At 36.2% G+C, this 144,179-nt stretch overlaps 1 long non-coding RNA gene and 1 other non-coding gene across 2 annotated transcripts; one reads left to right on the top strand and one right to left on the bottom strand.

Moving 5' to 3' along the window:
- Positions 1-46,542: 46,542 nt before the first annotated feature.
- Positions 46,543-104,424, top strand: LOC116662627. The gene is made up of 5 exons (XR_004318599.1): positions 46,543-46,994; positions 65,274-65,493; positions 71,411-71,688; positions 77,440-77,592; positions 101,766-104,424. It is a non-coding gene; the product is annotated as an uncharacterized LOC116662627 (long non-coding RNA).
- LOC116662862 lies at positions 77,437-77,600 on the bottom strand. Its single transcript, XR_004318952.1, has one exon. It is a non-coding gene; the product is annotated as a U1 spliceosomal RNA (small nuclear RNA).
- Positions 104,425-144,179: the final 39,755 nt, after the last annotated feature.

Here is a 144,179-nt window from a genome sequence, read left to right as displayed (position 1 = left end):
ACTATTGTAGAGCTTTATAAGAACTATTCATGAGAGGTAATTTGGCTTTTTAGAGCAATTCTTTTCTCATTCTCATTTTTTTATTTGATATATAATTATTCTTCATTATGGATCTATGTATCACATTATGGAAAAATTTAGAAATATATTTACTTTTACTTCCGTTCTGGAGTAAGTTTCATCTCTTGTATCAACAGAGCCATCACTCCTGAGCAGGTCTGAAACATTTATTGATGGTTGGTGGAAGATATACATCTTCACTAATGAAGGCAATTAATCTATTACCACAGATGGCTTCACACTAAGTATCTCTCCTGCGCAGACAGCACCTTCTTTCTTGCCACATTTAAATCTTCACGACCTCATTTTTCATCCAGGGATGGTAATTTGTTAGCTACTGACTGCTTTAAGAACCCATCTACCATCCACCCTCTCTATTAGGATTTATGCCTACGTCTCCTCACTACACAGAGGACCGGCACACCAAGTGATGAGCTGTAAGCGCCACCCATCAAACGGGTGACAGCCTCGACTCTGGAGCAACGTTTAAGAGGTGCTGAATTAACGACCTGATTCTTTACTCTTTGAAACATCCAACTGAGGGAAGATGACTTTCCTTGCTTTGTGCATGTGAACTTTCTAATTAAAGAAACTTCTATGATCGTTTCCCTCACAGATGGAGCTTGACTTTTCCAAGGAAAACTGCCACTGATCTCTCAGGAGATGGTAACTTTATACATTCTTTTCTCTGCTTGGTTTTTATCTGTCTCCAGTAATTGTGATTCTGATTTATCAGTTCCAACGCTCAAGCTATTAGCTGACCAAACTCAGCTCTCAGTGAAGTATATGGAGCTAAGTCGGAGATTTTGGGGGTTTTTTAATGAAAAATAAAACATGTTGGAGCACACTGAATGTGTACGCCCTCTATACACAATGTGCCAAAATCATTCTTAATTAATATTTAGGTATATGTCAGGTTTGCCATTTCATTATCAAACCTAAAAATCCTTAGCATTTTAATAAATGCTCACAATTAACACAGGCTGAAAATAAACAAAATGAAAGTGTTCTTGAGATAAATATTGAGATTTAATAAACTAATAAATGAAAAAATTTTCAATTATATAGAACATATGTTATCTTGGTTAAATATCACAGAATTAAAATAGAGATTCATGCTTCAGAGCATGGGCTTTCAACAGAATATTTGGAATCAAATTCCGGCTTTGTGATTCACTAGTTTGTAGTAATGGACAAGTTAAGTAATCATATTATGCCTTGTTTTTCTCAAACCTCAGATGGGCATGGTGGAGGACAGCTGAAAATCCTCCATGTTCCAGAGGCAGGCAATTGCTTTGGAAACCACATGACGACTCACCCTGAGTCACAGTATAAATGTCCAGCACTTGCATGAGCCATGTGTTGAGATGGGTAAGGAACACAGCACACACTCTGTGAAGGTAGATATGAAGCCTGATATGTTAGTAAGAGGCTTTGAGCTTATGCATAATTGCAGATTCTGAACATAAGACATCAACAATTACTTACATCTAGAAATGAGAGAAAGATATTTTGCTGATTTATTTGTGGAATTTTAAAAATGTACTGTCCTACCATGAAACCTATAGCTTGTCTTACTAAGAGAATTAAAATGTCAACCTATCATCAACGAAAAGCAAAGACAGATGGAGTAGGTCTTTGAAAACTGATTATAATTTTTATTCTTAAAAAGCAAGATGCATCATTGATACTGATGGTCATAGTTAACCAGGAAATCAGCCTGGACCCCAGGAGTTCACCCGGGCAGTGCACACACTCCAGTCTTGACTTCCCAGAATATGGATCATATTCACTTCCTTTTACTTTCTGATGATCTGAGGCAGTGTTAATATTTCCCTAAAGCTTCTTTCTCCAAGTTTTGCTGTAGGTTCTTTTTCTTCCAGTAATTCTTAAGTGAACATAACTGGAGCTCAAGTGGACGTAGCTTATATAAAGGATTTTATTCTTAAAGCCATAGGATTAATACTTATATTTCACTCTAGGAGTTAGTGTGTGAGTTAAATAGGATGATACACATAACATGTTTAGCCCAGAGCCTGGCTTTTTGTGAGTAGTAAACACAAGTTACCCATCATCACTGTCATTATTACGACCATTGAGGCAGGAGGGAAGGGGGCAGGGCACAACCATTAAAAGAATGACACAGCAATTAACACCAAGATGGTGGAAGATTCAGCTCCCAGGAGACCTTGAGATTCAATATACACTCACTGAAATATAATAGCATGCTAAATGGCACTCCCAAAGGTGCCATGACAGTTTCAAGCTGGCCATAAAAGGTCAAAAAGTAGGTGATGGCCCAGTTCCTGGGAATCCCAGCCCCTTCCCCAAAGTAGTTGGAATAATCCTCCCACTTGTTAGCATATGAAGCCCATAAAAACTAGCAACCCCCACACCTCGTGGCCAGTAAAAACTAACAACCCATAAAAACTAACAACCCCCACACCTCGTGGCCAGTAAAAACTAACAACCCATAAAAACTAACAACCCTCACACCTCGTGGCCAGTCTCACTTTCCCTTTCCTATACGACCCCAAGCTCTGAGGCCACTCTCCCTTCTGAGTAAGAAGGCCTGCATTCTGCCTTTGGAATGTGTATTTTCTAGGCCTTTCTCTTGCCTTTTAAGAAGGCCTATACTCTGTCTGTGGAGTGTGTATCTACTTTAACTTACTTTAACCCCCCCACCCACAATACCTCATGGCTTCTCTGGCCTTCTAAGACAGACTGCACTCTGTCTATGGAGTGTGTATCTCTCTGAATAAATCTACCTTCACTGTACTATGGCTCACTCTTGAATTCTTTCCTGCATGAAGCCAAGTACCCTTATTTGGCTGGGCACATCCCAGCGACTCATCTGAGACCTGTGATATGGCCATCCTCTTGCACCCCCCATTTCTCCTGTATCATCATCATCATCATCATCATCATCATCATCACTACATGTCAGACACAGTTCTCATACCAGAAGATGCAGAATGAACAAAACTGATTTGGGCATTGCCCTCTGGGAGTTGACATTTTATTGGGGACAACAACAAACAAACATGTTAAAAAAATAAATACATGTCAAAAGTAAATATGCCCCAAAAAACTCAGAGAGTGAAACATGCTATGAAGAAAGTGAACATGACTCTGAGCTATAGCAAAGTTGGAGATGACAAGTTTATAAATAGGAGAGCTAGGAAAGACTTCTTTGAGGCAACGCTACTGAGCTAAAACCTGAAGTGTGAATATTAAAGAGCACGTTGAACATTCAAAGAACTAGGAGAAGACCAACTCAGCAAATCTTAAACAGCAAAAGAAAAACAGTGGAGGCTGGAAAGAGCATAGTTATATAAAGAAGACAAACAATGCCAACATACAAAAAGCACAGTAAATGAGGAAGCAGAAGATATGAGAAGAGGCCACAGATGGAGGCAAAGTCAAGATGGTATAAAATATCATCAGTAAGAAAATGAGTTAGGATGTCATCTTACTACAAATGAAAAGCCACTGAACAGTTTTAAATGAAGGTTTATCATGCTTTGATTTATTCTCAAAATGATCAAGACTATTGTCTGCTGAGCAGCAAGGGGTCAAAGGTGGAAGCAATGGTGACCAGACCAGTAGGATGGTTGTATCTTAGATCACTTGCGATTTGGAGAATGATTTATTGTTTAAAGAATGAAACACACTATGAGAGACAGGTGGGAAGATGACAGGAGACAGGACTCCCTATCAAGAGGGTGCTGCAGGAATCCAGGTGAGAAGTAACAGTGGGAAACTAACAAAACGACTTCCCTGATGCTAAAGCTGTTTGCTGAGTCATTCTGACTTAAATTCTTACAACTTGTTTTTCTCTTTTCTCTGACAAATCTCCATCTCTTCACTTGCTCAACTGCATTTGTGCTAACCATAACCTTTCCATTACACTCGCCAGTCCCTATATACTCTTTGCCCAGAATAGCTTATCCTTTAACCCAGAAGCTGTATTCCAGGAAGATGGTAACAGGCTGATAGCCTCAGAAGAATGAACAGACCCCCCAGAGTTTCTCTGTGATGCCAGGTGGATTAATCAAAACTGAGAAGAATACAGCACCCCCCAAACACCCACATTATTGTCGCCTTTCTGTTCCATCCAGTTTTTCTATAAAACCTCAGGACATCAACCCCAAGATGGATTCACAGTCTCTGCGGCATTCGCCTGCTGTGACTCCCCATGCCTGGCAAAGCAATAAAGCTGCTCTTTTCTAATTCTCCCAAAACTCTGCTTTCAAGTCTCAATTTAGCTATCAGGGTTCAGAGGCCAGTTTTTTTGGTAACAATAATAACCTAAGCAAAGTAAAGATAAAGAGAAATGGGTGAGTTTGGGGGCTCCTCAAGTGGAGGAACAAGGGATATTTTACCAGTGATTAGAAGTCAGCACTGAAGAAGACAGGGTCAAAGATTACCTGCAAGTTCTTAGCTTACACAAACAAAAATCAGGGCCATCCATTGGTATCCTGTACCATGTCTACAAAGGAGAAGCTGACTTCATTGAAAGACAATGCGTCTGTGTATATAACACACAGGATATTCAAAGAGGTATGTCCAGTAGGCAGTTGGATAAATGGAGCTGAAGCTACAGAGACAAATCTGAGATGAGTATACGAATGTATGGCATCCCCAATCAGAACAGATCCTCACCTCAGCACCAGAGCAGGGTCCCAGAGGCTCCCCACTGTTCAAGAAAATAATCCCTTAGAGAATAAACTGCCGGGGCCCATGAGGGTCCTTGGGATAGGGGAAGGCAGCGAACGCAGTGTTGGGAGTGGGGAGCGGGGAGCAGGGTCAGGAGTGACACAGGGAGGGACTGTTTTGCAGCCAATGCAAGAACAATTCAATAATTTGTCACATTGTTCATCCTCACTGACACACATCAGTAGAATGTTATTCCTACTAATCATGTTAAGAATATCAGCATAAAAGTGGCAATTTAAGCCATAGTTGTGGTTGACACCAACTGGCATCAAATAAGAAATTTCCCCTGTGGTTAGCACCAGTCTTCCAGGATAGGCTAAAGAATCTCCAGGTCTTGTTCCTTCCTCAGGAGCTGATGAGTAGAAGACACAGAAAGGCCCAGCCCAACCTAGAATCATCAGGGTAAACCACCGCTCCATAGCAGAGCTTCAGAGGACACCATCCAAGTGACAGAGATAAACTGAGGTCAGTTTCTCTGCACTATGGAAGCTGTAATGGCAGAAGCACCTTGGAAACATTGATGGACACAGATGAAAACAAGCCCCAAGAAAAGCTTGGTCTTTTCAACCAAAAAAACAGGAAATAGGCAGCCCAGATGAAAAACTTTTAGATAAAAACTGTTCTACTCCAGCCAAATGCCACTGAGTAAAACTGAAGCCCCACCTCCCTCCGCAGCAGTAAAGACTGAATGGAGAGCCTAAACCTCCACCCTGCCAAGCTGTACCAAGGTATCCCAATTTCCCTACTGCTCTGGGATCACAGAGGACCAAATGGGGAGATTTCTTCCCCTCTAACGTATGATTACTTCCACCTGTCCCCATCTCGGTCAGTGGAAACCACAGGTTGAATCTACACTTTCAACCCCAGCCAGAACCCAGAGCCACTCACCCTCCCCACGGAAGTGGTGTCAGAGCAGGCCCAGGACTTTCCACACTGCTCAGCAGTAAGAGGCCGCCCACCCTCTCACACAGCTCCCCACAGTATCAGGCATTCTTCCTCCCTCTCCCAGCCAGGTGTTACCAGCAGGGGCCCAGGAGGAATCCTGGATTCTCATCCTGCCACTCCAACTCAGTATGAATGAAGAGCCCCTCCCCTTCCTCTTGTCAGAACCTGGACTTCCATCCCTGCCTGGTCATAGCAGAGCAACATCTGCTTTCCCCACCAGGGCTGGGTTAGAGGCCTGCTCCAACACAATTTAAGTAAGACCCAGTCTCATCATATAATGCCCCAAATGTTCCAGGTTTCAATGGCAAATCAATGTTAAAATTATCTAACAAAAATATGAAATCAGCCATAATAACAATTCTTCAATAAGTGGCTGCAAATACATTTAATTCAAACAAATGAATAAAAAAATAGGAAGAATCAGTAAAAAACCAGAACACATAGATAACCCCCAAATTTTGGAACTGAAGAATACAGCGCTCAAAATAATACAACTCCCAGTGCATGGGCTCAAGAGCAGAAAGGAGAACACAGAGGGAAAAACAAAACCTGCCAACTTGAAAATAGGACAGTAGCCAATCTGAACAATGAAGGGAAATGAGACTGAGAAAAAAATCCAGAGAGACTCAAAAGCGGCTATATTCATAGGTATGAATATGAAGAGGTAACACTGGAGGTATTTCGTGGGGCTATTTTGTGGTGATAGGTTTTCAGTTTTACTAGTGGGTGACATGAATCCACATGATGTGACAAATGACACAGAACCACATATACATGTTATATGATTATGTCAATATCAATTTTATAGTTTTGATTTTGTGCTGTAATTAGATAAGCTATAGTTGTTTGTTGAAACTGGGTGAGGGGGACACAGAACCTCTCTATACTATCTTTTCAAATCCCTATGAATCTAAGTTTACTTCAAAATAAAAGATTTTAAAAAGAGAAGAATACTAGTCAGACATTCTAACTTCTTTAAAGGAAAGATTAAGTAGATTATTGATATTAAAGTGATATATTTCTAAAACAGTACTTTCAGCTTTCTCCTTGTCCTTTTTTTGTTCCCCTCTCCTTTTTTAAGAATTATTGAGGGTTATTTTTTCTTCATTTCATATTTTTTCTCTACTATTTCCATATTATAACATTTAAACTTATTCTGCTGCTGGTTATATTTTCTATTTCCATATGCTTATTTAACTGAACAAAGTATTAAATTGATCAAAAGTTAAATAATTTTTCAAAAACATTAAAGGGCCTCTGAATAATCTCTTCCTGATACATAGGCTATTTTGTCTAATAGTTTAATTCTAGCACTTTTTATGCCACAATTAGTTAATTTTTTCCCAATGTTTCATGCTTATGCATATATTTATCAGTATCTCTTTTTACCCTTTCTTCCATTATAAGCCTTCTATGTGATACTATTTTTCTACCTTTTTTATCTAAGTATATTCTTTAGAATTTCTTTTAGCCTGTGTTTATTGGTAGTAAACTCCAGGTTTTTATTTTCCTGAAGACATTTTTATTTCTCCTTCACAATTGAAATTATTCATTCTAAGTATTGAATTCTAGGTTGACAGCTACATTATCTCAGCACATTGAAGAAATAATTCCATTGTCCTCTGTCTCCTAATACTGTTGCTGAATATAAATTGATTATCAATCACTGTTCTTTTATAATTGATCTGTTTTCTTCTCTGGCAGCTTTTAAAATATTTCTCTTTTGATTTGTTGTCCTGCAGTTTAACTGTGACATGTTTCAGTAAAGATTTGTTTTTGTATGTCCTACTTAAGTGTCACTGATCTTCCAGAATATCAAGTTTTTGTGTATCAAAAATTTTGGAAAATTCTAAGGAATTTTATTTTCTATTATTTTTTCCACCCTGCCCCTTATACTGGACACCATGATCAAAGCAGGAAGTTTCCTATTCTTTCATTCATACTTTAGAACCAAAATCCAGCTTTGGTCCTCTCTTACCTCCCGTAGTTTACCTCATTAGGAATTCTGGAAATTCCTTACTGTTGTATGAGTTGTAACATGCTTGGATTTTTTTTTTTCTATATTTTAACTGACATTAAAAAAAATTAACTACATATATTTAATGTTCATACTGCCAGAAGGAAAGTCTATTTTAAGTCACATTTCCATCTGTTTTAATGCAATAAATTAAGTACCATAATTTGGATATTCAATGTATAGGATTCAGAGAGAGCATGACAGCCTTCCATACATGGAAGATGATATGTACTAAGTTTTTGAAAGGAAAATGAAAATGTTAAGCTGGGCAATATTCAGAGGAAAAACACTCCAACAAATCCAAAATAATTTTATCAAATAATTTGATTCAACAGTTAATTCAAAATTAACTTTAATTCAACTTTAATTCTTAAAGTATTTTTACTTCATCATTTTTTATTCATTTTATATAAAGGGAAATATTCTAAATATATTATTTGTTTTTCTTCACTCCTGGTCATAATTGTCCTTTAAAGTTTATGATAAATTGATTTCTAGGTGATTCTAATGATTCTAATAAAAGATTATACATATTTGAGTGTTAGGTACAAGTAAAGGGTTTATATAACAGAGTTTTAAAAATTATCATATACATTTCTGAAAGCTTAGAATTTCATTGGAGTAGTAGACTAAAATGACCACAAATTCTTTGACACTCTCATTCAAGTTAGGTCTAATTGCCTTCTCTCTGAACCTGGACTGTCCTCTGTGAATTGTTTTACCAAGAGGATGTCAGAAGATACTTTTGAGGTTGTGCCATAAACCTTGCAGCTTCAACCCGGGTCTTCGGCTTACATTGGCTGTGGGATCACATGATGGGTGGAAGTTAGAAAGGCACTGAGGATATTACTGGTGAGGACAGAAAGTCAGAAAAGAAAAGGTTGTCTATAGCTGCAGAAAAGGACACCCACGTTCTGTACTGACAAGAGAGTCGGTGAAACTGCTGCTTTGGGTAGTAAGAAAACTATGAGCACCTAGTGATCTCCATGATCTGGACACAGAGATTTCCAGGCAGATGTTGAAAGCGCCAATTGCCTGGCTGTTTATGAAAAATATCAGATGATAGAGATAAACTAAAGAAAGAACGGTTTAGTTTTTGAGCAGTATTTGGAGGAAATAGGAAAGAGCCAGGATCTTCTCATTTCAAAAATAAAGCAACTTCTCCACTGTAGTCTCTTCCAGCAAAAGACTTAAAGAACGAAGTGGTCTCAGAGCAAACATGAAATCCAGCATGACACCAGAAAAGTACATTTCCAAGGTATAGATCACAAGAGTATGACTATACGATCCTTTGTAAATCTTCATAAAGAATTAACAGAGAATCTAAAAGGCTTCAAAAAAAAAAAAAAAAAAAAAGATCTGGGACCTGCTCAGTTATTCAAGAGAATTTCTAAGAATCTTAAAGGCATGCCTTATAGACAGTTCTCCTTCACAAAATGTTCCCAAAATTCTGAGTGACACTGTTCCTTAGCACCGTGCTCAAGAAAGATCTGTTTTAAAAAGGAAATATGAATATGGATTTTGTCAAATATAGTTAATTTTACTTTGGTACACTGATGCTCACAATGGTTTTAATGGAATTGTAACAATGTGAACTTAAAGTGACACATCAATACAAAATTAAAAGATGCCTTAGGCCCTAAACTTCTACCTGTCAGGCAAAAGACTAGGAAGGCTTCCTAGTTGCAAACTTCAGTTAAATGCCATAGGAGTAAGTCCAAGGCAGTAGAACTACGTTTTCATCAAGGAACTGGTGATAGATGCACGGTCAGATTTCAAATTGCTATGAACCAGTGACAGCTCTGAACCTCATTCTTCCCTTTTCAATTGGGAATGAATACTGTGAGCATGCTATCTCTTTTTCACCATGCATACTGGGTTTTTGGGAAACACACATGTTTATTTTTTAAGGCTCAAGTCTTCAGCTTCAAAGATCTATTCAAGCAACTGTAATAGGAAAGAACAAATCTGACTCTGACTCTGTTCTTTTAGCTCTGTGTCCTGTTTCCTGTGCTTAGTCATGCTGGTTCCATACCTTTTGTAAAAGATTGCCTCTAGCCTGAAACACACAGGATAGCCCATTTTCAAGTCTCTGACTTTTAAGGGTATAACACTTTTCCATTCACAGAGATAAAAAGTTGCAGAACAGAGAATAACATTTGTCATATTGGAGATTTGCAGGAACATGGTGACCTGACCTACCTGGACAACTGCAAGAACAAAGGATTTGGACACCAAGAAGTTTGTGACAACCAACCATAGCCCCTCCCCTTTTTAGTATTAAAAAAAAGCCTAAATTCTGACTTGGGTAAGATGGTTCTCTAGGACTTTAGTTCTCCATCTTCTCAGTCTACAGTCTATTGACTTTTCAAATAAAGTTGTTATTCCTTGCCCCAATTCTTCGTCTCCTGACTTATTGGCCTGTCATGTGGCGAGCAGAACAAGTTTGGACTCGGTAGCACAACTGGACCTAAGGAGCCTCCTCTGTACCTGCACCTCACTTAGGTAACACCATCTTGAGCCTGAAGCCTGAGTGTGACATCTTTAATGCATAAATACATTCAGGTTCTTGAGAAGTAAGAGTGTATTTCACAAGTGGGAATAAAGTAACTGTAAATTCATCTCCCCTTCATTCTGGGCTGGCCTTTGTAACTGGCTTGATGAGAACATGACTTAAGTGACAGTCTGAAGTTTCAAGGGAAAGTCATGAGAAGGTATGCATACTTTGCCTTGCAACTCTTTGATTGTTCATACTTGGACTGCTTCCTCTTCAAATCCAGATGCCATGCTGTGAAAATACCATGTCTTCCAGCTTCAGAAGGACACCCAGCTAATGGCTAGCATCAACTGCCAGCAACAAGAGTGTCACCCTGGGTGCTAAGCCCAGTTGAGCCATTCCAATTATTGTAGCCCAGTCAATACCTTGAAAAGGCTATACCTAAAATAAGGGACAATGCCACATGTAAAAGGGTTATTATACTGCAGGAGCAAGACAAAATTAACATGGAACCTACCCCAACAGCAGTCTAACAGCAGGGCTCAATAAAATTAGAATGACTAGAAGGAAATTTAACTTTAAATACATATATTAGATAAGGCAAAATTTTGAGTGTCAGTTATCTAAGCCTCCATCTCAAAAATCAATAGAAAATAACTACAAGAAAAGGTCCTACTATATAGCACAGGGAACCATATTCAATACCTTGTACTAACCTATAGTGAAAAATAATATGAAAAGGAATATATATATATAAAATGCATAACTGAATTGCTATGCTGTGCACCAGAAACTAACACAACATTGTAAATCAACTATATTTCAATTTAAAAAAATAACAGCAAGAAAGGAAATTATAATGTAAGAGCAAAAATTAATGAAATTGAAAACATAACCTAATAGAAAAAGAAATCCACAAAGGCGTAAGTTTGTTCTCTATAAAGATTATTAGAAGTGATAAATATTTATCAAGACAGATGAAGAAACAAAAAAGGAGAAAATACAAATTATAAATATTAAAGTGAAAAGGGGGCTTAGGTACAAATCACAAGATATTCTCTTAATGAAAAGATATTATGAACTATTTTACTCCAAAAAACTTTTAATTCAGATGAAAAAATTGTTGATAAACACAGGATACCATAACTATCAAAATAATAATTAGAAAAACTAAATAGTCTTTTGTTTAATAAAATGAATTCATAATTTAAAATTTCCCACAAAGAAAACTCAATTCCAATTGACTTCAATCATAAATTCTTCCAATTAAGGAAGAATCAATATTTCTAATATAACAATATTGCCAATATTATCAAAACTGTTCTGCAAAATAATTTATATCTCCATCAAAAGGAATGTACATGTCAAAATCCACTGAGACTCAAAATACTGTAAGTTATTCCTCAATTAAAAAAAAAAAAAAAACCAAGACAGTAAAACAACCACAATGTCCACATGAGGGAATAAGATTATATTAGTTTTCTATTGCCATGTAACAAAATTACACCATATTTAGAGGCTTAATGTAACATAACTTTATTATACCACAGTTTCTGTAGGTCAGGAGTCCAGGCAAAGCTAGCTGGGTTCTTCTAAAGTATTATAAGGCTGCAAATCCAAATTACAAAGGCTGTAGATTACAATCCAATCAGCCAGGGTTGGGTTCTCATTCAGAGGCTGGACTGAGGAAGGATCTGCTTTCAATTTCACTTAAATTTGGAGAATTCACTTCCTTACTGCTGTAGATTTCAAAAAATTTCCTTCTTTTAAGCCTGCCACAAAGACTCTACCAAGATCAGTTGTACACTCTTGTATAATCATACACCTTCATCACCATCAATCCATCACCTTTCATTTGGCATTTTTAATTAGTTAGAAACAAGCAACGGGTCCTGCCACACCAAGGGAATGGGACTGCACAAAGGTGAGAGTCAGTACTAGGTGGATCCCGAGGCCATCTTAAAAGTCTGCCTACCACAATGACGTGCACTTAGATTATATCCTTAACAAAAATGGGTGAAGGCTATACCCTTATGTAAAAAATGCCTCCTCACCATGTTTGAAGCACAGCTGTGAGATAAGTCTGTAAAGGTAGATAGCAAGTCAAAGCTGTGGTTCCTAAAATCACACCATCCACCACACAGGATCTAAGTGATATGATTGAATCCATCTGAATTCTCCACTCTTGACAGGAGAGCTTGACTGAAAGTTAGTTATGGGAGAGAATCAACATCAGAGAGAACAGTCCCTACAAGAATTTATCTTTAATATAAAATATACACGAATTAAATTAAAATTTAGTGGCAAATCAGCTTTTTGTGCTGCTAAACAGCTGGTATTAAATTGTTTCTGTCTAACAGTGTAGCTAATGAAATTGAAGCCACTTGGATACTGACTAAAAGGTTTTAAGAGAAAATTTTCAGATGATTAAGCCATGTCTAATATGTGGCTTACACCTACTGTAAGATGTCATCTATTATATGCTGCATTCTAACGTAGTGGGGATGCAAAAATGAAAAAAATGTTTGCTAGAGTCAATAATGTACATAATCTACAAAATTCTTCCCACTAAAGTTAACATCTAATATCTATTTCAGCTAAAATAATACAAATTATTTTGACATGCTTTCTTTACTGCACTATAAATATGGTTTTCTTTATAGAAATTGATCATATCTACTAGAATTCAACAAATATTACTAACATAGGTATGTCAGCTATGAGCAGTTGAACTTTTAAACCTAATTTCACCCCTTAAATTCTTCAGAATACACTTTAAGAAGAGAAACAGCACAAGAAAGAAGAGTTAATCTGTGAATCTGTAACACTACACATTGTGACCTTCATGCCTGGACGTGGGGATCTCATTCCCATAAAATGATGAAGAAATAACATTAATTATAATATAAGCCAATAAAAAATGAAAACAAACAAACACAAATAAGAACACATTGATATGGAGCGGGACCAACAGTCTCCAATATCTATGAAGTATTTCCTGCCAAGCCAGGAGAAAAATCATCTAGAAATAAAACCTGTCACTGCTGGAAGGGACTTTGCAGGCTTCTATTATGAATGATGGAGAACTGGCTACTCGTAAGGAAACTAGTTCTTTCATCATTAGCTCAAGATGCTTCCTGTTAATCTGAGTAACGAGTATTTATGAATGGTTAATACCTTAGTGCCCTACAGATGACACTCCTCTACACATCAGGTGTGTAATAACTCATCAGGACTTTACTGCAAGAAGCCCGTAACAAAGGAACAACAAATTGAGTTAAGAAAACTGATAGAAAATTACCAATATTATATTTAAGGAAAATTAAGCCTCTTCTGACAGCCCTCTCAGCTAAACAAAGGCAAATTTTTTCATTCTTGCAAACCAGATGTTTGAAGATTATAATTGCCCTGGTAATTCAAGGACAAAAGACAAGAAACATAAAAATTGGGAAGTTTGTCTTTGAGCTGTGAACCAATTACTGATTTGACTTATGTAGGCTCTTCATTAAAATCATTCTTTTTCTAATGAATATAAAACACAGAAATATGACCAAGCATACAATTTAGTTCATGTTTTTAAAGTTTTATCTTTTATTGTTATAGCCTAATGTTTTACTCAATTTCCCTCTATTTTTTTGCAATTAAAAAAATTAAAATTTTAATAGAAATCTGCACTCTCACCAACACTTTAATAGTTCCTTCTTGATTTACATCCTCACCAGTGTTGGCTGGAATCAGAACTTCATTTTGTCAGACTTCTTGGTTTGTGCTAATTATGAAAAATTGATATTTAATATTTAATTACAGAAAGCAATTCCATCAAAACCATTCTTCTGCATGTAAATATGATTCATGTTATTAATGATTCAAAGAGAAAATATTTTATTAAAAGGTTTTATATCTTGTCAGATTCTCCCATAAACCCTTAACAAAATATTACCCCTAACGTGTCAAAAAAGAAAAAAGCATCAAGAAAAAAACTCAGTAAGACTAAGTCCAGGCTAATGTACAAGTGACAGAAAATAGATTTCCCTAATATGACATGACATGAGACTGTGCTGAAACAAGGCTAATTAGAAATGACTTCAGATCAAGAGAGTTAGCCCCATTTAGAGGAAAACATGACAGGCAAATATATAAAGGATCCATCGCCCCATACACCTCGGTTTCTCTTCCTACTTTTCTTACTGCTGTGCTTTGTCAGTCTCTTAAGCTGGTTTGCTTTTTACATCCATACTCTTACAATGCCTCTTCTTTGCATTTCTGCTCATAGCACTTTTTCTTTCACAATCCAATGTCCATTCAGCCTTGGCTGTTTTATCCATGCCCATGGCGTCCTATATTTTTACCTCAGAACTAACTTCCAATTTAAATTATCTTCTTCCCCACTGCTGCTGTCTAAACAGACACCCTCATCATGGCATGCTTGGACTACTGCTTCCTGACTCCAAGATTTGTGTCCCTCATCCACCCCTAGATCTGCCATGATAGTGATTTTGCCACAACATAAAGACATCATTGCTCTGCTTCAAACCAGTTAGTGATTTCCTATTAATTATAAGGTAAAGTCGAACTTCCTCAGCAAGGCATAAAGCATCCTTCATAAGCTGGTCACTTCTTGTATTTCCAGTCTCACCGCTTTTTCTCTAGATTTCTCATCCAGCCCTATTGAATCCTGTTGAGCTGCCCATATTCACAGCACTTCTGTAGAACTGGAATGCAGGGGCAATATGCAATGGTTCAAATGTTTTTCCTTCCTTGTCTATTTGACAAACTGCTATTTATTCCCTGAAATTTTGTTCACGTGGCACCTCCGCTTGAAAGTCCACCATTCCTTCCTCCAAATACATGAAATAATGATCACTTTCTCTTCTTTACTAGTTCTACGACTTGTACTTATTGTGTATTTAAAACTCAAGTATCTGTTTATGAGTATGTTTCCTTGGTATGAATTAAGGAAAAATACTATGTATTTCATCTTTATTTCTTCAACTTACAGCAAAGGGCCTGGAACAGAATAATGCCTAATGCTTAGTTTGTGTATGAAATAGAAGAACTGATATATGCATTTGCAAATACTGCTTTGAAATTAAGAGTCATTTTCCAATGTGAGACTCATGCTTGAGAACAGGTTCAAAGTCTATTCTCAATTCTGAAGGCTTGAGAGGAAAAATTACAAAATCTGATAAGGAGGATATATTAGTAGCTGAAGCCCTCACTGAAGAGAATGTCAAGTTTTCGTGGAGTATAAAAATACCCCTAAGAAGGACAAACTTCCTGTCTCTGGAACACAGTGAGCTAGCTTCCACTCACTAATCAGCATCAATACAGTAAAGGGTATGTCAGCATTTTTGTAATGAGGCAGCTGTTCATAAATAGTTACAACATGATTATATTAGCTAACATTGAAAAAATGCTCAAAATATCTATACTGTGAGAATCAGCTCATATTAACTTACAACACAGCGTTAAATTAAGCCTATGTGTGCACATTAAGCACCTTCACACACAGTTTGGATATCTATACTTACATTAATTCTTGCTTTTCTAGATGTAGGATGTGATTAAAGCAGTCAAGCTGCAAATAATAGCTGTCTCTCAGCCCATAGGCTTGTGCAGTTAAAGAATGATAGCATAACAAGCACTACAAAAGGAGAATAAATGACTCCCAACCTCACCCTCAAGACACAGCCAGATGAAGAGTCACAAGATCGTCTACACTTGGAAAGATTGATACATTCATAGCCTGACCCTCAGATTTTATGGTCCAGTATTTCAATATAATATCTACATCCATTTCTACTAAGCTCTCCGGTGGTTAAATCAGGCTAGTCAAAATGACCAAGGAACAGTATGTAAACAAGAATGTACATTTATTGCTGACTCGATCTTTCCAGGGGTTTGAGTTCTCATTTCTTCTTCTCAGGGCATGGCCTTCCTGAACCATGTACCTGGAATGTTCATTTAGAAATCCCAGGGGGAGGGTATGAATTCAATCCCCAGTACCTCCATAAACAAACCAAAAAACAAACAAACCTAATTACCTCCTCCAACAAAACAATTTTTCTTAAAAATGGTAAAATTAAAAAAAAAAAATAATAAAGCAATCCCAAATTTCCTTGGTAGGCTTCTTTCCTACCTGTATAGCAAACAGAAGATACCAAAACAAGCCATACAGAAGTCATACTCTACTAGTGCTAAAAATTAAGTTGTGCATCCTGTCTCCTACTCTCTCGTTCCAACTTCTTCTCTTGCTGTCTCTGATCCATCTTTTCTTCTTCATCCTGGGATCTTCCCTGTCTGCCTGGCTCTGTCATCACGATGCTTCTGCAACAGTCATTCAGCATCTCTCAGACTGCCTGGAGGGTTCCACACAGAGCACTTCGCCTAATATTAACCCTCACCACCCCTCCTCCCCACACCTGTCCGTGACATTAGATACACTTCTCCTACCAGCATCTGTCACCTTGTATAACAAGCATTAACAAGTTAAAAAAATATGTAGTAGTTTGCTAGGACTTCCATAGCAGAGTACCACAAACTGGGTAGCTGCAACAACAGGAACTTATTTCATCACAATTCTGGAGGCTACAAGTTCAAGATCATGACGTTGGGAGGGTTGATTTCTTCTGTGGCCTCTATCCATGGCTGGGAGATGGCCATTATCCACGTGTTTTCATCTGATCTTGCCTCTGTTTGAGTCAATGTCCAAATCATTGCTGATTGAGACATAAGTCGTACTAGGGTAGAGCCTACTCTAATAACCTTGTTTCACCTTAATTACCTCTTTAAAGAGCCTGTCTCCAAATATAGGCACATTCTGAGGATCTGTGGATTAGGACTGAAACATGAATTTGGGAGAACTTAATTCACCATGTAACAATATAGAAAAACACAAGAAAGGCAATAAAAAAGATGAGTGAAAATGTTCAAAATACTTTAGAAAACAAATTATTTTCAAGTGATTAAAACCAAAAGCTGGTCCTTTCAGAAAACTGGAAAAAGACAAATCTCCAGCAAAACCAATAGAAGAAAAGAGAAATACTTAAAGATAAGGAAGAGAAAAGGGGGCACAGAGGTACAGCTATAGCAGAGATTTAAAAACACTATTAGCAATATTTTTCCAGTGTCTTGTTCATTTAGATAAGTGGACGATTTTCTTGGAAAAAGCCTAGGGAATAGGTATTTTAACTAGCAAACATGGTAGAGCATGAAGAGGAGATAAAGCTGGTTAGTGTTACATGGGCATTCATGGTATTCATTATATTATTTTTTCTGTACTTGTCTCTATGTTTAAAACTTCTCATAACATTTATGAAACTTTGGTATTTCAAAACATAATAATACTTGTTATGGAACCAAAGAAAGATTCCCAAGAATGAGTTAAAAAACCAGGGTTGTCACCCCTGTTTGTAGTAGTCTGATGGGAAAAGAGGAATAAGAATCCTGCACCTTTTGTTTTCTACTACAGTGGAGCAAAAATGATGCCTCCAAAATGGTGTGAGCTTCAGGTCTCAAACTAAGTGGGAAAACAAAGGACTGTTTATCCCTTTTTGCGTCCTGGCTTTTTTCCAGTTAACAAAGAAATTTCTGCTTGCTCAGCAATGCAGTATTTACAGGGACTTAAAGACTTGCCTCTGGAAGTTCCCTAGGGGCCTTTAATTCTTAACTACTAACATATTTTCTTTTGATATTTTGTTTACTTAAGCATATATTTATCAATTAGCACACTTTAAATCTGTTTAACTAGGCCTTACTTTTTATTTTTAGTGGCCCCTAATTTTATGCTTTATTTATTTGCATCTTCATTTATTTAGCAAACATTTATTGAACCTTTGCTATCCACCAGGCAACACTGGGTACCGTGCAACCAGCAAGCAAGATATGCATGCTGCTCATCCTTAGATAATTCAGTGATTCTCACACTTTGACATCAGAATGTCATTCTACAGGCTTATTAAAATACAGATGGGAGGCAAGGTATAGCTCAGTGGTAGAGCTTAGTATGCAGGAGGTCCTGGGTTCAATCCCCAGTACCTCCATTTAAAAAAATAAATGAATAAATAAACCTAATTACCCCAACACAAAAAAAGAAAAAATATCAATGAATAAGGAAGACATACAGATGGCTGCATCTTCAGAGTTTCTGATTTAGTAAGCCTGTGGTCCCGAAATTTATATTTCTAATAAGTTGCCAGGTGATGTATGCTATTTTTTAATTTAAATCTTGTATTACAAATGTTAGTTGCAAAGGCTCTTTTCTTTTTCTTATCTTCCATACTTTAAATATGGAATATTTTTTCTCATCCTTAAACTCAGTATTTTTGTTTTGAAATTTCTTTCATCATCTCTCATTCTAAAATACAGTTTTTAGTAGTGCCTTTTGTATACTTAAAACAATTTCTCCTGTATCATCTTAGTAACTTTCATTTTATGTGAATTTTTGCTTTCAGACTCACTAAACATCTAGAGTCTTTTTTTTCTGTTACATTTTTAATGACCTGATTTTATAAAACTCTGCAAGTATGAGGGACCTCCAGGAGAGCTGCTCACCCATTCCTCCCACAATCACCCCAAGAGCTGCCTTTTGGCTCTCTTTTATGGCTGCCACACTCCCACTATTCCAAATAACCACAGACTCATAGAACAGTTACTTTACCTTGATGACATAAACCCCACCATACATAAGAACTATTTGATGTGCTGGACCAGCACTGTTTTGTTTCATACTGTTTTGACACCCTATGAAGTACATGTCCTGATATCTATTATCTTCAAAACAGGCAATCACAGAACTAGAAACAAAATATACCCACTGTCTGACAAGGATCATGTGTGCTGCTCACGGAAGCTCAGATCCATAGAGGTTAGTATAATACTCTGGTTTAACTCTAGTGAGAAATACTTGGATGTTGAAATTCACTGAAGAAGGTAACATAACTAATTCTAGGTGTCACAAGAGGATTCCCACTAACAAAAGATATTTAAAATAGCGAAATAAATAATAAATGTACATAATATATTATGAGATCATCACTCTGGTTTCTGACCCCTAAACTGAGCTGGGCTCATTTTTGGAAAAGTACAGGATGCTGCCAGTGAGTTTGCCCTCACCACTGTAAGTCCCCTCCCTGGTCCATGACAACCACACAGTAGCCATTTCCTAGCAGAGATCAAGGAGAAATTCAGACTCACATTGTGTTTATTACAAAGGATTTTATGTAAATTGGCATGCAATCACTTTAGTTAACTGAACATTTTAAGGTCAGTACTGTAAATAGCCCAACTCAAAGCAATTGAACTATTTTTATGCTGGCTATTTCTTTTTATAGCTGGTTAATTAAAACCTTCTGCTGAAGATGGCTTTGAACTACTCCCAGAAATTTTTTTCTGGGCTCAAAACAGGAACATCTGAGCAAAAGCTCTAAATTTCTCATTCTTCAAGGGCGATGTGTACTTGTTTAGTGTCAGCTATTTTGCCATGTGGTTTTTTTTTCCCCTAGTTAAATCTGATCAGTTAAGGTTTTCATTTTCCATTTTTATAAACTGATTTGACTAGACTTTATAACAGAATCCATTTAACAAAATGCATAGTTTCTAATTTTAAGCCAAATCTTTTTCTTGACTCATAACCTGGACTAGAAAGCATAAATAAAAAGGAACTTAGTTTAATTTCCACCTCCCCTACATCTCTCAATCCTGTCTTCTCTACCTCCTTTCCTTTCTTTCTAAATAAGTTAACTAGATTCTCAGAAAAAAAAATGTTTAAACATTAAGTTGAAATTATATTTTAGTATCAACTCAGTAAATTTGTGTCTACTCTTGCCCATACACTCAGACAAAATCTTTCTTTTTTTTTCAATTGTGATTACAAAAACATGTAACATGAACTGTACCATCTTAACTATTACTGCACATTTCAGTAGTGTCAACTATTCACGATTGTGCAAACAGATCTCTACTATTTTTGTATCTTGCCAAATTGAAACTCTAAGCCCACTGAGCAACAATTCCTCATTTCCCCCTTCTCCTCAGCCCCTGGCAGCAACCATTCTACCATCTGTTTCTATGAATTTGACTACTGTAGATAACTCAGTATACGTAGATTCATAAAGTATTTGTCTCTTTGTAACTGGCTTATTTCACTTAGGACGATGTCTTCCAGGTACGGTACATCTGTGCTGTAGCAAGTGATGAGATTTTCTTCTTTTTAAAGACTGAGGAATAGTCCACTGAATATATATAAATTCATCTGTCCAATGGACACTTAGGTTGCTTCCAGTGTTTGGCTATTGTGAATAATGCTGTGATAAATATAGGTGTACATATATCTCTCTGAGATCCTGCTTTCAATTCTTTTGGATATACACCTAGGATTGGAGCTGCCAGATAATATGGTAATTCCCTTTTTTGATTTTTTTGAACAATGCCTTACTGTTTTCCATAGAGACTTCATGATTTTATATTTCCCCTAACAGTACACAAGGGTTTTCATTTCTCCATATCCTCATCGACACTTGTTAGTTTTTATTTCTTTGATGAAGGCCATCTTAATGGATATGAGGTAATTTCTCATTATGGTTTTGATTTACATTTCTCTAGTCATTGGTGATGTTGAGCATTCTTTCATATGGTTGTTGGCCATTTGTATATCTCCTTTGGAGAAATGTCTATCCAAGTCCTTTGCCCAGTTTTTAATCAGGTTATTCATTTTTGTTGTTGAGTTATAGGAATTCTTTATATATTCTGCATCTTAATCTTTTATCAGATATGTGCCTTGCAAATATTTTCTCCCACTCCATACACTGTATTTCCACTCTGTTGATTGTCTCTTTTGATGAGCAGAAGTCTTAAAGTTTTATAGAATCCCACTTATCTACTTACGCTTTTGTTTTCTATGTCATATCCAAGAACTCATCAAATCAAATATCATGAAGCTTTTCTTATGTTTTCTTCTAAGAGTTTAACAGTTTCAGGTCATATATTTACGTCGTTAATCCATTTTGAGTTAGTTTTTATGTACTGTGGATAAGGGTCCATCTTCATTCTTTAGAATGTGGAAGTCCAGTTTTCCCAACATCATTTGTTAAAGAGACAGTCCTTTTCCCACTGTGCTCTCTTGGCAGTCTTTCCAGAGACCACTTGACAGGATGCATGAAGGTTTATTTCTGAACTCTGTTCCACTGGTCTGTATGCCTGTCTCTACATCAGTACCACACTTTAAATTACTATAGCTTTATATGTTTTCAAATCGGGGAGTTTGAGGTGTCTAATTTTATTCTTTTTTGAGATTGTTTTGCCTATTCAAGGACTCAAGGCTTGACCTCTGCTTAAGATTACAGATTCCCCTGTGCTCACTTGGGTCAGGGAGAAAAAGGATTCAATCTTGTTTGGTTCAGTCTCATAAATAGTTTGTTACTAAGTCTACAATAGTACGGCAAAGAGCTTGTCACTATATCTAATGTCTGAAGCACAGTGTTTAGAATAAATTACATGTTTCAAAAGTTACTATGAAGATTTAGCTGAACTCTTGCCTCTTTGGTAGTAACTTTGGGGGGTAAGATGGTTCACTTCCTAATGTTTGTTTACAAAAGTTCTCCGGCAAACTATTAACAGAGAACAGCAGGTCAAAATTCTTTGATTTTCCTCTCAGCCATCTGTACACTGTGGTCAACTTCCCCAAAAGTGGCAACCTAAAGATAAGATCCAGAACCTCTTAAGGTGGTGGATGTAGAGGAGATGTGGACTGCAGTAGAGAAGGCCCATGCTCTTAAATTAAATTTGTCTCGTGAGACAAGGCCATGTTGAGTGGCAGTAACATGTACACTGTTTCCAGTAGAAAACAAAGATGCTAGGAGTAGAAGGGCTGAATCAAGACCAGTTTTACTATCAGTTTCAGGTCCTCAAAACACTCTCCTCTCTCATTCTTCCCTTCTGACTCAAGACTAGGACTAGAGTATTGGGCATATCTTTCCTATTTTTAATGGTCACTTCATTTTGAATCCTTATTATCTTTCCCTGACACTGACCTTGATTAGAGTGCCCATGACCACTGTGAAAGAATTCTTAACTCTCAATCTCACCATAAGTTGTCAGAAAGCCAAAGGGTGAGTGGGTCATCAATCCTGTACTCACAGCCAGATCTCTGGATCTTTAAGTCACTCTTCCTAGAACTCAGCATAACCATGAGGTTCTGGCTTAGCTAAAATAGACAAAAGACCCTCTAACTCTTTCTCTGCTTATATAAGAGGTGAGAAATCAGTGTGAAATATGTGTTTTAACTTTCATTTATTTTGATTTTAATTTTGCATATTTAGAGAATTCACTTGCGGTTCACCTTCTGTGAACTGTTCATATTCTTTGACAGTGTTCTTCCTATTGGATTCTACTGTCACCTTTATGAACTCCTCAAATATTAAAAGTAATGTTTGGTTGTCACATCTGTGGCAGACTAGTAGTTCTTAAACAATGAAGCAGTACAAGTTTCTAATAGCAAATTGATGATCACATTAACTGAGGGGCCAATGAATGAGCTATTTTTCTTCACTACAGCTATGCTTTTAATATTCAGTGCAATAAAAAAAAGAGGCTGTATTTATGAATGTCCTAAGTCCAAGCAATATTTTAGACATAAAATGTTAGGATGAATGACTCTTATCCTTTTCAGGTTTCTTTTTTTCATTAAAAAAAAATGTTATTGTGTGGGTAAAGAAAAGAAAAATGGTAGTCAAGAAGTGCTTCCATGGGTATATATATAAAAAAAAAAAAGTAGAGAGAACAAAAAAAAACAGTGGAAAACAATTATAGGTTGATTCATAAGCCAAATCTTCGAAAAGAATTTGCCCTTGGATTGAATAATTTTAGAGGTTCATATCACAGAAGTACAAATAACCTATTATAGTGTTATCCATTATACTATTATGCTAGCTCCTGTCTCCAATATGTCCTTGAAATTTTAATTTTGTAAGATCTTTAGGTACAAAAATTATAACCTTTTACTACTGACTGTCTCTTCTCATCTGTTATTACCTTTTAGCTCAGAATGTCTCCCAATTGTTTGCCCAAATCTTGTTAAATGTAACTTGAACTCCTTTTCCTCAGTTAAATCGTTAAGTGAAGAGAAAGCTCCCAGTCTCCTTCAACTGAGAAAAACAAACAAAACAGGCTTCACATGCCCCACTGATCCCTTAGACATTTTTTTTTAGACTAAAATCTTCAGCTGTTCTATTAATCCTACTCCTTAATTCTTTCACTCAATTCAATTGTTTGGAGACTTCTAAAATTTTGAAATAAATATAAATGAAAGTAGCACAGAGAAGTCCCATGTATGCTACATCCACTTCTCCCCAGTGAGCACACCTTACAGAATCATGTAGTACAATTCCAAAACCAAGAAAGTGACATTAGTACACTATGTGTGCAAAGTTCTATTCCATTTTACTATGTGCATAAATTAGTTTAATTAATATCACAATCAAAATAAAAAATTACTCCATCATCATCAAGATCTCCTTTGTGCTACCCCTTACTGTCACACCAACCTCCTCCCTGCACCATTCCTAACTGTTGGCAATCACTAAACTCTTCTTCATCTAATTGTGTCATTTTTAATATGTAATATAAATGGAATCATACAGAATATAACCCTTTAAAATGGATTTTTAACATCACATAACGCACTTGAGATTCACTAAGTTGTTGCATGGCGGCAAAAGTCGAGGTTCCACACATGGCCTCCATTATTGGGGCCAGCACAGGGGGAAGGGGGATGTAAGGCTCAGCTCTCCACTCAGACTTCTGACTCCACCTGGTGTGGGGGCAGTAAGGCATTGGGGGTGGGAGGGTGATGGGCATCTCTTTACAGACAAATCAGGTAGAAGTTTAGGGTCTGGGCCTCCTTTGACAGAGGTGTGAGTTAGGGCTGAAGATTTTTTTGTAGAACTTGGCTAGAGTAGGGCAGATACTGTCTAAAACTTTTCTGACTTGTTACACTGTTCCTTCTCTGGTCCTCTGGCTAGAGAGAACAGTCTTTGGACATTTTTTTGTTTGCATCTGTTGGTGGTTTTGGGTTGCTGGCATTTCCAGAACTCAATGCAGAATATATGAGGCAAAACAAAACAACAACAGCAGCAAAAAAGACAAAACAGAACACCCACAAAACAAACAAAAAACCCCAAGGAACTCACTGCCACATCATTCCTTGTGTCCCAAAGTTCCTAACAGGTCCACATTCTTTTTCAACTTATACTTGCTAATGTTCAATTTCTATTTTGAAGATAAAATTGTCTTTTGGTGCCCTCAATAACAGCAAAAAGTTATAAATGTATACTAAAATTATTTGAAATTTATATTTCTATTTTGATAAGTTGAATTCTAGAAAAGCAAAGGTTAAATGAGAATAACAAGATCCATTTACCTATTAAAGAGGAGTTTCATTTACCCATAAAGTAGAAAAACACTTTAATATATTATCAACTGCATAACGAAACTTGTAAGTGAACGTATTTATTTTATGCACCTAGTGCATCCTATCTTATAAATATTCAAGTCTATTTTGAATGATATTAAATACTTGCCAGCATTATAGCACTGTATTAAGACTAGATTTTAAAATCAGAATCTTTATCAATTTTGAAAGGTACATAGCCCTCCTTTAATCTAAGTTTTTCCTTATCAGTATTTTCAAAAATAAAAAAAAAACACATTTATTTCTGCAAAATTAACTCTACTTTGAATATAAAGGCAATGAGACCACATTAACCAAATGAAATGCATTACTGATAATATACATGCACAAAATTTTGGTCTGTTTTTAAAGTAAATTCTCTCTGAATTTACTTTGTTTTCTCATAACAAACTGACTTAATTTTACTACAAAAAGAAAATCTATCACCATGACCTTAGCAACTATGTTAACTCAATAATTTTGGCACAGAAATTCAAATTTAGACTATGTATGACAGAGTTTTACTGAATTATTTCTGGAAAGCAGAAAGATTGGCCTCTACATGAGCAGTTCTAAGAATGAAACATCATTGCCCTCAGATGGGTTTGTCTTGAGTTTTGAGTAGGCAAGACAGCTCTTAGACAATGTGCAGTGATACAGCAGTGGGCCCACACAGACTCTCACTTGTATATATGTGCATGCAGGTTTCACGTGAGAATTAAAACACATGATAGACACTTTCAGCCAAATGCTACTGGGCTTTCATCAAACTGAAGGTCTATGCCAAAGAGAAGTTTTTCAGCTGCTCAAGCATAGCATGAATTCGTAGTCTCCATAAAAACCAGGACGGCCCTGAAAGGAGATGGAAAAGTAAATATCAAGAGTCCTTGGATTCCTGACAAGCTTGTTTCCCTTTCTTGGAGCTCTGAAGGGGCTCTGTGGGGGAAAGTGTTTTACAAGATTTTATTTTTTTTCAACTTGGCCTTGCTTGAGAAAAGACAAAAACTTTTGCAACTGCCAATACTGGCTTGTTATAAGCCTTTGCTAGCAAGACAACAAAGGTGCTGCAGAATTTGGGAGAAGGGGTACTATTTCCTGCTTAGCTTGCAAGGACAGAAGCATTGAGCTATGCTCAGTGCCAGCTGACTTAAGAGAGGGTGACTGTGTTTCACATATTTACGCAGATAATTCATAATGTTTCAGAAAAGGGGAAAGTAGGCGATTCTGTTCCTATCTATGGACCCCTGAATTGTTCAATTAGAAAATTCCTTTCAGAGAACCCATGGCATCTTCGGAGTAAGGGATATGTAACATCATGTTCCAAGAATTTTTAAATTTTCATTATATTTAATTATACCAGCCATTAAAATAGGCATTTTATCATGCTCATTTTGAACATATGGAAACTAAGGAGCAAGTAGTGGGATGGGGGTGCACTTACTATGTTACACTGTAAATAAGTGGCTGAACCAACATGTGGACCCAGCTCTATATAGTGTCAAAAACATGCTTTTCTGACTCAACTGGAGATCATAGTTTGTCAGCCTGAGGGCCAAATACGGTCCACAGACTGTATTGTTTGATCTGTGTAATAATTTGGAACAACTTATAATTATTTGCCACATTTTTAAAAAGCAGATTTTTACATAAAAACTGAAGGAGCTGGCATACATTCTTGCCAACAGTGCCTGTACTCCTTGGTTTGGACACGGCTTCACCAGAGACACATAATTCCTTTCACCGATGTTGAAAGATACATGCTTGCAGGGCTTCTTTACTTACTGTTATAGACTGGACTGCGCCCCACCACCCCACAACTCTTAGGTTGAATCCCTAACCCCCAATATGACTGTACTTGAAGAGAGGCCCTTTAAGGAGGTAATTAAAATTAAATGAGGTCATAAGAGTGGGGCCCTAATATGGTAGAAGCAGTGTCCACGTAAGAAGAGGAAGAGACACCAGAGTGAGCTCTCTGCACACAGAGGAGAGGCCGTGCAGAGAGCTATCCACACAAACTATCCGCAAGCCAGAAAGGGAAGCTTCACTAGAACCTCTGCCAGCATCTTGATCTTGAACTTCCAGCCTCCAGAACTGTGAGAAAATAAATGTTTGTTGTCTAAGCCATCCAATCTGTGGCCTTTTGTTATGGGAGCCCGAGGAAGCTAATTCACTCATATTCAGCCCTCTTCTCGCTTCGTGTCACGGCTGTCACCTGACTGGTCCCTTGACCTGAGTTTGCTGTATCATGCTTTTCCACCCCTCCATAGAGAAGATATCCTGAGTTATTCTAATTGTAATATTACCGATTTCCCCTGCAATTCATCAATTTATAATGAACAGTTGGAGGATAATGTTATAGATTTATTAGAAAATGATAGCATAGCAAGATTTTGATGTGAAATATCCAGGGTAAGTATATCTTAAGCAATGTCTTTTAAAAGTTTATCCTTAAGGAGAAAAATATTAACAAAGTAGTGTCATTGTGTTTATGGAAAGTGTGCCCAGAGATACATGAGCTATATGGGAGGATGGTCATCACCACAGCTAAGCCAGAAACAATGGCTTCAACTTTTCTGAAATGTGTGAATTATTTATGATGAGCACTATCATTTTAATATAATCAAAATATATAAACTATATGTTATAATAATTATATTATTCTTTGTAAAAATAAATATGCAAAATACAGAGAAAGAAGCGAGTGGGAAAGGAGATCAGATACATTTCCAACTAGAATTTAATATGCATGAAGGCACAAAGTATCTTATGACCTGCTTCTACTATATTCCTAGGGCTTTCACATTATAGATGCTCACCAAATACTTGTGAAAAGAGTCAGTGAATATTCCAGAGCCAGGATAGTGCAAAAGAAGTAAAACAGACTAAATCCAAAAGACTGGGTTCCATTTCTGATTCTTTCAGTAACTCTGCAGAGCTATGTAACTCATTAAACAAAGCCCAGAATTATTTTTTACTTTCAATTAGTCGAATGACAAGATTAAATTCACAGTTTGCCTTTGGACATGAACACTCTTAAGACTCAAGGAGAGAGAGTAACTTGCGCATAGGACTGATTGTTCTAATAAATAGCAAGCTTGCTCTCCAGTGGGTGGGAAACAGCCCTTGGACTAGGGCGCTGATGTATTCTTATCACCATCCATTAAATATACGTGATGACAAAGGATGAAAGAAAACTGAGGTCACATGAGTTTGCATTGTAGGAACAATCTGTCCAGAAAAATTAGAAAAAATTAAAAAGTCAGTAAGCTATCATTTAAAAAATCTTTAAGATGTTTTGCCCATCACTAAATGTCTAAGGAAAACTTGCAAACAAACAAATATGCTGTTTCTGGGCTCTGATTTTGAAATATACTTTGAGGAAATGCTTAAAAGTCATTTTTTTCTTTTTAACACTAGAGGAACATTGATGAATAACTGCTTCAGTGCCTTGTATGTAATCTTCAAGAGTGAGTGTACTTGTAGATGCATGTAATTTACTCTGGGAGCAGTTTATATACTGTGGCAATTAAACTTGTTTAAATAGTTTCCCAATATATGTTTGATAATGTTTATCAAATTAATCACAGTGATATATTTTTATATAATAAGTTAATGTATTTGCCATGATTTCAAATCCTCTAATTGCCTAAAGGTCACTCAGTTTCCTTTATTCATATCAATTTTTACTTTCTTTCACATGCTCTCCTTTGACAGTATGAAAGAAACTGATTTTTAAGTAATTTTATCAACTAATAAATGACGGTAGTAACTAGAAAAAAAGAAAATTCCATTCATTTCATTAAGCGAAATGTCTGATAGAAAATGGGAACTTCAAAATTTAGAGGCCATCAGAAAATGCTGAAAAAATTTTTTAAGAATACAAAACACAGGCATTTCCAAATGTGTAAATTTCTACAAAACACTCAAATTATACTTCATATTAAAATGACTTGAATTTAAGCTACATCTGACAGATGGGCTCTACTGAATCTGGAAAATAATTGACACTGTGCATAGTAATCACAATTGTATGAAAGTAAATTATTTTTAGCCTCCTCTCTACCAAGAAACACCACACTCACTCAGCCCACTTCCACATTTCAGTGGATAGCCAGAAGAGTGATCAGATAGAACTCACAGCCGGACACTGAAAGAAGACGTGTACGTATGGGTCCATTTGTTTATATGAGCCTACCCACAAAGTAGTGAGTGCATGCTTGTATTCCACTGTACTGTAGATACGGGACAGTTCTTTTTTTTTCTCATTGTTCCCACTGTCCATCAGTCTTCTCCTAGGATAAAATTCCTCCTATTATCAGTTAAAGTCATACAATAAATATTCAGTGAATTTTATTCAGCACTTACTATGTGCCAGAGATTTTGTGATAGATACTCAAGATTTGTTAGTAAATAAGACAGACATTATCTCTGCCCTGTGAAACTTGCCATGCAGTAGGAAAAGACAAGAAACAAGTGCAGTATTACCAGCATGATCAGCATGGAAAACAAACAAGCAAAGGAGAGGAATGCAGTGCTATGGGAGTGTAGAGTGAGGCAATTTAATTTACTTTAAAGAGACAGGGAGGACCTCAGAGAGTATGTTCGTGATAGGACTTACACAATTAGCAACATTTAACCAGACAATGACAGGGAAGGAGCATTTTGGAAAGAGTGAAAATCCCAGCAGCTGGGAAAAAAAAAAAAAAATCAAGCAGCTCTGTAAGACATTCTAGCAGTCAGTACAAAAGGGAAGAGCAGGTCTGGGGATGATGCCAAGATAAGAGCATGAAGGTCCTCAAGCAAATGGGAGACAAAGAAAGATGAGGAAAGAGGTAAGAGTACCTTTGCAGTACCTCAGAGATAAGAGAATACTTTCCAAAAGGTAATTTGCAATCTATAAAAATATATCACACACAGAAAAGCATAAAAGCCATACTTGTAGGTCAACATGATATGAAGTAAAATTAATAGAATTGTATTATACACACTATATATAGCCTGACAAAAATATTTACAAGGTTTTAGTTCTATCTCCTATTTCAAAACCTTCACTATGATTAAGTTGTCTTTAATAACTAGCCTTACCTCTCTTATTTTAACCTCTTATGGCAATAGAAAGTGTTGTAGATAAACATCTTATGAAAAATTTGATAAATAAAGAGAAAATACAAACTCACAAAAAATGCAATAAAAAATACATCATGAACAGGTATAAAATAGGGGTTGATCTCAAAAAATAGAATTATTTGAGATCTCAAATTTTCAAATACATTATTCAAAAAGAAGGATTCAAAGAATTATTTATGTTCAGAGGACACTGGAGAAAACAACCAGTTTAGGTCCTACATAGTTTCCTACAAATGGATCATATTATATTTATCTATAAATTTTTCCTTCTTAATGGCTCTAGATCAATTACTGTAAAACATTCTTAATGTAATTGTCTGAGTACAGAGTGTAATGCAAGTTCAAGTTTTCTTCTCTTGAGATGCTCAACTCTAAGTTACCTGTATACAAAAATACCAACAAACAAGAAACATCTTATCATGTCAAACTGCATTGTAGTAAGATTCTGTGCTGTGCTGAGTTTCAAGCCACCGACATGATTTTTGGAGGAGGCACAATCATTCTGAAATGGTTGAACAATTCCGGCTGCTCCTTCATCAGAGATCAAACAAGGAAGCCAAGTGGCCCAGCAGGGGTTTGTGAGAATGCACATCTCAGGGGGGACAGCTCACTTTAGCTCAATTAATAACCAGACCCTTTTCTTTTCCATCTTGCTAAGGAACCACAGATGGTAGAAGTTTGGATTTTTTCCCAAAAATGACTCTGAGAGCAAAGGCAGAAGAAGCAAATGGGGTTTTGTTCTACTTACACATGACCCTATCTCTGTTTCCATAAATACTGAAGTGACGAGCCCAATCAGAGAATCCTGTGCTATTTGCAGTCTCACCAATGACTCACAAATGGCCGATGAGGGATTTTTCATACCAAACCTGTCCGTAACTCAGAGGAAACTGCTGGGAAGGCTATGTTTCCTTTCTGTGACTAACAGCAAAAGCTGAAAAGGAAAGGGGGTTTCAGGTACATTTTGATATGACAAGAATCAAACAGCCTATCAGGCATACTGCATCAACAAAGATGATTTTTCCCTAGGTAGGTCCAAATCTTCCCATCTTTTGGCTGTAGCAGTAAGACTGAAATACTGATGTGGAAAAACAATGTCAATTTGTTTACAAGTACTCCAAATACTACACACTGACTCTAGGGTTAGGAATGCTAATGCTGGACTGCACTGATCCTTTTCCGTTGACAATATGTTAAAAGGCCTTTTACGTCTAGTCAGTCAGTGCTGATCACGGCTTGCACACTGTGAAAGGGATGTCTCAAAACACTTTCCATAACAGGCATCACACTAGAAGAGTGAACTTTTCACGCCTTTTCCTCTGAAAAAAAGATACTGGAACATAGCTGTGCAAAGCAGTAATATCAAAGACAGAAAGTGCCTTGATAAGCCAGCTAGAATGATTTTAGAAGGAACACTTGTTGAAAAAAAAAATGTTTAATTTTGTTTACTGATTTTTAAAAATTTCAACTTTGTTTTCCATAGAAGAGAAGGGGAGCCTTAGATGCATAATAAAAATGTTTTGCATCTATCCTGTGAAACAAACGCTACTGGTGTCCCATCTCCTCACCTATCCCCTCACCTACCCCCAAATGTCACACAGAGACAATCTCTTGTTCTCTGGATTTAGTAGTATTCTCTGCTAAGAAACAGGCCAGACATACCAAAAGTAACCCTCATGCAGTGAGGGAGCTAAGTCTGTGTATAAGTTAGTCATCTCTCACGGGGACACTTCTGAGCTGTTTTCCATGCATTCTGTCACAGACCGCAGACAACACTGGCTGTAAGCTGCCCGCTCAGTAAGACACCCTTCATCAGCTGTGCTGTCCGCCTCTCACAGTGCTTCCCGAGAGCTCCACCCAGTAAGCACTTACATCCGAATTGCTGTTTCGGGGTCTGACTTTGGGGAAGCCCAACCAGATGGTTGAACATAGCCAATCATTTCATGATAGTTCCAAGGTAATATTCTGGGGCAGTATTATTAACTTTCAAAAAATCTGTGGAAATTTTTCTTTTCAGATCTTAATCGCTCAGACAAAAAGTTATTTGAGAAACACTCTGCTGTCTTCTTTGGCCCTGGCTTAACTCGGGATAAGATTTCCCTGGAAAGTAAGCCTTTGTGTTCAAGTAGAACAACAAACGGCAGTCCATCGTCTCCATCTTGTGAGTTCCAAATCTTGCTTCTGTTGTTTTCCTTTTTGTCCTAGCTGTTTCTCTAATTTCACCTTTGCATATTGACAGAAAAGGACAGATAAGAAATACCAGGAATGGGAGTCTGAATAGAAAGGCCAAGTCCAATGAACACTGAAAGTACGAATAACTTCACTAAGAGTGAAGGTGTGAGGTATTAAAGATACAATTTACAAGCACCACTCGTCCATGTGAGTAGACGTAAGTCCAATATAAGGACACTGGTTCAAATATAACAGAAACAGTTGGTAATAAGGAAGAAAGCAACCCAAGAATCATGAGCACAAATTCCCTTAAATTCTGTGTCCACCTGATAGAATTCGTTTAATCCTCATGATTCCATTCCATAATTATGTAGCTTTGAAGTTTGACATTAAAGAGATTTTGCTAAAATTTAAAATGAGATCAGCAATTAAAGAATGAAGAAATTAAACCAGACCCTAGAAGGACAGTTTCTCTCCTTGTAGCAGTTGATACAGTATTGACTGATATGAATAATTTGTTGATACAAATAATATTTGGACAAATAATAGCTGATACTAATAATTTGCATTAGGAATAAGCTGAGTACTTTATTTCACATGATGTCTGACACAACAGAATAACATCAGGAACCAAAACGTGCCTCGTCACCTGCCTTGCCAACTATCTTCATTTTTCTTTCATTTCTAGGAAACTGGTTGGCAGAGAAGGAACAGAAAATGTAATAATAAAACGCAAAACCTACACTGCTGGTGGGAATGCAGTTTGGTACAGCCACTGTGGAAAACAGTATGGAGATTCCTCAAAAGACTAGGAATAGACATACGATATGACCCAGGAATCCCACTCCTGGGCTTATATCCAGAAGGAACCCTACTTCAGGATGACACCTGCACCCCAATGTTCATAGCAGCACTATTTACAATAGTAAAGACATGGAAACAGCCTAAATGTCCGTCAACAGCTGACTGGATAAAGAAGAGGTGGTATATTTATACAATGGAATACTACTCAGCCATAAAAACCGGCAACGTAATGCCATTTGCAGCAACATGGATGCTCCTGGAGAATGTCATTCTAAGTGAAGTAAGCCAGAAAGAGAAAGAAAAACACCATGTGAGATCACTCATATGTGGAATCTAAAAAAAAAAAAAAAAAACAAACAAACAAAGTATAAATACAGAACAGGAATAGACTCATAGACATAGAATACAGACTTGTGGTTGCCAAGGGTGTGGAGGGGTGGGAAGAGATAGAATGGGATTTCAAAATTGTAGAATTGATAAACAAGATTATACTGTATAGCACAGGGAAATATATACAAGATCTTATGGTAGCTCACAGAGAAAGGAATGTGACAATGAATATATATATGTTCATGTATAATGAAAAATTGTGCTGAACACTGGAATTTGACACAACATTGTAAAATTTTTATAAATCAATAAAAAATGTTAAAAAAAAAAACCTGAAACATTTTAAAACCTGAAAATAACATTTTTTTTAAAATCTCCCCAAATAAACATCCAACTTTGCAAAATTCTGCTTTCCTGACATACTACACCGAACACATCCTCGTCATTGTAATTAAGTTGCAAGGCACCTGCTAATACTGTACTTGCCATAACATGCCCAGAAAGAAAAAACTGAAAAGACTATCAGTAGCTGTAGGAGTTGTTGAACCATATGTGCCACCAAAGAGCGTAAAACTCCAGATCTGTTCACTACACACATGGTGGCTTCATTTCTTAATGGATATCTAGATCTTTGCCTCTACCTATTGGAAATTCTTTAAAAATCCTTAACAATAAAAATCCTTTCAGTATTAAGAATTATAAGAAATACTTTTTTTGAAAAATAAAGAATGCAGCACTTTTAATATCATTTCATGTTTCCTCACGTATCAAACATTCAGTAGAGCGTTGAGGATTTTGTTACTTCATAAAGTGAGTTGCAGTGGTTCCCAAATCATGTAAATAATCTGTACATATGGTTGGAAGAGTCTTCTTCCACTCTGCATCCTCACAGGTACCTATACTTATTACAGCTGCTGCAAGGTATCTTTGCAAAATGGTTGTTTTTAAAAAATAAAAACAAAAAAAGTACAAACTTTATTTTGTTTTTTTATAAAGGCACCTCTTGGTATAATAGCTTCTCCTTGAACACAAAAGACCTCAAATCCTAAAAACAAAAAACCAAAGCCCCAAAAGAACCAATAGCAAACAAAAGAAGAAAGACAAAGAGTTTTATGGGGTGTAAGATGGGAAACCTGGAGGGAGAGGAGAGGGCTTGGAGGTGGTGGAGAGTGGCAATTCTGAGAAGCAAGGTACACCCCAAGACCCTCACCAGAACTCCAACCCATGTAAATGCTTAAAGGAGAAAGAATACCAAAAAGAGGAATGGAAGGAAGCGGGAGGTAAAAATTGACTGTTGTAGGGCCGGCTCTGGGGAGGGCAGAAATATCTTGGGGTTTTGTTTGATCCTCCCTGTTCTTAAAAACATGGTTCAGTGAAAAAGTGCTTCTCTGCAGAGAAAGGCCAGGCACCTCCGTGCCAGCTTCCCCAGGTATCCTCGTGCTCTTACCCACCCCTGCCACCCCTGCCTGGATCTCGGGTTAGGTGGCTTTACTCAAAGGTTGAACGGGAACCTTAAGGAGGACCTTCAGTGCTGGACAATGTAGACTATCAATTTTTATTCATGTCAGATTTCTGAGATTTTAGCAGTCCTCCCATCCATGCATAAAATCTTCCTTAGTGCCTTATACACTGCCAGAATTTCAAGAAATTGAAAACCTGTGTTAATTGTCATCCAAATTAGGAATAAGCTAAATTGTATCTGTCCCAGAATAGATCTGATTTTACAAAGATAGGAGCCGATGATTCTGATGATCCATCACTCTGATCTGAAAAATATGATTATCTCATCTCCCAGTCAAAAATTTCATTTGTTTACCATTCTCCCTAAAATAATAGTAGAACTTCTTTGACATGGCTCTTGATATGCTTCTATGGGACTAACTCTTCACCATCCTGTACTCAGCTTAAATAGATCTTCCTACAACAATCTTATATGGATTAGGTATCTTCGCTATGGTGATCTCACCTTTGAGGCTTCTATTTCTTCACTGCCCTCATGTCCAAATTAGCTGCAGTCCTTTTGATTCTAACTTTAAAATATATCCAAACCTATTCATCTATTCTTCATCTCCATCCTCCAGGCAACCATCACTTCTCACCAGGAATACCCCAATATTCTCCCTGTTTTCTCTTTCTGCTGTTCTACAATCCATTTTCCACATAGCAGACAGTGAGCTTCCAAATATATAAATAAGATCAGACCATTTGCTGTGATTCTCAGCAGGTTTCCTACTGAACACAGCACAAAGGCTTTCTGTTGAACTTAGAAAGAAAAACTTGCTACCATAATCCACCATATATACGTGAACTAATTCCTGCCTATCACTTAGGCATAATTTCACATCTCCCCCTTGCTCACTTTTATTTTAATCACATCTCTCTATTTTCATCATCTAATTCCCTTTCTCAAGCACCCGAGACTCATTTTTCCCAGAATGACTTTCCTTAAATATTCCTCTGAATGAAGTGTTATTTCCCCAAGTCATTGACTGCTTGGCTCCTTTAGAGCCAACCAGTTCAGACTTCACTATCTAATTCAGCCACCCAGTATTGCTCAGTTACCTGACCTGTGTTATTTCCATTACTTTACAAGGCCTGATATTTAAAAAATCATTGTATTATTACTCATAGTGATCTTACTGATGTTGTGATCAACTTCAAGGTCTAATCTTGACATGGAGGTTAGTTTTGTGACATTGTAGCTTTCAGTAAATATTTGATAAATGAATAAATTGATGATTTTTTGAATGAATGGCATTTATTTTAATACTATACTATTATATGTATGCCTAATACAATGATCAACCATAATAGGTAATTGACAAATACATTTTGAATGAAAATCTGATTTTACTAAGTCTATTTTTATTTTTACAATGATTACAGCACCTAGTTCCCCTTTATCTATAGAAGATAATTAAATGTGTCTCTTTTTTATGCCTATCTATAGAATGGAAAGAAATGTCTAAAGGAGATGACCTGCAAGTAGACCAAGTCTACCACAGAATCTGTAATGACCAATAATGTGTCACTAGTACAGACAGGCCTGTACGTATATAAAAGTCTTCACACAAATACTGAGCAGAAGCATATTGGTCTATGGAAAACAGAAAATTAAATTGGGAGTCAGAGATTTGCAGATACTAACTACTATATATAAAATAAACAACAAGCTTATGCTGTATAGCACAGGGAAGTATATTTAACATCTCATAGTAATCTATAATGAAAAAGAAACAAAAACAAATATGTCTATGTATATGTATGACTGAACTATTATGCTGTACAACAGAGATTGACACAACATTGTAAACTGACTAACTTCAATAAAAAATAAAAGTGATGTTCTAGTAAAAAAATAGAGATAATGTCTATAATAGAGAATTTATAAATATTATTGAAATGAACAACTCTAAAGAACTAAACAATATAACAGAAAAGTTGCCACTGTAAAATAAGTTGGTGAGACAGAAGAGAGAGGCAAAGAAAAATGTTAGTACACATGCAATTTTGAGAACAAAAAGTTCAGTACAATATCACTTCTATTAAAGAAGGAAAATTAAACAAGGAAACTATAGTAAACAGCAAGGTAAGCCTAACTCAAGAAAATTGTAGTAAATATAAAGGGAGGAGGTAAAAAGCAGTGGCTGAGGTTCGATTTTAAATTCAAAACAGTGGCCCCTCCTGAGTAGAAGAGTGAGATGGGATAATAGGCAAGAAATAGAGGTAAGAAATATCTGTATTTTTTTTTAACGTCTCATAGGAAAAATTTATTCATGTATTTATTACTTGTGCAATTTTTATGATAAAGCTATTGAGAGGGATGTGTGCATTCAGGCCTACAAATCTGGTAAGGGAATATTTGAAAAATTTGCAAATGCAACCTGACATTGCAGTATTTTTCCTTTTTGTCAGAATAGGTGAGACTTACAGATTATGACCCTTGTTTTTAATCAAAAGCAGCCAAAATCAGTGCACCATTTTCCTTTATGATTGGCCACATATTACAATTGAAAAAAATGCATAGTGTACATAAAGCTCAGGAATAAAGTTCTACTTTCTAGAAACCCTTCTGGAACTCCTCCAGTAGGTTGGCCCTCCTAATCTATTTAGGATACTTCTAATGTGTCTCCTGTGCAGTGGGACTCTGCCACTGTGAGGACTGTACAGACGAAGACCATGGGGAGGTTGTAAGTAGAGATTATTGTTGGCCACTATCTTTGCTCCAGAGAAAGTTTGTAATACAGGGTTAAGATACTTGATCATTTGCTGAATCATCAGACTGTTAGCACAGGTGTATAAACCATTGGAAAACTCTCTCTTTTTCTGCTCCATTACTAAGTGAGTCAGTCTGGGATAAAATATCTGGGTCAGTAGCAGATGGAGATACTCAAAGACTTCTCCACAAAACCAGGCTATAGAAAGGCGCTAAAGTACTGTTTAGTAGGCCCATTTTCATGTAGGCAGCAGCAAATGCAAATTTCTCCTGAAGGAAACCATCTTTACTCTATGTACTCAAAATTCCCACAAAGTAAGGAGAAAAAGCAGAGTAAATAAAAATCAATACTCATATATTATAGAAAACACTAAAAATATAGACAAGCCATAAAAGGTATTATAAAATTTACTGTTAATCTCATTATCCCGAGATAATTCACACCTCCATTTGGAGTTTATTCCTTTACTCTTCACTATGTGCAAATATATTTTTTATTTACAAATGTGGAAATACAATAGATTTACTAAATTTTAATCTGTTTTATGTAATAAATTATAGATATATTTTCACAAAATGTTTCATCTTACTATTTTTTAACAATTGAGATAAAATTTATAAGCATTGTAATACAAAGCTTAGATGTTTAGTTTGATGAGTTTTGATAATTACATGTGGCCATGTAATAACCATTCAAAGTAAGTAAGTAAATAAGAAAGATATAGAAAATTTTCATCTCTTTAGAAGGTTCCCTTATGACTTTCTTCAATCAAGCCCAACCTTACCAGAGGTACTACTTTCTGATTTTCAATACTAAGTTGATTCTGCTTTTACTTGGACTTCAAAAAATGAGATCATAGAGTGTACATTCTCTTGCTCAACATAATACTTTTTGAGTCATGCATGCTTGGGTGTGTCAGTAGCTCATTTCTCTTTATTTTTGAATATTTCATTGTATGAACATATAATTTGCTCACCCATTTCTGCTTTTAGTGAATATTTCTAGTATCTTCAGTAAAGAAATTTTATGAATAAGGCTTGTGTAAATACTCTTATAAAAGTCTTCTTGTAGAATTATGTTTTTATATCTCTTACATAATTACTTAGAAGTGGAACTTCTGAGTCATAGAATAGTTGCACAATAAACTTTATAGGAGACCCGTTTTTCAAATGGATTGCACCATTTTACATTCCCATCAGCCATGTCTCAGAATTCTAAGTTGCTCCAAAATATCACCAATATTTGGTATTGTTGAAAAATAGTTAGTATTTTTTAATTTATTCACTCTGCTGGGTATAAAATTGTATCCTACTGCAACTTTAGTTTGCATTATCTTGATGACTAAGAATGTTGAACACGCTATAAGTCACTTTCTATTTGTATAATTTCTTTTGTGAAATACTCAAATTTTTTTACCCATTTTTAATTTTCCATTTATCTTTTTATTTTGATTTGTAAAGCATTGGACTTCTTTTTTTTAATTTTTAGTTTTATTTTTGGGGGTAGGTAATTAGGTTCATTTATTTATTTTTAGAGGAGGTGCTGGGGATTGAACCCAGGACCTTGTGTGTGCTAGGGCACGTGCTCTACCACTTGAGCTAGATCTTCCCTCTTGATTTGTGAAGCATTGGGATGTAACTCCCTGTAACATCTATGAAATGCATGTACTGCAAAAATACGTCCTTTTCTGGGGCTTGCCTTTTTTTTTCTTTCTTTCTAATTTTCCTTAATGAGAAGAATTTTAAGTTAGATGAAATCCAATTTATCTATTCTTTTATGGATAGTGATGTCATATCCTGTCTACAAAATCCATACTACAAGTTGCAAAAAAGATTCTCACATGTTTTCTTATAGAAATATTATTGTCCTAACTTTTATGTTTAGGTCTAAGAATGACCTTTAATTTTTGCTGACTTTTTTTATTTGTTACTTATTTTACATGTTTATGAATATCTAGTTGTTTCACTGTGATGTGTTAAACACTTTTCCATTGGTTTAACTTAACAACTTTGTCAAAAATTATTTTATAATATTGTGTTTGTTAAGAGTCTTTACTATATTTTATTGATACATTATTGTATATATATTATTATTGATACTTATACCAATTACATATTGTTCTAATTACTATAGGTTTATTATATGTCTCAGTATCAGACAATATAGATTCTCCAACTTTGTCCTTATTTATCTTAGTTTGAACTGTTATAATAAAATACCATGGTTAAAATCACAAACATTTATCCCAGTTCTGGAGGTTCAGTCTCACATCAGGATGCCAGTATGGTCAAGTTCCTGGTGAGAGCTCTCTTCCTGGTTTACAGACAGCTGTATTCTCTTGGTATCTGCACATGGCAGAGAGAGAGAGAGAGATGTTGGGTCTCTTCTTCTTTTTCACAAGGACATTGATCCCGTCATGAGGGCCCAACCCTAATTCTCTCCTGGAGGCCCACCTCCAAATACATCACACTGGGGACTAGGGTTCTGCCATATAAATTTGGGGGCAAGGGACACAAAAATTCAGTCCACAGGAGCACTCAAGATTGTTTTGGCTCCCTTAAATCTTTTGAATTTCCACACAAATTTTTCAGAACCAGCTTATCAATTTCTTAAAAAAATGTATTCATTATGATTTTTGTCAAATCTATAGATTAATTTAGAAGAACTGGTAAAGAAAATATTGAGTCTTTTAGTCAATGAAAATTGTGTATTTTTCTATTTATTTAAATCTTTAATGTCTTTCTGCATGGTTTTGTTATTTTCAATGTAAATGTCTTGCATAATTTTTAGTAGACATGTTACTGTTTGATATTAATATTCTGATGCTATGATAAAGGTATCTTTCTATCTCAATGTCCAATATTCCATTACTAGTATAAAAATGTAATTTATTTCTGCATACTGATTTTCTATTCTGCAATCTTGTTCAATTTACTTACTAATTCTAGCAGCGGTTTCTGGGTAACAACAATATCATTTACTGATAAAGAATTTTACTTCTTCCTTCACAATCATTTTGGATTCTATTCTTCATATATAATATATGTGTAAATATATGCACATATATGGTGGGATTTCTAATTCTTATTTTATTTTTAATTCTTATTCTGTTTATACCAATAATTCCATAGCAAAAAAAAAAATGATGAAAACAAGAAAAAAGCTTTTGGGAAGGGGCAACAAATTCTCTTGTTCAAGGACTCAGGCAAGGATAACTTCTTCTGGAGGAGAAGTAGAGAAAATAAAATATACTTCTGGGGAAGGTATAGAGAAACTACTCATGTCCTAGACAAAAGCAGTAACACATTGATGCTGGGGAAGGAGTAGAAACCAAAACTCTCTGCCCTGGGAGAGAAACAGGAAAACATCCTGGGCATAGACTCTTACACTGATTGCAGGCAGAGATTTACAACCGCAGGATAAGAGTTAGTAAACTCCCTTCTACCCAAGGAAGAAGGGCAGGTTTCTGAAAAAGCCTCAGCCCAATGCCAGGAACACAAGGCCTGTGTAAGAAGATTTAGGTGGACAAGGACAACAGAGATCTGCCTCCACTTTTATCTTAAGTCTAGGAATAAGCAACAAGCAGAAGTGGTCTACTGTCAGGGGAGCAAAGAGAGCATGGATAGAGCCCACCCGCCACCCCCTTGTGGAACAAGTGAGGCAGGATAGCAGAAAGCTTAGGGAGGAGTAAAAACACTGAGAAAAATCCTCTAGCTTCCTGAGCGCTACATTAAAGCACAAGGTATCTAGAGCCCTATTCTAGAGAAGTACGAAGAATACATTGCTGAGAAGATAACAGCAGCAATAAAATCCAAAACGAGTTCAAATCTTGAATAGGTTGATCACCTGCACTCAGGCCTGATAGAAAAAGAGGCATGACCATTCCTTGAGGAAAGTAGAATTCTTCTCCATTTCTATTATTATTCTATACATGATAGCTGCCATTCAATCAAGTTACAAGGCACATTAAAAAAAAACAAGGGGGAATATCCCATTTTTAAGAGATTAAGCAATAAACAGAACCAGACTCAGAAGTGACCCAGATATTGTAGCCATTAAACAGGAAATGGAAACCAGCAATAATTAATATGTAAAACATCTGAGTGGAAGTGGCTGATTAACATACATGGACAGATAGGGAATTTTAGTGGAGAGGTGTAATCTATAAAAAAGAATAAAGTGGGATTGTTGGAAATTAAAACATCAGTGATAAAGAATTCTTCTGATGGATTCAACAGTCAGTAGAAATCATCCAAACTCAAGCATAAATTGGAAAATGATTGAAAAAGAACTAAATAGAAGAAAGCATCCAGGAATTGTGGAGCTAAACAAGTGACCTAAATTACATACAACTGAAGTGCTAGAATGAGAAGAGAGAGAAGAAATATTGAAGAGATGAGAGCTGAGAACTCCCCCCGCCTCCAAAAAAAAGACAACAAAAATACAGATACCAGTAGCACAGAGAAACTCTAGCAGGATATTAAACAATAAAAACACTTATTATAATCAGAAACTAAAAGTTAGAAAAGTTTGAAGGCAGCCAGAAAAAACACATGAAGAGAAACAAAAGTAATTTCAGCACACTTCTTCTGAGAAACAATTCAAAATACTGGGGGGAAAAATAAACCCAGAATTCTATATCCAGTGAAATACATTTCAAAAATAAAGCAAAAATAAACACCCTTTCAGAAAAATAAAAGCTGAGAATATATTGCCAGGAGACGTGATCTACAATAAATACTACAGGAAGTTCTACGTCAGTAAAAGTTTGTCATTTTATGGAAATATGAATGGAATGGAGAAAATAGAAACTACAAAAATGAAAGTAAATATAAAAGACACTGTCTTATTTTACATTACTTTGTAAGATAACTGATTATGAGGGCAAAAGCACTAACAACATAGTTTGAGATTGGTAAGATACATTAAGACAAAATGTACTTTTAAAACAGCACAAAAGATGGAAGATTTGAGATAATACTGTTTCAAATTTCATAAAGTTTATGCAGAGTGGTATAATCAATAAAAACGAAAACAACAAACAAATATAACAAAACAGAAACAGACTTACAGATATAGAGAACTAGTGGTTACCAGAGGGGAGAGGGGTGGGGGAGGGACAAAACAGATGACGGGGATTAGGAGGTACAAACTATCAGTTATAAAGTAAATAAGTCACAAGAATGTAATGTACACCACAGGGAATATAGCCAATAATTTATAATAATTTAATATAATTTGTAAAGTAAGACAACATTGAATCATTATGATGCAAATCTGAAACTAATAATATTTTCAGTTGACTATGTAAATAATTTTTTTAAAGTAGACTATGGTAAGTTAAAGATGTATTTCATTAACTCTAGAACAATTAATAAAAAAAGATGTAACTGATTGACCAGTAGAAAAAAATTGAAATAAAAAATAATCTAAATGAAGGTAGAAAAAAGGGCAAAAATCACAAACAAAGACTGCATGGGGCACAGAGAACATATCTAACAAGATGAAATACTTACATCAAACTACATAAATAATTGCATTAAATATGAATGATTAAAGCACTGCAATTTAAGGCAGACTATCAGATTAAATTTTTAAAAGACCAAATTATGGCATGTGGATAGGAAACCAACTTTAAACATAAATGCATAGATAAGTAAAATGTGAAATACTGGGAAAAAAATACACCCTGCAACATTAGTCAAAGCTAGCATGACTGGAACACCAGAAAAAATTGTATTTTAGAATAAGGAAATTGCTAAGGATATAGAGGAATATCAAGTAATTTTAAACTAGTCAGTTCATCAAGAAAATGAACAATCCTAAATATGCATTACCTACCGAGGGCGTTTCAAATTACACAAAGCAAGTATTATTAAGTAAAAGAAGAAACAGAAAATATACAGGTATACTTGGAGACTTCTCACCTCTCCCTCAGGAATCAATTTAAGAAGAAGATAGAAAATCACTAAGGATTTTCAAGACCTGAGCTGTCAACTAGCTTGACCAAATTGAAATTTATAGCACCTCCTGCCCAATAACAGCACAGCACACTTTTTTTTTTTTTCAAGTGGACATGGCAGATTGACCAAGACAGACCATATTCTGGGCTGTAAAACAAACATCAACTAAATTAAAGAACAGAAATCATAAAAAGTATGTTACTTTCACTACTAAAATGTAAAGTAGATATCAACCCTGAAATAAATCAGGAACAATTAGGTTTTAGCACATTTTAGGACATGAAGATGGGTAGACATAAAAATTAACTACATTGGTTCTGAAAGTTACATTTAAAAATCTACTCTAATTATACAGCATATAATAAATATGACTTGTCAAATTCCCAATTTCGGGAAGAGGTATTTGTTTGTGGTAGGGCCTAACATTAATACCTTTTTTTATATTCAGTATTGTATGTGTATATATGTATTTTATATTCAGTATACTTCACTGCCAATTTTTTTATGCTCCACTATCAAATTTCAGTAACAGTAAAAAAAAAAAAAAAAAAAAAAAAGTCTCACATAATCTCACCTGCTTAGTTAAGTATAATTATTTTAGTAAGAATAACAGGCAAAAATAGCTTTTGTACTATACATATGCATATAAAGCAGATTTCCAGCAAACTAATAAATATCATGAATGAGTATACATAAATCATCTGTGTACTCATTAAAAATGACAAGTAAAACTCAATAAAAAAAAGAAAGAAATTCAAAAAATTTTTATCCCTTTTTATCTAACAGTTTGAAAACATTTTAAACATATCTTAACTCTAGCACTGGAAAATAATACTGAGATCTCAGAATTGTTACAGGTAATTGATCCGATATTCGAGCTTCAAGTGGCTACCGTAATTATCAAACTCTGATACCCCTGTTTTCTAAGAGAACAAATAAATACAACTCCCTTTCCTTAACTCTAAATCTTCTTTCTCAAGTCTTTAAAAATTATAGAGGGGGAAAAATTCCAATTATATATTCTTCTCCTAACTGAAATTGTTCTTTCATTGGCAGCTGGCGTTTTGGTTCTGAAGTTGTATAAATCCTCTTTGGATGTACACATTCTGGAAATGGATTCTGCCTTGAGCACTATAATTTATCAGGAGGTAGGAAAACTTCTAAATGAATGTTCCTTCTGTCTCGCCTCACTCTCACTCTTGGATTTTAGTTCTTTCTTTACCCATAATAATGAAAAGTTATATCACATTCTACGTCTGGACCATTTGATTGTTTTACATTGAAAGTGGTATATAATATGAAGCCGTACCGAACTACATCTTACGTGTTTATGCATTTTTAAAATCATTGTTTAAATATAAAAGGCCCAAATGCACTTTTTTTTCTTAAGTCTATCGAGAGTAGGTAGTAATTAACTTTAATAATCATCACACAATGCAGCCTTAAAAATATACCATACATGCCTTGAATAAAGACTAAGCAAATAAAAATAGCTTTAATACTTTTTTTCTTTAAAGCCTTTCTATCGAGCATTACTTCCCCTTCCTGGATCAACAACGTGATGTTAACTCCCAAGCAGGGCTGGAGAGTGAGGGAGAGGAGGAGAGTCTTTACCACTTGGAAGAAATCTATTCCCTGCTCTTCATGAAGTCTCAAGGGCCTTCAGATAATAAAGTTATTCAGTGTCACTCAAAAGGGCTTTCTTTTCTGATCTTCATTTCTGGCTCAATCATTTCTAATTAAATACACTCCAAAAAATATAGATTTGGTAGTCGAAAGGGATTTAGTATCTAGTTCAGTCCCCACACATGACACAAGAATTGAAGGTCTTAAATATTCCTTAACACGCAAGTTAGCGTTTGAGATAGAACCATCTTATATTTCCTTTTTCACTTGGTATTATGTCCTTGAAAATAATTGTGATTTTTAGAAGAGCCAATATCTTCTAATTCCTAGTTTCATGTCTATTCTACCCCATGAAACTGAGGGATCTAGCTCCTTAAACCTACCCATATCAGGGATTTTATTTATTTGCACCCAGTCTCCTTGAAAGTTTAAATGGGTGGCTCAGACAAATGTTGGGATGCTGCTATGGTCTGAATGTTTCGTCCTCCCCAAATTTATACACTGAAACCCTAATCCCCAAGATGGTGGTATCAGGAGGTGGGGCCTGTGAGAGTAGATCCGGTCATGAGGAAAAAGCCCTCCCAACTGGGACTAGTGGCCTTACACAAGAGCCCCACAGAGCTCCCTGCCCTTTCTACCACGTGAGGACACCCTGGGAAGTGGGCAGCCTGCCACCCAGAAGGTCTTCGCCAGAACCCGAACCTGCTGACACCCGCATCTTGGTCTGTGAGAAAAAAAAAATTCTGTTGTTTTTAAGCCACTGGGTCTGGAGTATTCTGTTGTAACAGCCGAAACAGATTAAGACAGATGCTTATAAAAGTAAAGTGGACAGAAAAGTAAAGAAGAAATATGAGCAGGAAAGCATAACTGAAACTACGCACACTGTGGTGGTTAGAAAACAAATCACATTAACAAAAAAGGAGGAAACAAGACAGTCAGCAAGATGCTGCCAGGACTTATGCTTCTCACGGATGCCTACATATGGCAGAGCCTGCTGGCTGCCCTCTTTCCCCTCACTTCTTGAAGGTGTCAATTTTGGGAACTTAAAACTGAGAAGAGGAAAAACAGACTGTGAATTAAAACTCATATAGAAGTTGCCATTGTCACAGGGTAATTACACCTGAGATCCTGTGAGTTAACACAGTTTGTTCATTTAATGTACTTTCTGAAATTAATGTACAAAACATTGAAAAAATCACCTGTTCCCTTGATATTAAACATAACTGTATGCTCAGGTTGGAAAGGTTTTTGTGAAACTTAGTAATGTATCAAATATTCTTATTCAAAATGCTGGTTCCTGGAAAGTGATAGTTACTGAATCTTATTTAAGTAAGAAGGCCTATGAAATTTTCTCCATTTTAATGGTATATAGACATATTACATGTGCCAGATGCCCAGGTGAAGGCCTTATACAAGCATCTTATTTAACCCTTACAACAACCCTACAGTATGGCAGCATTACACAGGAAAAGAAACCAACACTTAGAGAAGTTAATAACTAACACAAAGCAAAGCTAAAATGTGAACCAGGGATTCTGATCACGGGGTCTGTGTGCTTAATTATCATGTTCCTTTGTTCCATGTACGAGGAAACTAAGTAGGAAGAACGAAATGACTTGTTTGTGCTCATGCAGTAAATTAGAGATGATGTAATGTTAAAATGAAGACTACAAACCCCATCATTCTACCAAACTAGACGGAAATCCAGGTGTTACTAGAACAAAGTTCTCATCAGAAGCTTGAATGGGGAATGTTCCCTGTCCAGGTTTCCTCATGTTGTTTGCAGACCTCCTCTCCTTGTCACTCTAGGACTGAAGTCTCCATTTTCTTGCTGGCTATCATCTGGGGGCTCTCAGTCCCTAAAGGCTGACCAAAGTCCTCTGTTACCTAGTCCTATCCACAGTCAGTAAAAAGCCAGGGCTTTCAGTCATACAGATGCAAGAAAACGAATTCTGCCAACAACGTGAATGCCCTTTGAAGTGGATCACTGCCTAGTGGAGTCTCTGGATAAGCAAGCAGCCTGACTGAAGAACTGACTGCAGCCTTGTGATCCCCTGAGTAGAGGACCCAGGTAAGTCATACCCACCGTCCATCCCTACTGTGCTGGCCCTTCCACCTGAGTAGAGTAGACTGCCATGAATGAGGCACAAGGTTGTCAGCAGAGGGCAAGAAACTGGCCCCTTTAAAAAAAAAAGAAAAAGACAAGAAACTGGCCCCCATGCCATGGAGACAGGAAGAGACACCAGTGGATAGACACCAGAGGGTCTAGGAGTGGGCGTGGGATGGAAGGTTAAGGTCCGCAATTCTGACCCACAGAAACAATGAGATGATAAATGTGTGTTGTCTTAAACTTCTAAGTTGTGTTAAATTATTACACAACAATAGAAAATCAATATAGATTTTTGGTACCACAAGTAGGTGATAATGTAACAAATAACTAAAATGTGGTAGTGCTTTTGGAACCAGGAAGTGGGAGGAAACGAAGAATTCTGATGAGCACAGAAGAGCCTACAAAGCTTGAGCAGATTGCTGGTAGAAATATGGATTTCAAGGTTGCTGTCACTTATGTCTCAGAAGGAAGGGAGGAGCAGGCTATTAGAAAACTGAGGAATGGGGACCCTAGTCATAAAGAAGCAGAAAACTTAGTGAAATTGTCTCCTTCAGTTATATGTAAAATACCTTGGAGAACATGGGAGTAGGTCTTTCCCCAGTCAAGCCCCTGATGAGACTGAAGCCCTAGCTGACAACTGGATTGCAGCTTGTACCCTAAAGCTGAGAAACTAGCTAAACTGTTATGTCCAGACTCCTTTCCTATAGTAACTGTCAGATAATAAGTATATGCTGTTCAAAGCTACTAAGTTTGTGTAATTTGTTATACAGCATAGAAAATTAGTAGCGTCATGTAATATGATTCAGGCACATTGTGGGAATGTGAAATTTGAATGTCCTATGATATCTTTGTGCTATAATCACAGTAATTATTAATAAGAACTATCTACAATGTTATGACTTGATTAATTAGGCAGAAATAAATTTGAAACATAGAAAGAACAGTATTTTTTTTAAATGTATGGTAACAGAATTTAGTTCAAGAAAATACTTGACTATTTTGTTGCAAAGTTTACATGCATTTAAAGAATTAAAAATCTTACCCAATATTTCCATAAAATGAGTTGGTACAAAGGAGAGTTTCAGTGAACTCAAGACCATACTTGATTTAATAGCAGAGCAGGGTCTTGAGCTGTCTCCTGACTCATGGATCAGCCAGTATTTGACTACATTACACTGGTTTTTTGTGTAGTCATCTGTTTACTCATCTGATTTCTCAACAAAATAAATGCTGATTAGGTGACATTCTAAATCATTTTCTAGATATTATGGAAAATATGATAATAATCAAGCATGTGTGCTATCAACAACACACATAATAGTACAAAACAGGATATGAAGTGTTTCATAGGAGAGATACAGATAAAGATGAATTGGGATGTAACGAAAAAGAATATGTTTACTTTGGAAGAAATGGCCACTAAGAAAAGACTTAAAGAGTGATGTAGCATTCTACCAAACTTTGAAGGACTAATAAATTTAGAATCGATGACTTCAGAGTAAATGTTAGGATAAAACACTCCTCTCTCAGGAGGATTTTATATAAGATGGTTTGTTCTGCATCAAGTAGACAACTCAGTTTTCTCAAACTTTGGTCTTATCAGATTCATCCATATACATCTTAAAAAATGTATTTCTCTTGGGAGCAGTGTTTACATATGTGCGTATACATGTGTGCGTGTGTGTGTGTTGAGGGTGGTGTGACTGATTTTCTTCCAAATACTTGTACCACAGGCCAATAGTCCAAACCTTTCAACAGCAATTCCCCTGGACCTCCTGTTTTAGGACAGCACTTCTCAATCTTAATCTGCATACAGATGGCTGGGGATCTTGCTTAAACGCAGATGATATATCAGCAAATCTAGAATGAGACCTGAGATTCTGCACTTCTGGAGCAGGATTCAACTCCTCTGAGCTGCTCTGATTTTAATTTGTATTCCTTAACCTCACAAGGACAGGATTCTACCGATGAGATTTACCTACTCAGGTTACTTTTCTCTATAAAGCAACTTTGCCAACTCTCAACAAACCCTCCAGTGGGCTAGGGTTCATCTGAATGGAACAGCCCATGAGCAAAACGGGGCCCTAGGAGAGCTCCCTGGGTTTTAACTGGTATGTGACAATATCCAAAATCTATTGGTTGTTAGTTTTCTTATTAAGAAAAAAATTTAAAAAATTAATCCATCTACTTCAATCCATTGGATTCTCCATTAGATGTTTTCCAAAATACATACTATTGATTTGTCCCTCATATTTAATTTTGCTACTATTAGAGTTACATTTAAATGTAACTTTTAAATTATATATTTAACTGAGAGAAAAGAGTGAATTTCTTTTAAGCAAACAACAAACTGACCTATGATGCTGACAAAAAAAAAAAAAAAATCATCTCACTGAAAGCATTTTCATGAAAAAGTAGTCCAGATTTTAAAGACAGACAATAGAGAGCAGATATTAACAACATGGGATTTGGAGCTAGATAGATCTGCATTTTACTTCTGACTGGAAATTAACTGTGTGATCTTGGGCCATTTGCTTATCTCTTAGTGACTAGGTTTCCACAAATGTAAACAGAATGTGGATACTGATATCCCTAACAAACAAGCTTGTGCTGAACTTTGCACATTATAAAACCATTAGTGCATTGCACCATGTGCATAACAGGTATGACTGTTCTTAAAGTGGAAGAAACCTAAAAGTAAATATTGTCCCTGATCCTTCACTCATTTATAAACAAAGAAAAATATTTGGAGTTTCTCACTAGAGAGGTACAGAGATGAACAGTCCAGAACCCTCTCCCCACAAAACCTTTCATAAACTTCTCAAGTAGCAGAACCCTATAGTACATTTCCTATTTCACTTGGGATGATGTCTTTGAAAAGAACTGTCATTTTCTTTCAATATAAAAGCTGAGAGCTAAGTTTACTTTCCAAAATTGTAAAGTAAAACCAAAGTTAAATTCATTTTTTCTGAAATTTTCTCTAGAATAGTCATATCTTATAGTTTCTATATAAATAATGTTCTTTCCATTATAACATTTTGTGTAAAACAATCCAAATTATAGGATAATTCTTGCTTTAAGTAATGCATTAACACTAGAAATATAACAATTTGAAATGGTGAAGAATGCATTAAAAAGCAACTGGATTTAATTGCATCCTTGGGACCTGCTTTGCTGTGCCTAGAGCTGGGTTTTCACATGAAAAACAAAAGTCAAGGTCTGCGATATACTTTTCAGTTGCCACTGAAATTGTAGAGTGATTCTATGGATAGCCTTCAACCACTAAATAATGTTTAAAGGTGAAAAGGCTTTGAAATGTATTTTTCTAAAACTCTGAGATTTTACCCTGCAACAGTGGTACAAAAATTTTTGGGGGGTTCCTGTTTTTGTTTTTCCCCCAACCCTCCCACTCCCACACTCCACATCACTTAGGGAGGATATCAAATAATATTTCTAAGCAGGAGTCATAGAAATGTTGGCCTTTCCAAATTAGTTTAAAATTAGGACTATAAAGAGACTAAAAACACAGTACATGGAACTTCAGTAGTGCATAAAAAGGATTTGTGTTGATGTGGAGAAGAATGTATCACTCAAAATATGCCTCTTTAGTATAAAGATTATTTTAGGCTAATTATTTGTAAGAAAAAGTAGACACTGGAGAAGCTCTAAAGTTACCCTTTTGTAAAAGACAGTTACATTTATAAGGGAAAATCTTGATTTGTAAAAGTGTCTCCCTCTCTGAACCAGGAATAGAAGGATGACTCTAAATCTCTAGAAACTCTTGTCAATAGAGGAGGCAAAGACTGAAATCTGCAAAACAGCCTTACCCTTGTTCACTGTGCTTTTCCTGTGAACTTCCCATATGTGGCCTTTGCACTCCCTCCCCATCATCTTTTATTACTTTTTCTGTCTTTAGCTTGAGATATATTTAAGATGGTGGCTTGGGCCATTTTGGAGAGTGACTATGGTTTCCTGGGTATCTCCCACATATATAGGAGGTATCCATGTTATTAAACTTCTGTCTTTCTCCTGTTAATTTGTCTTTTATTACATGTAGGTTTCAGGCAAGATACTAAAGGGGAAAGAAAAAATTATTTTTCCTCTCCCAACAGTGTACAGATAGGTCAATACAGCCTGACAACAAAGAAGTCTACAGCATTAATGTGGCATTTTTCTCCTGAAAGCCTGAGGTGTTCTCTAATGATCAACTAATACTCAATAAACTACTTTCAGGAATAGAGGCAAAAGTGTTACTCTGCCATAAGTTATGGAAACAAGATTCTGAGACATTAAGCATATTGTCCCAGGTGACAGTAAACCAAAGGAAAAAAGAGGTGAAAACAGATCCTAACTGAACACTTGGTCCACTGGAGTCTAAACCTTTGACCTGTGCACACCATGCTTCAAATTGTATTCATGGGGGAAATAAGACTAATGGGTACCAGCTTTAAATCTTTCAGAGAAATAATATCCCATGTCACATTACCTGATGAGTAATAACGATTTTCCAAAACTTGCCCCAGAATTTATGATTCCTGGGGAAATGAAGAAGAGGTGCTTTTAATCAATCAGTTCATAAGACAGAAAAAGCAATAATGAACAATTCTCTTTGACAGATATATATTCAGCTTTTCCTTTTGTAAAAGGCACTGTGCAAGGCACTGCCAGGAATGCATTATTGTCACTATACTAGGGGAATTTTACAGTGGAACATTGGCACAGCCTTGATCAGCATGGCCTTAAGGATCTTACTCTTCCCCTCAGCTTCACTAAATTTTAGACAGGTTTCATTCTGACTGTCGGCAGCTGATCTCCCTTTTCTTAGAGCATTTATGTAAGAAGTCTGGAATTGCCAATTCTTTCTATGCCTCTTTGAAATGTAGATAAATCTTTTCTGAGCCTCTTGTCAATTTTACAATCTAGGAATATTTGTTTCAAAGACCATGAAACCATCTCTTTGAAATGTAATCATCTAATGAGAGAGAGCCCCCATCTCCCAGGCTCCTGAGAGAGAAACACCAATTAGCAAATACAGATGGCTTAATCACACAGACCGGTGGCCCCCCTAACATTCTCTAGTACTTTTCTACAAGCACACGCCAACTAACGGAAACTTTCCCACCTCTTCTTTCAGTGGAGTTGAGTTCAATCTCCCCTATTGCAAAAGTCTCAAAGAAATTCTTTCCTGCCTGTTTAACTCTGTACAGAGCAAGTCTTCTTCAACAGCCTATAGGTTCAACAGAAATTGGACAACAGGAAAAAAATCCATATATTTCGAAGATTGAAAAAGTTATTAGTTATGATAACGTTTATGAAGATGACCAGTCAGGGATGAGAGATACAAGTTCAAATTGCATCTGTGTCCCTGCTTAAATGTAAGGTATCTTTGAAAGTCTTAGATCTCTATCCCATGTGCATGCCTGCATGGTTTGTAAATATAGTTAGATATTACCCAGTTACTTTGGCTTACAATGGCAGGGATCTTGAAGATGAGACTAGAACAGAACTAATGTTCAGAGAACATTAGTAAAGAGTACAGATCAAGAGATTGGACAGAGAAAGAAATGATGTGTTAGGGAACAGCAATCACATTTATTTTAACTAGAGCATAAACTTCAATTTGGGGAAAATTCAAGAAATAAAGGTGCTTAGTTATGGCAATCTGTTACTGGGAAAGTTTAAACACACAGCCTCTCCTGCTTAAAGATTCTTTAAAGAAATTTTTAATAATAGTTTTGAAGACTGAAGTTTGTATTCAGACAGCCCAAATAACTTGTGTTTTAAACTTGTGTATTCTGTTCCCCTTTTGTTTCTTAACATTAAAAAATAATTGATCACTAAACGACTAAATTTTAAAAATATTTTCTCATTAATTTCCTCACATTAAAATATTCTACATTGTTATGTCAAGCAATACTTTATTTAGATATTTAAATCTATATTGTTCCTCTGTATCTCTTCATAAAGACTTCTGAACATTTCTTACCATCTAAAGCACATGTTCTAATGTACACCATAATTACTACAGACAGAATATTCAGCACCTTGCTCATTAATAATTAACTCCACAATAATAAATTTAAAGGCTTTTTGTTTTTTCAGTCCACATGGCATTCTTGCAATAGTGGCCACTCTTTCCTTCACAATGTCTTTCATTTCTTAGCATTTAGACACTGAATAGTCATGATTTTCATTGTAACACTTTCTCCCTTGGCCTCTTAAAGTACATCCATAATTTTTATTAATTTTACTCTTTTTTCCCCTTAGAAACCTCATCACTTCAATATTAATATCTGTAACCCTATTAAGGCAAGTGAGTTATATCTCCAGCATTCCTAAGTATCTAGACAGGCCTATCATTGTTCAGTGGAGACCCAACAGCAGTGAATAGGAACTTGCCAGAGTAAATCCCTGGGATCTGGGAGTATAAAAATATTGACTAGCATGCCACTTATTTATTCCACAAACATTTAATGAGGAGCTACAATGTCCCAAACATTGGGACAGATTATGAATATATACAAACAAGTAAGATGAAGAACTCACATTCTAGTAAGAACAAAGTAAGCAAAGAAGAGGGGGTGAATGAATATTGTAGCAAATCATGATTTGCCAAACATACTGCATGGCATAAGAATTATTATCTCCTCCTAGTATATGAAACAAATAAAGTCAAAAGAAATCAAGTAACCTTCAAATGTCCAATCTCTCATACTTAGTATACTGCAGAATCAGGAGGAGAATCTAAGGGTAACTGTCAAGAAGTCTAAATTCTTTCTATATTCCCTCACTCAAAGGAAATTAACCAGAATGTTAAAAGGAGAAGCCAGAGAGTGATGTCACCAAGATGATGAATAGCAGGTACCCAGCCCTCATCCCTCATAAAAACACTGATTTGGCAGCCATCCAATGACTGAAGAACTTTTATAAGAGCTTTGGGATCCAGGTGGGAGATTGTAATACTCTGGAGGAGTCTAAGACCATGGACAGTGGCTTTCTGAAGGCAAGCCAGCTCCCTGGTGTCAGGCCAGATGAAAGCAGGTCTGACTGCAGATCTGATCTGAAAGTAGCCCTATGACTCAGCTGTAGCCCCACTTGACCACCTTCCAGAGGCAGCACCTCTCATCTAGGGACCCAGCAGGAAGCACATATGCCAACAATATAAACAAAATGAAAACGCACCCAAAGAAATGAGAGAAAATATTTGTAGAGCATATATCTGATAAAGAGTTAACATCCATAGTATAAAAGGAACTCCTAGAACTCTGTAACAAAGAAAATCAAATAGCCCAATTCAAAGAATAGGCAAAGGACCTGAGTAAACATTTCTCCAAAAAAGATGTACAGGTAGCCAATAGGTATGTGAAAAGGTGCTCAACATCACTAACAATCAGGGAAATTCAAGTCAAAATCACAATGAAGTACCACCTTACATTGTTAGGATGGCTACTACAAAAATAAAAGATTAAAAATGTTGGTGAGGATATGCAAAAAGGGAAACACTTGTACACTATTGATGGGAATATAAATTAGTACAGTCACTTGGAAAAGAGTATGGCATTTCCTCAAAAAGTTAAAAATACTACTATCATATATTCCATCATATATCATACCACTTCTGAGTATGTATCCAAAGGAACTGAATTCTCCAAAAAGATAACTATACTCCCATGTTCACTGTGGCATTATTCACAATAGCTGAAGTATACCAACAAACTAAATATCCATCAATGCATGCATGAATAAGGAAAGTGAAATACTATTCAGCCTTAAAAAAGAAGGAAATTCAGCCATTTGCAACAATGTGGGTGGATCTGGAGGACATCATGCTAAAGGAAAAAAATCCAATACAGAAAGCAAGTACTCTAAGATCTCAAGTATGGAATCTAAAATAGTCAAAACTCATATAAGTAGAGAGTAGAATAGTGGTTACCAGGGGCTGAGTAGGGAGAGGAACATGAGGAAGTGATGGTCAAAGGGTACAAAGCTCAGTTATAAGAGATAAGTAAGTCCTGGAGATCTACTGTTTGCTAAGTGGGTAGAATTTATGTTAAGTGCTCTTATTGCCACAGGTAAAAAACAGGGCAGGGTAGTGGGAGGACATCTTTGGAGGTTATGGATAAGTGTACAGCATTGAGAATAATGATGGTTTCACAGATGAAAAGTTTTCTCCAAACACATCAAGTTGTACACATTAAATTCTTACAGCCTTCTGTGTATCTACCATATTTTAATGAAGTGATTTAAAAAAAAAAAAAACAAGAATCCAATCACTAGAGAATGTGTGCCAAGGAGTAAAGAACTAGAATACATACAATACCATAGAAAGCAAAGAAGAAATGAAAAACGTGTGTGTGTGTGTGTGTGTGTGTGTGTGTGTGTTGGCAAGTCATCCTCCTATCAAACTGGATCTCTTCGTATATTGTCTCTGTGCTTCAAAGTCAATAGTAGATCATCTAAAGAGGTGTTTTAAAATGTAGGTGAGTATTAATGGACCTGTAAGTTGAAGATAAATGGTATTGGGGAAAGAGGCAGGTTAGGGGTTTTAATTAGACTTTATAATTTGAAGCTGGATACATTAAAAAAATAGTTTGAGACTGTAGTATATATTATATTTTGTTTTTAAAATACTGTAATAGAACACTTAATATAATCAAGAGTATTCTGCCTTGCAACTTTACAAATAAAATTTTTTCAGTAATAAGACCCTAGTCTTTTTTGTTTTTTTAATAAATGTGACCAATATTAGGGGAAAGAAAACAGAATGGCAGTTTTACAATTGCTGGCTAAACCTCTGCTGTCACATTCCAGTTCCTCCTCATTTTGCAAAAGCAATGAGAAAAATTGTGAGAATACTTTCTTTCCTAAGCAGTTTAGAATAATATTATTTAGCTTGGATAACACTATCATTTATTTTGCATCAATATTAATGATTTGGAATGGGAATAAAATTACAGTAATGAAATTCATAGCTGATACTAAGTCTTCAGCTGTTATAACTGCCAAACAGAGATAAATATATAAAATGACTTGCATCACTTAGAGCCCTGGTTTATAAATTGCAATGTGAGTTTTAACAGGCGCTTGGACTTTGGGGAACAAGCATTCAATATTTCCAGTGAGGAATGAAACTCTGAATTGAAGAATATTATTTAAAAACCAATTATCCGAACTAAAAGAAGACTGGCTTATTTCATTTGAGTAACATTTTGGTGCTTTTACACTCTTAGTAAAGGAAAACTCTGTATTACCCTTTTAAATGTAAGTTACTCACAGTCTGAAGTCCTGTCCCTGAACTAGGCCCACCAAAATCAGACCAATCCCCTAGAAACTCTAATATTTTTAATCATTTACTATAAAGTTGAGGTTTAACAACATCTCCTACAGAGCAAGCTGAGCTTCCCTCTCCTGCGCCTACTACTGTCTCCTATTAATAGTGGCAGTGGTGCTGGTACCTAGTGTCTGTCCCCATGAGGGTGTTAAATCAAGCTATGTAGGAAATGGGATGGGAGCCATGTTGGCTTATATATAAGATGCTTTGCATCTTACCTTCAGCCAGTGGAAGACAGTTCTTTCATTAAAACCAGAGCAGTACAATTCCCCTCCCCCAGCTATTGAGCCAAAAGGTTGATCACAGACGTATCACTGGCAAAGAAATAACACCTTGGATGATAGGTGGTAGGCATTTAGCAGAGAATAATAGAGAAAAGAAAAACTCTTTAAACCAATTGAAGATTTTTTTTAAAACCCTCAAAATTAGAGGGCAAAGCACTTTTCTGATGTCAGGACTTAGAGAAACAAACATATGAAAAATACAAAGTTACAAACCATCATCATACACGTCACCATAGGAGCAACTACCATTCTCTATGAGTCAGCTATATACTGAGCATTCCAATCAGTACCTTATACACATGACACTGCTTTGTATAGACTGCACCCCTTTACAAATAAGCCATGTCTAAAAGGGGTGAATAACCCAAAGTCAAAGAGTTTGCAAGTATGAGAGTCCACACACAGCCAGAGCCAGGGAGCCCTGCCTCCAAACTTGATGATCTTTTCATCCAGTGTAGTAACTATCTATAAAACAACATCAGAAGAATTTAGACAAGTGTAGAGAAAATATTGAGATCAAACCAGACTAACATGAATTCCCAAGGATTAGTACACAGTGAACTTTCACCAGTATGTATTAAGGAGGAATTAAAAATTTCTATCAGAATTCCAATGAAATATTTATAATGTGTTATATAGAATTAGCATATGTTAATTTTATGAAATTCTCTATATAAATTTCTGTTCATTCATTTTTTTTCTGAATTTATGTGTTTTCTTTCTTAAACCAGGAGTAGAACACTTGTAGAACATTTAAGTTCTTACAAGAGATACACGGTCAACTTCGCTACATGACTATTGATGACAGAATTCCTAAAACCCAGTTCTATGCTAACCAGCTCTGCATTCTAGATCTGTGACTTATCAAGGCTATGCCTTTTTGAGTGAGCTACATACTTCCAAAACAGATATGATGGTATTTAAACAAAGGTAACAGTATAAATAATTGTTGTATGGTCATACCTGTCCTCACTAAAAATTTTTATGAAGAAATAAAATTCTTTAGAACTAATAAGAATTCAGTTAAATTTTCTTTCTAAAAATAAAATCATGAATGCTCACACACACTGTAAAAAAAAATAAATAGAAAATATGGCTTAAAGTCTCTTAAATCCTGATAACCACTTGTTTAAGCTATGATTCTCCAGCCACAGGAGATGGAAAAAGTGAAAGAAGTTGAAATAGAAAGTTGTGGGAGTCAACGGTACAGCTTTGTTGCTAAGGAAGGAATAGTGCCTTATAGACAAGTGACTGACACTATCAGCTCCTTTGTTGGGTATGAAAGAAGGAGGCATATGAGTAGGAGAAAAAAGGGTCTCTATAAACTATGTTCAAAACTTGAAAAAAAGTCCCTCCTTTAGCATTATCTTCCTACTGAAACATTTAATTTCTACATTGCTTGTCACTCCTGTGCAATACCAAGAACTAGTTATTTCTGAAGTTCCTATTGGTTTCACATCACAAGTGGCCCTGATAACTCTTTTGCAAAGACTGTTTTGAATCTATAAAATGATACAAAACGATTAACAGCCAATTTCACTTCAGTTTTTAAAAAGGTCAAAATAAAGCACAGTATTACAGGAGAATGAGGTTTCCATAATATATCCCACGTATAAAACAGAAAATTTAAAAGTCTCATATTTTTGACAAAAATTCTAATGAAAAGGTAAAATGATATAATATGAATTTACTATCCAAATGACAATAGTCATGTAAAGCACTAAGAAATAGGTATAACAATTCTAGTTTCAGTGAGTGTTCTTTGCAGGCCTATAATGGGATAAATCAACCTGCTGACATGGGCTAATATACTTTAAAAATCAAACTTTCAGAAAGTATGGTAAGAAGCTGTCTCAGTCTACCAGAGTTACCGTAACAAAGATACCACGGACTAGGTGGCTTAAACAACAACTATTTATTTTCTCACAGTTCTGGAGGTTACAAAGCCCAAGATCAAGGTCCTGAAGATTTTGACTTATGAAGAGAGCCCTCTTCCTGGCATGAGGAGCACTGACTTCTTGCTGTGTCCTCACATGACCCTTGCTGGGTGCAGACATATGGAGGCAGAGTTCTGGTCTCTCTTCCTCTTCTTTTAAGGCCACTAATCGCACCACAGAGGCCCCACCCTCATGACTTCATCTAAACCTAATTACCTCCAGAAGGCCTCACCTCCAAATACCATTACAAAAGGTGTGAAGGTGTCAACATATGAACTGAGGCAGGGAGAAGCATCCAGTCCATCATAGAAGCTCAGTTTTTAATCTAAAATTGTGAATTCCTAGGGTCAATTATAGGATAAGTAAATTAAAATTGCTACTGCTAGGGTCTATAACTATGTAATTTTAGTAAGTTCTCCTATACTTCTCTCATGCATATTGAAGTGGAACCACAGTTTAGAGAAGCAAAATGAAAACTATCAACTACAACAGAGTTTTACTGTTTATGTATAAATGATTAGCTCCCTCCCTCTCCCTCCAAAAAAATTAAACTTAACCTTTATCTCTTTTTTCAAATAAAGTATTCCCACATCAATTTCTGAGCTCTTTTCAATTAACAGTTTGAGTGTCTGGTTATCATACTTTTTGTTCCAAGAATAACTAATAAATAACTAACAGAGGCAGTCAGAATTAAGCACTTAGTCAGATATATAGGATGCTTTATTAACATTTTTCAGAGAAGTTTCTTTCAGCAGTCTCTGACTTCAAAGAGACAGCACAGACATGGAAAACTGTAAGATATATAGACAATGGAATAAATTCCTACACCAAAAACTGCATTAAATATAAGATATTCTATGTAACATCATTTGGGGTGAGTAGTCTCCATTACTACAGACAAAATCATGTCATGATAAAAGGAAATCTTGTTTTCTTGATTGGTCAGGATGATTATAAGCTATTACTAATTTCAATAAGCTATTACTAATTTTAATAATCTAAGAAGGTTTACTGAAAACAATGGAATTTCAGAAGCTGTTTAAATTACCTAAATCATGTTTTGTGTGCTAAAATCTGAGGGTATGCCAAGATAAACTGCTTTGTAAAGGGATAAAAAAGGTTGACAATTTAAATAAGACACACTCAAGAAGGCAAATGTGAAGCAAACTGGACTGGGAGAGGTGAAGACAAAAAGGCAAAGTATTTTGATCTTTCTGGGGAAAGGCTTTAGGAATAATGAGAGTATTGCAGACTTGGTGCTCAATGCAATGGAAAATTGATGAAGGGCTTCGGGTAGGGAAAGATGGGTCAGTGTGACAGATGAAGAAGCCAGTGTTGACAATAATAGCTAGATAGATGAAAAGTACTTGGTCCTGAAAATGAGAAATCAAGTGAAAATGAGGTACTAGCAGGCAAGGTGAAGATAATCAAGCCTATTTTACAGTGAGAAAATAATGTTAAGAGGACAGTACAGGAACGGAGACTGGAAAGTAGAAAGTGGTTGTCATGATGTGTGTGGCTAGGGGTGATGAGCAAAAATGGCGTTGGAGCTTCCCTGTTTGCCACATTAAACAGATGACAGCATTTCCAGCTACAAATAGAAATCTACATATAATCTTCATGCACTAAATTGTGCTTTTACCGTGACTTAATCCTAATGACACTGACTGCTTGGAAAATATTTATTGTTGACTGCCAAAGAGAAGGCATTTTCAAGTGCAGTTTCAAACCTTTCAAGCTTACTAGCAAATTGAATATTCAAGTCAAAAGAATTTGCATTTATGAAGATTCATATGTATAGAAGTGAATTTTTCAGACTGTTTCTATCTATCTCAACCCCTGGAAAATGAGAAAAATGAGGCATTAAACTGAGTCTTGCAGCTCACCTCCTCTGTCATTTATGACACCTAATTCTGCCTCTTGCAGAATTAGAGTATAATGTCAGAAAGCATTTGGTTGATGGTTGAAGAAAATATTAAATGATGCTGTTACTCACCTACAAATGTCAGCACCAAATGACACAGCAGTGCTTTGCTCCTGGGTTTGTGTATTCCCTAACCACAGCTTTCTGAACCAGAAGAAAAGAAGAATGAGAATTTTTTGCACTGGGTTTCAGGCATTGTTTAATGCCTGCTTGCGATAATGATGTCTTCTTCCTTGGAATATTGTAAAGTATTTTCAGATCTAAAATGCCTTTGAAATATTATAAAGTATTTTCAGATCTAAAATGAGTTATTCAAGAGAAAGTAAATCCCTTGGAAGCTATTTGAATTATCTATGTAGAAAACAGCTCTTTCTAGTTCATAGTATTAGAAAAACAATCATTCTCTCTGACATTGTTTCTCCCACTTCCTTGCTGAAATAACAGTCCCTTATAATGGTACTTCATATTGGGCCTTGTCAAAACTAAAAGATAATAGCTTTATTTATAAGTCCACACAATTCTGGCACAAGCCTAGGGCAACAGATAATAAACTTTTTAAAACAACCACATTGCATTGTATCTTGGATGCTTTGAAATCTTTTTTTTTTTTTTTTAACTTTCTTGGTCATTCCCAGAATTCAGTATGTCTTAGATATGATGAAATATAGTGAGACTACGTGTTCTATCCAGCAATAAATCCTCAACAGATCTCGGAATTTGTGACTCAAAGAGAAATTTTAATAGGGTGTGAACAAAGTGAAGACATTCTTACAAGACCCAGGAAGCTATTATTCGGGATGTGTTAGCCAGATGGTCAGTGGCACAATCTTTACTCAGTGAAATTTTTGCTCGATCAGAAACTTGTTTAAAATGGCTACTTTTACATTCATTTGGATGCAAACTTTAATTCCCAAGACACAAGTATAGCTGTTCAGGTCATTAAAGAGTTTGTTTCATCTAATGTTTGAAGAAAAAAAAATAAATGCCTGACAGTGTGAAGGTAGCAACCTCAATTACCATTTCTAGAGCCACTGCAAATCACTCGGCATGACCATTCTATCTTAATTATACAGCAGAATGAAAAAGGTACCACTGCCCAAGACAGAATGCTTGCTGTAAAACCTGCCCCAGGGTAAGATGAAATAGTGAAGTGAGAAGCACTTTAATGGATAAAACAGCAGCTTGGGAATCCAGAAACTATTTCTGTTTAACCTGTCTCCACCATTTCCTCACAAAGCCAACACTCCCTTGTTTACAAAACAGAAGTGACTGTTTTCAGTTTCTGAGAGATAATATGAAAATAAGACAATCAGAACGTGCAGCCATTTTTGCTCCTTGGAAAGAAAAGATCAAATCAGTACAAATAAAAGAAAAAAACTATGATAAACAGATCAGAATTACTATTTATTAGGATGAATAGAAATTTGATTTGTGAATTTCTAAAGGTACAAGTTATGCTAAGTGAATTTTTGTGAAGCAAGAAGTATTTGTAGTTTTAAAAGCTTCTTTTCCTACAAATTTGCGGGGTTGTGGTGTTTATGTTCCTACCAAAAAAAAAAAAAAAAAAAATCCTGACTTCACCACCTAATGCACTCAATGAGCTGCCCACATACCCATAAAGCAGGTGGTCACCAGATGCATCAGATCTCAAGGAAATAGAATCAGTGCTTGGCAAATTCATTCAGGCAGGTGGTCTATGAATTCAGGTAGCCTCCTGAGCAAGTTTCATTGTATTTTCAGTATCAGAAGCTAGAGGCAGGAAAACACAAGGAAACATATATTCAACATAGCTGTATTTCAGGGGAGGTGAAGTAGGATTCTGAACCAAGTAACTTAAGAGTTCATCAGGGGAGACTGCTTAGCCTGTGTGAGGCTCATTAGAAAAGGGATGCAGAGACTTGGCTGTAGGTGCTGGTCTAGGACCCCAGTTTAACTACAGACTCCCTCAGCAGCTGCTCTCCAACATCTCAGAACAGGAGAGAACCACAACAATTTCTCAGTTCAACATTCTCATTTTCAAGATGTAGAAACTGAGTCTCAGAGAGCGAGGGACTTGCCAACAGTCCCAGAGCCTGACAGGGGCCTAAACAGGTGGAAACTCAGTCCAGAATTTTTGCCACGATACCACACCACCCCTCCTCATCAAAAAAAGAAATGAGCCTGCTCAATTGTTAATGGACCACTAGCTAATCTCAAGCATCCCCTCCAGCTCTAAAACTGCCTATTTCTACATCAAAACATAGGAAAAGCTTGAGAAGTCTTAAACATTGACAGAGAAAACCACCAGCTAACTAAACAAACAAGGTCGAAAAGCTGAATGCAAACCAAGAATGGAAGAGAAAGCACCATGTGCTCTTCAATCACAAAGCCCACGGTCCATCTTTAACATTTATTCTTAAGCATCTATATTCAAGATGTTTTTCTTTATTTACTATGTCCATTTGCAAAAGCCACTCCATTTCAAACTTCTAGGAACCTGCAATAAAATCACATTAAGCTAAGTAATAAAATGCCATTATTGGAGTGACAAGAAGCTTCACTACCTGAAGTTTTAATGCGTGCTCTCCTACCAACAGGGATGTTGTGAGGATTAATGAGATATTTAGAAAGCATTTTATGCAAACGGAGAAAAGAGCCTCACAAAAGCAAAGGAGAAATAACAGTAGTTTATCTCCACCATCAACGGAGGAAAGCCTGTCTAAACAGATGGACCTGGGATGATGTCTTGAAAGTGAGAAAAACACTACCTGTGTTAGAGGAGGCTTAGGAGAAAGGTCTTCTTGAGGGGGAAAAAAAAAAAACAAAAACCCTCTGAAACTAGAGGTTTTATTCCTCAAACCTTTATCTAGGGTGAGCAACCATCTTGATTTCCCCATGATCACAGTGTTTCTTGGGACATGGGATTTGCAGTGCACAAACCCCAACAGTTGTAGGGAAACCAGGATAGCTGGTCACTCTATTTGTAGTTTTCATTTTTCTTACAACAATGACAACCTCACTTTCTAATACTCTAACTCTAATCTTGAATTACTTAATCAACTAGGATGATGACATGTTTGGGGAAGATGTTCAAACAAAGAATTTAATACATCAAAATGAGCTTAAATTCCTGTTGGCCAAGGCCATCATAGTTTTGGAGACATTCAGGCAAAACAAGGGAAATTGCAGTAACATTTCAATCCAAACTTCATCATCTTCTTTTACTGCTGGAACTTCAACCCCTCAGCCACTTCTGGTCTGTCTCATACTAACAAACTCACATTAATCTTAGCACAGTTTCCCACAGCAGTGATGTGTGCTTCATGGCTGAACCTCTGCTCCTCCAGTTTTGACAAAGGAGGAGAATTTCCAAAGGACTATAAGTCTTGATTGCCTGATCACTAAAGGGGCTCCAATCATTCTAAGATGTGGCTGGATAGAGCATTTCCCAGAATACATCCTATTTGTTGAGCATCATTCTCAACACTTTTCAGAAATGCCAAGATGCTTTTACTTCAGTTGTGGAGTCCTCTTTGAATTCTATTTACCTCCCCTTTACTTCTCATAATTCCATTTCTTTCTATAAAACTTTAATGTTATTAATAACTTAACCCAAACCTATGGAATATAAGAAGAAAATTAAGTATTTTGTTTAAAACCTTACTTTTTAAAACACTGAATTTTCTAGCCATTACAAAGTTTATAAACCTGGAGTAAATACTAGGGAGAATATGAGGGTGGATAAAACAGGGGCTTTGCAAAAGCCAATATTATACAACTTTAATAAAACTATTGTTGAAGCCTGTGTTAGCAATTTCTTTTTCTTTCTTTTTTCTGACATACTAGAACATCAAAGAATGAAACGGTCCAGGGCATTTTTACCCTCTGGCAGATCTGGGACTGTGAGGGGGTTAAACAATAGAAACAATATGTATATAACATTTACTGTTGTTAACTGTTTTCTTACTACAACACTGTAAAGAAAATACACTTTCTTTTGCCTCTTCTATGCATCTTCACATAAAAGTTCAGGTCAGCTGGATAAACCACACATTATCAGAAAAAGAGGGGAAATTAACTTCAAAGCTAAACTCTACGGTGACCCCCTTCTGTACCAAATGATCACACATAGAGGAAAAAATAAGAGGCATTCACCCAGCTACCCGCTCCTCACCTTGGCATGCTAATTGTCCAAACAGAGTTATAGCTGCGGGGGCTGCTTTCCTGCCTCCAGCCCCTAGTGGATTAACACCTATTCACCTGCATTGCTCTTTTTCATTCTGTAGTACAGCTTGAAAAACAAGCACCAGTGAAACCATCAAATCAGATCACTTTTGGAAGAATTTTCCCATACACATTCTGCACTCTCTTCTAAATTTACATAGGTTTTCTCAGCCCCCTGCACAGAGATAATTATGCACTCTCCCTGATTATATGATCATATGGAAACTGGTTTTAACATCTTCCTGCAGCTCATAACTGAAGCAACAGATTCCAGTTGTAGCTGGATACCTAAAAACAGGAGCTCTTTTTGAAAACTGATAGGGAAACTCCATATTTCAATCATAAAAGTCAAAGAAAAACATGCAGAATATTTATTTCCAAAATGTGAAAAACATTAAAGTGTATTTCCCAAGTGTACAATTGTCTGAAATACAAAAGAACATTGCTTCAATTTTAGACATCAGGGGTATCAAAAGCAATTTAAGCTCAGCTATGACTGTAATTGTGTCCATAAAAGCCTGAAACTGACAACAAATATTTTTGAGCACCCATTGTTTTCAGGACACAAAAGGATGAAGAAGACATGAACTTCAGAAGCTGACGGCCTGGTGGAAACGTAATACAGGAATGTGAGCCACTAGAAGAATCCTCACCTATAAACTCGAATTGACATATGAGAAAGAAATTACAGCGGTTTGAAAAGGAGGTGGGTTTCATCCAGAAAGAAAGAAGACAAGAAAAGTCTTCCTTGAAGGAATCTCATTTGATGTGGACTCAAAGGGTGAGTAGTGTTTTGATATAGAGACGAGGGAAACCTTCTTCATTCTTTTCTTGATTATCGTCTTAAAATGGAGATGACACTTTACTACCCATCTTGAATGGTAACCATGACGGACTAAAGCACTTGGCCTCTCAAATATCTTTATCTACTTCACATATATTTTGTCAATTAGGTGATGTTGCTGGTTGAGACTCTCTGGGGTCTGACTGTGGCTTGTTCACTCTTTAGCTGTGTAGCCCTGGACATGTTACTTTTATATTTTGTCTCAGTTACTGTAACTGCACAGTGAGTGTGATTATAGTGTCTACTTCACACGGGTGTTAGGAGGATTATGTGAGATAAAACATGTAAAAAGCTTAGGGAAAACCGGGAACATGGTAAGAAACTTAACACACGTTAGTTGCTCCGAACTCCGGCAGAGGTAGCAGCATGAGCAAAAATGACAGCAGGTGGGAATAAAAATGGTGTTTCAACAGGTGGGCTACTCTAAACGTAGGGCAGGAAAATCATAAGGGAACTACTGAGGGTCATCAGCCTGGAAACACAGAGTGAGCCACATTATGAAAGACCATGCACGCCAGACTGGAGAGGTCATTCTCAACGACTGGAAGTAGCAGAGCGGAAATGCTGCATGAAATGAAGTGGGACAGCCATGTGATTATCACAGGAGCAGAGTTTAAAAGTCATGAAGGTCCAGTTAGAACAAGAGAAGATCAGTCAAGCTCCAGTGGAAACTCGCATCTCTATCAACTGTGCAACTGCCTACAGGGAGAGACCAAGGAGATGGAGGATTCCAAGAGGAATCTAAGTTTCTTAAGTACCACAGCTTAGAACCAAGACTTTCTCAACAGTAACAAAGAAAGCAAAAGAGAGGGGATGCCAGAGGCAGTGATGAGAAGGGAAAGGAGACAGAATGAGTTCCAAAATCACAATTTCCCTCTTATATACCATACCTTAGGCTTATTTCCCCATACAAAATAGTCAAGGCAAGAAAATTTGGTGCAACCTAACGGAGCTGTCCACACACAGTGGTCACACAGAATACTGCTAAGCCTAGAGATGATAAAAACTTAAAATGTCCCTTTTCAAAAAGTATAGCATACAGTAAATGCAATACTTTTCTTAATAGTTTCACTTCATTTGATTAGAGATAGTTGTGAAAATGAAACTAACAAGCATTATAAACATGAAACTTCAAAATGTCCTTGTTCTTAGCAATGTCAGAGAATTCTAAGGGAACTGGTATAGAGAGCATGCATATTATAGATGCATACGTGGCTTTCAGTCCTTCAAAGAGCCTATGGAAGGAAAATGTTTTTGTTCATTTCCAAAACTGTACTTCAGATGTTTTCCTCCCTTGGTAGCTGGGGACATGCTATTAAACTAGTGAGAGGAGAGAGGTTCCCGTCTGTACATGTGAATTTTCTTCCTCTTTCCCTCTACCCTAGGTTTTTCACAAGAGGTATAGCAATCAAGCTACATAGATAATTCTAATATAAGAAGCAAATGTATCACCTGAAAGATAGGAGGCAAGTGACAGAATTGAATAAACAGCTAGTCAGGAAATAGGTGGGAACCAGAAGGAAGTAGGTAGCAGGAAGCAAAACTGGCTCTCTCCAAAGGAAGAGTGGCGGGAATCGAACTCTGTCGAAGTTCCCCTCTGCTCTGCACCCCTGCGCCACAAGCCCTAGTCCCGAACAAGAACGCGGGCAGAGCACTTGAGGGACACCTGTCTCACCCAAGCTGCTGGCATCAAAAAGAGAGGTCTGACCCCTTTTTTTGCTATCGGTTTCCCTGACTGAGTTTCCCTCAGCTAATCCCTATGTTAAAATGTTGATCCTAGAACCTTTCTTCAGTATCTAAGGGAGCATCCATTTCTTCTCTACTTAAAGAAACAGTGTGGAGTTTTGTGACTCTAAGATAACACAGAGGCAAGCAGAGATACTATATCCATGTTAGACCTCAACCTCGGGAAGTTAAGTCTTCTTTGCCTATCTTGTCTGACCCTTGGCAGATTATAATTTGTGTGTGGGTGTGTGTGTGTCTACAGACATAAATATGTAACGGATATAAACAGATGTATAATTTTGTCAACCACTCAGTCAATTCAGTCATTTCAAATAGAAAAGCTTAGCATGACATTAACTAAGTAGCAAAATCCTAGTTGTCATTTTCATAATGTAAGATTAATTGAAAGTATGGACTCAAGTAACCAAAATAATTCTTCTGATTACACAGAGTCACTGAAGTATTACTTAGCTAGAAATTAATTCTATTTGACAGTCAAGGTGATCACTATAACTTCCACCACTGCCAAAAAGAAAGGAGTGACATTTCATTCTTAGGCAGCTAACTACAGGCATGTTTTGTAAAGTGGGCAGCAGTGAAGAACCTCAACCCATTAGGCTGTAGTGTTACAAGATCTTGGGAGTATTAATAAGAAAGCCATTAACAGAGCAAAAGAGATTACAGCGTTTTCCAATACAGAGATTTCATGGGCTAAAAATGGGAAAACACTGGCGCAAGCAAAATTAAGCTGGTTTCTTTAGAGTATAATATTTTATAGCCTTTAACATGGTAATATAAATTACAGATACCCGAAAGTAAGATAAAATATCTTGTAACTCCCAAACTGAGGGATCCTGATGCTCTCTTGAACAGACTTTACAAAATGTCGCTCTATACTTTGAAGCTCGAAGTTGGGCAAATTGCAGTTTCAAAACTCTATGCAATTAGCATGTGAACCTTGTTATAGGAAATTTCTTATTTCAAAATGAGCCCTGTCAGGATTAAATGAAGATATGAAAAAGAAATGTTGTAGAACCAGATGTCAAAGAGAGTCTTTATGCTATCCCTACAGAATGAGGACAGACACTTCTTTTATGAAGTTCTCTAGTCAAAAGAAAGGCCAGAAATGTACCATACAAATATTCATATATACAGTATAGATTGATCTCTATGTGTCTGTTTATATAAATATTTTTCTATTTAGTAAACAGACAGCAGATGGTTCTATAGTATGTGTTCAGATGTCTTTTTATTTTTTTATTGAAGTATAGTCAGTTTACAATCTTGTGTCAACTTCTTATGTACAGCACAATGTTTCAGTCATATATATATATATATATATACATACACACATATGTTCCTTTTCATATTCTTTTTAAATGTAGGTTACTACAAGATATTGAATATATAGTTCCCTGTGCTATACAGAAGAAATTTATTGTTTATCTATTTTATATGTAAGTAGTTAGTATCTGCAAATCTCAAACTCCCAATTTATCCCTCCCCACTCCTTTTCCCCCATGGTAACCATAAGTTTGTTTTTTATGCCTGTGAGTCGACTTCTGTTTCATAAATAAGTTCATTCATGTCTTTTTTTTTTTTTTTTTAAGATTCCACATATGGGTGATATCATATGGTATTTTTCTTTCTCTTTCTGGCTTACTTCACTTAGAGTGACAATCTCCAGGTCCATCCATGTTGCTGCAAATGACATTATTTTATCATTTTTTATGGCTGAGTAGTATTTCACTGTATAAATATACAGTAACTTTGTTATCCAGTCATCTGTTCATGGACATTTAGGTTGTTTCCATGTCTTGGCTATTGTAAACAGTGCTGCTATGAACACCGGGGTGCATGTATCTTTTTGAATTAGAGTTCCCTCTGGACATACGCATAGGAGTGGGATTGCTGGATCATATGCTAAGTCTATTTTTAGTTTTTGAGTAATCTCCATACTGTTTTCCACGGTCATTTTTTTGAGGGGGTTCAACCACTCACTGCCTTTGTCTGATTTGACCACAACTAGATTTATCAACTGAAGTTAAAATGGCCATGAAGCTCTGTGTCTGAGAGAGGGGACAAACTGGATAAGGGCACCAATTATGGAAGCATGTACAGACCAACCCTTTTCTGTTTTGATAAACCACATTTTATGGTAACATTCAAATGAAAAGAAAAAAAAAAAGATCATCTGAGTGAATTTGGGGTAATCATAATGAAAAAACAAAAGGCTTTGGACAAAATCTTTTCACATTTTAACAATAGGGAGAATATTTTAAATGGAATATGTGCATATTATTGCTAATTCAACCAAAAAATAATAAATTATGAAAATGTCATTTTTCTCTGCCATTTTAACACAAAACAGAAATGTGATATATATGTATTCGAGCATGTTTTATTTTTTTCTGACAGAGTAATTCCTGAAAAGCAGAAATGTGTCTGTCTCAATTACTGTGCAGCACACAGAATACATTTGGGCCAAGAAAACTCAATTAATAGATATTTAAAGATTATAAAAATTGCTTCACTATTACAAAATAAAGCCACCTTATTTCCTACTTATTTTCTATACAGTTCTTTGGCCATGATAAGGAAAGGAAAATCAGCAATGAAGTTGGGAAAACAAATCTCAAAGAGCAGCAATGTTAAAGGATTTGCAAGAGAAGGTTAAGTTTAAAATAGCATAAAGAATTTGGCTGTAACAGAAATAAGTAAATGGGGAAAATGTAGCACAGAGATTCTTTTATCAATATTTATTTTAAAAGTTCAACCAATGACTGAACCCAAAGAGCTTTTATCTGTGGGGAAGCACAGTTTCAAATACAGTCATTTATATAAGCACAGAGGATGAAGGATATGAAAGGGAAATTAAATTTTCAATGAAGCAATTGCCAATCACTTTGCCATTCAAAAAAGAATGAACTGGCAGATGCACAAAATATTTTTATTTCACTTTTTGACCTTCAGGAGTCTTACTATTTGTTGATAAGACACTACATAGGAAACTGAACACTGGTGATAATTGCTATAAATCTAACTTTATCAATATGCAATACGGAGGAGTCTTGTTGATTTTGCTGACCATATCATTAACATTTTTGTTTGTCTTTTGAGCAATTCAACAACATACATTTTTAAACAGATAATGAAAAATATTGCAAATACTTGTATTAATCTAAGGCAGAAAATTGATATATTGCAAAAGAAAGTAACACTGAAGTTCTAATTTCATCAGAATGCCTTGTTTTCTTGCCTACCAGTCTTAGAAACATAAGCATTATTTCAAGTTGAAGGAAATTACCACTGTTCCTTACAGACCATCTCTAATCATTAAGTTATAACATTTTGCTGGCAGAGCATTTTCTAGTTATTTAACAAATACATCTAGATGTCATTTTCTAAGTTAGTGGCTTGGTATTTGCAACTCATGTGATATTTACAACAACCCAATAAAAAAGATACTTTTATTATTCCTAATTTTAAATGAAGAAATAGCAGATGACAATCCCAAAACTGATCTAGGTAATCAAATCCCACCCTATTTTTAGTAGTTATGCCTTTGTTGCTTTGAAACACTCACCGTAATTTCACAATTCATTCACAATTTTAGGATTTTAAACTAAATTTAATGTTACTTTCTAAGGATAACTCACTTGTACAAAATATACATCAGTCTGAAATGAAGAAAATTATTTATTAAATCTTAAAATAGTTTGACAGTAAACATTATGTCTGATCATATATGCAATCTGAAGTATCATGATGAAATATGGTCTGTGAATTTGAAATTTGAACTCACATCAAGAGATTCCTAACTTGAGGGCAGCAGGGAGACTGACCCATATAAATACTGAATAACCTTAATCAAGTTGTGTATTATCTTATGACTCATTTCCTTATCTATAAATGAAGATTTTAACAATGCAAGCTATACAGGTAAGATTATGTTGAGACAATAAATATATGCTTGAAATTTTTTTCAAATTAATCTATGGATCAGCTGCTATCAATTCCAAATAGATTATTCAATTTGGGGTCACTCAAGTCAAAGATGATTGATCTTCTGAGTATAAAAACAGGTGTTTTTTGTTTTTTTATCTCATCAGCTTTTATTTTCCCTCAGACAGTGATTGGCATCTGAATGGAATACTTTTGAAAAGATCATCCTTGTAAGTTAAAGACCTCTTCCCTTCATCACTCCCATGATGCTCTTGTCCTACATCGTCCCCCAGGCAGTAACGGCAGAAATGCAAGCCAGCCAAAGACTTAAGAGCTAATCCACAGAGGAATAAGATCAAGCCAAGATATCAGAAGAGGGACTGGCTGTTCAGATCATAACTAAAGAGGATGGAGAAGACCAGCTCTAAGCCAGAAAACAAAACCTTGGAGGAAACCGAATCAGTAAGGCACAAATATAACAGTAGGACAGATATAAAGCCAGACAGCCTGAAAGCATTTTGTAGAAATGTGAAGTACATGAAGACCAAGATAAATCTAAGAATTTCTCTCCATAACGTTCCTTCTGAATCCCTATTCTAAAGGAATTCTCTGCTGCATTCATAGAGGCATAATAAATGAGTTGATGACAAACCCACCCTGGATCCTCCCACCAGCCAAAGTAGGACTAGAATTCTTTTAGGTTTTCCCTGTGTGAATGTGCCTTTCTCTGGGGAATGCTTGGGAACACGGGAGCAGAGTAGTACTTAGTGGGCATGTATGTTCTCAGGCTCTGTGGCTCTTATCTTTGATATTGCAAAATGCTTAAACTGACTTGGCAAATTAGAACAGACTTGAACACGTGACTTGGTTCTTCCACCATAGTCCACAGGTTATAGGTTGTGGGCAAAGATTAAAGTCCTGCAACTTCTACTGGTAACAGACCAGTAGAACACATGGGTTTAAGGGAGAGTGAAAAAGAGGTAGAGGGGAGCCAGGCAGAAAGCAGAGAAGTACCATATGCTAAGCTGTGATATAACCTTTATATGGAAATCCAGACATCAGACGATGTAAGCATTTTAGTGGAGACAACAGAGAACATCAAATTTATATTTTTGTGGCAGCATACTATAAATTGACCCATCAGATATCAGAAATATAAGATTTATGTCTTAAAAATTATTTCTGGCAATATTAGCACAAAAAGAAGAAGGAGGAGGAGGAGAAGGAGAAGTTCTTATTTACTTGAAACCTGCTCCTAGTCCCCTGCCATCTGGCTTTACTAGCTCTACCTGTGCTTGAGTCAGTTTTCTTCACTGCAGCTCTCACTGTTAGAGACAGCCATTCTACTGTCCAAGCTGGGCACACCCAAATCTCTAGTCTAAATTTCTTCATTTTATTCACTGATTCATTTATTTAAAAAAAAAGAAAAAAAACTTAAGTGCTGACTTTGATGGATACTATGATTGGCACTGGAGATTTATCTATCTTCTCTCCACTTGAATTTCCATTGTTGTAATTCATTACCTTATCATTTTTCAACTAAACCTTAGCTGTAGCAGCTGTGCTCTGTCGGATTCTGATTACGCCCTTTTCAATCTTGTCTGTTTAATATTCCTAATATGATCTTTATAATACACAAATCTGATTGTGTCAAGTCCCTGACAATGGAAACTCTTTGGTGCAACACAGAAAACCTGTTACAATATGCCTTCTGCTCACCTGTGCCGTGTCAGCTCTTGCTACACCTCAGTTACAACCGACCTTCATTTCCTGAACTAACTGCACCCCGAGAACATGATTTTTTCTTTCCCCACTGAAGTTCAGCTCACGCTGCCTTCTCTTTTTCCTACATCCCCATCCATGCCTCTTTATTCTTTAGGACTCATTTCAAGTGACACCTCTAAGAAGCCTTCTAACAGATCACCCCAGGAAGGCTGGTTTAAAACTCCTTCAATGAGTTTTCATCAACATCCATGCACATCTTTGTCCTAAAGTTTGTCACACAGTATAATTACTACATGTTTACTGTCTGTCTCCTCTAACACATTAAGCTTGGTGGAAAGGAATGTGGCAAGGAATGTATCTTATTTATGCTTAGTATATATATAAATCTCTCAAAAGTGCTGATGAAAGAAAACAAGGAAGAATATCTCACTTGGATAAAAATCAAACATCTGAAAAAGTTGTCAGGCTGAAAATTATACCTGACAGAAAATAGAGAAAATAACAAAGAAGATCTTACATGTTCTCACCACACAACAAAAGATAATTATGTAACGTGATAGAGGTGTTAGCTATCACTACACTGGTACTCATACTGCAATATATAAATGTAGGAAATCAACACTCGGTAAACCTCAAGCTTACACGATGTTCTATGTCAATTATATCTCAATTTTTTAAAATTAAGAAAAAGAAAGCTGCTTCTCTGGATATAACATGAATGTAAATCAAGTTTCAGTGGGGGAAGAACTCATTACAGGAAACTTGAGTAAAAGACAACTTATTTTCTTATAGTAAATGTCAGCAAAGTGGCTAATATGGGCAAAGTGAGCATTTGGAAGAACAGAAAAACAAAGCTAGGAAAGTCTCCAAAACAAGGTCCTTACTGGGAACCATGAGTAATTGCACTTAATAGAACAAGAGAAATGTGTCTAAAGAAATAGATGAGGCTGCACAGTCAACTCTATGGAAAAGTCATATATAAAAGAGAGGTTCAAAAGATGAGAGAAGAAAGAATATTCTGATGTCTATAATTTACTGTAAAATTCTTCAGCATGAACAATGGATATGAGTTGTGTATGTGTACCTGTGTCTGTCTGTCTGTCTGGAAGTTCTTTCAGCTGGCTGCTGCATGGCTGTGACATACCCAATTTTTTGTTTTTTGAACATGGACCAGTTAGTAAACATAATTGGAAATACCTATTCCAAAGGTGTGTACTACTCCACAGATAACTTTAACACACAAGTGCTTTGATTAATTTTTTTATTAATTATCATGACAATTTTTATTAATTGTCATGATGTATATTAGATATGAAGTTTCATGGTTAAAACTAGTTTTTCAAGATTTGTTGATTAACTAGGAAAAATGGTTAGGACTTTTCTTGAATAGATGATATATTTTAAAATCTGGTAAATGTAAAATACATACATATTTATACTGACATTAAAAAGTTTAACGGACATACAGACGTAGATACAGATATAAATAGACACATACACTTTATTCTGACTTCATTTGTTTTTGCCTGCCAACCTTTTTCTGTTCCAGGATCCCATCCAAGGTACTACATATTACAGTCAGTTTTATTATTATATGTCTCCTTAAGCACTTCTGTGCTATGACAGTTTCTCACTTTTTTTGTTTGTTTGTTTTTGATGATCTTGACAACTTTGAAGAGTATTGCCAAGTATTCTTTTAGATCCCTCAATTGTGTTTTGTCTGGTATTTTTCTCATGGTTAGGTTGAGGTAATGGCTTTTAGGGTGGAAGACCACAGAGATAAAGTGCCATTCTCAACACATCGTGTAAAAGACACATGCTATCAACACAATTTATCACTAATGACGTTAACCTTGGTTACCTGCCTAAAGTATTTTCTAGATTTCTCCACTATAAAGTTACTTTCCCCTTTTTATAGTGTACACTTTAGAAACAAGTCACTAAGTGTATCCACACTTAAAGAGTTGAGGGTTATGCTCCACCACCTTTGGAAGGGGAGTCTATCTAAATAAATTATTTGGAATTATTCTATAGGGGAAATTTGTGTCTTACTCATCACTTTTGGGTTTTATACAATTAGTTAGTTATGTCACTAAGGACTCATGAGTATTTAGTATATAATTTTGAATTATAATCCATTTTTATGTTATTCATTTTGTTTCCCAAACTGTTCCAACTTTGACCATTGGAAGTTCTTTGAGTTGGCTCCTGCATCTCTGTGACATACCCCACTGTTTGGTTTTGGGATACTTTCTAGCTCTAAAAGCTGCTCCAGGCTGATTTATATATTTTCTTCCTCAGTCCTAAAACCAGTCATTTCTCTGAGAAGCATTGGTTCTTTTATTAGAGAATGTCACCAGAAACTAAGACGTGATCACTGAGTGCTCCCTGCTCCAGGAATATCATTGGTTCCAGGTCCCCCTCAGCACACAGGGCTAATAATAACCTATGTACATCCTAACCTGTGTAAACAGACATGTCTAGAGTTATTTATGTGTCAGTATCGGTATGAAGTTAAACACTAGTTCATGTTGATGTCTTCAAGGCTAATCCAGTACCACACGGGTCATTCTATCCTTTTGCCTCATTAACCAGAACCTCCCACTCCAATGGTAAGAAACATAGTTCCCACCATTCATTTACTTTATCCTTGATTTTTAACTGTACCTGTGTCTTTATGCTGATCCAGAAGATTATTTGTTATCTGAGTTTGTACAGTCAAATCTTGCTGCTAAAACGATGTTCCATTAATCTGGAGTCTACAAGCCAGATGTTATATGAGCACTGAAAGCAAAGAGCATCAGAAGTCACCCAGCTCACAAAGGTCACATCACTGTGTCTACGTGCTAGTGAACAGCAGAATGTGTGTCAGTTTCATCTGGGTTGTAAGCATGACAACAATAGCCTCTTCTACCTCCAATTATTGGAATTCAGTTATTTTTCCCACAAAGAGAATCTGATAGCTGTGCTTGTTCAAATTGTTCCTGTCAGTTTTCAATAAGATGCATAATCGAGAAGAAATTTTAAAGGTGGCCTGATTTTTTTTAAGTACATCACTAGTATCAAGGATGATTTTTAGTAAACTTAGACTGGTGGTTAATAATAAGGGCAACAGAAAGGGACATTTAACACAGGAGAGGGAGGGTAACACAGACCTACTATTTCCTGAGAAGGATGCTGCCTGCCAGCCTGGACTTTTTCACATATTCCTTCCTCCCAGAGCACAGCCACTACGTCACTACCACCACAGTAATAAACAACACTGAGGTATCACTTGTCTTTCCATTTTGCTTCAATTTTCTCTATCAAAGAGAATAATCTTTATACATGGCAGCCTACATGGCAAACCAAGACAAGAGCAAACTGAAGACAAAGACAGTGAAGAGAACAGGAAGAGAAAATCTAAGCTTTACCCATGAGATCAAGCTTCTTTGTCTAAATTAACTCCCTTTAGAGCACTGAGATCAACTTCAGAGGAGATTCCTGAGCTACCAATGGTGATCCTGGTCAAACAGTGAAGATATGTTTTCCAACTTTTCAATAAAGACTAAACATGTTATGTTTTGTGTGTATTCAAAATGAAAGACAGTTATGTGTGGAAGTTATAACATGAAGTATTTTCTATCAAGGTAAACTCTCTAATATTGAATGCCCCCAAATCTAAGGAGATACCTGAGCAGGTAGTGAAATACTTATCTTTTTTAAAAAATGTTTTTAATTGCGGGAGGTAATTAGGTTTGTTTGTTTGTTTGTTTGTTTATCTAATGGAAGTACGGGGGATTGAATCCAGACATGCATGCTAGGCACACACTCTACCACTGAGCTGTATTTTCCCTGCCATGAAATACTTATCTTTATCTGAGATACTCTACACTCCTTCTGTATCCAGTCTCATGGGTGTGGATATTATAGAACTACGTTTAATTCTAGTGCCAATTATGTTCTCTTTTGTACTTTTCATTTTAACTCTTCTGTCTATAGCATTGTAACTAATGAATTTGAAAAGTCCTTTATAAATAGTTAGAAAATAAGATAGGGCTCAGAGTAAGTGTTAATTCATCTTGTTTGAGGTTAAAAAGCCTTTTAAAAAAATCTTTCCTAGTGATATTTTAATTTAGAGCTCAAGGCATATGTCAGAGTTGATAAATTATAACAAATAAAGGTATGATAAAATTAGAATATGTAAAATTGGAGACATGATCATCTTTACTCAGCTAAAAGTGTCACCAATTTTAATAATTAAAATTAAATACAAATACTTTAACTCAAGGAAAATTTTAAGCAGATAATTTGAATAAATTTTGTATGACAAATATTAGCCTGATATTCAGAAAGTGAAAAGTTGAATTCAAAGAACTGTACAATTTCTAATTTAATATTTTTTAAAGAGAATACTTAAATACACCTTTAAATTAGAAATGAATTGTTAAGGCCCTGTAAGGGACATGAATTTATTTATTTACTTACTCTTTTTTTTTTTTTTTTAAGGGGAAAGCATGGACGCAGTCCCCCACTACCACGAATTGTGCAGCCGAATTTCCCACATTTGGGAAAACTGCAGGAGTCAGCACATGCGGAGTGCAATGGATAAGCCTTGCCCTGGGAAAACCACCTTTGTGATCATGGTATCTCCCCTGCCAGGTAAGTATGGGACTTGAATTTAAATTGATCTTATATATTGGAACTTTAAGATACAGTTCTGCTTTGTTTTTCCCTTGAAATGAGAATCACCTCATAAATTCAAATACATGGGCTCATGATTACTTTTTCAATATGGTAGGGAGTTAAGATTTCATTCATTCAGTAAATATTTATTGAATATCTATTAGATATAAGATGCTGCTGCTGTATTAGGTACTGGAAATTGAGAGAGAACTAAGAGGAAGCCTCTGCCCTTTCAGAGCTTACAGCCAAGCAGATAAAGTAGATACTAAATGATTGATTACTTAACTACTCACATTTCATAATTGAAAGAAATGGATCCAGGAGAATATGAGATTGTGTAGAGGGAAATTTCTTTAGACTTAGGAGAGGATAGGAGAGAAGAGGGCACAAACATTTCCTTGTAAAACTTTTAACAGCATAGAAGGAATTGTTAGTGCCAACAGTGAACAGAAGATGATTACAAGAAGAGTATAAAGCGTGGGGAGAAAGTTTGAAGTAGGAAGGATCATGTATATTCAAGAGACTTAGAATGTCTCTGGGCTGCACAAATGGAAGGGGCAGGTGGAGAGGCCAGTGAGATGGCCCTGGGAAGGGACAGAGACCAGAACACCCAGACCTGTGTGGACAACTCCTCTCACCCAAAGTTCATCTGGTACAGTTACTCTTCCAAAATTACTGCTATGTTACACTGGGATAAAATGCATGTATTTGTGATTTCTTTATTCCTCTTTTATTTCTGTCACATTTATTATTTATCTACATTACTGGTGGTGGGTCTTTTTAAGTCATACATAGGAAGTTTTAATTACTTTGAAAGTAGGATACAATAAATCTCAATACGGTAAATAAATGTAAATACATCTTTCTGCTATATTTTTATCCTTTTCCACTACAGTAAGTGATTTGCAAATAAGTACAAAAATAATCTATTCTTCTCCCGAAACAATGTCAAAAGGTATAAACAAAAACCAGCATACACCACCAAAATGTAGCTTGAATGAATACCCTTCAGATGTCACGCATGTGATCCATTTGGAAGAGGGAGACAATGCAGGAAGACAAAATAAATGTATTTCTCTGTGTGAATATTTTTTCAAAATCTTAGAGATGCTCTTCCAGCTATAAACACAGAGAGGTATTATACATGAATTTTGCACTGTTTATTTTAGAATGAAATCAGCTGAGGCCAGAAACAGAACAATTTTCTTATAATAAGTTCATATTTTCCAATTTAAGAATTATTCAATTTCATACTTCTCTGTTTCCCCTGCTATTCACCTGTTGAGAATTAAAGTGCTTATTTATGCCACAATAAAGGAGTAAGTAGGGAAAACAAAACAATCACTTAAAACTAAATGCCATTATTTTTTTGTTTCCATTCTTAAGGAAAGTATTGATTGAAGAGACTTGTAAACGAGTAATAATAAAAGAACTTAATTTCCACTTTGAAGAGTCCAGAGGTCATCTAACACAAATTTCTTCTCTGATAAGTAACAAATCTGAAACCCAGGGAGGTTAAATGATTTACCCAAGGTTCTCTAACCAGTAGGATTGATTTCTGGTTTCCTGGTTTCCAGCTCTTCCCAATACACCCTGCCCATAATTTCACTTTGCCATGTTATTCTTTCTCCAAAGAACAAAGTGGCTGCATATTGCTGCTCAAACTGCAGTAACATTAGAAATAAAATTCATCCAGGACCCTTATTTATAAGGCATCAACTTCAAAAGAATCAATTAATGTTGCAAAGTAATAAGATTTTCTCAAAAAAAAAAAAAAAAAAAAAGCCAGCAGAGCAATAGACCAAGATACAAAAGACAACGGCCTTACCCCTGCTGTCATTTAATCTTTATGTATGCCTTCACATGGATAACCTTGGTGTTAAAAATAAAGGAATCAATTTTGTTACATTTCAGACCCAACGGTGACAGTAAATTTGTGACGTGCTTACCAGAAGCATAGAGCTTGGCTGGTTGTCTAGCAACAAAGTGAATAAGCATATTGATATAAACTAACTATTCTTTAGAGGGAACTACTTTCATTATTCACTTATTAAGTCTGTCTCTTAACAAGAAGGAAAACAATACAAGAATTGGAGGGTGTAGGAGTGGAGGTGTAACTGGAGAAGTGAGTTCTAAAAGTTCTAAAATTAACTTCTAGTAATTTGTGGGGAAGGACTCATTTTTTCCCCCCTAATTCAAAGAGACCCATGCAGAGGTAGATCAGACACTGATGAAAGTAAGGGAGACATACTCCAGAATCACTGATTTAAAAAACTGTCTTCTCATTTTGTGCCTAGTACCTAAGGAAACTGAGTCAAATACGACTCCTCTTACTCCAACCAGAAATGTTTGCCAAAATAAAGGGGACTTTGACTAGTTGGATAAAATGCATTGATGATATCTATCAAACTCACCAGTATTACATAAGAGGACATTTTCAAGGAAAAGTTTGGTTTGATTTAGCTGTACATCAAAAATGAGCAGGGGAAGAGGAAAGAAAGACTCATGTACGATTTTTCTTGTGAAGTGTGTCTACGTTGATTGTCAGGCACATATCCCACCATAAACTCTCTCTCTTGTTATTATTATTTTCTTTTAATCTCTGATCCTGGGCAAGAGTTTTTGGATCTTGTTCCTGCAGGAATCAAGAAACTTCTGTCTTATCCTTTCTGTCACCTGCGAGTAGCTTTAGTATCCTCCTTGACTCTTAACTTCTTGCTTGGATTTTGAATTCACGGCATGGTAACTGACTTCAATACGCTTTTTGGTTCTTGACTACTGCAGTTTGCTTTGGAGGGATCTCTGAAATCTATGTCCTTCCTTGATTTGCACAACATCCTTACCTAATCCTGATTCAATATTGTGGTTGGCTTCATCTGCCTTGGTTTTGTATTCTGCTTCTGCCCTTGAGATCCATCTCCACTCACAGCCCCTTTGTGTGCTGAAGTTTTATTGACACTTTCTATTCAATTTAACATAATAATTAGACAAAATTCAAACATTTAGTCACATTTCTTTTTAGATAAAATACTCAAAATTGATAATGTTTACAAACAGTGTTTTCAAGATCTCTTGGGCTACTATTTTAAATGTAATAAATTCTTCATGAGTCTCCTCAAACTAAATAGCACTTAAATGCTTATGTAAACAGTTTGAATAACTTAGAACCAAGGAAAACTCATTTTAAATTCCATTGGTTTTAGAGACCACATTATACTTAAATATTTCAATTGTAGGGTTAAAAAGGAAGGACAACACTAATAGTAAGATGTACTATGAATCTACTATGGTATCTGACTTTTCATTAGAACTTAAAAATATTATTCAATGAATATTTTCTAGCATACTCACTAACTGTGGAGGAAACTAACACCGGTAATTTAAGTATTTCATACGACGTCACATGCAAAGCAGGTGAAAGAGCTCAAATTAGAAACTGAGTGTCGTGTAACTTCAAAGTTAAGAGTTTTAGCCATTTTCCTTAGTTTCTCCTAAGAAGCCCAACCTTAACTTCCCTGAAATTCTATTAAAAAGAAAAAGTGAATAGGTGACTCCAACTGAAAGCTATAAAGAAACTGTCTTTTTACCTTAAAAGAAATACACACAAAGGGAAGAGACAGCAGTTATTCTCATATACTGCTGGTATGGGTGTAAACTGGTTCAAATGCTATGGGAAACTATCCGGCAGCTTCTACTGAAGTTAAACATATATGTACCCTGTTACTGGCAATGCTACTGCTAGGTATAGGTATGCACTCAAAGGAATTAAGGGCACATATTGACTAAAAGCGATGCATGTGTAAGTTTGTATCAGAGTTATTTATAAGACCTTAAAACCCAAAGCAACCTAAAAGTCTATAAAGAATAAAATGAATTACGTAGACTGTGGTACATTCATACAGTGGAATAACAATGGAAAAAAGACAACCTTGGATCTCATAGATGTAAAACTGGGCTGCAGAACCCTGACACAACATAGTACGCTGCGTAGTTCCAAAAAGTTCTAAAACATGGAAAGCTGAACTCTGGTGATTGTGGTAAGAAGAATTATTTCCTGTGAGAAGGAAGTATTGACTAGATGAGGCAAGGAGTTCTTCTAGAGCACTAGGAATAGTCTACATTGACTTGAGTGTTGGGTTACTCTCATGTGCATTCCTAAACATTCACTGTATAATTCAATTGTCTCCATGTGTGTATGCTTTCATTTAAAAATGTTCCAGGATGAGATTAAAATAAATTATTTATTAAAAGGTTACAATAATCCTAGAAAATACGTAATTTAAAACACTGAGTTTGAGTCTAACTTTCCTATAAGCCACATTCGTAGGTAAATATAGGGTTAAAAGGAAGAATTAGTCCATAATCAGTGCTGAGAAATTGTATGACTCTTTGAAGAAAAACAGAAAACACTAGACCATTTTCTCACAGGGTACTAGAAAATAAATTCAATATGGAATTAAAAGTTAAACATAGCAAAAAATACCCCCAAAATACTGGAAAAAATATAGATTATTTTTCTATTACTCAGTTGCATAAATCTATATGTAACACTCTATTTAAAACCATGAAGGAAAATACTGTAGTATTTTCTTTCATATTTTAAAATTTCTTGTCATCAAAAGCTCAAAAGCAAAATTTTGAAAAGCAAATTTTGAAAAAGCAAGATAGGAAAAATATTTTCAGTCTCTGACAGGAAATCATTACTTATTATCTGTAGCACATAAAGAATGCTCATAAGCTATTTATGTATTATGTCTAAGAAAAGCAGCACAACAGAAGTAGAGAGATAATATAGAGAATGTAAAAATGTAAGTAAAATATGTAGCATAGCCATGTAGAAAATGTTCAACTTTATGTCAAATGGATGCAACTAAAACTACAATTTAAAATACTTCTTCTATCAAATTGGTAAAAAGTAAAAATATAATGGGTAGAGGAGTAAGAAGTACAATAAAATACATATTATCATGCATGCTTATTACATTAAATTGGCTCAAAATATATAAAACAGCCTATACAACTCAGTATCAAAAAAACCAACAACTCAATTAAAAAATGAGAAGACCTGAATAGACATTTGTCCAAAGAAAACATACAGATGGCCAAAAGGCACATGAAAAAAAGCTTAACATTGCTAATTATCAGGAAAATGCAAATCAAAACAACAATTAGATAAACATTCTGACAGATGAGATGTTATCATCAAAAAGTCTACAAATAAGAAATGTTGCTAAGATGTGGAGATAAGAGAACCCTTATCTACTATTGGTGAGAATATAAGTTGGTGCAGCCACTATGGAAAACAGTATGAAGTATCCTCATAAAACTACAAATAGAAATACTATATGATCCAGCAATTCCACATCTGTGTATATATCCAAAGAAAATGAAAACACTAATTTGAAAAGATATATGCACCCCAATGTTCATAGCAGCATTATTTACAATAGCCCAGATATGGAAGCAACTAACTGTCCATCAACAGATGACTGGATAAAGAAGTCATGGTACATATACAGACATTGGAATATTACTAAGTCATAAGAAAGAATGAAACTGTGCCATTTACAACAATGTGGATGGACCTAGAGGGTATTATGCTTAGTGAAATAAGTCAACCAGAGAGAGACGAATACTCTATTTTATCACTTACATGTGGAATTTAAAAAACAAAAGAAACAAATGTATATAATAAAACAGAAACAGACTTACAGATACAGAGAACAAACTAGTGGTTACCAGTATGCAGAAGGAAAGGGGGAGGGGTAAGATAGGAGTAGGGAATTAAGAGATACCAACAGCAATATATAAAATAAACAAGCAACAAGGATGTATTGTACAGCATAGGGAAATATAGCCATTATTTTGTAATAACTTTAAATTGAATGTAATCTATAAAAATACTGAATCACTATGTTGTATAACTCAAATGAACTATACTTCAATAAAAATGTTTTAAATAAAATAAAATAGTGACAGTAAGTCTTTGATGATATTGCTGATACAGACGGTGAAGAAAAAAGTGGATGAGCCAGAATTTTGGCTGATAAATCCGTAAGAATTTTTTGCCAGTGTTGGTATACATTACTGGGAGAAGGGGTCTCAAGCACACCAAGACTGATGACATTCTTTGGAACAATTAGATATTATATATGACATTTTCTCAGTCTGTCCAATATATCATATTAAATGAAAAACATAATAAATATTTGACCCAGCAACCTCTCTCAAATACATAGTGGGAATATAACGTGCTGTTAAAGCAATCAGATCTAATTCAACCGAGATATAATATACCAGAAGAGTTAAGGGAAACAACCAAATATCCTCCAGTAAAGAATGAAGTGTAGCCTAGCAACATAGAAATTAATTTTGAATTGGAGTACATCTACAGCTACTTGATGAAAGTTTTTGTCTGCAATTAATGATGGTTAAAAAAAACCTTAAAGAACTAAACAAATTTTAAAGTATTTTATTTTTTAAAGGGTTAAAATATTTATAATTTTTTCTACTAAAAGAAATGGCATGTGACACTTGCAAAAAGGTGGCAAACCAATAAAACACAACACAGAAATAAAAACGTTTCCCTGAAGAAAAAGATTCACATACGAATACAGTGAACTACTTAATACAAACTCTGTTTTCTAGTGATTATAGACTAACATATAGCTTTCATTAAACAGAGAGATGAGCAAATTGAAAAACATAGTACTTTTTTTTAAAGTTGGTGTTTTTATAAACATTTTAGCATTAAAATATTTGAAAGTAGAAACCCTATGTAGATCTACATGTTGCTAAAAGAGAGTAGGGCATTGTGATTATAAATAATGCTAATTTATACAATGTTAAATATGTTGTTAAACACATTTATATGATGCTAAAATATGTTGAACTATTTTCTGATAATTTATCAGATGTAACCCCATTATTATATCTGAACATAATATACAAAAAAATATATTTTTTAACAGTCTAGGTATTGCTTTAAGAAATTTGCTATTACCTTGGCAAAATAACTATATTCAAATTTAAATTCCTAAGATTCAAAGAGAAGTTCATCAGTTTGGAATACAAATTATGTGAGAATATCATTATAATAACACAAGCAGTGAGCTTGTTGAAATGAAGGAAATATAATAAATTGTATAAATCAATAATTTATAAAGGATGTGTTTCATCCAGATAGCATTGGTTTATCAAAGAATGCCAGACAAGGGCAATATTAATTGGACTGAATTATCTTTGATCCTGATATCTTGCCATCATTCAATAGTAGAAAAATCATGCTTTGAAAAAGTTTTTATTTTTGAAAGTATATCTGTGTGGGTTAGTAAAAAGAACATGTTCTATCTACCATGTGTTAGCTTGGTTTATACCTTTTAAATATTGAGACTACTATATGGGGCCTCCAATGGTACCAACGTTCTTGATTGCACATATTAGATCTTGGACAGGAGTTCAATCAGTAAAAGTTAACTCAGTAAATAGAGTGTGGCATATGGAAGAAGCAATGTATTTAAGAAATTAAAAACAGCATATTATAATGGCCTACAATGATTCAAAAAATTTTTTTCCATTAAAGAAACTAAAAGCATTTCAGTATGCTAGAACATTAGATATGTCGTAAAACACAGGAGTGGATTTAACAGTAGCTGAATAGTTAAATATTTTATGTTGTATCCACAAAATAAAATGCTATCCAGTCACCAGAAATAAAATTTTTGAAGCCTATCAGATTCACAGGCAAATGTTTAGAATCTAAGTTTAAGTAGAGATGTAAGCAAGATAGATTTATATTATGATGTGGATCATCTCCCTGTTTTTGCTTTCTCTCTCATTCTGATGACTCTCATAGGCCTCCATCTCTCTTTTGTGCAATCTGTGGATTTATTTATACACACACAAAGTCTAAGTAAATAATCTAAAATACAGTGATTTTTAAAAAACGATTCCTTTATTCTCAGAGTCTTAAAATGCCAACTCCTCTCACATATCTCAGCCAAAATAGGATATATAAAACATTTTATTAACTTGACTCTAATTCAGTATCAGTGAAGGATAATTTGTTATATATTTTTGTATCTCCCATGGTGCCTAGCCTATTATTTTAATATAATCATGCCTCAGAAATGTTATTTTAAACATGAGTTCAATACTTATCCACTGTAAGAACTGAACTTCCCAATATTAGAATGAAATTAAAACAAGCATAGATAAAAAGCTAATGACAAAAAAAGACAAATGGACTTCCTTAAAAATGACAGTTACTTGGCTATGAAAATGACAAACTATACTGTGAAAGGAGCTGCAGGTTAATTGAAAATTTTTGTTTAGCTCTTACTTGTCAATGTAGGACAAACATTGTTAGTATTTGCAGAGTTTAGTGGACAGGAGGGCTGCTATGAACCTATCTGATATACATGCCTAATGACTTGCCATTCTTCCCAGTATCACATAAGGGAAAGAAGAAATACAGGTGGATATGCATGCATAATTTGATAATCAGAAAGAGTTCCTGCCACTTCTTCCCAAATGATCATATAGGTGGAGGGACTAAGAAGGGCAAAAGTACATCCGGGTAATCACACCCAGAGATAATGCAGACATTGTGTTCCCTACTTAAAGAACATGAACAGGCAACTGGGTCCACAGCATTTCACAAGCTGTTAGACATACAGGGTTCTTTGAATGAACGTGTGGAGAGTTGTATGTTTCCGGCACCCTTTGTTTTCTACCTTCTCTTTCTGAATAGCCCCTTGAAATATTTCATTAAGGAAAGCATAGGCATTCTCCAAAATGAGACATCTACAGTGACTGGAGGTAGCACTCAGATGGGTGGTCAGTGGTGCTACAGAAAAATTTTAAAAGCTGTTGTTTCAGTTATCTATGCTGTAAAACTAACTGCCTCAGAATGTATTGCCTTAAAACCACCACCATTTCTTTGCCCAAATTCTACGTGTTGGCCATTTGGACAGTCCTGTGCGAGGGCTCATCTCAGTTCTGTGTGCTACGGACAGGCTCACTCATGCACTGACTGTCGGCTGGTAAGTTAATTCAGGGTCAGCAAGCCCCAGGGGCTTTCCTTGTTTGTGAACTCAACTAGGACTCTTGACCCAGGTGCTTCTGCTCTCTTCCACAGAACTTTTCCAGCAGAATGTCCCAGACTTCTTGACAGGGTGACTAAGTTACCAGGCTTCTAGCTGAATCATGTTTTTCATGTTCATTTGACCTAAGCAAGCCACAAAAACAAGCCCAGAGTCAGTGTATAAAGAGACTACATCAGGGTGTGGGTACCACTATGGCGTCAGAAGGCACTGTAGCAGTGTGGTCCTGATATACAGAATCTGTGCTACTTTTGAGACTTTCCGTGAATTTATAAGTACCTCAAAAAATGTTTAATGCCAAAGTATAACTGTGTTTTGAATGTGTGTTTGTGTGTATTGTTCCTGCTCAGCAACTAGGGAAAATTTAGGGGAAATCTTATCTAATTATTGTTGTATATTTTCTCCTCCTTATTCTTGTTTTCTTCTCTTCCTGGATGGCCCATTGGGAGAGCCTTGCAGATATATTTTAATCCTTTTCACTGTTTCCTCTATATGGCACACAATCTTGGAGAGGAGGAGGTGGGGGTACTGTTACTCTCATCTTTTGAAAAATTTCAACACTTAAAAAGAAATGATAGTAAGATTTCACAACTACAGAGGAAACATCTGCTTCTCTTAAGCCATGGGCCAGATACTGAAATAGTACGTGAACTAAGATCCTCAGTGTCTATAGTTAAGTTTAAACATTCTCTGAAGAATTTTTTTTTAATGACAGCTTGTCATAAATGTCTTCAGATTAGAAGTATCAAATTTTAATATATATCCCACAAACTAAGAGCTAATCCAGCCTTTTATAATTCTTAGAAATTGCAGGCCCAGAGTGATGGGGAAAGAATTTCTAAAAACTCAGTCTAAGTAATAATTACTTTAAAAATAAGTTCATCTCCTTCCAAAGTCATGTTTCAATTATTTAAAACATGCTTCACTAACTCCTATTCAAATACAAATTTTAAAATTTAGATATGTAGAAACAGACTCTGCCATGAAAAATATTTGACAAGAGTCCTTAATTCTTTATATTGTGTGGTAAGAACACACAACAGAAAAATCTGTCATTTTTACTAGAGAACAGGAGATAGTCAAACTTCCTAGGACACTTCATTCAATTTTGATTAATCAATTGAAAATTAATCAGCTCTTTGTTTAGTTCAAATGTTTTCTTTTCCATACAGACAGAGACATTTTTATAATACAACAAATGGTTTTGTAGTACAAAGAGATTGTTCCATGGTCTCCCTCTAATTAGAACTACTTTTAAATTGAAAGGGAGATTGACATTTTTAATTTATTATTTTCTTTTCAAACAATGTATTATTCTGCTTCCAAATTATTTAAAGTTAGAGTGAACAAAGATCTGTTCAATTATATGGTGATTGTTCTTCAAGCCTGAAACTTTCTCCTCCTCTCTTAAGGCTTTAGAAATGTCATGAGGACGATATAAAACTCTGGAAGATTTGTTTTCCCTAGTACTGTCACAATTCAAGAAAATTTCAATCAAATAAAATGTCAAGTACAGCTATTGTTTATGACCAGTTTATTTTCTAATCATCTTTTCATTTAATAGAATATATTAAAGTGCTTTTTGAAAGGTACTTTTTTATCAGTATAAACAAACTAGTTTTCTTGTTTCTAAATTATTAGTGAAAATTGCCCTTCATTAGAACCTCATGCATGCTATAAAAATTCATGATTCCAGAGTCCTACTTACAGCTCCTCATCATTTGAGGCTCAAGCCTGATGGAATAATAGAATGTTAAAAATTCAATCTAGCTTCAACTAAGAGAAGGTTTTTAACAGATCTTACTCCCATTTTACAGCTTAACTAAGAGAAAGTAATTTAAATAGACTTGGAAAATCAATGCTTATGTAGATCTGTATTTATTTACATAAAATATATCTATGGCCTATTAATGAGTTGGAAAACAGGTGCCATTCATTCGGAAAAACTGTATGAACTAGGTTTAATGGTCAGGATCCACTTAGGAAATCAGAATCCAATCTATGAAAGGAAAGGAGGGTTCCAATTCAAGAAATTCGTTGCAAAGGTGATGGAACGTCTGAACGAGCACAAGGGAGAAAGAAGATGCTATTATCCAGAGATCAGGAGTTGCTACCACCTGGGCTGGACCCCGTGAGTTCAAATCTACTGTTGGTGCTTCTTCAGGGGGCTACTTCCACTAAGCAGTGCTTGGCTTTCCATCACTGAAACTACTAAAGCTGCTGTCTGGGACCCACAATCACCTGTGATTACTATCAGTGCTAATGTCAGAGCCAGAGGCAACAGTGCACCTCCCTCCCACCAGACATCTTACCTCTGTTCAAGGACACCTATTGGTGGAGCCCATGAAAGACTCAATTGCAAGAAAGTTTAGAAAATGTAATGTTCAGATTTCCAAGCCTTGTGGTAAAGACAACACAGGAGCATGGAATAGGGATACTAATAAATATTCCACAAATGTCAAGAAAAGATTTTGAGCCAGGCCCTTATAGAAAGCTTACTCTTCTGGTGGGGGGAAAGTACGATGACCAGTTTATCTGAGAAAAATGTAATATTACATCTGTTACAGCTGCCATGAATGAAAGGTAGTGTGCTGTAAGACCATATAGTACTGGGAATTTGTCTAGAAAGGGAGAATTGGAAAGGTTTCTCTGAGAAAATAACAATTTAACTGAGATCTGAAGGTATCCTATGTGTTAACTGGGGGAAGAATACAGGGGAAAACACCCCAGGCAGATATTCTTGTAAGATAACATAGCTGTACAAGGTACCACTAGAAAACTGTCATGGCTAGAGCAGATGGCCAAGAGAGAGGGGAGTGTAAGTGTGAGCTGCTGAGGTAGATAGGTTATACAACAATCATGTAGGATAAAATACCATTTATGGAAAACAGTACACCAGTATCTATATGGATTTATACACGTACATATATATTTTGGAGCTTGTTCACCAAAATTTTACTAGTGGTTATTTCTAGAGGGTATAATTCTAGATGGTTTATAATATCTTCTTTTGAGCTACTTGACTTTTTTTTAACTAATGAAGATACATACTTTTATAACAACACTATTGAAGCACAAACAAAACCATTGGCCTGAACAGATATTCCTACAAAATTTACAGTCAAAAAAAAAAAAAAGATGATCTTCTGTAAGCAGCACCATAAATAGGAGAGAAATTCAGTAAAATTATTTTGAAAGAATATTTAGAAAGCCATAGAATTACAAAGAAGACTAAACTCTTATATCTCTTTATTTCTTGCCGCAAATGCTGTCTAAACATAGGCTTATTGTCCAGGAACATAAATTACGTCATTTTATACTGTTGATAAATTATATATACCTCTAAAATTCAAATATGAAACTATGGTCAGAGTAGATGCCTGAATTACTGGACACTTTACCTGAAAAGCCATTCCTGTGTAATCAAACTATACCCTAAAATGATGAGAGATTCTATCATGGTAAGCATCTTAACTGGCGCCAGTATCACCTATGGCAGCATTAACCAAAAAGTGCTCCATGGTGTTCCAGAGTACCAGTAACACAGGATGTTAACAATTACTTCTTAAAAGGAGTTTATGATCAAACAATGAAATAAAATTTTTATTTACCATGAGACTTCCTCCTTCAAATATCAATAGAGCAGCAAGCATTTTAAATCTATAAGAGGGAGATGTGATATATAGCATTTCCAAAATGTGTTTGATAATAGGGCCTGCTTTTAAATTATCATCTTGCATCACTGATAGTCTATAGGACACACTGAAAATGCTGTTGGAGTGATATAATTTTAAAAAACTTCTGGAATAGCCAGTTCATCCCTATATATGTACATGTATGTGAACGTCAATAAATCAACTTCAAAGTTCACACAAACAAACAAAGTTGCTTCCTAACTTAATCCAAGTCATATGACTTAGCCATTTCACTCATTCATTCAATTTTTCAGCAACTACTTTTTGAGGCCCCATTATATGCAGTTCCTACCCTGCATTTCAGAGACACAGTAGTGAATACACCAAATCCCTGGGCTTGTGGACCTTACACGCAAATTGGAAAGTCAAACTTTAAGTCAGTGATAAAGCTAATGGCAAAGCTTGACATTTGTCCTCAAATATATACTTTTATCTCATTTTAAAGCTGGAACAAATTTATCGTGGCAAAATATGTTCAATACAGAGAAACAGAAACAAAAAAGAGTCACCTATCATTCTACCATTCAAAGATTTATACATATGAATTCATCTTTTAAATTCATGTATGTATGTGTGTGCTAGTGTGGAAAACATGTGTGCTCTTATATGCATATTTTATGTCCTTTTTTAAAACTGAAAAACAGACTAACAAGCATGTAAGATGTACAAACTGCCTGAGTTCAAATTTTGATTCTGTCACATTCTAACGATGTAAGCTCAAGGAGTTTAGCTAACATCTCTCTGTCTCAGTGTTATTCACTGTAAAACAGGAATAACAATAGTATTCACCATATTCTGTTGATATGAGAATCAGAAAAATAAACACATTTAAAACTTTGGAACAGTGTTTCACGCTTAGTACGTGTTCAATATATTCTATTAATTAAATACCAAAACATATTCCTTTTACCACAATATTAAAACTTTTTGTGAATGTTTTAAGTGACTGTTCAATGTTACCTTATACTGATGTCATATTAGTGGACAATTAGATTGCTTCTATGCTTTTATTATGAAAAGCATTAGAATAAAAATTTTTCTGCATAAGTAATTTATTTTTTTTCCCATCATTCTTGAAGATACACTATCAGAACAAAAACTGCAGTTCAAAGCAGATGAAGGCTTTCAAAATTTTTTTTAGGAAAGCTAAACTGCCTTCCATTAAGGTTGTACAAACTTCTATTTCCCCAAAAGTGCAAAAGCAGATACTTCGCACAATGCTGCATTTAAATCTTCAAACACTTGCTAGATAAAAAATCATGTGGCTTTAGTTTGCATTTTTTATTACCAGCAATATTGTACATTTGTCTATCACTAGTCACTTGGGTTTCCTTGTTAAATAGCTACTCTTCGTAAGGCCTTGGGCAAAATGTGTTAAGTGAAGCAGACCAAAGCCCCAGCATCCCCAGGGCTCTTCACCTTTTCTTTGCTGATTTCTATGAACACTTCACACTGTCTTTTAGCATTTAACACAATGTTTGACTCAGAGTTGTATTTAATAAATACTGGCTGAGTGATCAGATAAAACCTTCCCTATCATCTTTGCTATTATACCTTTTTAAATGTGTCTTTTTCCTTTTGAATTTTTAAAAATTATTCTTTGATCGCTAAATCCCCTCATTTTAAAAAAAATCAGTTTTATAATATTTGATTCTTAATTCAAGGTAATTACAGAATACTTGAAATTTAGGGAGGAAAGCATAAAAGACTATTAAAATCATCAATAAATGTTATCCAGGGATAACTGAAACTGCAAAATTTGCACATGAATACATATATGTGTTTATATACATATATGTGTATATGTTTATACATATCAACAGTAAAAAAAAGAGTATAATTCAATGGTTTATGTAAATTAAAACATTGAAAGCAATACTATTAAAAGTAGCAACTGCTAAAAAGGCAGTTGTTCAGATGAATTTATACCTACAATTCCAGGTTTGTTGTGTCACACAGACAGCTAATTTTTCTGTTTTCACGCAGGTACTTACAATCTTGCATCCTATATTAATATTTAACACCAATAACTGATGAGCATGTTAATGTGGGAAAAAATACTGAGTTGTCATAGATACTCCACAACACTTGTTATATCACTCAGCATTTGTTTGTATGTGGATAAATGATTAATTTTAACCGATTTTTCCATTTCTTTAATTCTGCTCCACTTTTGAGAAGCTGACTTTTTTTTTCTTTATTTAAATTGAGAAACTGAACTTTTTAGTAGCTAGAAAAAAATAATAAACTTTATCTTAATTATTTTGTACATATTTAGGGTAGTCCAATAAGACTGGAAAAAATTTTAAATGACCTGCCATATTAATACACTCATCAGTAAAGTAAAATAGGAATATTCTGTGAAATAACAAGATGATTTTGTCCAAGACAAGGTTTTCTTTTTCTTTCCTTCCTGTCCCTCTTCTTCCCTCCCTCACATTTTTTTGTGACGGTTTATTTTAAATATGTTTTTCTGCTGCCCTGACATACATATTTGAGTAAACACCTCCACTGGAAAAAATATATATATATATTCCTTTTAATCAAAATTCAAGTAGACTTTACCTCAAGAAAAATGAGGTTTCCTGCACACTTAGACTGCTTCTTATTTGGCTCACCCATTTTCAAAGGAAGAGAATAAGAAAAATCAGGGAATTAAATGGGATATAATCTGTGCAATTAGACTTTAACAGACAGAATTTTATAAGCACTGTAATTAGGTGTCTGTAAACAGTCATGCATATACATTTACTATGAATATATTAATACGACAGAACATTTAAAATTATCTGGGAATCATACACTATTAACAGCACATAAATTATAAGAAAACCTTACTATCATCATTATCATCATTGTTACTATTCTATTGAGCACCTGATCTTTTTACTACAACATGAAATGATTAAGCTGTGAATATTTCACAAATCCCTCATCTTTTTGGGGTGGTGAGGGGAAGATGATAGTTCTATCTGTTATCACAAACTGACAAATATTAAAGAAATAAACTGATGTTTGTGATATAATCAACTTAGTTTCACATGCTGAATATATCATGACTATTTAGAAGTTGTGTTGACTTTTTTATAAGCATTTTGAGAAAATGTATGAAGGTTCTATATGCTTGGGAAAATTTCAAGAAGTGCAGAAAATTTAATTTTATCTTTTACTGTCTTTTTATATCTTCCAATAAAAGTTCATTAAAACCTATGAAAATTGCAGAAAGTAGTAGATTTGACATTGGTATTCCAAGCCATACATACTCTTTTCCTCAAAACTTCTCAAAATACAGCTGAAATTTGCTAAATGAATTCTGACATAGCCTCCCTTTATACATGTATGAATTGACAGAAAGTATTAGAAAGATTCGGCCAGAGAATAAATTACAAGTGGAAGGAAAAAAATACACGCACTTGAGAAAAGTAGTGAGCCTGTGCTGGAGGAGGTCATCAGGAGGATGTGACTGCTGGCTGACCCATGAGCTAGACCCGGGCAGTCAGAGGCTCCTCACCCCACCCCATCCTTGAAATGTGCATTCTGCTTGGCCTCCCCACGCTAGAAGCTGCCCCAAGGACATTGCCTTGAGAGAGTCATGTGTTGTTGAGACCATCTGGATGAGATATGTGACTGAACCCAGGTAAGGCCTCTATAGATACTTTAGAGATTCTGAGGGGCAGCAAGAAGATGTACTCATCTTGCAGTCACTTAAGACAAGCCTCATGTCTAAGTTCCTTGGCCTATTAAACCTGCCACTTACCAATCTGGAGCACCCTGTCTCTTTCTGCAGTGTCTCCTTGCCCTCCAGTGTATGGGGGCTGGTTTCTAATTTCATCCAGGAAGTTCCTGGAATCACACACCAACAGCTTGATGCCACACCTGAACGAGAACTGTAACAAAATGTTTTATTTTTGATTGGAAAAGAAAATATGTTGTGTAATATAACCTTACCATAGTTCCCATAAAGGATAAATTACTCCCTGAATACATATGAATCTTAATTCATAGACAGGTATCTCTAAATAGAGAATTCAAAACCTAATAATGTGGAACGGGTGACAAGAGGAGTTTTTTTAAAATCCATTTCTAATATCCTTATTAATTACATTTTAAAAGTTAAAAGATTTTTAGTTCAAAATGCCACACTTTGAACATACACTTAACTCCCCTACATTCCCAAATTTCATTTGGCAGTGATCCCAGATTGAGGGCCAGCTTTACACCACTGCATCTAAAAGTCAAAACTAACAACAAAACAACTGTCTGATTTAAAAATGGGCAGAAGACCTGGATTGAAATTTTCCCAAAGAAGACATACAGATGGGCAAAGGCCACACGAAAAAATGCTCAACATCATTAAGTATCAGAGAAAAGCAGATCACAACTGCAATGAGTTATCACCTCACACCTGTCAGAATGGCTGTCATCAGAAAGAACACAAGTAACAAATGTTGGTGAGGATATGGAGAAAAGGGAACCCTTGTACAATGTTGGTGGGAACATAAATTGGTGAAGCCACTGTGGAAAACATGGAGGTTTCTCAAAAAACTAAAAATAAAACTACCATATGACCCAGCAATTCTATTATGCATATATATCTGAAAGAAGCAAAGACACTAATTCGAAAAGACATATGCACCCCAATATTCCTAGAAGTATTATTTGCAATAGGCAAGATATGAAAGTAACCTGAGTGTCCATCAACACATGAATGGGCAAAGACATGCTATATGTGTATGTGTGATGGAATATTACTCAGCCATAAAAAAGAATGAAATAATGCCATTTGCAACAATATATATGGTCTTGGAGGGTACTATGCTAAGTCAATAATTTGGACAAACAATGTATGGTATTGCTTATATGTGGAATCTAAAAAATACAACAAACTAGTGAATATAACAAAAAAGAAACAGATTCACAGGTACAGGGAACAAATTAGTGGTTACTACTGGGGAGAGGGTATGGGGGAGGGCCAATATGGGGGAAAGGAATTAGAGGTACAAACTGTTATGTATAAAATAAGCTATAAGTATATAGTGTATAATACAGGGAGTATAGCCAATATTTTATAATAACTATAAATGCAGTATAATCTTCAAAATTGTGACTCACTATATTGTAACTTATGTAATAGCATACATCAACTTTACCTTAATTAAAAATTAAAAAAAATAAAATAAAAAAACTACCTTGACATGTCTTTTTCATTGACCCAGAGCCCACACTCAGCTCTTTTGTTCAAAAGAGGCTAATTGTGGAAACTAACTGATGAATTACAAAGGACAAACCAACAGCCCACAATCATCCCTCTAGCCTTTACATAAAAATATAAATGAGTAATCAAAAATTATCAAGTATTTAGAGTACAGATCTAACAACATAATAAAAGGGGGCTGAGATAAACTTAAAAGAAACAGAAATAATATAAAATGCAAATCTGTATTGTCAGTAAGGCAATCTCCAAAAAGGAATAATTATATAACTAACTTAGAGATATTGGATATTTTAAATCTGATTGCGTAAGGTAAAAAAATGCAATAAAATGGGCATGAGTAAAGAATACTTTAATAATCTGGAAGTTAAAGGAAAAATGAACTATTGGACAAACGCATAATTACATGTTTTATTTGATTTTTTTCCTCACAATAATTTATGAAATGGATAATTTATTAATACTCTATCCTAAATAAGAAACTTAGGCAAAGATAGTTATTTTGTTAAACTTACCTAAAGTCACCCATTTAACTAAGTGGTAAAATGAGGATTTGAAATTTAACAATGTTGCTACTCCAAAGATTACCTTTTTAACTACTTCACTATTTTGCCTCTTTTAAAAGAAACAGAAAACAGAGAAATCTAAAATCTATTTATTAGAACCTCTAGAAAGGATAAAAGGAATGGAATACTCAAATATAACAAAACAAAATTTGTCATTGCTCAAGAAAATTCCCAAATTTTTCATGTAATGAGCCCTCCAAGAATCAATCAGGACTATTTATTTTTCTTAAAAATACACACATTTCTGATGAAATTTAAAAACTCCAAGAAAACAAGAGAATTTTAAATCTTAAAAAGAGGTGAAAAAAGTTAACTGTATTACAGGTAAAAATAGTTGAGAACACCAGAGACTGCTATCACTAGAATAAATTTAGCAAGGTTTACTAATCTAGAGATGACTACGATGGTGGAGGCGGGGTGGGTGATAAGCTGAGCATAACTTCTGCCAGTCTTAACAGGGTGGTGGGCCAGCACCACAGCGTGGAGCCTGCCAGGGAGAAGGGGACCTTGGCAGGTGTTTGTCTATCGTTTGCTTTCTTTTTTGAGATAGTAAGGATCCTGAAGGGCTAAACTTGAAGGAGAGTGGTGAATCAGAAACAGTTCAACTGTTACAAGGACTAATTGAACCAAATAAAGGTGATCTCTTTACTCTTTAACTACCTGACAAAAGCAAAAATAAATAATCACCAATGAATAACATCATCCTGGGCCACAAAATTAACTTTATAGTTTTTCATCTATAATGTCCAGTATTCAAATAAAGAAATGGTCAGTTATGAAAAAAGGACAAGAATTACTCAAAAAGCAAGAGAAAAATAATAAAAACAGATTCACAGGAGAGCTGGATATTAAGTTGATCAGACACAGGCTTTAAACTAACTATAATTATTTTATTCAAGAATAAAAATAAAATGTAGAATTAAGACAGACAACTAAAAACTATATTTAATAAAAATCAAGTGGAAATGAAGAACTTAAGAACTCAGGAGATGTGTTTAAGAGAAGAGACATGGCTGAAGAGTGGAACTACTGATCTTGAAAATAGTTCAAATTAAATTTCTGGACTAAAATATCAAAAGACAGAGGACAAGGATAGAAAAATATATAAAATAATACAAGAAATATATGTGATGTAATAAAAAAATTCAACATATGTGTAATTGACATCCCAGAATGAGAGAAAAGAAAAATGGGTCAATGTAATATTTAAAGGGATAATGGCAAGGAATTTTCCAAAACCGACCAAAGAAATCAAGCCTTGGATCCAATTAATACCAGTCTACTGCTCCTCACTCACCAGCAAGGCAACATCTGAGTATGTGTCATGTGAGACCACTGAGAGAGCAACGGTCTCCCCTCCAGCTCTAACAGAGCAGTTCCACAACATGTTGCCTTAGCACAGATCTGTGCTGCTTGCTGACCTCTCACCTGAACCAGTACATCTTAGGAATTTCAGAGACAGATGAGAAATGCATTCTATGATGCTGGGAAATAGTAACCCCTAAACTAAGCAAAAATAAATAAATAGTTAATTTTCTTTAAAAAAAAAAAACCTTCCCCAAAAACAAAAACAAAAAATTAAATATTTTGTTATTCACACTCAACCTCTGCAGACCATCATGGCCTGATCCAAGTACTCCTAGAGCTTAGTGCTATGTAGTAGAAACAGAGGTCTGTTTCCCTGACGCCTCCAGGATTCATGTTAGCCAGGCTGTAGACCCTGTCCTACAGTTGCCTACAATTCAGTGAGAAGTAGGCTGAATCAGACATCTTATTTTCCCAGAGATCTCTTTGTATATGGATTTACTTATCTCCTGGCTAGGTTAATGCAAGTTAAATGCTCACAAAAAAAAAAATTGTTTTCAGAAAAGTTCAACTTTAATCATGTACTCTATTTTCTATTAATGCTTTTTAGTTTAAATTCTACTATTTAAAAATTTCTACTCCTTTTTTTAATATACTCCTTGTGTCATTTTGTGTATTCTTTTATTTTCATTTTTGCTGTATCACTTGCAAGCAGCCCAAAGCCAGATGGCTTTTTTTTTGGTAATTAAAAATCTTGTAATTTCAGGGAGAATTTAATACATTTGCATTTATAATTTGGACTATTAGGAAAATCTGATTTTGTTTATTGTTGCTATGATTATTTTTGTTTGGCTGCTTACATTTCTGTTGTAATTTTTCAAGGTCACCAAGCATTTTCATTTTATCTTACATCTTTTTGGCAGAGAAAGCTATCCTGACCTTAATTTGAACAAGTATGTTGTGGGTAGAATCTCCCTGATTCTAACTTCTTTGGACCCTGTTTGGAAATTTTCCTCAGAGCTGCAGTCACAAGGCTTCATTTTATAGGTTTCGATAGGATTTTTTTCCCTGTTGAGCCTAGGGGTTTAAGTAGTCATGATTGTGGATTCGGTCTGAAATTTCTGTTTCCCTTATTTTGTTATGGGAACTGGCTGGAGTGCACTCCTTCTGTGGATGCCCTCAGGTTCTACTTTGTTTCCCAATTAAGGGTGAGCTGCTGAAGCTTCATTTCAAATAGAAATGACCAATCCAAAGAATTTAGGAATTTTTCCTCTCTTCCCTACCAGCTACAGGAGGGAAAATAAATAGGCAAAATTTATGGGTTTTGACCAATATTGTTATAAATCAACAGAAAATGAGGAGAGTATCCTATGAGATTATCTATTACCACTATAGTTTTTATATCTGTCCCTGTTCATTTTTAATTTTATATTTTGTTCTGAATGATCATTATCTAGATCAGCTCATAGGTACCTATTACTCAGGTAAAAACGAAATGATGACTTCTGCTGCTCTCTGTTCCCCAATATTTGGTAAGTAATGATTTACCTACAGTGGTGAGAAAGAGCTTTTAATATAGAGTCATGGTCTACATCTTTCCTGCCCTTTCAGTTAACTCCAAGCTCTCATTAAGTTCTCCTTCCGTCTCTGTAGTTTTCAGTCTCGGCCTCTTTTGATGGTCTTAACTGACTTGGTGTTTACTCTCTTCTGAGGCAGCCTGTTCTCCTTCAGTTCATATTATCTCTCTAATACGTGCCTCTTTATCCTTTCCATGGTTAAGTGCTTTACCCTAGAAATATAGGTTTTTCATTCTACCCTTGGTTTTCTTCCCTAATTTGAGGGGCTGGAGGTAAACTGCAGAGAACTATAAAAATGTCATCAGAATCCTCTGTGGTTAAGTCCAGGCACATTTTTAAGAGAAATGAGAAGCTGAGCTACACGAAGCATCATCAAGAGGATGATGGTGATGGTAAACAGTAGAGGAATTGGTGGTACTATCGGGAGGATGGCTGAGATAATAAGAGTGAGGCAGCAGCAACAGTGGTGGTGCTTCTGGTGAGAGCTGTGATGATAGCTATGTTGATGTTATGAGCAACAGTGAGTGGCTGTAATTGCAATGATGAGGGCAACTACAGTGGCAGCTGGGAAGGTAATGGTGATGGCAGAGGTGGTGGTTGTGAGGTGATAATGATGGCTTTCATCTCTTGAAAAACTGTTCCCTACACCCATTCTGCCTGAACCCCCCTTCCCTAGTTCAGCCATCACCAGTTATTAGGAGAAAAAAGACTCACCAACCTCTCTCTCTAAAAGATAAACACTTACTACTAACCTCATTGTTACAGCTAAAGAAGGAAAGATACATGCCTAGATTGTTATATGGAATCTGGATGGTATTAAGCTGTAAAAAGCACTGAAATGTGGAAAATACATAAAATAATAAATCCATCTTCTGAGCTACAGTACAAGGATTCTAATAATACTTCTCATCTGATTGCGGGGATTAAATGAGAAAAAAGCCATGTGTCAAACACACAGTAGCACTGCCACGTAACATTTGAGGACATTTTTTCCTCCTTTTTTTCCCTTTAACTTTGTGGCCCACCCTGTTATGTTAACTGTTACTTCCGTTTGGAAAGCTTACTTCTACAGAAAAATAAGTTCCGGATTTTAAGGAACAAGTTTACAAATTCACTTTCAAAACACAACATGATTATAGAGAGGACATTGACAGGATCTGGCTTAACCAACTGGTTAGGAGATTTGTCCAAATGTCAGGGGAGTGATTCCAGGACATCGGCCCTCACAACCCTCATCTTATGGTTTATTTTATAATTGCTCAAGCAGCAGCAGCGGAAAGGTTTATTTTGTTTTGACCACAGTAGGGAGCACAATGCTTACTTCAACACTCAACACACATGCAGGTAAGCAGGCTCGGTTTCAAAGCCATAGCATCACAAAAACAGAGAACATTTTCCTCTAATGAGTAATTAGGACCACACATTTTGCAGAGAATACTGAAGGAGAGACATCTTCAAAACAACCCAAATAAAAAGTGTGCTAAGGGAAACTTGCAATAGTTGTAAATACAAAAACTAAGGTATTTCTTCAAATAAAAAAAGACAAGTTTGGTCTCCACTTCCAAACAGTTCTCCAACCGGAAGCTAGAGCATCTTTTCAAAAGAAACAATCTGATCATTTCATCTTTCTGCTTCTGAATTCTCTTGATGGACATCCAATATTCTTGGAATAAAGACAGCATTCTTGACCATGGCCAAAAAGGTCCAGAACGGTTCTGCCCTAACCCATCACCACCCATTCCAGCCTTGCCTCACTGTATTCTCCTCGCTGACTCCACTGCCACCACCTCAGCCGTTCTCATTTCTTCAGATCATTTGTTCCCATGACCTGGAATATTCTCCCCTCATCTGATGATCCTCTTTCACACATGAGTGGACCAGACCATTTCCTCAAGGAGGCCTCAACCTGATGCCTTTACCGAAGCCAAATCATCTTTTTCTAAGCTCTCATGACCCACCCACCTTCATTCACGATAGCGATTTCACCTTTGTTTCAAGATGATTTGAAGGATGTCTTATGTTCCAAATTGAGTTTCAAGTTCCACGAGGGCAGGGACTGTGGTTACTTTTTTCCCTTCACTTAGGCTTCCAATACCTTCCACAGTGCTCATGCCTGCTAGACACATAGTATTTGTCATCTGCTGAAACTGACACTTCCCAATCAGATCACATGCAGTGAAGACCATAAGTCACATTAGAACTCATTAAAAACCCAAGTAGAGAGGAAACCAAATCTCTTAGTCAGAAGGGCTGAAGTTTCTCACCATGTCCTTATTGAAAGAATAAAGTATATATCATAAATCCATGACAGAACATTTAAAGTTGATAACTGAATATATTTATAATTAGACTGATAAATTTAACTATGTCTATATATTTATATTTAAGTTCTTTTTCTGGGATAGAGTTTCTATCAGTTTAAAAAGCAATTTGGCTCCTATGTCCAATCTATCCAAGCATTTCCATAAAAATAGCTGGAACTGGTAGATCTTGTATCTTTAACTAAAAATTATTGTTCAGTTTGTTTCCCAACAAGAGAAAAATTAGGTAAATAATACTCCTCAAAGAATGTGGTGAGTTCTTTATAGATAGGCTACATCTGTGTCTGATTGACAGACTAGCTAGTTTTCGTGCAATACCACAGCAGAATTAGTGTTGCACATCTCACTGTTTTTTTTTTTTTCCCCAAGAGAAACTATGGTTCCCGTTCTCATGACCTGCTTACCCTACCCATCTTACCCAACACTATTCTAAAAATCAGACGTGGACCACACAGACTGACTTCACAGACTACTGCTGGAAAGAATCGAGATCCTTGTATACCTCAAGTCCAGGCAGAGGATACATGAGCGAGGAACACCGGGTAATTCCCCTTCTAACATATGCATCACTCACTCATGCTAGAAGCTGGAGGTTAAGTATACAAAGCCCTTAAAAGTGGTGGAAGTCCTCAGTCTGATGAATTTGTGTTTCTAATTGCCACCATTCATATGAATCCATCCAGGTGTTCATATTTTATTCCTCTCTACTATCCTTAGGCCACTGAAAACCTATCTTCTGCTCTGTTTCTGAAAGCCCTGCCCTAATGTCATGCATTGGAACTAGATTATCTTACAAGGAAAGTTGAAACCAAAGAGTAGCAGTGCCATGTAATAACATGGCAGGATCAGTTCCAGCACCTGGTCCACTAGGAAGGGTTTGCCTGGAGCAGTCAACAGTAATGGTAATCTAACTGCTAGCCCTAGAATGATCCTGAACATATTATCTGAGAGTTGAAATGATGAAGCTCTAAACTTACAAGACAAGACTGTGGAAGATGTTCTTTATCAACTCCGTCCCCGATCAAAAGCCAGTGTACTGCTCCCTGTGACAATCACCTACGTCTAGGCTCCAGTGCTTCAGGGGATCTGCCCATTCTCTGCCTCCAGTGTCCCATCGATAGTTCTGTTATTGTTTCTCCAGATTCCATTACCTTAGCACAGGATATACATCAGTGTCTGTGACATTCAGAAAGATACTTTAACTGCACTATTCCCTGGCTTTCAATATGAGTTCAGTTTCCAATGCTGCTTGCCGAACAGGCTCCCTGTCCTATGTATCACCTCGAAGTCTCACAGTCCCCGTGCCAGTAGCCCTTGGATGTCTGCCTTGTTGAGTCCAGGGTCTGGAGCCTCATTTTTTCAAAAAAGGAATTTGAAAAAATATATATGTAAAGGACAGGTTTGTAATTCTCTTAGCACAGTAGATATTAATGGAGAGAGAGAAAGCAGTGGGCTTCCTAAGAGTTTACTTATCTTGACCCAGAGATGCCAAATTTAAGAATCACACTGTGTAGCTGCTTTCTTTTTTTGAAGTTTCCTGTGTCAGCATTCCAGCCCAGAGGAGTCAGATCATGTCTAGACAGTCAAATCTGAGATTATAGTCCTTGACAGCAGGTTATAGATAGCTTCCTTTCTCTTTTCAACTTATTCCCAGTGCCCATGAGGACAGCATCTAAAAAGATGTTTACCTTAGTATTTACCAAGACAAGAAAATTTCTAAAAGCTATAATAAATTGCACCAGTAAAAGTGAAAAAGGAGAGTGGTTAGGACACAGTCTTTTTTTTTTTTCTTCAATTTGGACTCAAAATAAATGTTTGCTCTCAGAAAGTAATTTCTGACCATTCTAACTCTTGTACAAGTATCTTAACAAAAGGTCTGAAGAAAGCCTTAAGAGTTAGGGATCAATATTGAAATTATACAGCCTGACCCATGAACAATTCTTGCCTCTTACAGTCAAAAGCTGATGGTAAAACCACAGAGTCTATACTTAGGTGATTTTTATACAAGAAGATACAGTGTCCATGATACAGTTGAACCATGGTTGAATTGGGAGACATTAAACCAAGTTTTTCTTCTTCAAGATGTTTGATTTCTAAATCCCACTTAAAATACACTGGAGGCAAAGCCAGCAAAGACATGGATGGTATCTAGCAAAACTGTAAACTTTAGATCTTGGAGTAGGTTTCTTTATCCACTATTTTTATAAAACTCATGATAGCTAATTATAGATATTTGGGTAAAAATGTTCCTTCAGCATGACAACCCAATGCTTTAATATAGAAATCTAATTCTTTGTAAGGAGAAAAAAAATTATCTTTGTGTGTCCTCAGAAGCAAGTAAGCCAAGATGTCCTGATGGCTCTATAAACTAGGCACCAGCAGCTCAGACAGCAAATCCCAACATGGCTTGGAAGAGCCTTCAGCAAAGTTACATGTGAGCTTCTGTGTCCTAGGCAACCTCTCCTCCTCCCCCAAGTCCTGGCCTCCTTCTCCATCAGCCGTAGCTACCTTGGGGTATTCAGGACCTCATTAATTTTCCAGGGGTAGGACGATTTAAAAACTAGAGGAACTGAAGGAATATTTAAGAACACAGACTAATTCACGGAATCAGAGAAGAGCTGAAACATCAGGGCACAGGAAGCAGGAACCAGAGCAAATACAGCAGCAGAAATTCAGACCGTCCCTTCAGATTGCTGCCTTTGGAGGGTGGAGCTGGTGCTATTACAGGCTATCCTCTCATCCTTGGAGGGTGGGAGCACTGGGGCTGATAGATTGAAAAACCACCCTGGAGTAGGAAAGAGAGGCTCTCCTCATGGAAGAGATGCTGGTGTGGCAAGTACACAGTGTCTAGTACACGGCTCTACAATGCAAGTAGTATTTTAAAAAGATTAAAAACTGGCCAATATCTACCCCATGCATACTCAACTTGATACCGCTAACTCCATTCTGTAAAAGAAAACTTCCTCCTGAAAAGTTGATTTTCAAGAAACTTAGGGTAATTGCAAATATTACCTTACTACTTACAAGCACTGTTGTTTAAAAAATGTTAATTCTAGTATTCTGATGACACTATTGTAAAATTTATAAATAAGCATGGTAAATCCCTTAAATATAATTTTACTTGAATAAACATTAACAAGATAAAGTGCATACATTGTGTCATTTATCAGGAACATTAAACTGGGGGAAAAAAACATACTTACCCACGGTCTTAAAGTTCTATTTCCCTATCCTCCTTACGTTATGTTTTCTTTATTCTCCTTTATAATTTTTGTTCACTCTTATAAAGTGAATTGAGCACCTTAATACTCAATCTTGATGAATAAGAAATGGAGTATATTTGTGAGCCAATCTTTTTTCCAATGTTGTTAATCATTCTCATAATTTAAAAATTATGAAAATAAAATTATTTTTAACAAATTATAAATACCTGTGCTTCTCTCATTGAGTTGGCCAGAGTTGAGCTTGAAGAAAGCGGTATATTACTTTATACTCCTTTCTACATTGAGTCTCAGCTTTCAGTATCCCAATTCAAAAACAATTTTTATTCAAGAAAGCTGGGTAACTCTTTTACTCTAGAAGTAAAAGTAAAACATAATAGTTGTTACAAGAGAAAAAAAGGAGTAAACCTGTTTTAATTTCCATTAGTTAAACTTTTTAAAAAGTTTTTCTTCTTAGATGGCTCAGGCCATGGTGCCTGACAGAAAGCCTCAACGCCAGTGCAGGAAAACGAGGAGGAGACGTGGAAGAAAGAGAGAATGTCAGGGAGGGAGGGGAGGGTATAGCTCAGTGGTAGAGCACGTCTTAGCATGCACGAGGTCCTGGGTTCAATCCCCAGTATGTCCATTAAAATAAATAAATACATAAGCCTAATTCCCTCCTCCCATAAATACATAAAAACTGCCAAAAAATAGAAACAAGCAAAACAAAACCAAAACAACCACAAAAAAAGAGAGAGTGTGGTTCACATCTCATTGAGCAAAAAACAGATTTTCTGAGAAATTCCACTTCAGTAGAGAGACTATTTTCGCACTATTTGTGTGGTTTTCTCCACGAGAAATATGACTTAAATATGCTGAGCAAGGTGATCTTATGGACACCAACACCTGCTATCGTATCAAAAACGTGCCCTCCTTGCCTGAGTCCTTTGGCATCGTTTAAACATACGGATTTGTTACATTATATAAAGGTTTTCTTTGCTTTTACACACATCTTCCTGCAGTCTTTTTCTGACATAAACACACAGCCATAATTTAGCAGACATTCTGGAAGTATATCTTTATTCTTTTAATTCTATCTAACATCAAAAAATACTAATGAAATATAAACTAAACACTTTTAAAGCAGCTCCTTCACAAAATGTAAAAAATCTTTACTAATCAGTCATAACTTCTACCATGTAACTTGCATGTGTTAATCATTTTAAACTTTTTAAAAAGGTACGCCTTCCCAATCTTGCCTTTCTGTAGTATGCCTAGTTTCTTAAGCAACTTTTTAGCTGACTACTCAACAGTTTCAAATGGTTTTGTTATTTATATTATGCGTTGTCCTTGATCAAACTTTTTGCTTCCATTCTATGAAACTATGTTCCAACAAAGTTTCTTTTTAGTGTCAGAGGTTTTAGGATAACTCTAGCTGAAAGAAATGAGCAAAGACAGGAAGATAAAAGACATTTTGTGGCAACGGCTTATAGTCACATTCCTTTACAGTACATTCCAAAGAAATGTCAGAAAGGCTCTTGCTTAGGCAGCAGGAAGCAACAAAGCCCCATCAATAGCAAGTTTACGGTGGGATACCTACTGCCTCTGGGCTACGCTTAAATAAAAGATTCGTCTTTAACAATCATCATTAACTGACTTGACAAGGTTGTTAATTCAGTCACCCCCTTATTCACTCATTCATTCAGTAAAGAAATATTTATGGAAGGCATGTTATGTGTCAGGATTCTCCCAAGATTACTGTCTCATTGGGGAAGAAGACCAAGTACAGCAATATGCCTGGTAAATAAATGAAAAATAAAGGAGATGCAAAAGTGGGACAGGGAATAGGGAAATTCACTCTGCAGACCGCAAAGCATCTAACAGCAAGGACGTATTAAAGGAATTCAAAAGGGGGTTGATGGTTACCACAGCTGCATTTTAGAACGGTAAAACACTCTGGGGTACAATGGACAGAACGGAGCGAGAGAAAGATGTAAGGCAGGGAGACCATTCAAAGAATCGTTACAGTTAACAAGAGAGTAATGACGAAGGTATAAATTAAGGCAGTGCACCAACAGCCTTGGATATGATCACCAACCCCCACTCATATAGAATTTAGGCACTGATTTACTATCATCCTCTCCATCACCGCTCAATTTGGGAAACTCAGCATCAGGAAAATGATTCATACAATACCCTGAGCTTCTGGACTTTTGAACACTTCATCTCCAAAATTTTGTATCCTCAGCTATGCAAGTCCAAGGTCTGCACTTACTTATGACTGGGCTGTCTCTGATTTCCTAATTCCTCACTCTTTGAATATCATAACTGGGCTCCCTGACTTCCTCCTTTAGTATTATTCCTACAGCCAATGCTTTGATTCCTCAAAGCCATGAATAAATCAATATATATATATATATTTACATACATTTGTATATATAAACACACACATGTATTATATACACACACATACATGTATGCTATTAAAATCATTCTCTCTAAAATATCCTCCACTCTTTCATACACAAACTGCAAACCTGCATGAGATCAATTTTCTTACTCTTCCAAGACTGATTCTGAGCAGTTGAATGTTGCTGAATAAAACATGCATGTACTGGTTATTTACCATTTAAATACATCTGTCAATTTAGCAAATATTTACTGAATGCCTACTATATGCCAGACACTGCTCTAGTCTTCGGAGATAAAAAAGTGAACAAGACAAAAGCTAAGTCCTGCTGGCTTTCTCCTTCTAGTGAGTGAAATCATAAAAAGAAGAGGCAGAGAAAGGGTAAACAAATACAGAAAACTATTTCAGTTAGCAACAAGCATATTAAAAATTCAAACCGAGGTACATGGGTAGAGATCAGGATAGAAAGGCAGTTGGACTGGCAGTGGTGGGGTCTTTCTGAAGAAACGAAATCAGGCCTAACAACTGAATGATGTAAGGAGCAAACCCAGTGTGGATGTAAAAGCCAGCCCAGAAATGGCTCCTGCTTCACTTGCAGCTCAAAGTTACAGCCTTCAAGGCCTTACAACGGCCATCAAGGCCCTAAAGTAAAGAAGGCCCTTGTCACCCCTTCATCATGATCTTCTTTTGCTCTCTTGGCACACTCTGTCCCAGCCACAAAGGCTACTGGGTGACCCAGGGCAGGCACGCTGCCAGGTTGGAGGCTGTCCACTGGCTCTGAAGTGGCCCTTCCCTCAACCCAGAGCACTCCTCCCCAGACATCTGCATGGCTAACTCCCTCAACAAGGCCTACTTAGAACCTTGCCTAGTGCATATTTGTGTTAACTATTGATTTTTTTAAATAACTTAACTTTAATTTTGGTTTCCATCCAACTAGTTTAGTGGGGAAGTTTAACTTTGGCCTTTGAAGGAGTCCTCAGTCCTGATGCCATGGTACTGGAAACAGGCATAGTGGGTCCCTTTGCCCACATACTTCTTAATTAATAACTAAGGTAGGCAAACACTTTACTAAGAAATCAAACACATCTGTGGTGTGATTCTAGTTTGCAGATCATAATTTTGAGGTTTCTGATCTAAGGGCTTAATTAGCCTTTGGAAAACCATGATCGGGCACACAGTTTCTGCTTTGTACCATATCACACTGCTCTCTTAAGGAAGGGAACATAGTGTCCATACTGTTGGAAGGGGAGTGATGAAAAAGGAGAAAATACAGGGGAAAAAATAAAAAAAAGAAATGGTTTAATATCTCAAAATACTACTTTACCATTGTAGATTTTATAAACTGTTTCAAAGACCAAAGGATTTCTCTAAAAGTCCTTTGAAACTTTAATGTATCAGCAAAAGACTGGTAAAAGGACTCTGCATTTCATCAGGAAAATTTCAACTATCTGCTACATATAATCTTTCATTAATAATAGTGCAGTAAGAGCAGTGCTTCTCAAACTTTCATGTACAATGAATCACCTGGGGATCTTGTTAAAAAGCAGAATGTAAGCAGTTCAGGTGCGATGCGTATGGTTTCACATTTCTAAAACACTCTCAGGAGATGGTGACGTTACTGTTCCAAGGACCATAATTTAAGTTTCATTTAGACTATGTCTTTCTTAACAGAATCCAAACAATTGTTCTACATAAGGTGTTCTGATAGATCAGGTTAAAACTTATTTCAAAGACTAATTTAAAAAATTAAGAATTTGGATCATTTGCATTTGCTTTACTCAGGGAATCAGTAGCAGCTACAATTTTACATAGTGGTTCTTCATATGTCACACTAGATTATTCAATTCTAAATTCTTAATAACACGTAGAACTGGAATTTTTATTGTATACTTTTAAGAGAATCTTTGGTTGTGTATGTTTATGAGAAAGTGTTTAAATTTTGTAAAAACAGGTTAGTGAGATAAAATACTTCCTCTCTTGCTCACACAGAGACACACATGGAAGAGAGAAGAGAAGTTGTCTTTGAGAACCTCAAGATCATCTGGAGTATTTTAATTTTATAAATTCAAATGTTAGTGAAATAGGGCGTGAAAATTGCAATGAAACGGAAACATGCCTTTTAAATTTAGTTTTCTAAAAAACATTTGTTTCAATATGTTGACAGTTATTAAAGAAATATTGAGAAAATTCACTTCCAACAAGAAATTTCATGAAAATATGTGATGGTATGATATAAACTCATAATTATAGTGCAGAGTCTTCAGAGCACACATACCTGGTTTTAAAGAAAAGTGTTTCTTTTTTTTTATCATAAGTATGTTTTATTTAATCAATTCCATGAAAGAGACCATCTTGGACCTCTTACTTTCTCCCCTTTTTATAACCCCTGAAGATAGAGAATTAGTCCCAGAAAGACCCACCTCCACTCCACAAGGAAAATATTTTAAAATTAAATGTAGCTTGAACAAATATTTACCATTGAAACACTGCATATCATTAAAAAGCTATTGGAACAAAGTAGGAAATATAATTTTTTTCCAAGGTCCCAAAGCAAAGTACTCTCTTTTCAGAAACTCCACTGGCAGTTCTGAGTTACTAATCTGAAATGTCAGATAAAGAAGCTAGAGAAAGTCCATCAAGTACAAAGGGAACACAAGATGAAGGTATAAAATCCTCAGAGCCCAGAAATTCACACTGATAGCAATATGATTTAACATATTCCTATTTCTTGTTTATTTAATTACAGCCTTAGTAAAATTTTAAGTAGGAGGCACCCCCTTGACATTTGAAAGAGACAAACATAGGAAAGTCCTTACCACTTTATGCAGCAATTAATAGATTTACTGGACTTACCTCCTCAGGGTGGGATACAAGATAACTTTTTTTAAATTAAAAATACAGTTTATATAAATTCCTTTGTGAAAACTCCATAGTAAGTTAATAAAAGAAATTTATTCTGTAAAGTTTATGATCAGAGATAGAAACCATGACTTCTGCCAACAAATTTTTTATTGCCATAGCCAAAGACAGAATGTATTCACTAAATATTAGCTTACTGAAACACCACGCCCACCCTGGGGGACAAGCAGTACACATTTTTATTTACATAAAACAAGATAAAACAATTGCAGCAGTTTGTACGACCTCTGTGCACTTCTTCACAGGCAGAAGGAATAAACATCTCCATACCAGCTAAGAAGTGGCCCAGGTTATAAATTTGAGAGACAATGATTTCTTTGCTGTTTACTTAAATCTTGTTAAATATTGAAAACAACACTCATTTTCTATTTTTAAAGTTATTCCTGTCCAACAGAGGTTCCTTGCAGCCATGTGGAGAGTGCTGAGCATTCTCCAAGCTCAATTCAATTTTAGGTATCGGGGCATTTGACATTTTGTTATTTACAAGGAATGACCAGGGTAACCCAACCCCCTGTTCACCTGATTTATTCCTTATCAATGGTCTAGACTCAGGAACATCTTTCCAAGGTTTTCTGTATTCCTCATTTATACTTCAGCTGACATTTTCGTCTCCCTGTGGCCACACCAGCATTTCATATGCATCCCATAGCACCTGTATCATTCATTGTATTACAATAGGTAGTTTACCCATCTGTCTCCCCTGTTACCCATCAAGCTTCACTAGGGCAGTGACCAGCACCAGCCCAAATTTCTCTCTCTCTTACCCACTGTATGACCTGACGACAACATAGACTCTCCCAAGATGGTTGATCAGTTGGATAAGGGGCTAGATGAATGAAGAGTAAATTTCCCCTTCAATATATGGATTTATTAATAAACACTTAAAATATGGCAGGATCTAAGTTTCAAACATCACCAGAATTATACCATACTACATTGCCAAGATGAAAGAACAATTATAATTCCATGAAAGTCACTTGGAAACTGAGGCTCAAAAAGGTTAATTAATACATCCAAAGTCATATAATTAGTAATTGATGAAGCTAAAATATGAATTCATGGAGCTGCATGCCTATGATAACGAAGGGTGGAAACCTTGAAACAGAATATTTGCAGAGAGAAAAGCCTGGCACACTTCAGACAAATCTGAACTGTGAGAAACCAAAAAATTACTACCCGCAAGAATGCACCATCCTTATCCTTTGTATTTTAACCCTGAGCTCACCTTGAAATGCTGCTTTTATGTTAGAAATACCTTGGCCATCCTTAATTCATAACACACAATGAGCCAGAGGGGTCCAGAGAGAGGAGAGAAGCCAAGGGAAAGCAGAAGATGGAGGAAGAATACAGTATGATTTCACTCTGTTTCATGCTTCCTTGTTGTACTTTTATGTTAGAAACTCATTTATTTGTAACCTGGTGAACCGTAAGTGGCAGTTGGTAAATACATTCCATTTAATAAAAATAGATTAAATAAAAATTACTACCAAAACAAGTACCATACATAAACCATATATTACTATTTCACCACACACCATGCCAACAAAGAAAATGGAACAAAAGGAGAAAATACATCATGAACTTGCTATTTTCGTCATTTGTTTTTATGGGTTATAGCCTATTAGAAGTTTTGAATAACTACCAATAATCCTATTTACACACACTGGGTTTTCAGTCAGTGAAAAACGGTAGAACAGAATTAAGCTTAGCATGAATTTAAGGAAGACTAGTGTACGAACAGAGCATAGAAGCACTGACGTATAGCCCCCAGTTTCACACTGTTAACAAAGGGAGTTATTGATCATCCAGAACAAAGGAGACACCAGCCAGTCGGTAGCTCTTTAAGTAACTTTTCCAGAAGTAGTGATGGGTTTTACTAAGCCTTTCAAACTCATTCATGTGGTGCTTTATTAAAAATATAAGCAAGAATGCTGAGTCCATGTGTTTTCCCCAGGTACTACTACCATTGATTCTTCCTCTCTCTCTCTCACAATGGCTTCCTGGAATTATCTGATGCTAAAATTTACAGAATGAAAAAAAAAAAGTTACAAATGAAGTAAAAAATATTGTTCCCCTTCTCCTTAGCCATGATAAATAAAATCGATCAAGCTTCTTACGGTCAACAACATGCATTAAGTATCTATATGTATCACGGACCCTGAGAGGACTCAGAAGAGGCAAAAGGTTTGGTGTCTGACTCTGAGAAACCGATGACCACACCAAAGCTGAGTGAATGGCCGTGAACCCCATGAGTGGGCAAGATCAAGCAGAAAGAGCTCAGTGGCCAGCATGTGTACACAGTCTGGGTGTGCCTCCTTGAAGCCACTCACTCACCTCACTGTTGTGCCTCTGCTTTGTGTTTGCAAAAGTGCGGTCAGTGATGGCCAAGCACATTTTCCCTCAGCACAGAGCTTTTCTATGAATGTGGTTAGAGTCTTATTGGTCATGTTCCACATAATTGGGAAGGAATGCTTAGAATTGATCAGATAATCAGAAAAATGTTTTCCTTCCAAAGACAAGTATGGGAAGGCAGAACAGCCATCAAATTCCTTATGTTTTCTGGAGGTTCCACCATTCGAAAGAGAATTTTATACAGAAAATTAAAAAGCACAATAACCGGACATCTTTAATTCAATATTTACTAACAATTTAATGGCCATGGGCATTGGTAAGGGCTCCCATTCAGGCTTTATCACTTTAATAAAACAATCTGAGTACATTTACTATTCTATAGGAGTACTTTATTCTGAATTACTAAAAGTAAACTACCCTTGTCAAAATGAATAAAGCAAGTACATCTCAGGATTCTACATTCCTGATTTTATAACGTTGCCTTTTAATGTTCACTGCTACTCATTTGCACAGTTTAGTCATCTCTTGGGAATTCTCAAGTCATTAATGTGAATTAGTATAGTATGAAGTATGAAATGATGGGTACTTGGAGGAATTTTAAAAGAACTGCACTCTTAGGCACAGATTAATGGGAAGTCATGTAGTGCCTTCTCCATTTACAGCCGCTTCAACACAAGCAGATGGACCACAAGTGTGCTTTTCCTAAGTGGTCATTTTTGGTGGCAAAACTGCTAACACAGCAATATTCTAAGTCCGTTTCTCCAACACAAACCCACAGAGAAATGCAGTACGCTACAGCGGAACAAACCCTGAAGAGACATCAGACAGGATTCTTGTCCTGCCCTGGCATGGTCTGCACAACTCCATGCATCACACGGTTCCTTCACCCGCCCTGGAAGGGCACCTCCCACGTTGCGCTTACTTGTGAGTCAAGAGTATCTGGTGATGTTTAAGGAGCTGAAAAATGCTTCGGAGTTTATACCACTCTTTCCTCTACACATCATTTTATTTTTGCATCTCCACAGGATGGACTCTAACAGGCAGGGAAACTGCTGCACATCCAAGAAGCGAAGTATATTATTCAGGACCATGTTGCTACAAAGGGCCACAATTAATCATGGAACCTACAAATTCTAAGTCCTCCTGGGTTTATCGTTAGATAAGGAAGCTTCCTCAGCCCATGATCTCCCAGGGGCTTCGTATACCAGAAAGACTAGGTCAGAGTGGAGCAAGGCACCTGAAGAATTTACCGATGCACACTCCCTTCTCAAGTAATATGGCCCCCTTCCAACCCCATAAATCAAATAAACCGGCTGTCCGATCTTTGAGGATAATATTATTTTTTAGGAGTAACAACTTCTAGAATCACCCTGAGCTAGAGGTTCTCATGTTCTTTCTAACTCTTAGAAAGCAGCATTGATTAAGATCAGTTTGGAGAGGACATTGTGTCCAAATTTAACCCATAGTAACTAAAAATACTGGGTTCTCAATGCAATCCTTCCTTACTTGAGCTTAAATTACAGCATTTGGGGTCATGCAACAACTGAGAAAATGCCAAAGCTGCACTTATGTGCCATGGAGTACATGCCAAACTATTACCGTGTGTCTATTATAAGAGAGGAGACATAAAATGGATAGAGTTTTAAATTAAACCTAACTACAAGCAGTAAATACAAAAATGGTAACTGTCATATTTCTGTTATTATTCTTATCCCTGAGAAAATACGTACACGTACACTGTTCCTTCCTTTGGGATTCTCTGCTACATTCTCAATCTTTCCTCTCGCCAACGTTTTTGCCTGAAGAACTCCCATGCTTACACACCTTAGGTCTCAGCCATCAGTCTACAGGTGCGGCTTTTCTAGATAATTTAAACAAATTCTGTCAACTCCTCTTCCAGAGTAACCCCATTTAGTCATATTTCTTTTCCAACGTTTTCTACTTTGGATTAGAATTTACTACTTTACATGTGTGTCCCGCTCTTGATTCTGAATCTCTGATGTCAAGGATCATATTTAAATCCTTGTTGTTGTCAATGGGTGGGACAGACCTAGCACCTAAAACGGATTCAGTCAGGGTCTGGGATGAGTGCATAAATGAGGTGAGAAGACAGAGAGGATAATCTGATGGATGACTCAAAGTCAGTACGTCCATAGAATGAAATTGAGTGCAGTTTTTCCTTATAGTCTATATATAACTTGCTGCCTTGGCAGGTGTCAAAACAGAATTCAAAAGAGGCCAATAGACAAAAGCATTTGTATCTTTCTGTAGCAGTAGAAAGAGAATACAGATAAGTTAAAGATTATCATAGTCCATCAAAACGTATGACTTTTGCATTTCAAAATCTCTCTTAGCTCTTCTTGACGTAAGTCAAATGAGTTCATTAATTCACACTGATGAACAAAAATCCTTAGGTGAATCACTGACCTCCCTTTGAAAAGATGCTAAATTGATATTAGGATGGGTCAAAATTAGGCCTGAAAATTTCAGAAGTGACTGCTTAATTAAGAGGATTTAATTTATCTTCCCATAATAAGTTACAGCAAAAGCATTCATTTAATTGGAAATCTTCATGAAATAAAGACATTCTGAAATCCTATTCCACAGTTTTTCACAAATCACTTATCTTTAAAGAAAAATGAAGTTACTGATATATTTTGCAATTAATTTTAAGTTAACTGACATATAATTTAAATCTTTGACAAGAAAAATTGGATAACTTCGATGTTTTATTTCTAAAATTAACATGATGCCAGATTTATGTGATAGTTAAAATGCTCATTGTAAATGCTCCAACTCCTTACCACGAATAATTAGTAACACAGAAATTCACAAGATGAAATTCCCCCCAAAAATTCTTATATTTTGAAGTTGTTATCATACGCAGATATGGAAAAAATCTCCATAAGTATCTCATCAGTTCAGAAGATCAATGAGCTTTAGTAAAGAGACACAGAAGAGAATGAAGTCATAAAAGACTCTGTAAAATAAGAAACACAAACTGGTCTCAGATGTTCACCCTTTATTTAAAGGGGGAAAAGGCACAGAAACAGGAGGATGAAATCGACGTACTGAATACCAAGCCAAGGAATCCTGCAGACAGGGAAATGTGACAATGGTAGAAATAACTAATCACCCTGTTCCCCACCGTCAATCACGAGGTTTGAGGTAAAGGCAGCTCCCTTACAAGAAAAGACAGAGTCTTCACGCCCTGTAAAAGCTTTAGGGGCCAGAAGAGAGGAGCGAAGCATCTTTATCTTCAGAATGCAGTAAAAAGAGACACTTCTTACCCCCCAAATTCAGGACCTAGGGCAGGACCCTGAGAGTAAAAGGTGGTTTGTATTTCAGCAGGTAAGGGAGTGTTTCTTACAAGATGCCAGGGAAGCCAGTGTGACTCTCTCATCCGCACATCTGGCTGAAAATACCTATCATTCCTTCCGCCTTTCTAACCAAACCAAAATGCTTCTTGTTGGCACTGGACAACCTGCAAGGGAGAGGAATTCTGAAAAATGAAGCCTTTGGCTTTTCTGTACTGCAGAGAGGAACTTAGAAGGAGGTGGTGGCTGTGCAATTATCCAGCACAGATGGAAATAAGGATTAAGTAAGATTATCCATGATAAGAGCACAGTGAGTATTGGCACCACTATCATCATCATCATCATCATCACTGTCATCATCACCTTTATAGGGCAGAGCCAACTGGTGGGCACCCTGACTAAACAAGAGACACTGTCTCATTATTTGGTTCCAGGCAGAGGGACTCTACAAAAAAAAGCAGAGTTTGGTGGTCCCTCAGGATAGGAAAATGACCCGACCTTTTTTTCTCCATACTTTTTATTATTTCTCAAAATGTTTATCAGTGGACAAGCCAGAATTAAACAACATTATTTTAGAAAGAAAAAGGGAAGAGGAAAAGGAAGAAAGGAAGACAAATGGGAGGGAGGGAAGAGTGGGAAAAAAAACTTGAATGTCAGCAGTTACGCTGCTGGGACTTAGTTCAGGCCAGAAGCTTTTGCTCCTTGTTCCAGGCTACCCCTAACTGACGTGCTCTACTTCCAGCCTAGTGACGGGAAAAACACCTATTGTGTCTGTGATTAGCAGGGGACATGGCACTAGGCATGAGCAGGGCAGTTTCCAACAGCAGTAGCTTAGAGAACAGAATCAAGCACAAGGAATTGAGTAAGCTAAACGGTGAAAATCATCATGGACACTTCAGCAAATTCACGCAGCATGTGCCTCAAGAGCAACAAATTACAATACTGATATACTCATAACAGTGTACCATCAACAAGACCAAAAACGTACTGAACCTTTCTCATACGCACGAGTGTGTGGTGAAGTTAAGACAATGACCCACAGGCAGAGGCAGGAGACACAGCCAACAGACAGGTAACAGCACCAGTCAGCTCCCGCCAAGTGCCTGCTGCCCGCCACAGTCAAACAGTCAAGACAAGGATGTAGCGTCTGAAATCGAGACTCAAGAGTGGTTACTCTATCAAAGTCAAAGGAAGAAAGTAAGTTCAACCTTCTCTCTTTGAAAGCAAGCAAAAAAACAAGGGGAAACAAAGTGAAAGCAGCTGGAAATGTTCCCAGAGTTCCATGAGCCATAAAGCTGTCCGCACACTCGCTCAGCAAGGTCAGTCACTGGGAGGGGGCAGTCAATCAGTATGGTTGACACAGGAAGATGCCCTCAGGGAAGGTGAAGAGGACAAATAAAGGCCTAAACACTGCCATGGATCAGCCCCATGAATCTGGGAACAGGATGGTAAAAGCTGTGTTTATGGTATGAATTAATACAAATGACCAAGGAAGGCAGATGTGTTCTGCATGTCCGCTTTGTGTCATAAAGGATCTTGTGACCATGCATAAAATAGTGGCAGACTTTGCCAGAAAGGTCATTTTGTTGACTCTTACTGCAGACTTTTCCCAAAGCCTTATCTGTCCAAAACATACCCGTAGGTGTCCACATAGGTCCACAGCAGGCCAACAGAGTCGGCACTGTATTAAGACATTTTATTCACTTCTGTTCTCAGGCCCTTTGACACATGAAAGTGTTTTTTCCCTGACCCATCTGACACTTTCTCACAGTAGAATAAACTGACACTAAATGGGATGGCACTGGATTGTAACATCCAACAGATTTTTTTTTAATAGTAATTCTAGTCATACATTCAACAGTCACTGCATGTTCTAGTTCCGGTTACTAGCAAGGCAATGGGTTTGTACTACTCACCTCAGCAAACACCACCGCCTTCTCATGCCTTCAGAGTTTCCCACATCTGCGCTCTCAAGTTTGTTTACAACACATCCTCAATTCATCACTCAGACATGTCTTTCAGTTCAAGTCTCCGATAACACATTCTTCATGAACATTTAATTCTTTCTCCTTAACTGAATGTGGTCTTTCCTTACATAAAATCTCTCTTCTTTTTCAAGGAACATTGTGTCTCATTCCCATTCAATACCACTTTGTGACAAACAACACTCAGATCTTAGTGGATAACGGCAACAACAGCGATTTATTATTTCCCGTGTTTCTGAGCATCGGCGGGGAGGTCCCTGTGCTGAGTTCTCCCGTCCTCACTTACTGGTCTGCCCTCGGCAGGAAGTTCTCACACGGCCTCACCCACGTCTGGCAGCTTGTGCTGCTGCCGCCAGCTGGGGTGCCTTTGTTTTCTTCAATGTGTCCTTTCATCCTGCTGTAGCAAGACTGACTTAGTGATATCATGGTCTGGGAGCAGAGTTCTAAGAGGGCAAGGGAGGAAGCTGCAAGGTCTCCTGAGTCCTGGACTTTGGAGATCACACGTCATTCCATCTACATTTTCCTAGGCTCAGTGAGTCACAAAGCCAGCTGTGAGTCAAGGAGTGGTACAAGAGATGCTACTTATTGATGGGAGAAGCTACAAAGAACTTAAGGCTGTATTAAATCTATCACAACCCATTGTCTGATCATAACTATTTACAATCGTAACACAAGCAAAACACATTTACCTTTTTTCAAGGACCCTAGAAGTCTTACCCCTACGTAGCATTGTGCTTAAAATCTGCTATCTAATCATGCTAAAATGAAAGTGATGTACCACCACACACACCCATTCACTCATCTAATAGACATTGGTAAGACGGGGACAGAATCATCTCAATAGAAGCAATGTCAACACAAAACCTCAACGAAAGAATGGGAACACACAGAAGTAAGTGGCGTCTCAGAGTCATTCTGAAATCTGGCTCGCAACTTATGGCCAGGCACCTAATTCTGCAGGTACAGGATGTTTCCTGATCTTGGCCCTTATGTGCTGAGAATGGTTCCCTAAGTCGCTGTCTCGTAAATCCCCGGGTCTGCTCCCAAAGGTGCTTGTCTTTTCCATAGCCCGTGTTTAAGCAGTTCTCACAGCCTACTTTCTGTCCAGAGGCCTCTCTTCTTTTTTAAATGCCTCTGCCCCTAAAGGGTAAGTCCAAGTTGGTAGTCTTTTTACAAGTTAATACCAATATTCTTTAATCTAGCAATGCTAGGATCTTCTATTCTTCTTCTAAAATTTCCTTTCAAATCAAACAGTTCCTTCTTTAGTGCACCACTAGTTCCCCATGCTAAATTATTCACAGCCAGGAAAAGCTAATGGGCATCTTCACTGTTTGTCTAGAGATGTTCTTCATCAGACCCATATGGGTATTTAGTACAATGTCTATCTTTGAATTATAGCAGGTCAGTGTTTTGACAACTGTCCAGCCACATGTGACATAGCTTCCAACAGTTCCTTCTCCATTTTCCTAGCCTCTACCTAGAGTCCCCTTGCCTCTATCTGCCACCTGGTCCCCAAAACTAAACCCCATTTAGGGTTTTGTTACAGTAGCACTTATTTTCAGCTCATGTCTGGCAGTTTGTGCTGCCCATCAGCTGGGGCACCTTGGTTCCCTGCATCTCATCCTCCAGTGGGTAGTAACAGCTTCTCCACATGATGGTCTCAGGGCAACATTCCAAGAGCACAAAGGTAGAAGCTGCATAATGTCACTTTCATCTCATTCTATTGGTCCAAGAAATTCATAGGGTCGGTTTCCAATCATTGAAGAAACAGTCTCCACGTTAATGCAAAGAATGGGAGGCCCCATTTCTACCACACACCTCATATTAGATGCTTTTATTCTTAACAGTCTTCAAGGTCATGACTTTATTTCCATGGTATCTTCTGCATTATTTGGCACAGTACTTGTTGGATATCTTTTACTTAATATTTATTCTACAAAATATAAGGATTACCCTGGTATTATCGCTTAGTAAAAGGATAATAATGAGATGTCTATGCAAATGTTTAAGGCAGCAACATGTTTTTAAGAATTGGAGAAACATCTATTGGTGATTAAGCACAAGGTATGAAAATTACAAGCCTTTCTAACACACTCAGTCTCCTTTATGCTAATAGCAATGTGGGTTATATGTCCTTGGGAAAAAATATAGCTAAATTTCTTTTAAAACAATCTATGATTTAGATTTTTTTTTTCTTTCCTAATTTGAATTTTGTACAACAAATGGAATTGCACTATAAGGAAACTTATAAATCACCTTCAGACGGGATATATAATGTAAAATAAACCTTCCAAAAAAATGAAAAACTGACTTATAAACTCTCACTTGAGAATAGATATATTTTCTACTATCACATGAACACTTTTTCAACTATATTGCCCTTCTCTAAATATTCCTCCAAAGTGGAATTCCCTGATGAAAATACTACATAATTAAAGTATGTTTTGTTTCCCTGCAGATAACATTACTTGCTTCAACTAAATGCTTATATACTTGTTTTACTTCTACTTAAGCATATTTTAAAATAAAGTTGAATACTCATGTTTTTCCCCAAAGTAAACTTTGTTATAAAAGGGAGAAAATGCATTTCATTGAAGGTCGGATTTTTAACAATTTTTCCTTACTCACTATGTGACACTGAGAAAAAATTACCTGATCTCTTTGGACTTCCATTTCTTTAAGACAGAAGATAGGAATTTCTTTCAGGTCTCATAGCTCTAAAACACCTAGTTCTCTACACCCCTCTGTGCCGTCTAACACACTAATGCAAAATTGAAGGACTCACTGGATGTTTTTTCACTACCCAGCAGTTTCATTAACAAGAGCTTTACTACTTAGAAGGGAGACTATAGTATCTGATGATTAATGAGCCAGGTCTTCAGCCTAAATATACGTTCCCATGTTGCTCAGCAAAATGATAAACAAGAAGGAAACACAGGTTGAGAATGTGTGTCCAATTCACTTATGTTGGTCATTTTATTTTTCAGTTAATAAAGCTGATACCTAGAAGATCTAACAAGAAAAATACACAATAAGTAGATTAATGTCTGCAAAACAAGGGGAAATGTCAAATCAAAATACAAGCAAAAAAGTCAAGTTAGAATAAAAGATTAAAGTTAATTTACAGATAAATTGTTTAAAATTGAGGTCTCAAGCTTTGTTGCTTTCCTAAAGAATTTACACAAACTACTGTCCTCTGATCATATTGCCCCCTTTTCTCAGTTATTCTTTTGACTTGTAATAAAGGTTAAGATCCCAGGAAACCTCCAGATTATGGACTTTGTGTACTTTCCTTACTGAAAGGAACCAAGGCTTCTCAGGCAATTAAGTGACTTCAGCTGGATCAGGTAATATATAAAAGGTGTCTGGAATATCCTATTTTGACAGAAAACAAAGACTATTTTGTCAAAAGACACAGGAACCAACCTGAAGACAGGCTCTCACTATTAAAAGATGGAGTTACCTTAGCAAAAAAAAGAAAAAAAATAATGATAATAATATACAGAACTATGTCAAATGAAGTTTCATAAATTCATAATGGTATTTTAAAACATATAGGTTATCTTTGGAGGTAACTAGAATACTCACTCATTGTTCTGAAAATCAGTAGAGGGAACAATTCAGCATTATCCAGCTTCTATTTCGTGAATTATCTTTAGGGTAAGCAGACAGTACAAGACAGAACAGCCTAATCTATGGAGACTTCAGTTAGATCAGAGCTTCTGTAAACCAATATTGTTGCAGTAAATAGAATACAAATAGTATGTAAAGATGTAAGAAAAGGAATTTTCTTGCAATCTCTTAGGCAGAATTTATACGATCACAAATTTTCTTCATTTTTTCTGAGCACTGATGTGTTCTTCCCAACTCCTTTTGATAGTGTAAGAGCTCTCAGCTCCTCTGGCCACTGCTTCCCTCATCCCCCACATGTGCACGCTGACTCTCCAACTTTGATGTTCCTCCAGAAGGAACACAGAGAACCCCACTTCATTATATCCTCATCACATGGGCATTCTCACTCTTTGTAAAAGCAATCTTGAATGTGTTCCCAAATATCATTCTGGCTACATTTTTAACCCTAAATAAATTCCGTTTTAGCTTAATACACATTCACTAATTTTCAAAGTACTTCCATAGAAATTGGCTCATCTGATCATCAATAATTACTCAGTTGGAATGTCATCAGGAAGAGGATGTTTCAGTAGACAATGTAGATATAGAGTTGTAAGACCTAAGGACGGGGAGGAAGGAGGGAAGAAAAGGAAACAGGCATAGTCTTGAATGGGGTGTAAAAGTAACTTCACAGAAGTGGAAGAAAGGTTGGGGAGTTCAACATAAAATGAGAGAAAATATAAGGAAGAAACATACAGAGATAATCCACTGAAAAAAAGATTTAAAAACCTTAAAAAGAGAAAATCAAGATGAAGGAGGAAGGAATGGAATGGGTAAGAAAAATGAGAGATTTGATGGGTCCTGAAGTATGTTATTCAAGTTAAATGCTCACACCTCATCGTGCTGTCCATTTGACATGTGGCGATTAAAGTCAGTCATAATTCATAATTTATGATCTGTCCTGAGAGGCTAATTAGCTTTCCTGCAATTAAACACTACTCAGGATGCCTCAGCTGTTCTTACCAAACCTTCAACTGGCTATAAACCTAGAGCCAAAGCAAGGCCTTTGGGAGAGATGATTCAGTTGCACAATTGTGATCAGAAAAAACAAACAAACAAACAAACAAACAAAAGCCACCCGTCAGAACAGTTTTTCTCAAAGTGTGACCCAGATATCTGGCATCAGAGATACCTATGATCCTTAATACATGAAGATTTTTGCGTGCTGCCAGAACACACTAAACCAAATTTTCTGGAGATGGGACCTAGGCATTCGGATCTTTGAAAATGGGAATTTTTCCAAGAATCTTCTGTCTTCCTTATACACCCTAAAGTTTCTTCTGTTAGGAGAAATAGAGCCTAGGGGCAGGCCAGGTTAATTACCTAAACTGCTTTCTTTGATCAGCTACTGGATCAGTATCTTTCAGAAGCAGAAAGAGTAAACAACAGTTATCAATCTGCAGGGTGAGTTCAAGAAAATACCACTCGGTTCTGAACTGCTAACTCTTCTTTATAGCTTCCCTCCACAGCTGGTCGGCCAGCGTAGAAGATGGGTATCGTTAAGTGTAACAGAAAATGAAACAATATAATTAAAAAGCAAATAAATGGCTTGTACTTCAGTGATGTTCCTCTTTTTTCCCTCAGGTAGTAATCCTGATCTTATTTAATCTCTTTATTTCATCAAAAGTCACAGAATAGGAAGATTAAAAAAGAGCATGAGTTTACTTCAAAAGCCTTAGAGAAATTTTGCTTGTGAGTCACAAAGACCAGGGAAGCAGGTGATCTTACGTAAATAAACGCCCAGGGCATCCCATTTTCAAGGCAGGGTCCAGCAGGAGCTCGCATCTGTTGTTACACACGTGCTAGCCTGCCTCTCCAGAAACCCGCAGCTGCGTAATCAAACACATTGTCACTGACTTCGGGGTCGGGTTGGGAGAGTAAAATCCATCCAACTCACTTACTGCTTGTTCTTGGACAGACTCCTGATGGGAACCATGTGACAGACCCAGCAACTATATAGATTTGAGGAAGGCTGGTTGAATGAGATCTGAGTAACTGCTTGGAAACCCTATCTGTTACTGCATCAAATATCTTCAGACAAATGCCCCAGAAAACACCCAGCTTACAGAGTCCAATTATGGTGGAAAAGCCCAGGTAATTTCTGTTCCACAACAACTTTGAAAGTCTCAGAGAAAGATTTCTGTATAAGATCTGATTGATGTGGTATTGAAGAGCTAGAAATGGACCTAGAAATTCTGAATGAGACTGAACTTACCCAACTCTTAACCAGACCTAGAATCCCACTAAACTATAAATGACGAATGAAGAAATTGCTCCCTCAGGGTCATTATAGGCTCATCTGTCTGTTTACCCTGATATAAAACAGAATTGTTAATATTTGTTCTATTACCTCCTAAGTGATTGTGAGAATTAAGAAAATTTGTAAGAAAATGCTTAAAAAAAAAAGCATGGAGTATAATATAGAGTAGGATCATGTGATAGTATGCCAGGATAGTTGTTCCAACATATTGCATCTACATGAAAATTCCATTGAGAAAATAATTCTAAAAATTAAATTTTTGCAAATACGTTTGGTGAATATCACTTACCAAAGTGATGATGCACAAGAAGCTGGTTACCCTTTATCAGACACCTGCTTATTGTTTCCTCTCACCCTTCACATATATCATTTACATGCAGGGTATCCCCAGCCTCCAATGATGTCCCATTAATTTCTGTAATTTATTGCCTCTTGTTATTCATGTGAGGGGGTTAAATACAGCAAAATGAGGTCTTTTAAATTGTGCATGTGGGCCTTTTTGCTATGTTAATTACTGTGTTGACAATCTATGGAAAGCATGAATATTGCCCCTATTTTCTGCTTTCACTCCTCAACTTTCTTAGATACAGTAATTTTTTTACTTTTTTACATTGTCTGAATTCAACAGATGGGCTAAACAACCTCTTTGACAGCTCATACAGAATTTTCTCACCTAGATTTCCACCGAGTAAACTGTGTGATGAACACAAGAGCATGGTCAGCTAGCACGTATTTTTATTTTACAAATGCACAGCCTAAAAGTTAAGAGTTATGTTTTATTTGGCAGGAGGACTCGAGCCGGGATGACAGCCTCTCAGATGGCTCTGAGGGACTGCTCCTAAGAGGTAGGGGAGGAGCTAGGATATATAGGAGCTTTACAACAAAGATCAGGTAGTTGGAACAATAAAAGATTGCTTGTTATCTAAAGAAAAACAGGCATCTCAAGTTAAAGAATTTAGTGCTTTTCTATGTATGAGAGGAAGCAAACATTTGGGCTCACTGAATTCATTCCTTTGACAAGCACCTAGCTATCTAGGGCCAGTATCCTGTCCTTTCTTATTCTGAGTCCACTCAGAGTGCACCGTTGTGAGTGGCTGCAGAGGCTGGGCTGCAGGACTGTCCTCACTGGGGGGTGGCAGCAGCCGCTGCTGACTTGGTTTCAGCATTCTTTGCTTACTGATATGGTTGCAGTATTTTCATTCACATTGCAGTATTTTGGTTCACACTTATAACCCTGTGTAGTAAGTAACTATTATTATTCCTTACTATGTATGACTCAACTGCAGAACGTAGTGCTTAAGTAACTGACACAGGCCATGTAGCCCAGTAAATGGCCAAGACCGGGTTTGAACCAGCTTCTTTGAATCCTTAGCTGAGTTAGTTCAAGAGCTCCCAGAAGCAGAACCAAAATAGGATTAAAAGTGCAAAGATTTTATTGGGGAAATACCTAGGGAGAAATGGAGAAAAAGTCAGGAAAGGATGGGAAAGCTATCAGATCACTGTACAGACCATTAGAGAAGTGCTAAAAAGAGGAAATGAGTTAGGTGGAACTTACGTAGACACAGAACAGTCCAAGGAAGGCTTGGCAGGGCTGTCTGAGGCCAAAGTTGCCATCAGAGGAGTCCCCTGTCTCCCTGCTGTGCTCAGTCACTGACCAGGAGCAGCCAGGGGAAGTGTGCCTCAGAGCAAGCAGGTTCTGGGTTTAGAGCGCAGCATCTACGGCCGCGGTCAGTTATGCTCCCTGCAGCTGCAGGTCTGCAAGGCAGCTTCTCAGAACCACCAGTGTATCCTTGAACACTGCACTATACTATCCATTAGTCCAAAGCAAAGGGAAAGGTTGAAGAAGAACCAGAAAGAGCAGTCCTGCGACTAAGATTGAGTGTAGTAAAGAGGATATAGAGCAGTACTAAATCCAGTATAACACAGATTCTGTAAATCCTTGCACATTTTTTCCAAGTCAGAATCGGGATTCTAGAAGAGTTCTCTTTATAAGTCCATATAATTTATGGACAAAGGTAATGTACAGTTGCTTAGATGTATCTCAGACAGATCTAGAATATGGGCTCACGAGGGTTTGACACACCTGAAATATTCATCTTGGGAACCTGCCTGTTTGGTACTCAGGACAGTGCTGGGGGTGCCCACAGGGACTTCTTCCCAGGAAGCAGGCAGCCACACAGCCAGAGACGCCCAAGCAATCAGGAAGAGGTAAGAAGGATCCAAAAATCTCTCAAGGTAAATGGATGTTGAAAACCCTGTTGAGATCTTCACCCCATCAGATGGTATTATCTGGACCAGGCAGTCTTTGGGGACTTTGAAAACCAGGAGGAGTTTGTCTCTCTAAGAGAGAGATTATTCTCCAGTCTTCTGCATTTCAAAACTATCTAAACATAGTACATTGTATCCTTTGTATACATGCACAAATATATCTTCTACATGAGTCTGTGGGCATTTTCTGGTCAACTACTTTCACCATGTGACACTTGAACAACTGTGAATCCTTATACTTATTAACAGCTTAACTGAGATTTTAAAAAAAATTCAGAGGTTACACCAGAAATGTCCATGTAGTTAGAGATTTCAGAAGGCCTGATTTTTTCCTACATGGCTTACTATAACAAATTATCAGTTATTCCTACCCCTGCCTCACTTCTACAAAAATTTATCTATACACTGGCACCAGATTAATCTTCTAGAACAGCAAACTGTCGTGAAAATTAAATGCACAATTATTTAAATTCCAAGATTTTTTGATCACTTACGTGACTAGGTAAGTCACAAAAACCTGACATTCAATTTCCTTATCTATGAAATGCAAACAAGATGCTTCTTTTAGTCATCAATTTAATGCCTGCTACTGGACCTTTGCCAGCAGGCATGTCAAATTTAATCTGTGGGGGCGCTAGAGGGACACTTGAGGTGGTAGGTTTTTCTCCAGGTTCTGATGTTCCTCTCCCCCAGGTTCCTGCAGCACACAGGGCTTGGATGCTCAGTTCCTGCTTCGTATGACAGACAGCAGCACATTTTGGTAAGCAGCACTCAGCACGTCTCCCTGAGGAGACTCCTTTGGCACCTCCTCAAGCAGCTTTGCAGAAGGTGTGATCACCCGCACTCCCCCGTAAACAGCTTTCCCTTTGGCTTTACTTGGAGTTCAGAGTCTCAGCCCTTCCCCACGCACAATTTCAACATCACCCCAAAGGACAGTTCCCAGTTATTCCTGCTTGTGACACCTCAGCCAGCTGTGCTGTCCAGTGAACCATGAATGCATCTTTTCCAACAATGTCTGGATTTTAGTCCACTAGTCTCCCAGGAAGAAATCATCTAAAATTGCCTCTTTCTTGGGTGTCAGCCCTAGCTAGGAATAGAGGCTTCTCCCTGTATTTGCTATTGTAAAATTCTTTAGTTTTCTCTTCCCTTTACTAGCCAATCCCATGTTATAGTCAATAATTCTTTATATTTAGCTTCCCTTGTTTAAATCACTGTGTGATTTCTGTCTTCTAATTGGAACTCCACTAATACATGAGTATTACCAATTGCCACAGGAGTGTTAATTGAAATGAGGGATATAAATTCCAAAGCACGGTAACATGCTAATGGCAAAAGTGCTCACTAAATTGTAACTGTTGATATTATTAATGGAATTTAATCCTGACAATAATTCCTAATCAGCCAAATTGGCAAACCCATCATTCTGCAAACATACTTGTGTTTCTTATCTCTGTCTCTGCTCATGCTAATACCTCTGCTTAGGCTGCCTTTGAACCAACCCTTTAGGATTCAGAACCACTTGGAAAATAATGGAATTCTAGCCTAGGGTTATTCAGCCCAAGCACAAGGGATCCTTGATTTCAAAGCAAATGCCCTTGGTGACAAAAAATCATTTTAATCTAACAAACATTGTTTTAGCCTTCTCTGTATGCCAAACATTATTCTCTTCACAACAAATACTAAAGAAGAATATGATAGCTTTCTGCCCTCAAGTCACTTACATCCCATTAGTATATACAGAATTGATGACAGAGAGCTATAATGTAATTCTAATGGGGTTACAAATTTATTTACACTGCACTTAAATGTCCACAGAAAATATATCTTCTTTTATCTGTTACTGATCCTACTTTCTAAGTAGTGCAGTAAACATAAATATTAAACTTGTCCAACATAGTAAAATGTTTCTAACAGTCTCTTTTAATACACAGCCTCTTGTCTGTCTAAATAATACTCCAAATTCTACATTTGCTCCACTCTCAGAAGGCATCTAGTTTGTTAAAGGTAGTTTATTTGACTTCACAGCATTAGTAGGAAGGAAACATCCTTCCCTGTGCTGGTCAGGGTTTCTGAGCCATCGCTGCAATACTTTCCATCCTTGGGCAACATGAGGGTTCCTCCTGCTCAACTTCTGCCTGGAGTAGCTTGTCTTTTATGTCTCTAGCAATCTGCTTGGGCCTTAGTGAGACCAAGGCATGCCCACAGACCCTCAGTTGCCTCTAATATTCCCCCCGATGTGGGACAAAGAGGAAACTCTGGTGCCTTTGAACCAAAAAGAGCCGAGGCTCACTCATGAATGCTGACTAGGCAATCGCCAATGACAGCCGCACTTAGTTTCCTACAGGATGGCCAAGGGCAAATTCCAGACCACAACTTACTCCCTGTGGCCCCTACAAGAGTCCCGCATGGGAAGAGGAGCCAAAATGGCTCCTGCTTCAGTGTCCCCCTCTGACATCTGAAGTACCTTCTGCGCCAGGATTTCATTTTAGAGGGACCACACTGGGACTCACACACCTCAAGCACTGTGTCTCACCTCGGCTCCATTTGGTTCCCATAATTCCCTGGGGCCAGGGGGAGCAGACTTTTATCTTACTTCTTCTCTAACAGTGATTTCATCTATGTTGTCATTTCTCTTTTCTCAGCTCGTTCCACATGGAAAAGCCTTATGGCAGCAGAGAAACGGGCTTATTAGTAAAGACGTTTACAAAGTTTTATCTACTACATCACTCATCTCCCAGGGTACTTCAATTACACAATCCCCTTCGCAATATTCCCTGGAAACTCCTTAAAGGAGATGTCGTAAGTGGCATCTAAATTCTCTTTTCCTTCCTGAAGTCCCGCTTGATTGGCTCAACCACAGTTCAGCACGTGGCACTAACTCAGGACACTGCTCTGACTGTGTGTGTGTGTGTGGTAAAAATATTTAGCATGACTTTTAAGCCAGAAATTGACTTTGCAACCTGTGTTTCCCTCTTAAAGTTCCCCTAGCAACAAACAGCATCTTCACTTCTCTGTATGGACTACATGTCCAGGCAGAGAATAACTTAGACACAGCATCAAAAAGAAATGTTTTTCAGGGGCAGGCAGGGGTGGGTACGTATAGCTCAGTAGTAGACTGTGTACTTAGCATACAGTACCTCCATTAAAGAAAGAAAGAAACAAACAAACAAACCTAATTACCCCCCCAAAAAAATAAAATTAAATAGTTGGACAAAAAAAAATTTAAACATAAAGAAAAAAAAAAAAGAAAGATTATTTCTACCCCTTGTCACCAAAGCCTCTTCCCTTAGCAATCTGGTAGGAGGCATTAAAAAAAAAAAAAAAGTTTTTCAAATACTTAAAAACACTGTAACCCCACTTCAGAGATACACAAGTGAAGTGGTACTTAATGATGCCAACACAATCCCCAGGGTAAGTCTAACCAAACCACAGAAGATTATGGTCTAAAAAGACTTTGAAAGAGTAAAAGGAGTTATTGAGTTAACTTGGGAGGAGAGGGTACTGTCCTCAAACTCAGAGATCATGTGTTATCTCTGCATTCTGCATAACGCCTCACAAAGCTCCTCTGGAATTGTAGCAACAGTAAGTTATTTGTTAAACTGGATTTAACAGAACTGATATGTCATATTCAGTTTCATATTGAGTAAGAAGAAATTAAAGTCATTCACATTTCCTTGATAATATAAAAGCATCTTCCTCTGCAAAAAATTCTCCTTAAATTTCAGGCTGACCCTGAAATGTTTTGGAAAGCAGGGCTTATGTTTATTTCTTCTAAAAATGAATACATTTAAATATAAAAGGCCTAAGTGGCTGCCACTGTGTTAGGCTTCTACACCCCATTTCATAGACATTTTCATGAACAATTGCTTTTGTTTGCTTTCTGTTGAAGGGTGTCTGGGTTATTTCTTTGATTGGAAAAAGAGAAGTTATTGTTGCATGTACAGTTCAAAACAGCCTTCTTCCCTGACTGATTCTGTAGTCACAACAAGCATATCGCTGCAGGTGGTGGTGAGTCTGAAATTCAGCTTAAGGGAGAGAAATCAATGATTCACTTTAAGGAAAAATAACTAGCTTTAGGCAAAAAATTGTAATTCAGGACAATAAATGAAAGCAGTATATATCATGTTCAGAAATTGTTTTAGTGATACAACAAAGAGCTGAGAAATTCAGCAGTTTGTCATGCCTTTTTTGTCTTACAGTGTTGTATATGCTTTTTATAAAGTCATCTAAGCTTTCATCTAAGGGTTCTTTGTCTGATGCAGTGTTGTAAGCTTAGCAGAAATGTGAAGTACCCTGAGGAGGAATTCAGTCAAAATTCTGTCACACTGATCATAACAGACCATCTACATGGGAACCCAACAGGCAAAATTTAAGTACATCAGTGACACACCACAGAGATAGACTGAGCTGATTAGAGAGACCCTAGAAACAGTCTTTGGAATAATTTAATTCACATATTCAGGTATGATTTTTGAAATACATGAAAAGATGTCAGAAGAAACACATGTTTACTTTAGCATAGACTGCAGTCATTTCTGGGAATAAATGCAGAAGCACACACTTGCTTCCACAATGTGAAGAAGCAATGGAATTATCTCTAAAATACAAACTATGTAAATTAGGTATAAGAGAAAACAATATAGATTTGTAGAAAAAGTATGGGGTCTTCATTTGGACTATCTTGAATATGATAGTTCGGTAATTGACAAAAATCCAAGTTAGGCAGAATTTCTTGATGAGGCTGAGGACAAGGGGCACTCAGACATTGCTGGAGGGAATGCAAAATGGTACAATGCTTATGGAAGGGAAGTAACCAATACTAGCAAACTCATAAACATTCTAATCTTTGATAGAGCAATCTCTCTCCTAGAAAACTAGCCTAAAGATACTGTGGAAAAAATTAGAAAGATATATACAATGTCTATCAATTAGATAATCATAATTTACAACTAAAAGACTGGAAATAACCATTTACAGAACTTGAAAAATTATTTCATATTCATACAACAAAATATACATATTGCCGGTATATATTCCTAAAGTGGATAAGCAATGTAGAGAAAGTTTGCACAGTGTTCTGTCATTTATCTAAAACTGGTATTTGTAATTCCACTAATATTACTATATTTTTAAAATGAAAGAATAACTCATCAATATTTTTAAATCTGTGAGTTTGGAGTAATTTTTAAAAAGAAACTCATTAATCATTTATGGAAGATGTTATATAATTAACTCAGTATTTTTAAAAAACTGGATAAAGGTAAAGTATCAAACATTAACCTGGACTTTCTTTATTAACTGTACCTCAGAGTAACAAAATAGTTGTTGAGTGAAATTTTCTCTTCATAGACGTGTCACAGCTAATAAATAAAGATGAGTAGAATTAGAGCATCATGGTTTTGCAACCCATGAGGAAATGATTCATAGCTACAAAAACAGGAATCACACAATGGGTGTTTCTTTTTTTTTTGTATATTGTTTTCTTTGGGGAGGAGGGGGCAATTAGGTTCAATTATTTATTTGTTTATTTAATGGAGGTACTGGGGATTGAACCCAGGACCTCGTGCATGCTAAGCACATACTCTACCACTGAGCTATACCCTCCCCTCCACAATAGATTTCTTCTTGATGTAAGTATTTAATATAACCTATGAAAGAATGTTTGAAAATACAGAACTCTACCCAATCAGGCCTCTAAATTGAATAGCCACTTTATAGAACATAGACGGACAGCATAGCATCTTGAATATAGCAAAGGTATGCAGACTATGGAAAATTCCATCAAACAATCCTGTTATTTCAACAATTGAATTTCAAAAATAAATAAAATAAAAAGGAGGAGAAGGAAGGGAGTTTAAGGTTAAAATAGAACAATTACATGAACCAATTTCAATGCACTGACCTTTTTTCAACCATAAATGAAAGTGAAAAAATGAGGCAGAGGAATCTGAGCCCTGTTTATTTACTAATATTAAGGAATTATAATTTTTAAATGTGATGACAGTATTGTTGGTAATTTCATTAGTAATTTTTGACTTTCAGATAGAAGTAATATGAGTATTTGCTTTGAAATAAAACAGGGGAAGAGGGAAAGTGGGAAGGAGGGTGGATCAGTAAGACTGGCCAAGAGTTGATAATTGTTTAAACTGAACAATATACATGTAGGAGTTCATTATACTAGTAGGTCTTGTCTCATGTATGTTAGAAGGTTTCAATAAGAGAGAAATTATTGTTGGTGTAAGTGATTAATTCTGGATCTGGACAAGTTACCAGCCTTCCCTGAACAGCACCTGTAGCAGGAATTGTTTTCACAGGGTGGTTGTTTAGCAGGTAACCTGTTAATGCCAGCTCCCTTCATACCTTAACCAAAGTCCACTAAATTCTTTGGCATCTGACAGAAAATAATACATTTTTGCAGGTTAAGTAAAATGTCAACCTTACCTGTTATATTAATAGAAAAACAGAAGCACAGAAACTTAAGCACATTTGTTATGGTCACTTACACCAAGATTCAACATTAAATCTCAAATCCAAATGTAATTTTATAACAAAATTTTTAAACATCACACATTTACTCTAAAATTACCCAAACTTCAGAGTTGTGCTCTACTTCATGTAAAACAAAACCAACAAGCTGAATAAAGACAAGAAATAAGTACCCATGCACAACAGATTTGCTTGTTGCATTTAAGCGATATTATTTTACAAGATACGTATTTGTACCTCTGAGATTTACTTGAGAGTTATGATGAACATTAAAGCTCTATGTGAGGCACAAAACTTTAAGCTTTACTCCTGTAGGAGAAAAGGTACTTGATGCATCTTTAAACGTAGCACGCATTTTAAAGCTAACTTACTACCCCAGCCCTGGAGAAGTACAACCCTGCAGCCTGTTTAGAGGGACTGGAACTGTCAGAAACAAATTTTTTTTATGGGCATGGGGACAACATCAAGGCAGGTTGTGGCTTACCCTGTGACATGGTCACAGTGGCTCATCATAATTATAAATGTAAAAGGTGGTTGGTCAGTTAATTCCATAAATTATTGGCAGAAATGCCCCAAAACATCTTCCTGCCTATCCCTCATGTGACCTGAGGCAGCATGGTGTTCTCTATTTTCCATCTATTATCTTGATAGACAGTAACAGATTGTGTTTTAAACTAGTATCTAATTTCCCACAAGCCACACGCACACCCTATTCTGCCCTCCAAAAACAAAGAATCACCGTTCCAAGATTATTTTGTAAGATAACAGAAATAATAATAGCCCCTAAATGGTGCTTATTCCATTTGTACTACTGAAACTATTTGGCAAATGGGCCACAAAGACATAATGGCATTTTGGTTTGCTACATTTAGGAGCATCTGAACTTTTGAGAACTTTTTATTATCCCCTCTTTGCACTGTTCACATAGGTCTTTACTGTAGCAATCAGTTGCTGTTAAGTTTCCTAATCTAGGAGTGAAATGGAATAGGCTATTTTTAAGAAGATGCAACAGCCTATGGAGAAGGTCAGAAATAAGAAGTAGATAAATTTGTACTGAGTCAAAAGGTTCTGAGCAGAGCAGGATGGGGGTCAAATTAAAAGTTGGAGTGTAACCAAATATACTCCAAATTAATTGGTTCTCATTCCCAGACAAGCACGAAGCAACAACTTGTTGAAGACAATCTAAGGCTAGACCACTGAGTCAGCAACTAGACCGGGTGCAGAAGCATCTGTAAGTGACACATCCAGCGACGTTTTTGCCTAAAACATCTGAGAAAGATGAAGAGATGTTACAGCTGTGAAGTCAAGCCTATTATGAATTTTTTTCCAGTTTTCCTCTCCCAACCTCAAGTTGAGAAGGTAGTTTGGACAATAAAGAATGGGAGGAAGGAAAGGAGGAAAAAATTTGTAGACAAATATGAATGAATAAATACAGATCAAGTTTTTAAGAGAGAAATATAGTAACAAAGGCAGAAGAGAAACGTAATTCCAGATAGATCTAGAAAACTTATAAACACTGGGCTTACAGTATTAGCAGATACTATGTAACATGTTCAATGTACATTATATTTTCAAAGATGTAGCATATATTAAACATTAATCTTCCCAACAAGTTTATGAATTAAGCCCTATTTTAAGTCCAGTATTTTGGGATAACATCACTTAGTCTTAGAGAAGTTAAATGCTTTACCTAAGATCATGCAACAAATTCAGTGATTCCAAAATTTAAAGCACAACTGTCTGATTGAAAAGCTGACAGCTTAATCAGTCTTTACAGAATGCAATGAAGGCAGTCATTAATATATTATGTTTAAGATTTTTAATGATATGGCAAAAGTTTCTGTAAAGCCAAGAAAGACACTAAATTTAACATAGAAAGACAGAGTCAGTTGTAAAATTACATATAAAAAGGAGACATACATAGTTGAAGTATTAATAGTTATTGCTGTGGGTATTGATTTTTAAGCTTTTTCTTCCCCTTGTTTATATTTTCCCTCATTAAAAAAATTTTTTTCTACAGTGATATATCTTACTTTTATAGTTAGTGATAAATGTGTAGTAATTGTTCCAATGCCTCCAAATTATATTCACTGGGACCAGTTTTAATTGATGCAATGCTACTTCTCAAAAACTTAAATTTATTATAGCTCACTACCTATTTTATCCCAGATCGAGTCAGTTTCTCCCTTCTCAAAGCTTTTGGGCTAAAAATTATAAAAATTAATTCCCAAATCTTATATTGTCCCTTTATTTCCCCAAAGAATCTCTTATTCTCTTCTGGAAATTTCCTCTTCTCCAATTCAACATTTCTAAAACTTAAATCAACATTTTCTAAATCCAATGTCATCATGTGTCTTGATTTCCCTATTAATGTTCATTTTCTTAACATTTTGGGCAAAACCCTTGGGACAACTTTAAAGGAACAACTTTGTTCCTTACATTCTGTCAGTCTCTAATTCTTCTGGAGGCTTTCTTTGATATATTTGTCATACTTATCCCTGCCTTTTCATTCTAAATGGCACCCTCTGTGTCATGTGCCTGCCAAGTTGGCCTGAGGTACGCACCAGACACTTTCCAAACACCGTTCTCAAAATTAAGTGAAAGCACTGTCTTCACCATGTCATTCCTGTGTTCTCAAGTGGTCAAAGATTCACCTATCAACAGTGCCTATCAACTGTTTATCCAAGTATTTAAGCCTCACCTCCTGCCCCAGCCTATTCCAAACAACATTTTGTTTCAGATGCTACTACCTGGTTCCTTCATTCCAGTTTAAATTCGGTTTTCCATTCTCCACATATTTTATATCTCTGTGGTCAGTTAAATTGTGTCTGTTCCTTACAGCCTACTTCAGACTTCAGCTTCTCGAAGGCCTCACTAGCATGAAGCCTCCTTAGACACTATAGATAATGTTTCTTCCAAAGAAGTCTAAATAACTGAAGAGGTTACTGTTCACAGTATCAAGACTCAGGAAGAGGATTTTGTTATTCCCTTTTAACAGACAGAGAGGCTGAAACACACTAAATGATTTCAGCAAGCTACAAAAAAAGTCAGAGCCTACATCGTAATTAAGAAACATATTGCTGGGGGGAAGGTATAGCTCAAGCAGCAGAATGTATGCTTAGCATGCACAAGGTTCTGGGTTCAATCCCCAGTGCTTCTTCTAAAACATAAATAAATAAATAAACATAATTACCTCCCCTTACATAAATAAATAAAAATAAAACATATTGCCAAGTACTAAATTGGTATGAGTGGATTTTTTGTAATTGAGAAGTCTAACCCATCCTATGAAATGTTTCCTCAAGACATCTATTGCAAATAAATATTTTCTTCTCAGCAAGGAAAGTATTGAAATCCAAATGTTTTATCAAGAATCAATGAAAACAACAGGTATTGTTTCAAGTTCCTTACTCCACCTGTTCAGCTTAAAGAGACCACAAAAGATGACAGATACTCTATTTCAGAAACACGTTTATCTCTAACAGTTGCTCATTTCAGTCACTGCTTTGATATACACCTCAGCACAAACAATACAACAGAGGTATAATATCCTGGGGACAAAGAATCCATACGGTGGTTTTATGGAAAAACAGCTTGTATCAGAGGTAAGGACAGAAAACTAAGCACACAAGTCTCTTGCCTCTGCTTTTCTCTCTTAGGTCATGATCCTAAGAAAGTCAAAGTAGATGAATTTTTATTTTCACTCTTATTAATAAAATAACAAAGCTCCACCTTTATTTTATCTTTCATCATCCATGGGAAAATGCCAAACTCTTCTGTTTGTAGGCAAGTTGTTATTCTTTGCCTCACTGAGTCCAGCAATTAGTTTGAATGTAAATAGTTGGTGGGGGTTGGTTAGGGCTCTAGGAAACCTTAATTCACCAGATACATTTTAGAAAGTAATGAATAATGAATTACTTTGTAACTTGCATTTTTAAAATTTAACACAGTACCTTATTTTCCTGCTCTTTCCCTAATACCTTTCTGTGTTTTGTGGTTCTATTTTCTATTAGAAAAATGAATGCAGAGAGAGTTAACATGAGTCAAGAATACGAAGCTCATTAAAGAATTATGAAATCTTACTATTAAAATTATATGCTTATTATCTTAGCAAGGTTCCACATTATTTCCAAGGAAATATTTAGTCCTTTTTATAACATACAGTTATTTCAGACTATGAATTTCTATAAGAATTAAAGAGACGTTCCCTTCCTTTGCCTCAGGTATCAAACCAAATGCATATACTTCCTAATAAAGAAATAATTTCAAAAAAAGATATTTCATCAAAAACATTATACTTATCTTCATATTAAAAATGTTGAAAAACAAAATAGGCATATAAAATCAGATACACATATGTGATAATATAATTTGTGCATGTTATTTAACTTCTAATTTTTGAGCAATGATTTAATTGTAAATGAAATATTAAACATGTAAAGTATGCTTTCATATCTCCAGTCTTCAGAAAAATCCTTCAATAAGTTTTTTCAATCTTATTTAAAATAATTAATTTTGTTATTTAATTAAATAGTAATGGTCACATGTCATAAGTCTGATGAAACAGTATTCAACCAGTGTTAAAATCCCTTATTTTCCTGCACACCACAAATGCACCTGTGAAGAAATTCTAATATCTGAAGGAACAGAGCAAGGACCATTTAGTGGGCCTGAGTTCTCATTACCACATTAAATTCTTGGGTTACCCTAATCAGCAGTGTTGGAAGGTCACAGTATAGATGAAGTAGTCGCAGGGAACAGAAGCATCTGGGAGCCAGAAGGGATGCACTGATGGCAAGTGTGCAAGGGGAGGGCTTAGGAAGAGACACCTGCATCCCCGGTGGCCTCACAAAGAGAGCATTTAGGTCATCAGGCACACCTATTTGAGGCTGTGATTATTTGCCCTGGGGTCCTCCTCTTCCTTGTTTTTCTCATTTGCTTCCTTTTCTGTCACTTTTCATATTGGGATGCTTGTAGGTGTCCCTTGTGAAAGGTATTTGAAAAGTGTAAGAATTTTATGTAGAAGACTTTCAGTTCTTCACAGGGAAAGTGTCACAAAATCTAATACATAAATAATAAATCAATTCAACAGATGTTGGCTTTTTCTTGTCAGACAGTGACTTTCAACTCCTGATTCAGAATCTGTGACAGAATAAATAAACTAAAAGTGAAACTCAATTTGTCTACCTTACCCAAGGACAAAAGATAAAAAGCTTAGATTAAACAGAATTATCTATATCTATCAAGCAAGACAGGACAAGAAGCATCAATCATGTCTTTAAAGCAGATCTTATAAAAAACAACATGCAGAACAGGAGTTTTTCAAGCTGATATTTTGTTTATTAAATGGAAATTAATAAACCCAAACCATATGTTCTTAACTAGCGCTAAAAATAATTTAACACACTTTAAGGAAGCAAATACTGAATATTAGCCAAGAAATACTAAAATCAAAGGACTGAGATTACCTCACAACTTCATTTTTTAAAAAAATCACTGTTTTCTGGCATTACAAGCAGAACATTAGTCAAGAAGAAGACAATCTTTGTATCAAGAAATGGAATACAGGCCTCTGGAATTCTAAGTTCTCTATCTACAGTTCTTGGAAATTTATCATCTTTGCCTATATTTCTGCTTTTAGCACTATGGTTCAAATACTTATTATTTAAATTTATCTATCCCTGAAAATTCCACAACTTAGATTATTATAAATGCTAAGTATCATATGTAGAAAAACTTTGAACCCCTGGTACTTAATGTGATGCACAGACAGTCAGCATAGGCATTATGCTGGGAACCTACTGGATACATAGAATTGAGAGTCTCACCCCTAGATCTACTGAATCAAAATCTCAATTTTGACCAAAATTTCCCAAGTGATTTGGATGCACATTACAATTTGAGAAGCACTCATTTGGCCACTGGCACATAATTAGCCTTCTACATCTATTAACATTTTTTGTTGTTGTTGTTGTAAATCAAATCCAACCTCTCAAATATACTCACTTAGAAGAATTACATGATGCCATTGAGTGAATGGAAAGGATTGCTTCTGCAGGTTAAATTTCATAGCAGAAAAATATATTCATTGAATGGAAAAAAATCTTAGGAAAACTATGAAACAGACCAGGTTTCTCTTTTCTGATCTAACCCGACCCTCACCAACGACAATTCCCTCAAAAATGTCCATTTCCCTTTTAACTACATTTTTTGCCCCCCACCCTTTTTTAATTCTTCTACGCTGTTTTTTCCCTTTTGAAAGGGTTACCTTTGCCAAAATTTTGTCAAACCCCTGAGTGGTTTTTTTTTTTTTTTTTTTGCATACACTTAATATTTAAAACAAGGTTTTCTTTCTGTCCTTTTTGGGGTTTGTTATTATTATATATCAAATTTGCACACACACAAAACTCACAACAAATGTGAGGTGCTTAAAAATAACAATAGAAACATAAGCAGAATTGAGAGCCCAGAAATAAATCCATGCATATATTGTCAACTAATATTTAACAAGGGAGCCAATAATCCTCAATGAAGAAAAGACTATCTCTTGAATAAATTGTGCTGGGCAAACTGGATACTCACATGTAAAAGAATAAAACTAGACCCCTATATTACAATACTCACAAAAATTAACTTTAAGTGAATTAAAGACTTAAACGTAAAACTGAAAACCATAGAATTCCTAGAAGAAAACATAGGAAAAAAGATCCTTGACATGGGTCTTAGCAGTAACTTTTTGCATATGACACCAAAAGCACAAGTAAGAAAAGCAAAAATAAGTAAGCTAGACTACATCAAACTAAAAAGCTTTTGCACAACAGAAGAAACAATCAACAAAATGAAAAGAGAACCTACAGAATGGGAAAAAATATTTGCAAACTATGTATCTGATTATGGATTAATACCCAAAATATATAAAGAACTCATGTAACTCAATAGCTCCCCTACCCAAAACCCAAAAAATTCAATTAAAGAACAGGAAAAGCACCTAAATAGACATTTTTCCAACGAATATAAATGATTAAGAGGTACAGGAAAAGGTGTTCAACATCACTAACCATTAGGGAAATGCAAATCAAAACTACAATGAGATATCCCCTTATACCTGTAAGAATGGCTACCACCAAAAAGACAAGAAATACTAAGTTTTATTGAGGATGTGGAGAAATAAGAACCCTTGTAGAATTGTTGGTGGGACTGTAAACTGGTAGAGGCAATATGGAAAACAGTATAAAGTTTCCTCCAAAAACTGCCATATTATTCAGCAATTCCACTTCTGGAAATATATTCAGAGGAAATGAAAACACTATGTTGAAGAGGTATCTGTACCCCCATATTAATAGCAGCATTATCTATAATTACTAAGACAGCTAAGACATCGAGACAACATAAATTTCCATCGACAAATGAATGGATAAAGAAGCTGTTATCCAACTTCACAATGGAGTATTATCCAGCCACCAAAAAGAAAGAAATCCTGTCATTTGCAATAACATGGATGGACCTTGACAGCATTATGCTAAATGAAATAAGTCAGACAGAGAAAGACAAACACTGCATTAACGCACTTATATGTGGAATCTAAAAAACAAACAAAAACAACAAAAAAGCAAACTCATAGAAAAAAGAGATCAGATTTGTGGTTCCAAGAGGTGAGAGGTAGTGGGTAGGAGAACTAGATAAAGGTGATGAAAAGGTACAAACTTCCAGGAAAAAAAGGAACATAAGTACACATATCACCCATTTTAAAATAAAGAAGCCCCTGTGTGCTCCTCCCCAGGAAACCAGACTATTAAAGTTATCATTTTGCTGCTTTTGTCTTTAGTTTTATAAAGATAACTATATCACTCAACAATTTATCACTTAGTCTTGCATAATGTTATGTAAGTGTAGTTATTATATACTGTGTGAGTTTTTGATTCAACATTATATTCCTGAAAGTCATTGTTTCTACGTAAACTGTAATAGATTGATTTTCATTGCCGTATAATAATCCAGTATTCCTTCAAAGGGCCTTGAGTTACTCCAGCCTTCAGTTAATATTAACAGCACTATCAGAAGCATACTTCTATGTGTTGCCTGGTTCACATGCAACACTTCTTCTAGGACACATGCCTAAGAGAAGTGTCGCAGGGTTGTGGGGAATTCACTTCTTTACATTGTTGGATAATTGTTCTCTAAGCCGGTTATTCAAATTTCTCTCTCTTTAAGACCTGCACTGCAGTCATCAGGGTAGAAAAAGCCTCAGGCACTCAGGTAGAGAGGGAAAGGTAGACACACACTAGAAAACATTTAAAAGGCTGGTTGAACGGAGCCCTGATTACATACATTTAAAGAGATCACTCCGTTTGTCCAGGAAAATACTTAGTATTCACAAGAGAGGTTACACTGAAGATCTCTAAAGCAGGTTCTGTGTTTGTTCAGAGTAGGAAAACATTAGCAATCTCTTTGTTAAGTTAAATGTTCAACTTTTAGGATGTATGACATGTGGCTTATGGAGTGGCAGCTTTCATCACATATTTATACCTATATACTTACTATGCTACAGACACACCTCCCCAGAGATTGAGAGAGACCCTTGACAGGGAGAGACAGGGAAGAGAGGCCTTCCTGATGAGCACAGGTTAACGGTACAGCATTTTTTAGATATACTATAAAGTATATAGTTGAAGTTGTTTAGCACTTCACAAATATGTTAGAAAATGTGCACCTTAAAAGACATGTTCAAATAGCATTTGCTATCCTGAAGGAGAAAATCTCGGGCCATCTAGAAAGTAGGTATCTTCCCACTAATACACTGTAGCATTAAATTAATTTAGAAGTCATTTTACAGGAGGGTGAAAGACCTCAGAATCCTGATGTTGCCCTATATGGGGTTTGGATCTTTCCTGTGTGACAGGCATCACAGTGGAGAGGGTAAAGCTCAGTGGGAGAGCGCATGCTCAGCATGCACGAACTCGTGGGTTCAATCCCCAGTACCTCCATTAAAAAACAAACAAACAAAAAGGATCACAGAGGGCTGCATACAGAATAAAACGGCTGTAGTATGAAATGGAGTATCAGCTAAGCATTTTTTAATTTGTTCTGTTATCTCCCTTTTGCCTACCTATGAAACTGGGTGGTTCCTGAATTAGGCCAAAGAAATAGGGTTTAGGAAACACAAGGATCCTTTCCACATGTGGTGTCAGAGTGTAAATACAGTGAGGAAGGAGCTTGTGAATGTTGGCCTTTTGTAGATCAAGCAGACCGTGGCCAGGGAATGGACCAGAGATGCCAATGTTAGTTGCTAATGGTCTGTGTATGAAGTGGTTTTAGCCGGATCACCTCAACTATTGCCTAAGTATTTATATTGTATGATTTAACAAATGCAACCTTCCTGAATAGGAAATAATTCTGATAAATCTAATATACTAAGTTAAATACTTTGAATTTAAAGTTTTCTTAGATATTTCAATACTAAGAAAAATGTAGTAAGATTTCATCTCAAAATCAAAGCCTAAATTGATTATTTACATCACTGTTGGGATTTTCAGAACTGCAGCTACAAGACCTTTTGAATGGATGTTTTCTCATTCCTTTATATTCTTAGGACCATGTAACTCTTAAGGATACTTAATATTTTATCAGAGTGAATTTTCTCCGTTTCACTTGTTGTTATCTGCCTCCACATCACGTGTGTGTATATGGGGAGGGAGGCTGTGTGTGCACTTTAACTGGCATTTCCCATGATTCAGAAAATACCGCATAACTGAGTTAATAGGTACAGTTTCTATTTTCTTCACTGATGCAATAAAATAGACCAGATGAATAAATGACTGTTTCAGAATGTTATGTGATTCATGGCTTTTTAGATTTAATGTGTTTCAGAGGACCATAGCTATTGTTCTCCTTTTGATGTTCAAATTTTCACAACTTTGGCCTGAGAGCCCCATTTACTTTGACTTCTGTGACCCTTCCACATGATGCCATTAGTACTTAAAAGCATCCCCGCTTTCAAGCACAGCATGGTTTTCCAATCTTGTTTATACCTTCCTGCCCCTAACATCCTTATCTCCAAAGAAGTCTGGTTCGAGTGAAAAAATACAGTGACCAGTGAGAATCTGGACACTACGGTGAACCATTTCAGTGAACAAAGACAGAAAAGACATGCTCTTCTTATTACAAAGGCAGGCAGGCAGGCATCCATATTGGTATTTCCAATTAAGTTCTAATAGTAAATAGTTCCCCTTTAAATTTTCAATCCTATATTGTATTTGTATCTCTTTAACTCTAATTCTGACAAATTAAATCAATTCATTTAAAAGTCATTACCCATTTGCTTTATCTGAAAATCCAAGAAAACAGATCCAAAATTAGATGACAGTATAGCAAACAATACAATATTGAATAAAGTTCAGAAATTTCTGCATAGTTTCTTCTGTTCTTAGAATGTAGCTCACTAATGATACTTGATGAAATTACTTTTTCTGGAGCTGCTTTTAGTCTTTCATTCTGTCTGATTATGTAAGTATTATTTGATGGTCACTTTGGTTCTTTTATTTTTTTTTTTTAATTTACTTTCACTTTAAAAGGGTTGGCATTCTTCTAAGCCAAAGCCAGACTAAACTACTAGCCTTTTCTTAGCAAGAGAAACATTTCTTGGAGGAGAAAAGAGAATCTTTTCATCTTTGCCGTGATTAAATCTCAGCAACTCAACCTTCAAAATTTTGTTTAATGGTTTCCCTTCATTACCATTACCAGGTCCATCTATTGATGATTTCCTAGATAGCTACGTATACATATAGTTATAGGTACACAATTACTACATATGGTAAGTACTTGGATAAGCCAGATCTATCTCTTGTTATTTAATTTTTAGTGCCATTAAAATCCATGAATGTCCACCTAAGTAACTTTTAACTCTACTAATTGCCATCCTGATCTTAAAGCTTTTTGATTTATTTGGCTTCTTTTTCTAAAGCATAAGTTCTTCTTCATTTTATAATCAGTATTTTCTTACCAATATATCAAGTTAGGGAGTGTTAAATCAAAGTTTACCACATGTAAATCCAAATGTTCTTTCAATAATACTAGTGGTCTCTAATAAAAATATACACACAATCCTAGGATCCCATTTGATTACCAAGAAGTATAGACATTTGATATTTGTATGAAATCTTCTTTTGGCTATGATCAGAATTCAGACTTTACACTATATATATAGTACCAGTGTCTCTTAATTATTAACAAACCTAGAGCAAAACAAACTTCAATTTTTAAGAGGACTTCAGAAAAGTACAGACACCCATTAACTTATTATATATGAATTCAAATTCCCAAAATGCCAATTAGGGATGTTAGGAAATACAACAAAACTATATCAAATAAACTATAATTGTAAAAACAGCCATAAAATGTGTCAGAAATTGTATTTTAAATATTATCCAGAAAATTCAGGTGGAAAAAACTTTAATAAATTCATATAACTTTCAGATCATATGAATGAAACCTGCTAGAACTGATATATAAATTAACCCAGGTTTTACAATTATAGATTTCCATTTCTTTTAGAGGAAACTAATTATTTCCTTTATAAAGCATACTGGCCGGAACCTCTAACAGTTCCTCCTATAACAATGAGATCTTCTGGACCCCTGAAACAAACATGTCTTAAAAATAAAAATCAAAAAAGATACAAATTTGCAAGTTGAAATAGAGCTGATTATAGCTATGTACATTTAAATATAAGCATTGATTCAATGTCTTCAGATAGACAAAGATTTGTCTATTAAAGAGGCATGGTCTTCACTGAGTATAGACCATTTTCTAGACTCCAGAACTTGTTCTGGACTTGCATACAGTGCCTGAACATTCTAAACTATTACTTAAAAACTAAGAGACCATAGTGATAATACCTCAAGGATCAACTACTTGT

This window comes from Camelus ferus, chromosome 3, assembly GCF_009834535.1.
Source record: "Camelus ferus isolate YT-003-E chromosome 3, BCGSAC_Cfer_1.0, whole genome shotgun sequence".
NCBI classification, from domain to species: domain Eukaryota; kingdom Metazoa; phylum Chordata; class Mammalia; order Artiodactyla; family Camelidae; genus Camelus; species Camelus ferus.
This window is presented reverse-complemented; position numbering and strand designations above follow the sequence as displayed.